Consider the following 144,179-nt stretch of genomic DNA (forward strand, 5'->3'; position numbering starts at 1 on the left):
ATCTGGCAGTGGACAGTGTGCAGTGACTGGTTTTTGGATAAGAGTGGGAGAACATGAGAAGGCGTGTAAGCAATACCAAGCATGCAGCAGTGGATACTGTAAGACATGTATCAAACAGTAAGACAGACACAAGTGATCACAGTTCAAGGTTGTTTATTGAACTTCAATTGGGTTTGAAAAATGCCTATCAAATAATAATAATAACGCAGTCCTAGTCGAGTCTGTCAAATAAAAAGGCATATACTAATAAACCTATTGCCAATCATTACTTATAAATACAAATAGTGTGGGAAACAATGTTAAGCAAAAGAAAAGTGTTTAAGAATATCTCAGGATATTCAAGCTCTTGGCTTCCCTTCCCCACATTTTCAGAACGGGACAAGGTGGCACACTCGAGCTTAGCACACTCTCTGGCTTCTCTAGCACGAGGATGCAGTTCAAGACTTCAACATCAGATCCTTCTGTGCCAAAGTCTCTTTGCCATTCAAAGTCTCGTATTTCAGAGGGCCTGAGGCAACACGACAAAAAATTAAAGTTCCTTTCTTCTCAGGATTTTCACTTATACAACTTCTCTGGTGATTTACTGTTCACCAAGGGTCTCCCTCCGCCAGGCTCAGACCCACTTTGACACGAAATATTCAATTGGTCTCCCTCAGCTATGCTTGGACCAAGCACTTAACTTCTCAGGTGATTTACTGTTCATACTGGGCCCCCCTCTGCCGAGCTCAGACCCAATCTACTTTTTAAAAACGTTCTCTACTTCATCAAAATCAAAGACCTTTGAGTGTGTGTGTGGTGTGATTTTGCTTCACCCGTCGCAGGACCACTTAGATTCACATTCATTCATTCTTTTTCAATTGGTCTCCCTCTGCCACGCTCAGACCAAATGTATGTACTTTTGTCACTTCTCAGTTGGATTCCTTACAGAGACCTTCGATTGAGCACCCACATGGTGCCGGACCACTCTGTCAAAGGTATTGTAGCTTGCTTTCAAGTTCAATCTCTCATAAGCAGTTCAACTTCACTTGCGTCTCTTAACATACACATTTTAACAGTTTGTTCCAGTGCTCTCCATACAATGTTGCTGCTTGCAACCTTGGCTTCAACTCAGACCGGTCTTGTATCGATCTCCCCAACTCACCGGCTGGCTTGATTTCACTGAAGCGGCTTTGTTCTTGGAGCCAAGGACGGTACGACGGCGGCTCATGATTCTCCCCGATTCTTCAGCCTGGTTTCATGGTCTTACGCTTTCTATTCCAGAGGTCCCTGGAAGTAAGGGTTCCTTGTCGTAAAGTTCAAAGGAATTTCCCTCATTGCGATCCCCTTTCGGTTTTGTCGTCTTTCCTCTCTTGCTCAGCTGCCGTCTCGAAAATGCTGTTTCCTTGTGTGCTTTGCCTTGCTCAGAGTGTGCTCTCGTGCTCCGCCTTTTATCCATGTGAAGTGTAATGGAAGCCAGGTGTGTGTGATGGTCAGTAATTGCCTGACCTCGCCGGATCATTTTATTGGGACACGTCAGGTATACTGCTCGGGTGTCAGTCTGTTTTCTCTCATAGCGGCTGTCCGTGCGAAATTGTTCTTGTTGTAAACGGGTGGGGGGGCAGAGTTCCTAAATATCCTAACTGGTAGGATTGGATACAGGTGTTACAAGGACAGGGATACCCTATCTCACCATCCGGTGTCCCACTCCCCGAAGATCCCTCACCCAGGTGATCATTCCATACTGGTGCACCCCCAGGAACTGGATCCAAAAGCGATGGCCATGTCCTGGATACCCAGATAACAGATCCCCGGGGACTAGTGGGTGAGACACCTTCTGGTTTCTCGCAGTACCAAGCAGATAATGGGTGAGAATAATTCCCAAGAAGAGTTTAGAGTAGGGATTCCATTGAGGACAGAGTACTGATGGAGTCCCTAGGAGTAACACTGCATGCAATGAGGTCAAGATACAAGTCTCAAAGCCAGTCACACAAATTAAATTTGACATCAGACAGCAGAATCCCGATAGTTCACTAATGACATTTAAGAGCATGAGACAAAATTACAGTGGGACAAAAGAGAAAAATTAACAGACGGTACAAATTGCAGTAGGGCACCAGGAAACAGAAACATAGTAGAACATCCGGGCACAAAATCACAGTAGGGCAAGAATAATGGTGACAACCAGGATGCAAAAAGAATAGGGCACACAGTATGGTATGACACCAGGGAGAAAAACATGTCTCTGTGGGAATGTACCACATGCATGTGAATGTTGTGTGAATGTCTGTGTGTCAAGGTAAATGTGAATGTGCATGTGTATGTGTACATGTGTCTCTAAATAAGAGTCTGTGTGGGAAGCTGGGGGCTAAACAGAGGAGCTGATGCAGGCTGTGGAGGGTGTCTGTGCAGAACCACTATGGACTTGTGTTCTGACAGTGGCATTATGGCTAAAGCCAACATGAGTGTGCTCTTGCAGGTTATAGTGTCATATATGGGCACAGCCAGTATGGACATGTTTTATACATTGTCATTATTGCATAATGCTTCAAACAAATGTGTGCTCTTACATGAGAATACTGCCAATTAATGGAAGAGCCTACATGGAGTTGGCTTCTTACAGAGCCTTTACTGGCATTATGGGCAAATCCAATGTCTAGTTCTTCCTATGTGGGAATATTGTCATATATAGGCATGGGTAGGTTTTCTTACAATGGCATTGTTGGCATTATGAGCAAAGGCAACATGAGTTTGTTATTTCATGGAAATACTGGCACACATATATGCACAGGTAGCATATACATGTCTATCAGTGTTATTACTGGCATTAAGGTCAAAGCTAAAATGAGTGGGTTTTTACGTGGGAATACTGGTATACATGGGCATATTTAGCATCACATTATCTTCTTGATTGTATTGCTGTCATTGTGGGCACATCCAACATGAGTATGTTATTACCATTACCTGAGGATACTGCCATATATTGCCACAGCCAGCATCGATGTGTCTTCATACAGTGGCATTACTGACATTATGGGCAAATCCAACCTGAGGACATTCTTACATGTCTATTCTGACATATATGGATACGGGTAGCATGATCCTTTCACCAATGATATAGGTGTGGGTTTTTATTGCAAGATTGTATAGACTACAGAGGGATTAAGGGGAGGCTGCTAATACCATCATAAGGAGATCACTGTGGGGTGCCTGGTGTTGTCAGTTGGATCTCCGTGCAGACCAATGATGATGTGCAGGGTAAATCTAGAAGTGAAGGCAAAGGCAAGGGTTCCAAAGGCTATGCACACTTCGCTGTTCAAAGTTGTGGGCTAGAGAGAGGGCATTTGGATGGGAGCCTACTGTGATGTAACAGTTTATTGAGAGGCCACACTCAGCACAGGGAGTTCCTTCCCTCCCAAGCTAAGTGCCACACAATAAACGGTTAATGTTAGTTCTTTCATTCAGCCCCATCTCCAATTCATCTAATAATACCCCTTGGATCCCTCCCCCTGAGATACCAATGAGCCAAGAAGGAGGCTGGTGTACAGGAAATATATTTGTATTTATTGTAATTAGAAGCAATAGAAATCACAATAACTTACACACGCCAGCTTCTTTGTGGCTCATAATTAACTTCTTGTTATGCAAATAAATCACAAAATGACAATACTTTTCTTTTTTACCGATTACACTTCAAGAAATAATCAACCTGTTCAATGAACAAAAGTCATTTAGATGTGTAATGCTGTGCAATTTCGATTTTCCTACACGCCTAAAATGCAAGCAGATGGGTCTATAGATTGGTACAAATGCATATGACAATTATGATTTCACCAACGCATTTATTTTAAAATAAACACAGGGTGTTTTAGTGTTTTTTTTTAAATTTCAGACCCCCCTCACTGAAAAGTCTGTACTGGGGAAGTTGGACAGTAAAAATGGGATCCAGCGCCTTGAGATCATACTAATGATACATAAGGCGCTATATAAATGCAAAGTAACATACCATAACATGATTGGAGAATTTTGTGTTTCAGGACCCCCTCCACTTTAAGGACTGTGCTGGGGAAACTGGACAGTAAGATTACCCAATTAAACTAACCCAATGGTGTACTGCTAAGGCAAATTAATTAAATTAATATTTTTAGTTAAATAGGCTAAAGATCTACAAAGTGTTGCCCCCTCCCCTGCCCACTACAAAGGGAAGGGATTTAAGGCAAGCATATTCCCTCACCTTTTGGTCTCCCATGGTTCAATTCTACTTACATAGAAAACCTCTGTCTAAGGTCAGGAAAGCCAGCTGCATGTCAGGACCCTCTGGAAGGACAGGGGAGGGGTCTGGTCACTCCACTATCACGAATGACCTCCAGCTGTCCACTGTTACAGTTTTATGACACGGCACACTCCAGCCAGGGAATTCCTCCACTGACAATGAATTTGGCACACAATAAAAATGTTTTCTATTTTTATTTCAACCTTGGGTTCTTTGTTTGAGTAGGCCCCAACCCATCTCACACCCACGTCAGCAAACACCCCAGGTCACAATGAGCTAGGAACCAGGCCCGTGTGTAACAATTTGATATTTATTAATTTGTTATGGTTCACGGAAATCAAGCAAATCAAATAATTGGGTAGCAGTCAAAAATGGGGTGGTAGTACAAATACAAGAATGAAAAATCAGAGCAAAATCAAATAATTGGACAGCAGTCACCAATGGGGTGACAATATAAATACCAGGATTCTCACAATGCAGTTAATTGAAACTCCTAACCAAATGCCCAGAAATTTTTAATAGCAAACATAAGCAAAATAATTTTTTAAATAACAGATAGCACTCCTGTTATGCACTCCCCCTGCAACACACCCCCCAAACCTCAGCTAACTAAACTCTGTGTGGGTGGAAGGTAGTGGCAAGGAGTCAGAATGAAGAGGGAGAAATCAAATTTTGAATTTAGCCCACCACCCAAATATAGGAGGCCAAAGAAGAAAATGAAAACTTGTTTCAGGAGCAACACAGCATAATCGTATTTTACGTGTTACTTGCACAACCGTTTACAATTGCGATGAGATAGCTAGGACAGATATTCGTTTTCCTACACTCGAGTGATAAAGAAGCTTACAAACTACTGGCAGGGCATCAAGGCAACGGGTACACAGGTAAGTCAGAAATGCAAAAGAAAACACACGCATGCAAATGGGAATTTAGTTTTCACACGGGATTGGTGCTGAAAGCAGCCAAGTAAAGGGCTTAGCTGTCAAAATCGAAAATTGGTTTCAAAGGACAAGGAACAAAGACACATGCAGGTCAGATTCTGAGGAAGGGGTTACTCTTAATGGGATTACAGTTTGGGTTTTTCTATGGGATGGATGCAAATCAAAATTGGTAGGGAAGCACAATACACAGGCAAATTTGTTTTTTATTAAACAAAGACTATTTCTGTTGAGACTATATTTTAAAAGATATAATGATTAAAGGAAGGCACTTGACATGAGGTGGTTGATTTCGAATGGCAACCACCTCACCATGAATCTTTTTATAGGGAAATTGATTGATTTAATTGCTAAATGATACTATGGATATATACAGACTATGGAGGGACTTATCAAAGAAATGCACTAATATACACAGGCTAATACAGATTTATCTATGGACAGGATGAACAGATTATACTGGCAATTAGGGATTTTGAATGGGAATTCAATGGGGTGCAAGGGTCAAAAAAGCGGGATAGGCAACTTGGGGACTGGAAATGTGATACTTACAATGTAAGCTTGAGTTTGGGGCTAGGCCAAGGAATCCAGTCACTAGGACAGCTGGGCCAAGGGGTCTGGTCACTTGTCTCTCCTGGATGTGATTCTGGATGGCTAGGCAAGGTCTGGTCACTGTGGGCACCTGGATGCGATGCTGGGCAGCTAGGCAGGGGATCTGGTCACTGGGCTGTCTTGAATGGGCTCAGCTGCCTTCCCTCCTTTCTCCCTGGATTCTAGTGCATGTGCCTGGATCTGGATAGATGGATGCATCTCTGCTTCCCTGGATCTTGATGTCAGGGTTTCAGTGGAGTGTCCCTTGTGTTCCCTGTCTCCCCCTTATATAGCCAAAATGACATCATCAGTTTTACAACCTGGGGCGGGGGGGGAGTACTTTGGACTTACCCCTCTGCTGGGATAGGGCAGTATCCTGTGTCCCCTCCTTTCCCTGGGTGATTGGTTCAGGGAAAATTACATAATTTATGTGTCTGCATTTATGACCTTTCTTTGTCTCACAAAGCTTTTTTTTTACCAAAAATGAGTTAGAGCAAAACTTCAACCACCGCCATAAGAATCAGATGTGCGGATTCCATATGTCACAGGCAATTGGGCAGTCTAATCGCCAACTCTGTGTGATGTCTCATCGCCCTTTGGCACAATGTCACCCTTTTTATGCAAGGCATCATATTTAAAATTGTGACAGTAATTGCACACGTTCATAAGTACATTTCACATCTTTCCCCCAAGTTTTATGTTGGTCCCATTTAAATATCAGCCAGAACCGCATTTTTCCTGGCCATTTCAGTTCACCATGGGCTAGAAACTTGCACATAGTCTCTTTCAATTCCCCCGAAAAATTACATAGAATACTAATATGATATCAAATTCTGGCTCATTCATAGTGCTGAGAAAAATGTCTTGAAATTGATAAATTCTTTACTGTCAATGTAGAGGATTGGTCCCACGGGAGGGCAGTGTTTCAAACCCCCACAGCCAAATTGCCTTCTCCTGGCTCAATTTGCACAAAGGACATCCTGGGAATGGGTGCTGATGGAAATCACACCTCTGAGTCAAACACTGGGCCCCACTCAGTCCCTTTGTCATTTTGGGCAGTCAAGCCTACTAGCCTAGCAGAACTAGTAATTATCACACTGTCAGCCCAAGCACAAGTCCTTGCAAAATTAGTTCACTTGTAGGTGCAAACATTGGAGGCAAGTCTTCCTGCCAAACTGGATTTACTAGAATTCCTGGGCCTCAGCCAGGCTGACTGAAGTCTTGTGGGGGGAGAGCATAATATACATGGCTTTGCAGCCCCCCACTCATATATACAATAATATTTCTGTGCGAGCAACAACTGTCATTTGACATGTTACTTTAAATGTAATTTTTCCTTCATTTTTACAACTAACAGATTCACACATGTGTAAGCTTTACATTTCCTGCTTCCAATGCGGTTTCTCAAATAATATTCTTTTCCCATTGATCCCTTTTGAGTGGGTTTGCAGGTAATATTGGTGCATGAACACAGAATGGAAACGGTAGAGAATTTCTTTGATTTTGACATGGAATGAAAATAGAACGCTGTATTCTTTTCTTTCCGAGTTTCAGAGTGCAGTGATTCACATCAAAGGAAAACAAAGCCGTGTCAGTTACAATGTGTGATCCCTGCTTGCAATTCAGATGAAATAAAGCATGCAGGGATGTGTTTCAATGGATTACATACCTTTGTGGTATTTTAAAATGAAAGAAAGAACAAAGTGCAATGTCGTCTTGAACAGGTCATTTTCTTATGATTTATATGAAATAGGCAAATGCAGAGCCATATTTTGGGTAGCATTGTTCAAAGCTTCACACACATGCGCCAGTGAGAACACAATAGAAAAATTTTTGGTGAAATGTTGAAATGCGGTTTTGGGGTAAAGGAGATTTCTGTTAGGGCTGGTAAATGCACCCCACACCACCAGAGGACCCAGTCAGTTTTTAGGCCTTCCCAGAAATATACAGCTCGACCCAGATGCAATCTCTGCAAAGTCTCCTTTTGGTGTTTTCTTGCAGCCATTGGATGGTCCTTCTCAGCAGCTCTCCCAGGTGGTAACTTTCAGCAAGTCTCCCTTCCTCTTAGTGCATCCACTTAATATAGCAGCAATGACATCATCAAGTTTACAATCTTGGGGGAATATCCTGCAACAGTTCTCACAAGTAGGATTGGTCAGTTACCCTTCTCTCTACTGTCAACTACAGCCCCTCTGTAAGTATTGGTTTAGGAGTCTGGAGTAAACATATGGCAATTCCCATTTGTCATCCCCTTTGTTCCCACGTCACTTTTTTTGCAAACACTAGTTATGTGGCAAAACTTCATCATTTTACTAGCAACTGCCATAATGTATATATTTTCTGATTCAGCTAATCAGGTAGAATTTAGTAAAATAGCCTTGCCCTCGCCATATTGCAAAGGCATTTGGCAATTTTCTGCCATTTTTACAAAAAAGCATAACAGCTGGGAACATGTAATTTATTACCCATATTCCTAGTTTTACCCTCCACTAGCATGCCAATTCTCGCATTTGGGACATCTTAAAAGCAGCCAGTAACACATATTACCCTGCCCTTACAATTCCCTAAGTCATAGATGGAGGAATGTTATATCAGCAAAATTGCCTGGAAATGTTCTACAAAACATAACATACATGTATACAGTGTGTTAACAATTGATTTGAAAGTTTTTTGGGGGGGTTACAACTTCTTAGGCCCTGCGACCTGTTTAATATCCAGTATATATGTCTTGCGTGAGTGTGAAAGGGTTCGTGGGAACCATTACCCCACCTCTGTGGTTATGTACATACTCGTTGTTTTCACATAAATCAACTGTGCCACATGTTATTTGCTTTCGAAATCTGTAATTTATAGTTCCATAGGTTGTATCTAATCTGCCAAAGGAGTGTCCTTTTACATGACACGTGTTTCAGCTTCACAGGAGCCTTTTTCAAAACAGGCCATGTATTACATTCACTTCATATATACAAAAAAACACATATGTACATATATTTTTTATGTTGTGTACAGACAGAGTAGGGAGGGGTAACGAGTTGGAAAGATAAGGTTCGTATAATGAAAAGAAAATGATACAAAAAAACAAATGATTTAAAATAAATAATCATGAATGTCCATCCTAAATTAGGTTAGAAGTTAGTTGCTCATTACTTGCTGTCTGTTTATGGATTCATATTAAATTCATAGGCATTCATATGATGTCTAATTCATAGCATCTGAAAATACCATGACCATGAAAAATCACATCTGTTTAAGTGAAAATAATAGCTTAAATTCTTGCCCCCATATATATATAGGTGATCCCATACACTTACTGTACGGCATGATGTCCCATTATAACAATACACAAAAGTAATCTGGTGATCAATGTCATATTCATATATCTTACCATATGTCCAATTGGTGTTCATTCATTGATGAATTAGGTCTTTGTTCCTTAAAGGTCCCGGGTTAGAATCCCACCTGTAATACATTTTTTATTGTCATACATAATGGTCTTAGACTCATTCTTAATCAGGCCATGCTTATGATATGATATGATAAGGCATTTGTAACGCGCCTATACACAAGTGTTTCAAGGCGTGTTATAATGTGCTATTCGTCGCTCTTGATTTTTGCATTCTTATGTTGTATTTCAAAACGGTCATGGCATGTTCCTGTTTGCCTTATTATTTGTGACGGTCCTCAATCCCAACCCTATGTTAGGTTAAAGGTACATTATCAGCTATGTTTAGTAGTCTTTTCCCAGTAAGTTTCCTCATGGATTGACATGCTGTGTGTTCATTCCTAACATTCGACCCATGTCTGATAGCGGACTGTCAAATAGCATCATAGGTGGTCTGGTTAACCTTTTAAGATGAACTTTACAATGTGTGGATAAATATAAGCGTTTGTTTCAAAAGTAATAAACATGAAACAGATTGTTTGTTTGTTTATTTATTTGTAATGTGCACCAGACCCAGGGGTAACCGGGCGCAGCAGAAGAATATGCGAAACTTACAATGTTACAGAAATGTTACAGAAATACACAATATTGCAAAATATACATAAGTTATACAGAGGTTCATCAAATACAATTTACAAATTTACATAGATGACGGTGTGGGCGCTGGTTAGGGATAAGATATACAGGATGCAGAGTTGCAGAGTTCCATCAGACTAGAGAGGCAAAGGGATCTGAGTAATTACGGATTATTAGCATTAATGTGGTTGATAAAGTTCCTTCTAGAGTGTACGAAGGGTTGGTCTATTCTCAGGTTGTGTGGCAAGGCATTCCACAATTTAGCAGCTATTACCGGGAAGCTAATACTGCCAATTTTGTCAAGTTTAAATCTTGGTATTACCAGACAGTTCGAATTGACGGATCTTGTCAGTCTGTAAGAAGTTTTTCTCTTTATTTTGTCCGCCAGGTAGCTAGGAGCTGCATTGTTAAGAGCTTTATGTGTCAGGGAAATAATTTTTAGATGGATTTTGTCGTCAGTAGAAAGCCATTTATATTGTCGTCTAGTAGAGGAGATGTTTTCTCTTTTATGCTGAGTGCAGCTCTAAGTGCATTATTTTGTAAAATTTGGAGCCTTTGGGTAATGGCTTTGTTGGCCCCACTGTAAAGGGCGTTACAGTACTCGAGACGGGATAGTATAAGGGCTCTCGCCAGAATCATACAACTGGCATTGGAAAGGAATGGTTTACCTGCTCTTATTAGTTTACAGGTATAGGCTGTCATAGAGGCTAGTGAGTTGACCTGTTTGGAGAATGACATAGTGGAATCAAGATAAAAGCCAAGCGTTTTTACTTCCCTAGAGACCTTTATGACATTACCGTCTATGCTGAATGCAGCGTAGACTGGGCCTAATTTGTTGATATTGGCCTGTGTGCCTAGGATGATCAGCTCTGTCTTGTGTCATTCAGGCATAGACCAGTGCCATTCATGCCTGAATGATGAGATACACCCTATTCACCAACTCCTTATCCTTGCCATGATCCCCAGAAAGCGGGAGGAGAATCTGTGTATCATCCGCATAGTTAGTGTAGGTGATACCTAGATTTTCCAAATCATCAAAAAGGGGTTTAGTGAATATGTTCTATAGGGTAGGAGAGACACAAGAGCCCTGTGGGACTCCACATGTAATTGGTGTAGGGTCCGCTGCTGCTGAAGGGGAGAAAACTCGCATTGTTCTCTCACTAAGTAAGGATTCTATCCATCTAATAGCATGGGTGGGAAACTGAGCAGCAGAGTCCAGATGTCTACAGAGGACCTTGTGGTCCACAAGGTCGAAAGCTGCTGAGAGATCAAGTAGTAGGAGGAGTGCTGTCTTTCCTTGATCTCTCAGCTCATCTATTTGGGTCTTTAAGTCAATGAGGGCTGTCTCCGTTCCATGTAATGGCCGGAAGCCCGGTTCTTTAGACAGGCTGCATGTAGTTTTGCTAAACTGGTCAATGGAAAGCAGACTGGCAAGTTTCAGTAATGCTGAGTACAATTTGCTTAGATGATTAGCAGGGTAGATACAACTTCCTAGAATAGTCCAGCGTGTGGCAGATTCTTAGATAGTCTAGACGCGATACTGCTATGGTAGCCGGCAATCAGGCATATTTCTAGGCAATTTAGATACGATTTGTAGGGTGATCTGACATTCTAGATGTCCAATCTCAACATGGTGCCAAGGTGCAGCGATTTCTCAGGCTATCTAGATACGAAACTGCTAAAGCAGCAGACAATCAAGCAAGATTGTGATCCTTAACGTCTATATATCCTTTCAAGCTGAGCATCGCCCTCTATGAATAAATAAGGCGTTAAATTCAAAGTTGCTGACATATTGCAGCTTACGATGCTTGGAGTCCCTTGACCTGGGCTAACCCAGCGATCTTCTTTCTAACTAATGTCCTTCATATTATCTTCCTCAATTAGTTAGTTTAGCTGCAGTAAGGGCTTACCTGAAAAGTGCATGCTTGTGTCTCAGCGCGTCGGCTTTACTGGGCCAAACGCCACCGCGGCTGGCACATATTGTATATAGTAATATTGTCATGGTTTCAGAGGAAGTCCTTCTTCTGTTGCCACTCATCAGCGAGCGGGCGCCATTTTTTGAGATGTGAATTGACAGATCGTTAGCGTTGGCTATACAAAAATGACCATAGTTACACTTGCTCTTAGGCAATTGATGAATAATTTACTGTTGTACTTTGAGTGTCTCATTGTTATATTCTATTTAGGCTAAATTTTTCGGTTAGATGCATGTCAAAAATATGACGTACTTGCTGGTAACCGTCCCGATTGAGAGCTTCAGCTTCCCATCCTTTGTTAATTAGGGCATAGTGCTATGGGTTAAACATTGATAATGTTATAGCATTAGATCACATTTGTCATTTAGGGAGAATTTATTGAGCATTAGATTACCAAAGTCTCGTTTGTCTTAATGCTGGTTGCCCTGAATTTTATTACCAATCGGTTACTCTAATCAGTGATAGATTCTTGCAATGACTGCTGATATGTCTCTAAATAGATATATCACACATCCCTTGTTGTTGCCGTTCCAATAGGTGACCCATAATCCTGTACCTATCACTAATGTCATAATAAAATTATAATGATAATGATGTGTTATTTATATAGCGCCTTAACCCAAAGTGCTTTACAGAACACATATTTACATACAATATCACCCAACTGAAATTGGTACTCATTTATCGACCTCGGAAGGATGAAAGACTGAGTTGGCCTTGCCAGGATTCAAACCTATGACCTGCAGATCATGCTCAGATCGCAGGAGCGAGCGCTCAACCCGCTGAGCTATCTTACTTGCAATAAAAAGATGAGCTACTTGTCCATTACATAGATTCTTATCCAACAATTGTGTCCTCTCATGTCATAAAGTAGTGGCATGCCTGCCTGATTTCTAAATTGAGTCACTACTGACCTTTGTCCATTCCACAAGAGAAACACTCATGCTGGGGTGTATAGAATTTGACAATCATCCCAAACTATACATGTCTCATTTCATAACCTTGTGGCATGTCTGCCTGATTTTTAAATTGAGTCATCACTGATTTGGTTCATTCCACAAGAGAAACACACACGCTAGGCAGTATAGAATTTGACAGTCATCCCAAACTATGCATACTCTCCCCTATTCAGAAATAAATGTTGGAACTTCCTGTGGTTTTGTATTATTTATTACAGAAAATGCACCATCTCATTATCCTTATTGAGTCCATATTCTATTGTTCTGAATTTGCAAATTATTCATGCTTCAGCTTGTCTCAGTAGTGTCTCTTAATTACCACCTCTTCTTCCCAGTTTCACCTTTTGTAGACTGATGAATCTCAGATTTGTTTGTTCTCTATTTGGTGGGTTTGCTGCCAATGTTGTGACAGGGGAAGCTACACATTCTGGCTCCCAATTGGTAAAATATGTTCATGAATTCTTGTTCTTATTTCCCTTATTGTACTTCCAATATATATATATATATATATATATTTAGTAAAGCAGATGATTAGCCAACAAATTGCGCTCTGCCTCATTACTGAGCTGGTGCTACCGGGCTAGAGCAGGCTACACTCAATATATGTTAAACAGAAGGGTAAAGGTGCTGGGGAGGAGAAAGCTCTCCCACAAACACCTACCAAAAAATGCCCAAGCACACAAGACTTCAAATTGTGTTCAAAATTTCATTTTATTTATCCAAAAAGAGTGAACATAGTATAGAATGCATACATAACAATACCTAAGCAGACCAGGTGTCATGCAGCACTCACCCACAGCGGGTGGAAAACGCCACGCGTTCCGCTCGACTCGCGAGCTTCCTCAGGCTAGTATGATTCCAAACGTTTGTTTCCTTGTGTTTTTATACCCTTGCACTGAAGGTGATTGGGTCTGCACAGCTGTGCAGCTTACATAACGTAAAAAAAGTTGACAGTTACATAACATGAAAAAAAAAAAAAAAACTTTAACAGTTAATTGTTTAGAACTCTATGGTTCTGATTGTAACAAATCCACCATTGTTCAGTGTGTAAATACATAGTTGCCCACATTTGTGAGTTGCCTAATTACCCATTACTATACTGGGTGTATGCCAGCTGACGATAAGCCATAACAGCCCTTCACCTTCACTTGCTTTACAATGTTAAAAGAAGTGACCACAAGTAAAAGCACTACACGGGGCGAGCATCTGTGGTATAGACAGTCTGATTCTCAATGACAAATTAAAACAATATCACGATTGGTGAAAAGTCACCATATCGAACAAAGTGACTAATGCATTAAAGTACAATATAAGACAAAAGCTGAGACCTGAGTTCCTATTCAGTGCAAAGGTATGGCTGTAAAACATCCAGATATCCATAAATTTAAATGAATATTGAAGTGTGTTGATTCATATAATACACACAGCCAATAAGAGGGAGGGTCTACCTAGATCGGTATCATAACTATAGACAATAGTTTGTAAACTTGTGATAATCATATATGCAGAATGAATGGACATATCAAGGTGTGTTGGTTAATATAGATTAGCACCTTGATATCAATGTTTAATTCCTCATTCATATAGGAACACATACATCTCTGAGTCTATATTTAGACCATTGGGTTTCAGAGTATCATATTTGCATATGGGCTTGGCTTCTAGTTGACGTAACTTGAGTTCTCTATTGCCAAGTCTTTTATGTTGTGGTATATGGGCTACCTTTTGTAGACTGATGAATCTCAGATCTTGTTTGTTCTCTATTTGGTGGGTTTGCTGCCAATGTTGTGACAGGGGAAGTGACACATTCTGGCTCACAATTGGTAAAATATGTTCATGAATTCTTGTTCTTATTTCCCTTATTGTACTTCCAATATATATATATATATATATATATATATATATATATATACACACACACACATATATATATGGCTAAGTTGGTGTTTCCATAGGAAGAGCACTTTTTGGGCGGCTTATAACTTCGCTCTCCCTGGACGAATCCTCACCAAACTTTGCAAAAAAAGTATTTGGGTCACTCTGAATTCTTTTGCAAAGTTTGGCGAGGATTCGTCCAGGGGGGGCAAAGTTATAGGTGGGGTCCCAAAACTTTTTTTTCCCCATAGACTGAATGGGAAAAAATGTTGCTCGCGTCTACAGCCCAAACCGCTGGACGGATTTTCACCAAATTTGGACCAGGAGCAGCGGCTTGGTCCCAAAAGCGTGCTTTTGCAAATTTGGTGAAAATCCGTCCAGTAGTTTTTTTTTTTTACCTAAAAGTAGGTAAAAAAAAATTAGTGATATCTGTGTTCGGTCCACGGACACACTTCCCTGTTCGCTCCGTGGACAGTGTCCTGATTGGCCAATCGGCTTGCGTGATGTTCGCGGACATGCAACGTGTTCGCTGATTGGACGGCGTGGAGCGTGAAGCGCGTCAGATTTTCTTGGATTCGCGGTCGTCCGTGGACAGCGCGGTGAAACTTTGTTCAAAATTTGTATTTAGTAGAGTGTGTTGGTGTGTAGGAGTGTTTGGGGAGGGTGGGAGTGTATGAGATAGGATGAAAGTTGTGTTTTTTATGTGTTAGATGTTCTTTTTGTGTTCGATTTGTCTGCAGACATCATGGGTGTTCTAAAATGTTCTAAATAAACTGAATGGGGGGTGTTCTGAGGACTCAATATGTGTCCGTTTTGTTCGCAAGCAAACTGAAACTGTTCTAAGAACACTCGCAGTGTCCTGAAATGTTCACAAATAAACAAAATGGGGGTGTCCTGAGGACGCTGTCGGTATTGTTAGTTGTCAAGTTGAATATGTTCTAAGAACACTCGCAGTGTCCTGAAATGTTCGCAAATACACAAAATGGGGGTGTTCTGAAGACGTTGTCGAACACTTGCTGTGTCCTGAAATGTTCACAAATATGAATGGGGGTTGTGGCTGACAAGTTGAATGTGTTCTAAGAACACTCGCGGTGTCCTGAAATGTTCGAAAATAAACAAAATGGGGGTGTCCTGAGGACGCTGTCCGTATTGTTCGTTGTCAAGTTGAATATGTTCTAAGAACACTCGCGGTGTCCTGAAATGTTCGCAAATACACAAAATGAGGGTGTTTTGAAGACGTTGTCGAACACTCGCTGTGTCCTGAAATGTTCGCAAATATGAATGGGGGCTGTGGCTGACAAGTTGAATGTGCGGTGTCCTGAAATGTTCGCAAATAAACAAGATGGTGGTGTTCTGAAGACGCTTCTAAGAACACTCGCGGTGTCTGGGGAATGTTCATAGGGGGTGTCCTGAGGACGCAGTCCGTATTGTTCTCTGTCAAGTTGAATGTGTTCTAAGAACACTTGCGGTGTCCTGAAATGTTCGCAAATAAACAAGATGGTGGTGTTCTGAAGACGCTTCTAAGAACACTCACGGTGTCCGGGGAATGGTCGTAGGGGGTGTCCTGAGGACGCTGTCCGTATTGTTCTCTGTCAAGTTGAATGTGTTCTAAGAACACTCGCAGTGTCCTGAAATGTTCGCAAATAAACAAAATGGGGGTGTTCTGAAGACGTTTCTAAGAACACTCCCGGTGTCCTGGAATGTTCGTAGGGGGTGTCCTGAAGGCATAGTCCGTATTGTTCGCTGGCAAGTTGAATGTGTTCTAAGAACACTCGCAGTGTCATGAAATGTTCGCAAATAAACAAAATGGGGGTGTCCCGAGGACGCTGTCCGTATTGTTCTCTGTCAAGTTGAATGTGTTCTAAGAACTCTCGCGTTGTTCTGAAATGTTCGTAGGGGGTGTCCTGAAGATGCTGTTTGTATTGTTCTCCGTCAAGTTGAATGTGTTCTTAGAACACTCATGGTGTCCTGAAATGTTCGCAAATAAACGAAATGGGGGTGTTCTCTGGACACTGTCCGTATTGTTCTCTGTCAAGTTGAATGTGTTCTAAGAACACTGGCGGTGTCCTGAAATGTTCGCAAATAAACAAGATGGTGGTGTTCTGAAGACGCTTCTAAGAACACTCGCGGTGTCCGGGGAATGTTCGTAGGGGGTGTCCTGAGGACGCTGTCCGTATTGTTCTCTGTCAAGTTGAATGTGTTCCAAGAACACTCGTGGTGTCCTGAAATGTTTGCAAATAAACAAAATGGGGGTGTTCTGAAGATGTTTCTAAGAACACTCCCGGTGTCCTGGAATGTTCGTAGGGGGTGTCCTGAAGGCGTAGTCCGTATTGTTCGCTGGCAAGCTGAACGTGTTCTAAGAACACTCGCAGTGTCCTGAAATGTTCGCAAATCAACAAAATGGGGGTGTCCTGAGGACGCTGTCCGTATTGTTCTCTGTCAAGTTGAATGTGTTCTAAGAACACTCGCGGTGTCCTGAAATGTTCGTAGGGGGTGTCCTGAAGGCGTAGTCCGTATTGTTCGCTGGCAAGTTGAATGTGTTCTAAGAACACTCGCAGTGTCCTTAAATGTTCGCAAATAAACAAAATGGGAGTGTCCTGAGGACACTGTCCGTATTGTTCGTTGTCAAGTTGAAAGCGTTCTAAGAACTATCGCTTTGTTCTGAAATGTTCGTAGGGGGTGTCCTGAAAACGCTGTCTGTATTGTTCGCTGGCAAGTTGAAAGTGTTCTAAGAACACTCATAATGTCCGCGGACATTAAAAGTTTCCATAGACCATAGTTGAAATGTTTGACTCTATGGATGCGATATGCTGCGGTGGTTGTTGCCAGGGCATAGAATCTTGGGTGCATGGCCATTTGGCCATGCACCCAAGACTCTATGCCCAGACAACAACCACCGCAGCATATCACATTCATATTTGCTTATAAATTTGGGTGAAAAACAAATGTATAAGGAACAAAGGTATTAGATACTATGGATGCGATATGCTGCTATGGGTCTCCTTATTATTGTATACTTACTGTTTGGTCTAGTAACCGGAGTACATGTATTTCTTGTTAATTTCTGTGATAAAAGAAAATAGCATGTTAGTATTAGTATTTTGTAATGACTTATTACATTGTATAATCAATATACTTTTTTTTTTTGGACCCTCATATTTAGTAAATTACAAATCAGAGTACTGTGCAATTTGCTCAGTTTCTGTATTTGTTACTAAAATCATTGGGTCCGTGGGAGAAAAAAAAATCCATGTTGGATTAAAAAAAAACCTTTTTCTGTTATGCTACAGTTTGTTTGTTTTCAGTGTTCACTTGTTGTTTCTGGCTAATGTTTTACACTTTGGCTTGTTGTATTTTTTTGGAGCAGTAACATATTATTTATTTGTTTTCATATTATAAAATTTTGGAGCAGTTAGATACCAATTGGCGTATTCTAACTGTCTATTTTTTTTATATATTTTAGTGGTATTGATTTATCTATTTGGATATTGTTAAATTTTGGGACAGTTAGATACCAATTGGCGTATTCTAACTGTGTATTTTTTGGTCTAATTTAGTGGTATTCATTTATCTGATTAGTTGTTGTAGAATCTTTGAGCAGTTAGATAGCTTTTGGAGTATTCTAACAGTTTATATTTTTTTAACACAAGTTTACTTAGGGTTTAAATACAGTTTAGTTATCAAATTTTGGTTTTAAGAACATCAAATAAGCGTTTGTAAGATTTCCTGGTAATCTCTGCTTTAGAGTAATGGTACTATCATTACATTCAAACCATCCACATTTCTTTTTTATATATGCAGTGTAGTGCCCTGAATTGGTTGTGGCTCCTGCGTGGTATTTTATACCTATTGTTGTGAAGGTTTTCTTACCAAGTGATTATTGAATCCAGTCAGCTTGCAGTTGTTTTTGGTACCATCTGCATTGTAACGTAGAAGCATTAGTATTACGTGTTTACTATGTGTTTGTATTACTAACGTGGAGCGATTATCTGAATTGCAGGTAGAACATAATCTACCATGGTTTGCATTTTGTACAAGTTGCTGAAATGGAATGGATTCACAATTAGGTATTGATATATATATGAAGCGTTCATTGGGGATTTCTTCTTGTGTCACATTGTTGCAAAGAGTGCATGTATGTTTCCACATGTATGAAATCTGGAAAATTTCATTTATAGGTATGTTTTTGTTTTCCAGTACTTGTAGTAAGTACATTAGAAATTCTTGTGGATCTTCCTTTGAGTTTATAGTGAATTTCACCATTCCAGCACAGTAGTCCAATTGTTGTCTTATTCCATAAACACTATACGTGTTGTCAGGATTGTTTGCTGCATTTCTGTGAAGTACTAACATTTGCAAACACAATGGGTCTGTACTGTGTAAGTAAATATTGTCAACAATTGGTGGGAATTGGAATAGAATATTCATTGCTACATTTGCGTAGCAACTTACACCAACTATATTTGAGAATTTAAATGGTCCAGGTAGTTCTATATCTAACTGCTTTTTTTGGAGTTTGTAATCCTTCTTTAAAGAAGTACCTGGTTTACTTTCCCTAATTGATTCTTTTTTGCTTGTGGTACTTGATGAAGTATTAGTTTCTTTTACTGTCTTTGGAGGATTTGCAGTGACATCCTGTTGCATTTCTGTTTGATTTATTTTTCTTTTATAACGTTTTATTTTTGTAGAACAGAATATGTGTTTAGGTGGGGGGTGTATAGTGAGCCAAGTCTATTGTATTCTAAAATGCAAGGAATATCAGCGTTTATTTTACTTGCATCAAAGTTGATTAGAAATAGACCGTCAAGTATACGTAAGCGTGATAGTGCTACATAGCTCATGCCTTCTTTAAAGACTGTGTTACCAATATCTATCATTGCTTTGTCTAGGGTAAGACCTTGTGATTTATGAATCGTGACTGCGTATGCAAGAGTTAGAGAAAATTGTTCTCTGCGTACATACATATCTTTGAAGAGAAGGAATCTAGCTGTTGAGCATCCTATCCTTTTTACTTCTGAAAGTTTGTCAAAGAGTATATTGACAAACTGAATTTTGTTGTTGCGTGTGTATGTTTGAAAGCCAACAACTGTACCCAGTGCTCCATTAACTAGTCCTTGGTCCACGTCAAGGTTACTTTTAAGCATTACTCTGCAATTTAAGGATAATTTTAATATCTGTTCTAAGCCTGCTGTGTTTGAGATTGAGTTTTCTAAACTATTTAGTCTTGTTGTGGCTTGGTCACACATGGGTAGTGTCATACCATGTACATCTAGTTTGTCTGTGGCGCTAATTTCCATGATTGGTTGCATTTCTTTACTTAGCATGATTTCATTGAATTTGAAACAGCTTGCAAGAGTTGGCATTAAGGCCATACAATTGACATTTTTGTGGGCTAATTGTTCCATAACATCTGTAGCACATGCATTATCGCCATAAAGTGCATTAATGTACCGGGTTTTCAATATTGCTTCTGCTTCTTTAGAAAGTATACCAACTCTGATACTTTTTAAAATGTTGGCATAAGTGAGATCTGCAGATTGCCGCATGTTTTCTGTTAATTCTCTGTATTGGAAATGTTGCCAAAGGTTGACATTTCCAATGCTGCCAACAGTTTTACGGCAGAGTTTGTGTCCTAATGTTTTAAAAATAGGCTCATCTTTTACTGGTGTTAATTGAAGCAGATCTCCAAAAACAATAATGTGTTTTCCTGCAAAGAGCTCTTCATAGTCTGTTTTGAGTACTTCTTGTAATCTGAGGTGAATCAAAGCTAACATCAGGTTGGAGACCATGCTCACTTCATCTATTAGTAGCATTTTCATTTGTTTCAATACTCTGCGTAATTCCATTGCAGTTTCTGCAGAAAGTTTGTAAAGTCTAATTTGTTCTGGTGTTCTACTGGTAATAGTAGTAATCAGTGTAATGTAACACCACCTATGTTGTAGGCAGCTAAACCTGTGGGGCAGTGACAACAGCTGACAGTTTGTTGTTTGTCAATTGTTGAAGGAACTTACTAATGATTTTGATTAGGAATGTTTTGCCAGAACCAGCTTCAGCACTGACGTACAGTAGTATAGGTTTATAATTATGTCAGGAACATTCTTTATTTTCATGTTTTACACCATGTGCAATTTGTTTTGTTACTTCTTGAAAAATGCTACTTTGCTCATTGTTTAGTTTTGATTGTAGTATAGTTAAGTCTTCCTTATCTTCATACTGACACATGGTGTTTTCTACTTCTATCATAGCTAATTCTGCCCCATTTATTATTAGTGGTTCTCCCAGTGGTTCTTGGCTTCCTGTTACAGAAGGTTGACTACTGTCAGGAGTTTCCTTATCTAGTTGGGCTTGGAGTTCTTCTTTGTGTTGCTGTTCATTGTGCAACATTGTTTTGTACTGTGTAAAGTTTACATCAGTTATAGCGCTTTCATTTGCTTTGAAAGCATCCTCATATGAGTCATAGTTATCTAGTAATTGTTCTTCTTTTCTCCATGGTTTGAAGAGTTGTAGCAGGGGCATGTAATATACTTCTTTATGTTGAGGAGTCTTTAATGACAATTTGATATGATTCATTCAATTTGGTTTAGTGAGTTTAACTAAGCTGCCTTCACAGTTTGTCACTCTATATTTACCTTTTTTTTCATCAGGTTTCATATTATTTTTTTATGTGTAGTTTTGGGCTATGTGGTATAGACACATGTTTTCCAAAATATTACTTCTGTTTGGGTAGTATGTGTCCAATAAATTGTTTTTTTAAAAAGTCTTGGCTGTTGGGATCATGTTTGGCTATTGTTTCTATATCTTCATATGATTTTAGAACTCTTTTTCTAGTTTTAGCTGGACCAAGACTTAGCCATACTATATTTTCAGATTTACCATACAATGCAGTACCAGTTAAACGATCAGCTGCTTCATATGATCCACATTCTCTATGGGCGAGCATTTTTATGCCCAAGCTGTATAATTTCTGAGATACTGTTTTATCTGATGACAGGTCATTCCAGAGGTCTTGGAGCTCTGTCTTTTCTGCTTTAGTTAAGTATGCTGTGACATATCGTACAACTGCAGTAGAATTGTCTGCAATGTACTGCACATCTATGTTTGCATTCCATAAGTGGGCAATGATTGCATTATAATCATTGATATATTTTTCTTCTTCTTTTCTTTTTATGTAACATGCATTTTTAGGTGACTTACCTTTAACACTATGTCTAACTGAAGACATGAGGTTGTACACTCGACCTGTATTTGTAACTGGTCTAGGGAAACCAAATCGGCATTTGGTGTAGTATTTCCCTTTGTTTTTGTATTTGCAACGACAATATTTTCCACATTTGTGTCTTTGGAATTGTAACATTTGTGCATGAAGATCACTATTTGTGGCTTCTGATGGAATTTCACAAGTGACATATTTTTCAATAAACTGTAAAACAGTGGCATCACTGTCTTGGCCAAATTTAGGAGCATCTTTAATCCATAAAAGCATGTGGATATGTGGTGCTCCTCTGGCTTGGTATTCTTTTCTCCAAAAGAAGTGTTGCACTTCGCCAAGGGGAGGAACAGTTTTATTACAAATAAAATGTAGCATAGCAATGAAGCGATGGTGAAAATAACTTGAAACATTAACAGGATCCAAAGAACAAAGTTCTCCAGGTGTTAGTATATCTATGTTTGTTTTGTTTTTATTTGATATGCGTCGGAAATCATGTAAATCTTCCCATGCATATTCTGCACAACTTAATGTAACAAACCAAGTGGGTGGCCCAAGGTTTCTGATCATACAACGTACATCTCCATGACGTCAATTTAGTACCACACATATATGCTAATAGATTTGTAATATTTGATTGTAAAACCTCATCCTTTTGTTGCACTTTTTCTAATAATTGTGTAGCTGTCATATTTTGAAAGTGTGATCCTGATTTTAATGTGTGCAACTCCGTAACATAAAGTTGCTAGTTCACTTTCAAAGAGTAGGTGGAATATGTATTCCACATTTTGTCTAAATCTGGGATCTTCAGAATACATCCGTAATGAGCGGTATTCTGAAGCTGATATTTGAATAGGTCTATCATCATACCTTCCTCCTTTGCCAGTAGGAAAGAGTAGAGGAAAAGCACGTGCTTCTATACTTTTTTCCCATATGCTGATTGGCAATCCTTTTGTTTGATGCATTTGGTAAGTTTCCAGTACATCTTCTACGGTGTCATTACAGTGCAAAGAATGAATTGTATAATGGTCTAAAGTATTTGATATTGTAGCAGGATCTAGTAGCTCAAATTGACCAGCTTCTTGTGTTTCTTGAATTATTTCAGTTGTATCTTTCAAGTTTTCTTCAATATTAATTTCTTTGTAATATTCATTATTCTCTTTAAGATATTGGAAGGCTTGTCTAACTGTATATATATCTACCAGCTGTTGCCATATTTATTTGTCTTTTGTAGGTACTCCATTTACTAAGATAGTTAAAGATTGCTGCATTGGATGTTGCACTCCTAGAGTATGCACATTTTCTTTTAGATCTAATGGTAAATAAACTACTTTTCTACGAATGACTTTTACCAATTCAGAGGGAGGTAATTTTGCTGTTTTTGGTTGAAGGCGTATTATTGCTTGAAATGGGTGTCCTGTTTGAATTATGATGCTCTCATATAGATTAAGTTGTTGTAGGGGTTTTGGTACTGGGTATAATTCCAAATTATTTGTGATAGCATGTGAAGGAGTTTGGTTGTTGTCAAGTTTTGTAGTGCAGTAACTGCAAAGTATTACGGGCTCAGTTACTTCGTATTTGTTTTCTGCTACAAGGTTGAGAGCTAATTCAAACCATTTAGAATCTTCATTGTCTTCTATTTTGTATGATAGGTCTACAGTTTTTGTGTTACTTTTATAAAAAGTTCTACGGCAATATACACATACATGGTTTGGTACTTCAGCTGATGTACTTTTAAATTTTAGTATTTCTTTTTTGTATGCGTTTAGCAAAAGGTTGCCATGTGTAGAATTGTTGCTTAATTGGTTTAAAGCTATTTCATTCTGTAAATGGCTTTCACTTTCAAAATATTTTTTCTGGATATAGTGAATTTCTTCAAGTAGGTCTTTTGCTGTACCATGTAGAAGGATGTTATTTAACTTTGCTAGTGCTAAAACAGGACTTTTAGCATAGTACAGTTTATAGACTAGATTTCTTATAGTTGAATGATGTGTTGATATCCTTTTGATATCATGGAAAGTGGTTTTACAAGTAGGTCCTGTAATGCAGGCCAATGAATGTCCTTGTAGTCCTGTGTACTTGTGCACTGAACAGGTATCCATAATTTGCAGTAATTTAATTTTGATTTTGTCTTTGCTTTTTACATATTTATTGAGGAATTGGCGTAAAGATTTGAAACATTGTTTGGGAATGTTACACATTGACGTGCATGGCCATTTGTACACTAGACGTTCTGATTCATTTGAATGGAGGGGTAATTCTAAGTTTTCAGGGCATATTTTTGTAAGGAGTACTTCTTGTTCCATTATGGTATTATTCACTTTTTCATAACCTCGACCACTGCTATGTATGGCAATTGTATTTGTTTGCTTTTGTTTGTACGCTTCTTCATAAAAATATGGTTCTGTGCTCGTAGTGTGATTCCATTCACCTCCGCAGATACTTAGGAAGTTCTTTCTGTTGACATTTCGCTTATTGAGAAGTCTTTTTTGTAATTTAGTTATTAGTTTTGTTAGTGGTTTCATTTTGTTTAACAGTAAAATAAATAACTTTCTTTTGAGAAGAATTGCACTGTCCATCAACGCTTCTAAGATTAATTTCCTACGATAGGTTTTAAGCATTGAACCTGATTTCTCTCCTGTTTTTATAAGATTTTGAAGGACTTTGTGACGGTACATTTTGGCTAAAATACTTTTCTTGGTATGCTTACTTTGCACTATATTAAAATTTGAAGAAGTAGTTTTATCTGTAGTGATAGTTGATTTTCTGTTAATTGTTTTTTGGTTTGTTTTACATTTTGATAGAGGAGGCAAAGTTTTTGTACTTGAAACTTCTTGTGTTTCACTAAATGACTGTATTAGCTGTTTTGTTTAAACTTTTTTTTACAAATTCTGCTAGAGATGGATGCTTATGTTGGACACTTTAATTTTCATTTGCTCTACTTTTGCGTTGCTTTCTACGGACTTGACTTTTGGTAGGCATTCTTTAGGGTCTGTTGAAAAAAATAAAGAAGATATGGGTTGGGGTGTTCTGGAATGTATGTGTGCTGTGTGCATGAGTGTTTGAGTAAGATAATAAAGATGTATGTAATTGTGTGTGATTGTGCATTGGGAACTACAATTAGTAGGGATAGGTATTCTTGAATTTATGTGTTACTAAACTGGGGTTCAGATGACAAAAAAAAAGTAAGCTAGTGGTGTGGAAAAGTACAAATAGTAAATCTAATGTATACAATTAAAACAGTTGTTTGTTCTATAATATGAAAATTGTAGCGGTTCAGTTGGGTAATTTGTGTGTCCAAAAATAGGAATTTGCGGGCCATTCTGGCTGTAAATCGCTGTTTAAGACATGGAGATTTTTGGACAAAATGGTACACAATCTCTATTTTTAGGCACAGAAATAGATTGTATTAACGTTATAGTATGTTTGATTAATAATACAAATATTATGGTGATATTCTACCTAATTTTTTTCTTAAATTAACAGGTAACTTCTTAGTTCTTCTTTGTTCTTCGAATTCGGCTACTTCTTTTCAGGAGACTGGTCTTCACTGCAATTGTAAAAGCTTCAAATTAGTAACTTTGTTTGTATATAGCGCTGTTTTTAATTTAGATATTGATTTTTTTAATTGAAATCCTCAGTGCCTTCTTTAAAACCATGAAACTAATTTATTTACACAAGATACATTGCATCAGTTCTGTACATATGATATGTTCTTAATGAACAAATTGTATTGAATGACTAACTGTAGCAAAAAAAAAATATCTTTACTATGTCTTGTGAAATTTATAATATACCAGTGAATACCACTATTTCTGTAACTAAGCTGTTCTAGGTAATAGCGCCTCAATGTCATGTCTAAATTAAAGTAATTAAGTAAATAAATAAATAAAAACAAAAAAATATGAAATTGTATAAGTATTTTTTTAAAGATTTAAACATAGATTGTGCTTGCATGCAATTTTGTTTCAATATATGTAGTCTATATATTTCATTTAAAAAATGTTAGTTTAACATGATTTGATTGTGTGTGTATAAAGAAAGTAAATAGTATAAAGGTTTATAAGTGATAGTTGATTTTAGGAAATTGAAAAAAATACAGTAAATTCATTTTACAGATTACACAAGCTAAAAGTCTGTTTGAAAATGTGTTCATCTACTGTACAGGAAATATGCATACCTGAAGTTTGTGTTCATGCATATGGATAAGCATGGAGCTCCAAGTAGAAATCTTGGAGTCTTGTACAGTATTTCTGGTAGATGGTGCTTGCCAATGATATGACACTTGTACTCAGAGAGATTCACAGTACATTTGCAGTGCTGATCTATGATGATGCAGTTAGATGTCTTGAATGTGATTGGTGCATGGTCATGTGATTTCTTAGCTACATCCAATGAGGGAATGGCAGAGAGAGTGAAGTAGAAATGGTAGAAGGGCTCTTCATGTTACGATATGTCCGAGGACATGGCGGTAGTTCGTGGACATCGGGAGTTACATCCGGGGATTTTTGGGTTCAGAAGTCATGCAAATGAGAATGAGTACTAAAAGGGATTGGTCAGGAAAGCTTAGTGGGTGTGTTGTGCCACAAGAGAGTTTCTCACATACTGTTTTTGCTGCGAGAACAACAGATAGCTATGTCTGTGTATTTTAGGAAAAAGATTGTATGGATTTTGGGAGATTCATGGATATATTGGTTGAAGGTGCATGCAGAAAGTGGTGGAGCAGCTGTAGATCTTGGATTCCCACATGTGGAAGTACACTGGCATGGAGTATGTGGAATGAAGTGGTTGGACTTGCTACCTCTCTGTGCTACTTTGGAGACAGAGCAACATCCAGACATAATTGTAATTCATTGTGGAGGGAACAGTTTAGGACATGTGACTGGAATTTTTTTGCAATTTGCTATGAAAGAAGGACTTGGGAAGGTTATGGACATGTTTCCTAATTCTCAAGTGATATTTTCACGGATTGCGCAGAGACAAATGTGGCTTCGTTCTTCTTCATTTGGTCCACAAATAGAAAAAGCAAGGCGCAATGTTAATAAAGCTGTTTGTGCCTTCTAAATGATTTTGGCATGTCTTCTTTTCACAATGAAAATATTCTGTTTCGTAGTACAAACATTTTTCGCAAAGATGGAGTCCATCTTACTTATGGTGGCAATCAGATTTTTCTGAGAAATGTACAAAATGCATTGCGACCTTTTTTGGACTTACAACATCCACTTTGAAGTAGGTGTTAAGCATTTATAATTTTTGATTTACAAACACCTCCCAAAGGCTCTTTTCAGAGCCACCACTTCCTCCCAGAGACAATTGCAATGTTTGTGATGGGGTAGCAACCCAATTTTTTTAAATGTTCGCGAACTGTCCGCGGACTTCTAAAAAATACAAAGGACCCTGCTTCATTTATTTTCACTTCTATTTTTAACTGTGAAGTGAATATACAGAGCCTTATTTTTTTTTTATTTTTGATATTTTGTATTTTTTTTGGTTTTTTATACACGACACACTAGGAGAGGAGGAGAAAGGAAGGTAATGGGGGGGACACCAACCACATGGATAAGAAAGGGCGAGCTGAGAGAGGAAGATGTAGAGTGGGTTTTATTTGGGTAGTGAGCAGATCTTCACGTGCTCTGAGACGATAGTCTCAAAAGCACTACGAAGTCGCTCCCCCCTGCAGAGTACTGTGTCACAGTACATACATACAACTGTGACCCTCGAAAGGTAAGGGTCATCTGCATTCTGTATGGCCTGTGAGGCAGCTTGAGGAAGACGCTGTTCCACAGAGGTGGTCCTTGTGGTGACAGGATCAGAAACAGAGGATGAAGTAGAGGAAATCAACCTGCTACGTTCTTCGCAAGGTACAACCCTGTGAATAGCCCCAGAGTGAAATTACCTCAGGTGTCTCTTCATAGTAGTGGTCCCAAAGCTGTACTTACTGTGCTTCCCCCGACTGAGTATCATTTTGCACTCATTGCAGGTAACACGGTTCGCACGAGCCTTAGGAACATTCCCATGAATGGTAAATAACCGCCACACCCAAGACTCACGCCTAGTGCGGGTAGCAGGGTTTTCCTTTACCTCATTCTCATCATCCTGTTCTTCTTCCTCCTCTGCATCCTCACTCCTGTTCCCCTGTTCAGGCCCTTGGGGAGGTGGTGGTGGTGGAGGGGGTGGGGTTGGTGGTGCTGAAGCAGGTGCAGCAGCAGGTGGCAGTTCAGCAGCCAGGGATGCCATCAAAGATGCGATGGAAATCTGCAGTTGGCAGCAAAAATCGCTGTGTTTCGAAGAATAGCCAGAAACACAATGAGAATAAGCTCTAGGGCGTGGTCTTTTATAGGGGTGCTTTTGCGCGGTCCGCAGACATGCTCGCTGTCCGCGGACAGATTGAACACAAAAAAAGTTTGAAAAGTTTCAAAAGGTATGTAGAAACTCAGGATTACTATGTGGGACTTGTGCCATGGTGAGATTTTATTGAAAAATATTATGGATTAATTGAAAATGTACTTTTAATTTGTTCGGGGACCCGTACAGTGTCCGCATTCAGAACACGCGATCAGCGTGGGCGCGGTCATATGATCCATTTGCGAACAAGTCCGCGAAGGAAGCGCATGTCCCCAGGACACCAAATGCACGGCGATTGGCTAGCGCATGCGCGTTGATTTTCTACGGACAGTGTTCGGGTCCTGAACTAATTAAAATTGCGTCACACGTGAAACAAACATTTCAGGACACTGCGTGTGTTCTTAGAACAGTTTAAATTTGCTAGTGAACAGTAAGGACAGATATAGTGTTCTTCAGGACACGTTCAATTTCGTTTATGTACGAACATTTCAGGACACCAATTGTGTTCTTAAACATTTTCAACTTGCTAGTGAACAGTACGGACAGTTATAGTGTTCTTTAAGACACCACCATTTTCGTTTAATTACGAACATTTCAGGACGCCGCGTGTGTTCTTAGAATAGTTTCATCTTGCTAGCAAACAGTACGAACAGGTATACTGTTCTTCAGGACACCTCCATTTTCATTTATTTACGAACATTTCAGAACACCTGCACTGTCCGTGGACACCTACATTGTTTTTAAAAAAAATAAAAACGAAACTATTTACAACACAATATAAAAATTAAACTTTATTTAACATATATTAATAATTTATAACAGAGAAGGTGAGGCAGAAACAGAAACAAAAACAGGAGAATTAGGGGTTTCATCATGATTGTTATTAGGTGAAGAAGGGATGGAAGTCTCATCAAAATGTTTTGGGTTATGGAGAGGGTTTGGGGATAATTGACTGGGATATGGTGAGGAGGGACAAGTACATGTGGGGAAATGCTATGAGGTTTTTGGTTTAAAATGATCTTCCACAAAAGTTTTCAAATTATTAAAATCAGTCAACAATAAATCTATGTTTTCTTCTATACTGTGAAAAGTGTTATCCATAACAGGTTTATCTGAAGTATTTTCTATTTTGGTATGCTCTGTACACAAAAAAATCTATATGTTAAATGTATACAAAATAATAATAATTAAATGGTTTATATTATAAAGTGTTTACCATTAGTTTCACTATCTTGTGACATTTCTTCATGTGGGAAATGTTCCTCTAGCCATTCCAGAGTACTAGACATTTCTGTGAGAGAAAAAAAAAGATAATATATTTTTTTATCTAATACAGAAAGTTTATAAATATATTAATAAAATTAAGTACACTTACTATTTCAGGTAAGATATGTCCTATGTACTCAGTGGGTCTGCTCTTGTTCTCAGTTCTGTCGTGTTTGTGAGGTAATTATGTTGGAAGCCAATTTATTTTCTTGTGGTATATTCCATTTTAGAACATAGTGCATTTAAATGAATGGTTAGTGTGTTGTACATATGGGTTACATTTCTTATGTATTAATACATATAATGTGTTTGTGTGATTCTTTTTGAATTTGTTAAATGTTCCTATGTTATGATATAACAATCAAACATACACCCCCAGAGTTTTTAGGTAGTGGTACTGTTCTTCGAACATGTCCGCGAACATTAAATGAGTTCGCGGACATCAAGTACAGTAGAAGAGATTCAGTCAGTTCCATATGATATGTATATAAAGTGAAAGTCATTATTGTTAAGTTGCACTACTAAAAATCTATGAAATTCAGTGAAAAAACTTTGTTAAAGGGACGTTATGGTTAAGTTGCGCTACTAAAAACCTATGAAATTCAGTGAAAAAACTTTGTTAAAGGGACGTTATGGTTAAGTTGCGCTACTAAAAACCTATGAAATTCAGTGAAAAAACGTTGTTAAAGGGACGTTATGGTTCCAAGTAAAACAGAAAAACCCTTGAAATTCGCCAGTTATGGTAAGCTAAGCAACCATAACTCGCGCCACCACCGTGCACTGCTAAGACTAACACCCACGACATCAAAGATGACATCACAAATGTCATTGATGACATCACTGATGACATCATATGTGTATGTACTTTTCATGAAATATGTGTACACGGGATTCTTATTATAACATTGCGAAAAAAGTGTCAAGGATCATTGCAATAAATATCATACCCTAATTAGTGCATTGAAAGATGCATTGATATAAATAGCATTCTATTATGGGGTTCTATCTAATATACTAAGCTACTCATGCAGAAACATAGCATTGTGTGCAGCGTACAAGATGAAGGTATAATATTCGTAATGTTAATATGTTGAATAATGAAATGATAATTGTTTTCTTAATAGATTTTTGTGTACTGTGAAATATGTAATAAGTATCTAATAAAACCCATGTATTTCATAATTGCATTACTATAGACAAAACACAAAGAGACAAGAACACATACCAATATGGGTATATACAGGGAAAGTGAAGTTAGCAAAAAAGTACAAGTAGTAGCAGAAACAATTCATAACCTAACTGATTATTTTCATGCAAATAAATGATTGCTGTTTCAAAGCTGCTATTTACCCTATGTATATGTATCACTTGATGTGATTGGACCCTAAGGAAAGTAGTGTGAGTACAATGTTTACAAATATGACCATATACAGGGAAAGTACAGCCATAAAAAAACAACAGAACTATCAGAAAGTGCTGATAAGTCTATTGATTATCTTTATGCACAAAAAGGATTGCTGTCTTTCAAGCTTGTGTCTTCCCCTATGTATATGTTTCATATGATGTGACTGGACTCTAAGGGAATTACTGTAAGAACCTACTTGAAGGATACATCTACAAATAAAATAGATTTTTTAGTTTCTGACTGTTACTGAAGAAAACCATGTGGCCTAAATATGTCAGCAAAAGAAAAAAGAGTGAGCCAGACATGTGATGTTATCAGTGATATCATCAATGACATTTGTGATGTCATCTTTGATTTCGTGGGTGTTAGTCTTAGCAGTGCACGGTGGTGGCGCGAGTTATGGTTGCTTAGCTTACCATAACTGGCAAATTTCAAGGGTTTTTCGGTTTTACTTGGAACCATAACGTCCCTTTAACAACGTTTTTTCACTGAATTTCATAGGTTTTTAGTAGTGCAATTTATATACTTATATACATATATATATATATATATATATATATATATATTCAGTGAAACAACTTTGTTAAAAGGGACGTTATGGTTAAGGTGCGCTACTAAAAACCTATCAAATTCAGTAAAAAAACGTTGTTAAAGGGATGTTATGGTTCCAAGTAAAACCAAAAAAAAACCTGAAATTCGGCAGTTATGGTAAGATAAGCAACCATAACTCGCGCCACCGTGCACTGCTAACACTAACACCCAGGACATCAAAGATGACATCACAAATATCATTGATGACATCACTGATGACATCACATGTGCATTTACTTTTCATGAAAAATCTGTAGGAGGGATTCTTATAATGTTGACCAAAAAGTGTCAAGGACCATTTGAATAAATATAATGAGCTAATTAGTGCATTAAGCAATGCATTGATATAAATAGCATTCTATTATGAAGTTCTATCCAGTATAATAAGCAACTCATGCAGAAACTTAGGCCGTGTGTGCAGTATACATGATGAAGGTGCAATATTCATAATCTTGCCATTTAGCATAATGAAATGATAACTGCTTTCTTATTAGAGTTTTGCGTACTGTGAAACATGTAATAAGTAGCTAATAAAACCCACTTAATACATAATTACACTTAATACAGACAAAACACAAAGAGACAACAACACATACAAATATGAGTATATACAGGGACAGAGAAGTAAGCAAAAAAGCAGAAGCAGTAGCAGAAAGAGTTCATAACCTAACTGATTATCTTTATGCAGAGAAATGATTGCTCTGTTTCAAAGCTGCTACTTACTGTATGTATGTGTATGATATGAGGTCAGTGAACCCTAAGGAAAGGAGTGTGAGTACAATGTATACAAATATGAGCATATACTGGGAAGATATAGTAATAAAAATAAAACTATGAGAAAATGCTGATAACTCTAATGATTATCTTCATGCACAGAAAGGATTGCTCTCTTTCAAGCCTGTGTCTTCCGCTATATATATGTTTCATATGATATGACTTGACCCTAAATCCACAAATATAGTACCTTTTCAATTTTTACTTCCTGACTGTTACTGAAGAAAACTATGTGGCTTAGATATGTCAGTAGAGGAGAGCCAGCCATGTGATGTCATCAGTGATGTCATCAATGACATTTGTGATGTCATCTTTGATGTCCTGGGTGTTAGTGTTAGCAGTGCACGGTGGCGCGAGTTATGGTTGCTTATCTTACCATAACTGCCGAATTTCAGGGGGTTTTCGGTTTTACTTTGAACCATAACGTCCCTTTAAAAAAGTTTTTTTACTGAATTTCATATGTTTTTAGTAGCACAACTTAACCATAATATCCCTGACTTTATATACATGTAACATAGAACATACTGAACCCCTAGCTAGTGATTTCGATGTCCACGGACTACCGCCATGTCCGCGGACATATCAAAAATCTGAGCGTGGTGAATGTAAATTTAAATAGTGTGCCCCATTTCCCCTTTGAGGTTGGCCCTGAAAAGAGCCGTTTTTTGGGGGGGGGGTTTGCAGATGCTTGACAGACACCTGTTATTTTGTATTATTTTTTTTTTCTTACTTTACTCCTAAAATCTTCACATAACCTTCTCCAAAGCAACCCTTACATTCCAAAACAGAATGGCATTTCCCATAAAAGATAAGGAAATGCCATCTTCTTTAAAATAAACAGCATTACTGGAATCAATATTCTCATTATTACAGAAGAACATACCAGCTCTAAGCATGAAGGCACACATGCCTCGGTTGATTACACACCTAGCATTGTTTTGCTGAGGAAAAAAAACTGAACTATTGTCCCATATTGCCCTAGGTACTAATCCAGAAAAAAATACTTTGGCATTTGGAAGGATGTTCATTACTGCTTGAACCAAGTGTTCCAAATCTGCCAACAAAGTAGGGGTACTGACATAGCCCAAATGGAAAGCACCATAGTGCAGAACTACCACATGGGGACTGTTGATCCTGCCCATATCTTCACAAACTTGTACAATTCCCTGTACATTGCAATCAGGCACAGTGCTGCACACCACCTCCACTCCTTTAACATCAAAATTCTTTGCAACATGCCTGCATTGAGCATACTGTTGTAAACCATGCACAAACATATCTCCAAGCACCAACACCCTGATTTTCTCCACTTCTGCCATCTTCACTACACACAGTCTCCTTGAACACAAATCCACAACCTCAACATCTGATTGGCTGATCCCTACAGTCTTCTTTCCATGCTGGATTTTCTGGAAAACCCTGGATGTTGCATGCCCTGTCCGCAGACCACATAACTCTTAGACAGCTCTTCTACCATTTCCACTTCATTCTCTGTGCCATTCCCTCATTGGATACAGCTAAGCAGGCACACAATACGGAGAACATCCTCAGAACACCCCCATTTTGTTTATTTTAGAACATTTCAGGACACCGCGAGTGTTCTTAGAACACATTCAACCTGCCAGCGAACAATACGGACAACGTCCTCAGAACACCCCCATTTTCTTTATGTACGAACATTTCAGGACACCGCGAGTGTTCTAAGAACACTTTCAGCTTGACAACGAACAATACAGACAACGTCTTCAGGACATCCCCTGCGAACATTCCAGGACCCCACAAGTCTTCTTAGAACACTTTCAACTTGACACCGAATCCATTCTGTTTATTTACGAACATTTCAGAACAGCCGTGTTGTCCGCAGAAAAATCGAACACAACAAAAGTGTCTAGCACATAAAAAAAAACAGAACATTGAACCTATCTCATACTCCCCCACAGTCCCCAAACACTCTTACACACCAACACACTCCACTAAATACAATTTTTAATCCAAGTTTCACCGCGCTGTCCGCGGTCGTCTGCGAATGCAAGATGGCGGGCGCCACAGAAAATCTGACGCGCTTCACGCACCACGTCGTCCAATCAGCGAACACGTCGCATGTCCGCGGACATCACGCAAGCCGCTCGGCCAATCAGGACACTGTCCGCGGAGCAAACCGGGAAGTCCGTCCGCGGAGCGAACAGAGATATCACTAATTTTTGTGCCTTACATTTTGGTCATTTTAAAAAAAAACTACTGGACGGATTTACACCAAATTTGCAAAAGCATGCTTTTGGGACCAAGCCCCCACTCCTGCCGCAAATTTGGTGTAAATCCGTCCAGCGGTTTGGGCTGTAGGTGTGCACAAAGTTTTTTCCCATTATGTCTATGGGAAAAAACAAAAGTTTTGGGACCCCCCCTATAACTTTGCCCCCCCTGGACCAAACCTCTCCAAACTTTGCAAAACAATTCAGAGTGGGCCATATACTTTCTTTGCAAAGTTTGCTACCGCGTCCATGTAATATATATATAGCAGTAAAAAAACGTTGTTAAAGGGACGATATGGTTAAGTTGCGCTACTAAAAACCTATGAAATTCAAAGAAAAAAAACTTTGTTAAAGGGACGTTATGGTTCCAAGTAAAATCGAAAAACAGACCATACAGACACTAAAAATAATATACTAAGAGAGACGTTAGAAAATCCTCTGCAGCAAATGGAGCTAAAAGTGGATATGTTAATGAAAAATGTCATTCTTTTAAAACACCCTTGTGGAGAACAACATAAAAGAAAACATTAAATATCACTGTCCCACATGTACCTGATCCCCCTCTCCATGTCCCAGCCAACTATCCCCAAACCCTCCCCAGCAAGAAAAATGTTATGATGAGACATCCATCCCTTCCTCCCCTCCTATCCCATCCATCATGTCCAAACCCCTAATTCCCCTGTATTTTTTCAGTATCTGCTTCCCCCTCTCTTTCGTAATGTTTATACTGTTATACAATAATATAATATTAAGTGTGTTGTTAGTATATTGCTGTGTCTTATTTTTTTTAAAAGGCAGTTGGGCTGTCCACGGACAGCCGTGCTGGGCGGGATGTCCGCAATTAACCAAAATGGGGGTATCCTAAGGACACTATACCTGTTCGTACTGTTCGCAATTAAAATGGAGGTGTCCTTAGGACACACAAGATGTTCGCCTGTCCATAATTAACCAAAATGGGAGTGTCCTAAGGACACTATACCTGTTCGTACTGTTCGTAATTAAAATGGAGGTGTCCTTAGGATACACAAGATGTCCGCCTGTCCGCAATTAACCAAAAAGGGGGTGTACTAAGGACACTATACCTGTTTTTACTGTCTGTAGTCAAAATGGGATGTCCGCAGGACACTAAATCTGTCCGCATGTCCGTAACTATTCAAATTAAGGTTTGAGAACATGCAATGTCCGCAACCAGAATGAATATGTCCGTAGAACACATATCCCGTCCGCCTGTCCGCAAAGTTGTGACGCACATTTATTTTATTCGGGGACCTGAACACTGTCCATAAAACACCCATATGCATGCGTATCGCACTCTTGGGTTCTGCGAACAGCGCGGCTGTCCGTAACTGTCCACCGCATGTGTGTCGCACTTTTAATTAGTTTGAGGACTTGAACACTGTCCGTAGAACACCCGCGTGTATGCGCACAACCGACCCCGTGCATTTGGTGTTCTACGGACAGCCATCCCATTCGCGAAAGTGTCCGCAAAGTCATCATGTGACCGCACCCGTGCTAAGCGTAACGAACACTGTCCGGGCCCCCGGACACCTAAAAAGTGATTTCTTGAGCAATCCAAGGTATTTTTCTAGAAAAGTTCACCCTTGTACATGTCCCAGACCATGTCCCTGGCAATCTGCATACTTTTTGAAACTGTTTTAACCCTTTTTTGGTGTTTGAAGTGTTCGCAGACAGTGCAGGTATTTTTCTAGAAAAGTTCACCCTTGTACATGTCCCAGACCATGTCCCTGGCAATCTGCATACTTTTTGAAACTGTTTTAACCCTTTTTTGGTGTTTGAAGTGTTCGCAGACAGTGCAGGTGTCCGCAAAGCGTGCCCCAGCACCCCTATAAAAGGCCACACTCCAGAACTGCTCCTCATTCTGTTTTTGGAGTTCCAGGACAGACACTGCTGAATTTTATATTCTGCTAATTGCTGCCTTTGCTGTGCCTCCTGAAACCATTGAAGATGGCAACTATGGCTGCTGCTGCTACTACTGGTGCTACTTCTGCCTCAGCACCACCCCCACCCCCTCCACCACCACAACCTCCCCAAGGGCCTGCAGAGGAGAACAGGCGTGAGGATGCAGAGGAGAGTGATGAAGAGGATGAGGTAGTGGAAGTCCCTACTACTAGCACTCATCGTGAATCTTGGGTGTGGAGGTTATTTACAACTCTTGATGGAGTACCAAAAGCACATGCAAACAAGGTGCGCTGCACTCAGTGACAGATGGTGCTGAGTCGTGGCAAGCCTGGTTTGTATAGCTATGGTACTACATCAATGAAGCGACACCTAAGGTTGTTCAACGGTGAGGCTATTCGTAAGGTTGTACCTTGCGATAAACATAGTAGGTTGAGTTCCCATGCAGCATCATCTGTGTCTGCTCCTGCCACCACAAGAGACACTCCTGTGGGACAGCGCATCCCTCCAGCTGCCTCACAGGCCATACATGATGCTGTTGAACCTTACCTTTAGAGGGCCACAGTATTGTGCATGTACTGCGATGCAGTACTCTGCAGGGGGAGACCCTTCGAAGTGCCTTCGAGGCTGCAGACAAGGAACATGAGAAGGACTGCCCACTACCTGAATAAGGCCCACCCTACACCTTCTTCTCTCCACCTGCCCTTTCTTATCCCCGTGGTTAGTGTCCGTTCTTTACCCTCCTTGCCCCTCCTTTCCTTGTGTGTCATGTTTAAGAAACCAAAAATGATATAAAATACCAAAAAACAAAAAAAGGCTCTTTTCAGAGCCGCCTTTCACAGTTTAGAAATAGAAGTGTCAATGAAATGCTGAAGGGCCCTGTGCATTTTTTAGAAGACTTCTAAACTCTTTGCAGTGCTGCACTGTCAGAACCATTGCACTTTTCTCTGGGAGGAAGTGGTGGCTCTGAAAAGAGCCTTTTTGTGGTGTTTTTTTGTGTTTCAAAAACTTTAAATGGTCATCACCTACTGCAAAATGGATTGCTATAATTCCAAAAAGGGTTGCAATGCTTTTTGTATATTTCGCAGAAAAATCTGATTGCCAGCATAAGTAAGATTTACTCCATCTCTCCGAAAAATGTGTGTGATAATATTTTCATTGTGAAAAGAGGACATGCCAACATCTCTCAAAAAGGCACAAACAACCTTGTTGACATTGCGTCTAGCTTTCTCCATTTGTGGACCAAATGAAGAAGAACGCAGCCACATTTGTCTCTGCACAATACGAGAAAACAATTACTCAGGAGTTTTGAAACATGTCCATGACTTTCCCAAGTCCTTCTTTCATTGCAAATTGCAAAGAGATTCCAGAGACATGTCCTAAACTTTTCGCTCCACAATAAATAATATAATGTCTGGATGACGCTGTGTCACCAAAGTAGCACAAAGTGGTACCAAATCCAGCCACTTCATTCCACACACTCCATGCCAGTGCACTTCCACATGAGGGAATTCAAGATGTACAGCCACTCCACAGCGATTTGCATGCACCTCCAACCAATTTATCCATGAGTCTCCCAAAATCCAGACAATCTGCTTTCTGAAACACACAACCATAGCTATCCGTTCTTCTCTCAGGAAAAATACTTTCTGACAAAGTATCTCCTTACACATCACACCCAGTAAACCTTATTGACAAATCCCTTGCTCTGCTAAGTCTCATTTGCATGCCTCTCAACCTCAAAATTCCTGGTGTCCGCAGACAAATCAAAAAATCTGAGAGTGGGGAATGAAAATTAAAATAGTGTGCCCCATTTCCCCATTGAGGTTGACTGTGAAAAGAGCGTTTTTTTGTTTTTTTGCAGATGCTTCAGAAACATCTTTTATTTTATATTTTTGGGGTTTTTTTCCCTTATTTTCCTCCAAAACTCTTCACATTAGCTTCTCAAAAGCAATCCTTAGGTTCCAAAAAAAGATAAAGACATGCCATCTACTTCAACATTACCAGAGTCAATGTTGTCATTATTGCAAAATAACATGCCAGCTCTAGTCATAAAAGCAAACATGCCTCGGTTGAGTTGATTAACCACCTACCAACATTTTCCTGAGGACAAAAAACAGAACTATTGTCCCATATTGCCCTAGGTATCAAACCAGAACAAATTATCTTGGCATTTGGAAGAAGTTTCATTACTACCTGAACCAAGTTTTGCAGATCTTCCAACAAAGTAGGGGCACTGACATAGTCCAAATGCAAAGCACCACAGTGCAGAACAACCAGATGTGGACTGTTCACCCTGCCCATATCTTCACAAACTTGTACAATTGCCTTCAAATTAAAACCAGACACAGAGCTCCACACCACCTCCACTCCTTTTACATCATTTTTTTGCCACATTCCTACATTTTGCATACTGCTCCAAACCATGCACAAACATATCTCCAAGCACCAACCTCCTGACTTTCTCCACCTCTGCCATCTTCACTACACACAACCTCTCTCAATACAAAGCAGAACCTCAACACCTGATTGGCTAATCCCTACAGTACCCTTTCCATGCTGGATTTGTTGAGAAACCCCGTATGTGGCACGCCCTGTCCGCAAACAGCCGTGGTGTCCGTGGTGTCCGCGGAGTGCGTAACACTGGGGCAGCCCTTCTACCCTTTCCACTTCACTCTCTGCACCATTTCCTCATCGGCTACTGTTAAGCAATCACACAACCATCCACCAATAAAATGCAAGAAGTCTACACCTAACTCCATCATGACAGATCAGCACTTTAGATGTACTGTTGATCACTCTCAGTACAAATGGGCTGTGACTGCAAAGGACCTACAGCAACAACTACTATAAAACACCCCAAAATGTCTACTTGCAAATTCATGCACATCTACATGCATGAACACAAATTACAGGTACGAATATTTTCTGCACAGTACATGTACAGCTCTTGTATGAACGCATATAAACAGGGTAACTGCCACTTACCCTGTATAACCTGTAAATCAAACTTACTGTCATTTCTCACATCTGATATGATCAAGTGTCACTTGCAAACCTGTCTGCTCTCCAAATTTTTATTTACACACACAGCTATCTAAGAAAGTGCCTTTGCATGTTAGAAAATAAGAGAAATAACTGTATAATTGTGGAAAAAGGCTTTGTAGTGTGTTATAAAATGACACACAGCCAGGATCAGTACATGCATCTTTATTCATTCACACAGATAAGCAATATCATTTAAAAGGCTCCCAGCTGAACCACACCATGGCCTCTTCATCAAATCCGTCTGCTTCATTTCCCACACCTTCACAAATGCATACATTACATGCTTTTCTGTACAGTTCCTGCTATCTACCCTGTAAAAATAGCAAAAAAAGCATACGATTATTTCTTCTATAGCCTAACATCCAATAACACTGCCTTAAAAAGCCAAGTGTGCTCTGTGACAAACCTCCCTGGACCAAACCTCACCAAACTTTGCAAAAATAAACTGAGTGGGCCATATACTTTCTTTTGCAAACTTTGGTGAGGATTCGTCCAGAGGGAGCAAATTTATAAGCCACCCAAAAAGTGTTCTTCCTATGGGTTTAGCAACTTAACCATAACTACATGGCCGCTACCGCAGGCCATGAAATTGAATACATATTATCACATATACTGTATACTTTGATCTACAATTTATGTTCTCCTTGATTTTCATTCAGGTTCCTCTTGTGTCTTGGAATATCATTGTACTTGCATGCACATATTTGCATGATGTGCATGTTCCACATTTCCTGAAACCTGACACCTCAGTTTTTAGCCAGGTTTCCGTTGTTTTGTGAGGTATATCCAGAAGTGGTGATGGGCTCAGATTCCTTTTGAGCATCCTTGCTTTTCTGTAAATAATCTTAGGCTGTTCTTCAATGTACTTTGCTAAGTGTGGGTTTCGTTTAAGAAGGTGCCAATTCTTCCTCAAATTTCTTGTCATCTCAGAGTTATCCGAAAAGTATGTTGTTATGAATCTTACTTTTTCAGGATCGTGGTTGTCTTTACTCCCTTTGGGCATTAGAGTTTGTTCCTTCATCATTCTCATCACTTTTTGACTTGCTGCATGAATACATTTGATGGAATAGCCCCTTTGTTTAAATCTGTTCATTAGTAAGTCACACTCTTTGGAAAAAACAGTTGGATCCTTGCAATTTCTTCTTGCTCTGATGAATTCCCCTATGGGTACATTCCATTTGACCGGTTTGTGATGGCAACTTGTAGCATGTAATGCCGAATTCACTTCTGTGTCTTTGCGAAAGTTACATATATTGTTATGTCTAAGAAGTTGATCATGGATTTACTAGTTCGTCCCAAAAACTATATGCCCAATCATTCTGATTCATTCTTTTTCTAAAATGTTCCAATTCCTCTGTTGTGCCATTCCAAATTAGAAGTACATCGTCTATGTACCAAGCCAAAGCAGTACTTGTGTCTTAAATGTATTGTCTTTGTAGACTTGCTCCTCCTCGTGCATACCCATAAAAAGGTTAGCAAGTGCGGGGCATACTTTGTACCCATGGGTATTTCTCTTTTTTGGCGATAGTACCTGTTATCAAAAAAAAATATGTTATGTTCTAGTGTTGCCGTAAGCATCTCTTTAATCTTGTACATAATAGTAATGGGAAGCAGAGTCTTCTCTAAATACGTAATCTATAGTTTGTATTGCTGAGTCATGTTTAATTATGGTGTAAAGTACTTGAACGTCCCAGGTGGCCAGGAGATGTGTAGGTTTCCAAGCAATCTTCTCAACAATCCATATTGTATCCATTGTATTTTTGATAAATGCTTTCAAGTAGGGCACCCTAGGGTGTAGGACAGTGTCGATGTACTCGGATAACTTTTCTGTAGTCCACCCTATGCCAAAGTGCATAGGGCGCCCTTCCGGAATAGTTTCAAATGTCTTGTGCACCTTAGGAAGGAAAATGGTTGGTATAATTGGTTGCTTGATTAGTAAAATAGCTTTCTCATCCTCTGTGATTAGTCCTTTCCGGTACCAACTGGTGATGAGTTCCTCTATTTGCTGTATTATTTCATTTTTTGGATTACTGGTCAATTTTCGTAACACTGTGGTATTTTCAGATTATTACTGGACATTTGAATATAGTTCTTTCTATCCATGATAACAATGTTTCCACCCTTGTCGGCTTCCTTGATCACTATTTCTCTATCATCCTTTAAGTCCTGAAGTGTGATTTGTTCCCTCTTCGTTAGATTGTTTTTACTGTTTAATGTTTTTCTATCTTTCTGTTTCTCACATAGGTTGTTGATATCTCTGGTTGCTGCTTTGTAAAAAACTTCAATCATGTTGTCTGGTGGAAACTGAGGTGTGAATCTTAACTTTCGTTTTAGCTCCTCTTCCATCAGGCACACTATTGTTATTTTTAATTCATGCTATGTATTGTGTATCTCCACTGTTTCTGCTTCATCTAAGGTTCTCAAGATGTGGATATTTTCAATGTCCTTAATAGATAATAGACTTTTCCCTATAGGTTCCTGATGTTCTTGTTGTCTCGCTACTTGTGGTGAAAAAAAATTCTTAAGCTTTAACTTGCAGACAAATTTGAATAGATCTATTTGCGTATTGTTTATGTCGAAGTTGATCGTAAGCTGCAATATGTCAGCAACTTTGAATTTAAGGCCTTATTTATTTATAAATGGCGATGCTCAGCTTGAAAGGATAGATAGTCGTTAAGGATTGCAATCTGTTTAATGTTTAATACTTTTGAAACAAATGCTTATATTTACCCACAAATTGGAACGTTCATCTTAAAAGGTTAAGCAGGCCGGCTATGGTGCTATTTGACGGTCCGCTATCGGATATGGGTCGAACATTAGGACTCACAGCATGCCAATCCATGAGGCAACTTACTAGGATAAGACTACTGAACACAGCTGATAATGTACCTTTAACCTAACATAGTGTTGGGATTGTGGAGCATCACAAATAACAAGGCAAACGGGAACATGCCATGACTGTTTTAAAATACAACATAAGAATGCAACAATCAAGAACGACCAATAGCACATTATAAGCATGGCCTGATTAAGAATGAGTGTAAGACCATTATGTATCACAATAAAAAAATGTATTACAGGTGGGATTCTAACCTGGGACCTTTAAGGAACCAAGACTTAATTCATCAATGAATGAACACTAATTGGACATATGTAAAGATATATGAATATCACATTGATCACCAGATTTCTTTTGTCTATTGTTATAACGGCACAGCATGCCGCACAGTAAGCATATGGGATCACCTATGTGTATATATAGGGGCAAGAACTTAAGCTATTATTTTCACTTAAACAGATGTGATTTTTCAAAGTTCATGGTAATTTCAGATGCTATGAATTAGACGTCATATGAATGCCTATGACTTAACTTAGGATGGACATCCATGATTATTTATTTTTAATAATTTGTTTTTGTGGATAATTTTTTTTTTCTTTTCTTTATACAAAGATTATCTATCCAACCCATTACCCCTCCCTACTCTCTGTCTACACACAACATAAACAATATATGTACATATGTGTTTTTTGTATATATGAAGTGAATGGAATACATGCCCTGTTTTCAAAAAGGCTCTTGTGAAGCCGATGTGTATACAAAAGGGTAAGTCCCAATTTTTTGTTGAAGGGGGATTGAGCTGACAACGGGACTAATTTCTGAAGAGTCAAAAAACGTAACAAAAGCTCAATTACCCCTCTTTTAGTCCACCTTGCAAAAGGGTCCGGGACGAAGGGATTTTTTGATAGATTATTTCTTATCTATCTAGAGGTCACATAGAACACATTTCATTGTCCAAAGAGCGGTCAAAGTAAAAACACAAATTTCAATAAATTAGATTATACACATCTGTGAATGGTCGGTGCTTTCCACAAGACACCTCCAAAAGTGCACAAAAATAGTATAACACCTCCGGGAAGACCAATAGTCTCAGCCATAGACTCGATACTCGAACCCCTGTCTATTTATGTCGATTGGTTCCTCAGACCCTTTGTATCCCGCATGAAATCGTATGTTAAAGACACGACGAGCATGATAAAGATCGTAGAGAATATAACCACAGAACAAGGAGACACCCCAGCAACGCTAGATGTCATCGCTTTATACACCAGCATTCTGCAGCTCGAATGTTTACGAGTACTGGAACAATACTTGAACCAACATCACGTGAATAATAAGATCGTTCCCACCGCCTTCATCCTCGAATGCGCAAGATTAGCGCTTATGGAGAACTATTTCATCTGCGGAGACGCTTTCTATAATCAAAGACACGGGACCAGCATGGGTGCAACATTTGCCCCAGACATTGCCAATTTATATATGGATTCTGTGGAGACCAAGTCCATTTATCATGAGGATAATCCCTTTAAAATGAACATCATTGCATGGCACAGGTATATTGATGATTGTTTCTTAGTATGGAGAGGTCCAACTTCCCTCCTGCTGGAATTCCAAGGGTGGTTAAATCAATGTAATACAAACATCAAGTTTACCATGTGCCACAACACAAAGACCATTCCGTTACTAGATCTAGAAATCAGAATAGAGACAGATGGTTCTTTAACCACCAATCTCTATAGGAAAAAAACGGATAAAAACACACTCTTGAAATACAACAGTTACCATCCAGCGAGTCTAAAGGCCAATCTTCCAATTGGCCAATTTATAAGAGTACATCGCAACTGTACGAATTTAGACGATTACAAGATCCATGGCAAACAACTCAAAAAACGCCTGGAACAAAGAGGATATCCGAAAAAACATGTGAATGTGGCATACAAAAGTGCGAAAAATAAAAATCGAGAAACATGTCTAAATCCGCCAAACAAAACAACTATGGAAAAAATGACATGTATCACAACTTTCAGTCCCATTAGTCACAATTTACGTAAATTAGTTCTAAAAAACTGGCATATTATAAAAACTGAGGATTTCAATCCAGCACCTCCAAGATTTGCGTTCAAAAGACAGAAAAATCTGAGGGACAATTTGGTTCATACTTATCCTCAAGCAAATAAAACAGAAACACAGCAAACCCTCTGGGACCTTCCACCGGTAACAGGACATTTTAAATGTGGAAAGTGCTCGGCCTGTTCAAAATATGAAGAGTGTCAACTTGAAAGAAAGAATCTGGCAACTAAAATCGTTCACAAACTGCAGTTCTCAATGGGTAGTGTATGCGAACCAATGCCCCTGCCTACTTTTGTACATTGGGAAAACAAAAAGACATATCAAAATACGCATAGGGGAACATCGGACCAACATCAGAAATCAAACACCTAATAAACCCCTTGTTGCTCACTATCTCCTTCTAAAACATAAACCATGCGAAATATTCTGGTTTATTATTCAAACAGTCCAAATTTCAAAAAGAGGAGGAGACTGTGACCTAGCATTGCGTAAATGTGAACAAAAGTGGATTTTTGACTTGGACATAGTGAGAAATGGTCTAAATTCAGCAGTCGAGTGGGGAATTTTTTTCTAAGTAAAATAAGTATTTGTCAAGCCGAGTCCTTTCCACCACATAAGTAAACACTCTGTACCTCCTGGAAAAATCCACACGTTTGATTGACATCATACATATACATTATCAAAGTAGACTGACCCATCTATTTTACTCCGGCACCCCCAGATGGGATCTAGATAATATACACATCTTATGTACGGTAATCATGCACATCGGAATGTGTTCTAAAACATCCATTCTCTTGATTTAGTATTTTCCATCATCAATAGTATGGATCACTTTAATTTACTCCAATGAACAAAGCGCATTTACACATTACTGAGATATATGGAAGGAGGAGGATTCACCACCTTGCCCCCACCTTCCAAGATGGCCGCATGGTTAACTAACAGGAAAGAAACATGCGGACTAGACGTGTACGTGGCAGTCACATGACACGTAAACACGAAACGAATACAATCTCCCTGCTTGCGGCACCAAATTTGAACGTATTGGCTTTCCCGCGTTGAAACCGAGAGGAGCTGCATTACGGTGTGAGAAGACCGATCTGCTGAATCATTCACAAGGTAAATCAAACCAAACGCCGGAGTTTTGCGTTTCCCTGTTAAATAACAGTGGGAGCTGGCCAATAAGCAAGATGAAAACAGTAAACTATAGTCAGCTTGTGGAGCTCGTTTGGATAAACACCTACCCTAACTTTTTTCTATCCCATCTGTCCCTACAGGTCAGTGGAATAGAAGAAAAATACGGCAGCCCTGGGAAAATTGCATACAGGCAAAACGCGCAGCTGTCAAAAAATTCAGTACCAAATCGAATTAAACGACATTGGTTAAAAAAACATCAGGTCAGTAAATAAAGAAGATGACCTTGTGTTATGCAACAGAAATATTGTAAAATGCAACAACAATCTGCTACATTTTAATATACGAACCTTGTTTTAGGTCCGGAGTCAGAATCACCCTGACGAAAGTACCAATATTAAAAGAATTATGGCAGTTACAAAGTTAAAATAATACAGAAACAAGGTACTGTATCACGACAAAAACGGGAAAAAAAGGAAGTGAAGTCATCTGTCGCTACCACAGAAACTAAAACCTTTAGTCCAACCACAAAAGCATATAAAGGTCAGTGAAAAGTGGGGATGTGGATAATATAAGAATCCATGGCCCTCATTACGACCCAGGCGGTAAGTTACCGCCTGGGTCGTACCCTTACCACCATGGCGTAAACTATGTTTACGCCATGGTGGTTGGCGGATTTACCGCCCCATTCCAAGGTGAGTGGGGCGGTAAATCCCCATTTCCCATTTTACCCTTCCCCATTCCCATTTTCGCCCCATAGGGCATAATGGGAATGGGGAAAGGCGATAATTACGGCACCGTAAATTACGGTGCCGTAATTATCGCCAAGGTCCCTTTGCGGCATGGATTTTAACGGCTGCAAAAAGCAGCCGTTAAAAGCCATCCCGCAAAGGGAACCTTGTAATCAGGCGTTAAGGGTCGGCGCCGTTTACGGCGCCGTAAACCCCTTAACGCCTGAGTCAGAATGAGGGCCCATGTCACATGAACCGATACCAGAAGAGCTTTTAATGTGGATTTACTTTAGACCAAGCACTAACACAAATTCCATATTTCCATTTTTTGCAGCATTGGAAAATAGTGTGAATACCTGGGGTATTTGAACTCTTGTCATATTGAAAAACAATATATCGTCCTGAAGAGGGCCACAACTATAACAGCAGAACACCAGGGATGGTGTTGATGCAAACTGTGTGCCGAAACATATGTAGACATCCTGACACGATTCCCCTAAACAGAGCAAGAAATTTAACAATTGAATTGTAAAGGTGTTTCATTAGAACTGTCACTTTACTAACCCTAGATACCACTAGTAGAATACGTGTGTTTTTTTGCTGGACTTTTTAATTTTATGTGTTCTAATTTGTTTCTAAGTTTGGAGGTGTCTTATGGAAAGCACCGACCATTCGCAGATGTGTATAATCTAATTTATTAAAATGTGTGTTTTTACTTTGACCGCTCTTTGGACAATGAAATGTGTTCTATGTGACCTCTAGATAGATAAGAAATAATCTATCAAAAAATCCCTTCGTCCCGGACCCTTTTGCAAGGTGGACTAAAAGAAGGGTAATTGAGCTTTTGTTACGTTTTTTGACTCTTGTGAAGCCGAGACACGTGTCATGTAAAAGGACACGAGACACGTGTCATGTAAAAGGACACGCTTTTGGGAGATTGGATACAACCCTTTGAACTATAAATTACAGATTTTGAAAGCAAAGAACGTGTGATGCAGTAGATTTGTGTGAAAACAACGAGTATATTTATACAGTGTGATTTGTAGTTTCTGATGAAAAGCCACAATTTTGACAGTGCATTTAAACAAAGGGAATCTTCATAATCTTCATAAGTGAAAATATGAGATTATCTTCCTCCACGCCATTTGTCTATCTGGGCCAGCCTGTTTGATTAGTCTTTTTGTTGTTTGAGGTGTGGGGTGTAGATGGTAAATGCAGATGCAATTGCTACACAGATATTCTCCACTGCAGACATCTAGCATCCTGTCCTCTTATCTGAAAAACTTCTATTTTCCTGTATTTCATTCTCCATAGTTCAGCCTTTATTATAACTCCTGTGTTCACACCACTACCCTACTTTGGTATTGCACCAGCCCAAGCATTTGGCCTGCACAGAACTGCCCACGGAGACAGTAAGTCTAGGGAAAGTCTGTTTTCAACACCTCTTAGCAGACACATTTTATTGCAGTTGTAAACAGTTGGATGTCAGTCAGGCTTTCCGTGGGGGAGTTCTTTGTGAATTTTTCCCAGAGCCCCACCATCTTTCCTGGGCTGAAATGAACTCACATATTGTACATTCTAACATCAGCCTTGCTTCCTTGAAATACGGTTTGTTTTAAGGGTCCACTTTGCTTTTTCGCTGAAAGTACAGAGCGGTTTCTTTCAGTCATAACTAAAATACACTTATTTTCCATTGTTCATTTTCCTGCTGAAAAGTGAGTCTGAATTGTCACAGTGCACCACCTTTTGATGGGTGATGGTTTCAGTGAACATACTGCATTTTATTTCTAAGCCAGTAATGTGATGTGCTTTTCCAATCTGCATTTGGATTACATTTTTGTTTTAGCCTCTTCTGGATATCCCTTGCAGAAAGGCACCCACATAGTCTGCCTAAATAGGCCTACAAGAACTTTTCCTGGCAACCAAGCAGGCTTTTCTTTTCAAATGTTTTGCCTGTATTTTGCATGTGGAGCATAATCTACCTTACTTTTTGTCAACACACACACCATGTCTTTTCCCTGCCATCTCTATGTTTGTAGGGGGACATTTTTCTCAGATCTTGCTTTAACTTGCAAACACACATGCAACGCTGTTTTTGTGTAAGTGTTTAAAAATCCTGTTTTTCATGTTAAAGGGACCCTTAAATAGCTTTTTCATTTGTGAATTAAAATGCTGCTTTTCCTTTGGTAAATACAGGTAGGTTTTTTTCACATGGTCCTTCAGTTCCGTTGGTTTGGGGCCTTTACCCCACAATGAAGTGGACTTCTTCCATTGTAAACTGAGAATGTTAAATGAGCACATTTGACTTTGAGTTCAGGTTTTAAATGCCTCTTGCATATGAAGGACATGCCTACAGGTATTCGTTTGTATTGTACCAACATTTATAGAGGGTGACTATCACCCAAAGGGGCATCTCAGTGCTGAATTTGTTGAATTTGAGTTAGTGACACCTGTATACTAATCCATACATTCTCTAGCTAGGGAAGAGAATAGTTTTGAGTCGATGGTCAGAAATTATTTCAAGCCTTAACAGTAGAGAGTTGAATAGTCTAGATGGCATTACCAAAAATGATCTGCCACTCCAGGTAGCGTGACGAAATGTGGGCATTGCAACCTTAAATTCATAAAAAATCTCAAGGATCTCCTGTGGGTGTAGAATACAAACATGTCCTGATGGGACTTTGTGCCAAGCTTGTGAAAGGCTTTGTGGATCACACAGAACCATTTAAATGTAATTCTCGTCCTTACAGGCACCAGCGAAAAGGAGTTAAAAACTGACAAGATATGTTCCTGTCATCCCACTCCCAACACAGGACAGGTGGATGCCTTCTGTGTAATTTGTCATTTCTGCAGATTTGATACTGATAGTCCCAAATAAAATCACGTTGTAGAATTTTAAGTGGATGGAAATAAAAACATTTCTCAGCTCTACCTTATGGGAGAATTCAAAGTAATCTAGAACTGGGCACAACCTTTGAAGATGGAAAAGATAGGATGAGAGACTTGACTAACTTCCTGGTCAAGAGTCTGTCCAGAGGCAACCATCACTCCTAAATTGCATCCATTGCCAACCACTGATGAACAAGCACCAAAGGCTGATGGCCACAAATCAGACATGCCAGCTTCACCGTTGTAAATCAACGAAGAATTAGATTTAGCATTTCCACATAGTAACACTTTAGTTTTAGTAGGGTAGCCTTGAATGAGATAATTCTAGTTCTGCCAGAATCCCACCCTCTCCACGCAGATGTCGAATAGACCTAGAAACGCTGCTAGGATGTCATCCAGCCAAAGTGTAATGTCACTTTTTTTGACATACATGTAAAAGAGGAGACCAAAGGAATTTATAAAATCGACTAGATGCTTCAAATAAGCATTAAATTGCAAGGTAATAAGAAAAGACCCTTGAGGTACTCCACAATTAACAGTGACAGGACCTAATTAGAAAGGCAAATGGCCACACTTTGAAATTGGCCAGATAAAATGACATGGAGGCTTGAAAGCGCTTTGTCCCTAATGCCACGTCTCGATTAATGATCCAGAAATGTTGGTTTATTGATGCTGTCAAAGGCTGTAGATTGTTATAAAAGTATAAGAACTCCATGACTGACATCATCCACAATCATTCCAAGGTCATCATAAATAGAAACTACTACTAATTCCTTTCTAAACAAGGCAAAAACTGGTCTGAAAATCATCCAAAAAGGGAGAAATTATCCACAAAGGCCTGAAGCTGGGCAGTAACAATACACTCCATTCGCTGACCCGGCTACGGAAGTTGGAACATTGGGAGAAAATTAGAATTGTCATTAGGATGAAGAGAGGGATTTTTTCTTAAAACCTCTGCCAAAACTTTTTCGGAACAGATCCAGATGCAAAGAGAAGTTGACAATGGCACAAAGTTCTGGGGCAATCAGAGGACACAATTCTTTGAAAACTGTAGGGGGCCAAGGATCACGAGGTTGGCATGTTGCCATTAGTTACAGAAGCTATTGAATAGTAACTTTCTCAAAACATATCAACAGGTGGCTAATGTCATCCTGTCAGCGACTGGTCTTACTAGCACATTGGTGCTGCACAGGGAGAAGAGGAGTGAAGGTCTATCCTCTCTAGCAGCCATCCCACACGCCTGGATGGAACAGGCAGATGGCGGCTTCCAGGAGGGCCAAAACCGAAGAAAGGAAAATCAAACAGGAAAAACCGCTCACGTCCAGGTGTTGCAAGGTCAAGTATCGAAGATGGGCAAGATGAATTCCAGGACCAGGAAGAAGTAGAGTGACAGATTATTGAATGCAGAGTCACAGAGAAGACCAGGGAATGGCAGAAAATTCGGCAGAGGAGCTCAGAAGAACAGGGAGCAAGATAAGGCAAGGAGAACGGTGAAACAAGGACACAGAGCGTCATGCAAAGGGCAGCTTACTGGATAGTTGCGATGCGCCTAGCACTGGATTCAAGTGCTTTATATAACGGCATTAGGGAGAGAACGCCCACCATGTTGGAAGTGACGTTATAACATCTGAGGCCATGTGCAGCATGCAGTTGCCATCTTGGTATGGGACTGCAACACTGCCAGTGTTGACATAATGACCAACACGTAGCCTGGTTTGCGATACATCCAGGGAATTGTCTGGGAATGGAGAAAGAGATGCATGCACATAATCAATTAGTGCCAAGTGGACCAAATCGGATTGAATTTTCCCGATCTTCTTGGAGAAACCTGCCACTAGTTTGTTGCAAACAGAGAGATATGGAATCATCAGGTAGGCTAATGATGTTAAAATACGTAGTTTATCACGAGCTTTAAAATGGTAACATTGGAGCTTGTAGAAATACAATGGAATTTAATGTCTTCTTTGCAGAGAAGCTTTTAAAGTACTTTTTATACTATACCCGTTGTGAATTAAATGGGATGCCATGCAAAGTCAGTTCATCCATAACGGGAGACAGTGCACTGACCCACCACCTATTATGGATGAGCCAAGCCAGCCCACGCTAAACACTGAGAGCATCCCCAGCTGATTGTTGCTACTGAGGATGTGCTCATGGGCTGGCTTTCACAGTAATAGCTCCTCAGAGCCCATGTCCAATGGGCCCTGCCAGTTCAGGGTCATTTGGCTTTCCCCAGTCATGAATGGACCTTTGGGGATGCAGTCTGGGGTACTACAGCACCATATGTTGATAGAGGGTGCTCCTGTGGCTCCCTGCACATTCGGAGAACTAAAACCTGAATGCAGGAAGGGCTATGGCACCACTGTGCATGTGCAACAGCAAGCTCTCCCAGATTCCTGTTGCACACTGCGTAGGAGTCCGAGGGCCATCATGCAGGTCAGGTAGTATTCGGATCCGGACCGGGGTTTCAGGTAAGAAAAAAAAGGAAGTATATATGTATGCATGAATGTACGTATGTAAATGTTTATGCAGGGGTTTGTGTCTGTTGGTGTGCATATGAATGACAGAGCTTATGTTTTAAGGGTGTGCAGGTTAATGAGAGTGTGTATGAATGTTGAATTGGTGCATGTGGGTGAATTATTTAGTGAATGAAATGAAGACACGTGTTCCAGGCAGTAGGCATCTGACTTGGAGGGGTGTGAAGCTAGTGTGGGCATATCTATTTTCTCTGGCATGGTATTTTTTACTGGGCATCAAGAGTAAAGCCAACATTATGACTGTGTACAGCTGTACTGGCCTACATTGCTGGACCCAGTCCAACACACTTTCTTACTGTGGAATGGATTTGAATACTAGCATCAAGGGTAAGGCCAGCATTGTGTGTGCTCTTGCGTGGCTATACTGGCCTACCCTACATTGATGCAGCCAGTCTAGCCATATTTTCTGCCTCCAGCATGCCATTTTTTCCTTTTATTAAGGGCGAAGCCAACATGATGAGTTGTCTTAGGTGGCCACACTTACCTAAGTTGGTGGAGCCAGTCTGAACATTTTATTTACTTTGGCATGTCATTTGTTTACTGCAAAGCCAACATGAGTATATTCTTAAATTGAATACATGCACTTATTGGCAGAACCAACATTAACATGTTTTCTAATAGTATAATTACTGGCATTGTATGCAAAGCAAACATCAGGGCACTGTGATATGGGAGTACTAGCATATATTGGTGTAGCAAGAATGGACATGTATGGGCGCAACCAGTATGAGCATGTTTTTATACAGGTATATTTTGTGGGCAAAGGCATCATGAACATGTGTTGGAAAATCCTCTTGTGCACTGTTGGTGACCTGCATCCTTTCGATTTTTTCATGTGTTATCCTACAAAAAACAATTTTTCATAGACAACATTTCAACCCATTATTTTTAAAACTGACTGGCAAAAAAAAAAAATCGGCATGAACATGTAATTTCATTGCAAAAAAAGCTTCATGTAATTTGGTTGTGGGTCAAAACCTGTTTTCCCTATTCCATATTAAAAAGCTGAAAAACATGCATATTCGTGGATGTGCTCCATGTATGGCACTTGTGAATCGATTGTCTAATCTAACTTTAAGTCATGCACGATTGAGGGCCACGAATCGAGTGCAGCTGGTGGCTTGTGGCGAGAGCCCAGAGATTAGGACATGAGGGTAGTGGTTTGGTGGGCACTGGGCGGACTTCTAACCTTTACATTGGATGTGCGCACCCATAACTCTGAGTTTCCTGATAATTCACCCAGTGTTTGTTGTTCAAAGTACACCATCAAAGTACACCATCTACCACTTCTAAGAGGTAAATAACCCACGTGATTCTAACTCATAATTAATTAGGTGGTAATTTAAAAACAGCAGGCATCTGAAATGCCACATGTTGTCACTGTGCCGGGAGTCTGCTATGTTTGAAAACAGTGCAGTATAAATGTCTATTACGTTGCATTACCACTATAGTCCTAGTGGGGCCCGCAGAATGGCTGTGTTTACTTTGCAATGCCAGTGCGAGTTCAGTTGTCGCGTAAGGTAAGTAGAATGTCACGGTGGCCAGTCAAAATCTTGAAAAAAAAAATTCGAATGCCAATCCAGACCTCGTTTTGGCTTATTATACCCTGTACTAAGATAACTGCTCATGTCTGAACTAAACTATACTCCCCCGATGAACTCTAATTAGAGTGAAAAACATGGCAAGAGATATTTTCAGAATAGTCAAGGTGGATTTTAATGTTATTATTTTACTAATACAAAAATATGAGATTCACTGCCTGGTACAGTCATTAATCGAATGTTAAAAGACTTTGGGCCTCATCACGAGTCTGGCGGTAACCCTTAAATGCGGCGGTAGCGCTATTACCACTGCATTTAAGGGTCCGCCAGATCATGGCTTTGGCGGATTTCCCCCCAGCTCTGAGCTAGGGGGAAATCTGCGGCAAAATTGCCAATTTCCCACTGGCGGTAATAGCGCAAATTTTCCCCATTGGGCCCAACAGGGAATGAGGAATTCCCGAATGGGCCCAATGGGGAATGGGCAATAACCCTTCCGCCAAACCCGTGATCCGGCGCTAATAGCGCCGGGGGGTTTGGCGGTAGGGCTATTAGCGCCGGCGCTAATAGCGCCGGCGTTACCGCCTAACTCGTGATGAGGCCCTTTGATGGTTCAGACCCTGCAGACCGTTAAGTAGATATATTAGAGTTTAGCATGTTGGTTCATGTGTTGCATTTGTCATGTTCACGGTCTAAAATGAAAAGCTTAGCCAGGGTTGCCCTGTTCACTTTGAATAATTTACATGTCACATGTTAAAAAGTACCTGCTGGACCTTGACAGTGGTGTCACAGAGAGGGCCAGGTGATGCCACAAGTGACTTGATGTTGCACCCTGGCGGCATGGGGAGGATCTGCTGGCTAGTGTAGCATTCCAGGTGCGGGAGGTAATGCTTCCTAGAGGCTACTACCCTTCAAGTGAATCATGTAGCAACAATCCCACAGAACAGGCAGAGACTGCATGCATAGCCCCCACCAGGCGGGTGCAGAAACCAGATATACAACCACAGAGAGAGGACTGCCCAAGGCAAAGGAATAGCCAATATTATGCCCCACAAGCCATCCCCAAGGCGGGGCACACCAGCCAGTCCCATGCCAGCTGCATAGGGAGAGCCACAGGAGTTCCTTTAAGCCAGAGCGAGGATGGAAAGCATTGTCAAGGCCTTATAAAAGGAAGGGGCTATGACAAAAGGCTGAGGGGAGTCCAGGCAAGGATCTCATGTGGCGACGGCTAGCAAAGAGGGCAGAAGGTGCTGCAGCTTCTGCAGGAGACAAGAGCCTAGAAAGAATACCCAGAGGTCTGGGGTACGTAGGAGATAGGATCCTGGAGGAGATATTGGGAGGATTAGACCCAGGATGATGGGGGAAAGTTAGACCCAGGAAGCTTATGGAAAGTAGTCTCAAGGATGGGGGAAAGGTAGATGCAGAAGGCTGGAGAAAGAATGCCTGGGAGGCTCTGGAGAGGAGGAGGAATTGCTCAAAGGAGCTTAGGCGAAGGAGGAAGTGATCAGACGTGCCGGGGAAGAGGAGGGGAGAAGAAATCCAGACAACCAGACCATCTCTGGATTTAAAGGTTAAAGAGTTTACAGAAGTTAAGCAGCATGAGGTGAGAGGAGTCAAGAAGGTGCTGAGGAGAGAAAGTAAAGAGCAGGGTGACCAGAGTGGAGCAGTGGAAAAGAAAGTTACTAAAGGTTGGGAGAAGATGAGGCAGATAGGAAAGGAAGAGAGGTGGAAAAAACACTAACAGAAGGTGGAGAAAGCAGAAAGTAGATAGAAGTCATAACAGATGGTGGAAAGGGAATAGGGACAATACAAGGGATTGAAGGAGAGCATTAGTAGCAGAGAGGATGACAAGGGGAATTCATTAGCGGTTGCAGGACTTTGCTTATGTAGAGACGGCGAATAGAGAGAGAGAGAGATTGGATTGGCAGGCTGTACAAATAGTATCCCAAAATAGCGATCTTCAAAGAGATCTATCAAGAAACCTGTTGACAGCTTGAGGGGCTCCTGTGCTTCTAGGATTCAAGGTATTAGAAAAGGCAGCTGCATGGCAACTCTACGAATGGGACCTGCCACTAGACTCCACTTCAAACTTTATTGAAAGACTGATATTGAGAAGGAGGGATCCAGGGAAACCGTGTGAGGACTAGTGAGAGACATTTAATTTGGAATTATTTGGGTTTTATTTGCCAAACAATGCACACTCTTTTTGCATCTTTTTTATTATGTTAAGCTACTGTGTGAGCTCAGGATTAGTCTTCGCTTTGCTTTTGAACATTTCTGAACTTCTGAGAGACACTGACTTTTAAGGTGACAATTACCCCAACCACAACTATGTTACTTATGGCCATAGGAGAGTTGGTTTGGTTTCTCCTCTAAGATACCAAAATAAAGAGTTGTTAGGATAGATCCTTCCTATATGGCATGTGCGTGATTCCACTTGTCTTTGTGACACAGACTATGCTTTCAGGCTTCTGGGCTTTCCAGCAAAGCATCAATGTTCTATTTCTCTCCCTATTCGGATTGAACAGCTCATCTTCCGTCTTTTGTTACTATTGCCCATCTCAACCATTTGGTGTTGAACTCAGTCTCAAGATAAATAACGAATGAAGTTTATCAATGCTAAGACTTGATAAAAAAACGAGTATGTGTTTAGTGATTAACTGGAACATAATTCTAGACAGCAGTTTTGACAATAAAGCAGACACAAACATTGAATTAATTTGAGCAAACATTCAGCTGAATTGTACCTGGGGAAATAAAAAGTTCTAGAAGAACACAATTCAGACTCATAATGAGAAAATGCCTGCTATTCCTACATATACTTTTTGAAATAAAACCTAGAATTGCAATATCCTTTTTTTGATACGACTTCTGTCTTAAAAAAACAAATCTAACATTTCATACGGAAATTCCATGCTGAATGCAGACCTTTTGGCTGGAATCTATGAAGAACAAGACCAAGAATTCATTTGAGCCTACAAAGAACCAACTCAGAACCCCCCAGCAGAGACACTCCATGCTAAAATTAAAGCAAGACCAATTGACAGGGAACTTTCTTATTTAGAATCAAATGGAAGCCATCCCTATATGTAATGGCAGACATGTCATGTGATTTACCCAGAAAGCCCAGAAGCTACAGACACATTGTGAACTGGATGTATGATAGTCAGATTGGGATCTTGCAGACTGATCCCCTTGCAGAGGCAGGAAGAACGTTTTGCCGACGTAAGTAAAGTCACAGGGGAACAACTCCTTTATGTTTGGACTTATACACTGATGGGGTGCTTGGTTGACACAAGTCATTTGCAACTTAAACATCACACCACCCACTAGAAAATACAGCATGATGATGGTTGATAGAAAGTAACATCAGGATGACAGTATTCAGCTATTTATTACTCTGAAACGAGTAAGTTACAAAGTGTACACCTTTTTAGTGTAGGGATGCATGGCCTTCTGTGAACCATATCCTTCTTGAACCCACCTGAGAAACAACACATAATTGGCTCTGCCTGCAGCTCTTGGCTGGAGGGTGGCAAGCAATGGTCTGAGAAGCATGGAGTGGCAGTTGAGCTTCAGTCTGACTGGTGAGAAAATGGTTGATGTTGAGATCCGCGTTGATGGTGATATTGCTGCTCCTTTGGTGGTTTGCCAGAGCATCTGAGGAAATAGAGTTCAGTAAAAGGGGGCTCGATTTGATGTCACTGTATAACAGAAAGCCCTAGACATGGATAACCTGTGCTGTCCCAGTTATTTCTCCCTTTTCCCTCATGATTACCTGCCTCTAAATCTCCTCCTGTAGCCTTTGATCCTCACGACCTAGCAGGTAGAGTGGCATTTCTGATGTGCACTCCAAAATATAAACTGCGGCATACGGTTGCAGCACGTACCCATATTTTTTTGCAGGCATGCTTTCTCACCTGATTTGCAGTCTTACTTATGGTGACACCTTCACACTTGTTTGATGCACACTGCAGGCTGCACCCAAAATGATGCTTGCCTGCCAACACATTGAAACCCAGATAGCTCCAATAACCAGACCACGTGTTCCTCGTGAGAGGTGTCTATGATGATCAGCCTCTCTCCAAAAAGCCACTATTGACAATATAAGGAGTTCTTTCCTCTGTCTTGCCCAGATAGATGAGGCCACCTACGGGAAGCAGGTGAGGTGTTGCCTATCATGTTCCAATAGAATGCACTTAAGCCTGACTGGTGAGGACTTTCACATTTGAGTTAATTGAATTGGAGTGATCACCACCTTCCCAACACCCTCATAAATACCAGAGGTCCTGCAACACAACTTTGAACGTCACTGGAGATCAACAAGGGCCTTGGACCATCGTCGTTCCAAAGTGCGACTTTGTCAAAGTGTCTAAATCTATCTACAAAATGTGATTCTGCTTTTGGTTATGTTCTGATTGCCATAGACAATTTTTAAAATGGAAGACATAGACCAGTGACACTTAGGGCACAGATTCTAGGTACTTCTTGCAGTTTGATTATGATTCTTCCAGATAACATCAGCTGCAGGTCAGGGCCTCACAAAACATACACCAGAATAGCTAGTCCTCAAAAGCTCAGGTTTAATTGACATACTCAAAACATTCACCCTGGTTACAGGCTCACAGCTTTCTACCTGACATTATGCTACCATGTCATTCATCATTAGCCAAAAACTCTCTCATACAATATGTAAGAACAAATGGCATGGCACCCCCTCCTCCTTTATGCCTTGAAAAAAGTACTGTTTAGATGTAAAGAAATTGAAGTTCGCAAACACTAATTTTCTCACTTCCTCTCTACAAAACATTCTTCTGAAACAAAGAGACACAAAGCAGACATGGCAGAGAGGAGATGCAACACAATCCTTCAAGGGGGTGAACACAACAAAAATATGAAGAGCAGGTGTATTTATCTTTCTGATACCACCACAGTGTCGCTGACACAAGCTCAATGACACCCTGATTATTATGGGGACAAAACTCAAATCAATGATTTCCTGCCAGAAAAAAGAGAATAGTCAGAAACAATGACACAGGAATCACAGTGTTGCCACGGACATAGGCACTATCCAACATGAAACACATGAAAGCAGGAGGCCCATCACCCATGTGCCAAAAAAGGGGAAATCACAGGAGTGAAATTCAACAATACCAGACAATGGGTAGATGTGGGAACATACAGTGACGGACTCATACTCAGAAAAGCATGTGAGTAGACAATGACACGAAAGATACTATGACAAAGAAAATACTGCTCTGCAGGAGAACAGGGATGAGTAGTGGCGCAAGTGCCTACTCATCCCCACACTACTAAATGAACAGTGATATCAATTACATATATTAAACGGGCACAGACCCAACACAAAAAAACAATAGTACTGTGGTCCAAAATAGAAGACTGTGCAAACAAGTTTCTATGTAAATAGAATCTTTAATTAAAACTAACAACAATTCCCACAGCTAACACAATCACAACTGGCCCAACCATGTAAGGGAAAAAAAACAGAGAAAGCAGACTTAAAAATAAGAGGGGACTATTGGTGTGTAGACTGGGGTGCTCAGGCAAAGATGTCAAGGACACAATATCAAAGTTATTTAATATGTCTTTCAAAAGGTAGAGAAGGGGGTGCTTAAAAGTGACGAGATTCCTTTAAGACCAACCACATCGACAGGGCTACTTCAAATACCTTTTGTTCTTGTCTTTCAGGGCTTAACAGCATTGAGCCAGGCATCTAGGTGCTTCTCTGCAGTTGAGAAAGTGTCAAGCCAGTTGAGTGGTGCCGTCCCAATGGCAAGTAGACATTTAGTCTATTTCAAGATGAGGCTCCCAGTGCATCGGTTTTCATAATAAGTCAATTGAATGGCTCCCAACAGGCTGAGTCTGTTTTTGAAATGGGGAAGTTGATGGATTCTTGCAATTCAAGTTAGAAATCAAGTTGGGTCGAGATTATACTTCTGTTGGGTCAAGTCAGTGGTCGAGAAACAGCAAGTGCTTCCACAAATTCGAGCTGGTGGTCAAGTCTAGATGGGATGATGTGTTTCAATAAGCTGAGTCTGCATCGAGAGGGCTCGAAAGACTGGTAAGCACATGGAAGTACTTGGAGTTCCATATACAGCACTTGGTAACAGTGGTCTCAGTTTCAGAAGTATTCACAAAAGGGCAGCCCCCATCTCTGGCGGGAACTGGAGGACTACCAGAAAACTACAAAGGAGGTGTTCCCACCAGGAATGATTTGCAGCCCTAAATGGCTAGCTTTTAGAGCCGGGTATAAACCTTGTATGAATTGTATATGCAGCCCTGCTAATGGGCAATTACTGACAGCACCTTATTAAGATGTAGAAAGAGCAACTTCATTTAATGCTTTATTCATAAACTCAAGTAATGCATTCTGTCATTGAAAAAGGTTATTTAGTGAAACAATCCAGCAACACAAATCAATCAGGATCAAATGGTAAAAAAAAAAAGCTACACCCTTTTTTCTCCCCTCCCTTCTCTTTCCCCAGTTTTATTGTTTTGATATTCACTATAGGATCATATGCACCCTTCAATGACATTCACCACCTAGAATAGGTTTAAGAATAGGTTTATCTTGCCCCTACAAACTCAATGTGGCCATACTATGGGGGAAGAGGGGGATTTGTGGGCTATATTTATAGGGCAATAATTAATGCTGGGAGTTTTTCCGCCCATTCAAAAGCATCACACCAATGTACCTGTTAATATACTTCAAACTAGCCCTGTCTATGACCCATAGCATACCATGTAGATCCCTCACCCCTGCACAATTGATAAGCCACAAATCAGGCAGGTGTGTAGAAAGAATGGATATTTATTAATAAATAGGACAATTAATATTTGCACAAATCACAAGACATGCCACCTCACTCTGTGCTAAAAGAGGTATTTGCTAAAATAGTTCATTGATAAAATACGGTCCATTGTTAGACCCCAGCACTTCGCACCCACCCCATCTTGGGAACACCTCACGCACATGGCATGTGGCATTGGGATGCATGCATGGAACTGCCTCTATCCATCTACAAAAGAGACATACCTCTACCAGCATGTACCTATAACCATTGCATGTCTGCAACATATCAACTTAATCTAGATGTAGATGCTGAAATGGGCCATTGGGTGTCTAGGAATTTCTCCTCTCACTGTTCGCAAAGTGTGCCCTGCAGTACATTTCTGGCACACAATGCAATTCACAACAAATGGTGCCACACGTTCTAACACATTTGGTGAAAACCAATCTTATGCAGATTTAGCAGCAAGACTCTCTCGAGTCATATGCGTGGGGTAGTGAAGCTGCTCCAGCACTGTCCTCAGTAATGCCAGAGGCATAACTGGCTTTCCAGTGCTATACTGCCTTCAGGTTAGCTCAGAGGGGGATAAAGATAACCCCCACTTTCTCCATAGGTCTTGCTCCTCCTGTGATGCTCCACCATGTATTTCAATTAACTGAACAATAGATAGCATGTTAAAGCCATCCTTTACCAACATGCACCATCCTGTCATTTGCTTAACACTTCCTACTTCAAAATCAAAAATATTTTGGAAATATGCTGCCTTTTTGGCTTCTAAATCTGTGGCTTCATTTCCACGTGAAGTCATGTCTGTTCTTTTACTATGCACTGTACATTTTATGACTGCGATAATCAATGGGATTCTCAGTACCTCAATAAGCTTATCCAATAGAGCCACATGTTGCATTGGAGTGGCGTCTAAGCGAGGAAGTCCTTCCTTTTCCAGCATGACAGACCTGCATCCACAGTTGACGTCACATAGGCGGATTGAAAGTACACTATCACTTCCTCATACTCGTATCTTGGGAGTGCAGCGATAAGCGCCACTAATTCTGCAGTCTGTGCCGAGCAATGCCAAGACAATCTTGCGCTTGTAACTACTTCACATTCACCCTCTCGGTTCAGCTTTACTACTGCTGACCCAGTATGCCTTTCTCCAGTAGTTTGATACATTTTTACCATCAATAAAAAGAACTTTCCCCCGCCGAGAGAATTTTCTCTAAGACAGGGAATGTAATCATAAAATTCAGTATACCTTGTGCAATTATGTACATAATCAGACGCCCCTATTGGTTCAGCTATGAATGTTGATGGATTCACTATTCTGCATCTAACAATTTTTATTGCAGGGTTCGAGATAATTACCTCGTACCCTGATGCTCTTTGTGTGGTCAATGTACTTTTGGGATTCTCTAGAATGGCAAACAATCCATGCTCAACGAATAAGGCTATTGAACACCCCATTGTAATACTTGAAACCTTTACAATTGCAAATGCAGGAGCAGCTAAAGTTTGTTCGCAAGCGTAATGCCCTTTCATAACTGGATCTAAACTCCCACTCTAATAAGCCAATGGTTAAGAAAATGTGGGGTATACCAGGTGAGAATGGGCACTCTGCCTAAAGTTTAGTAGATAAATGTTGTACTCCAAAAAGCTCAACAGCTGAAAACAATGGCACTGCTAGGCTAGCCCCTGCCTAGTAGAAAAATACAGAAAGACGTAGATGTGCCACTATCAAAGCACTTGTCAGATTTAAGAAAATTAGCATATATTTGTGATAATAGCAATTCTTTTATTCAAAAGGAGTGAAAGTGGTATGCTGTGTTTGCTGACACTGTTTCGACCCATGCAGTCCTCTTCAAAACAAAGATAATCAGGTAAGCGTCCTACGGGGACTTTTCATGCTTAATTGTGGGATGATTTGTGACCCCAAATTTCTTCATCTATGTTCTCATGAATATGTCTTATTCCACCGGAATTTGTTTAATTTGCGGTATATTCTGAAAATAAGTTTCCCGACATTCATTCCTGGCATGTCCCTGGTTCTATGTTGCTAGGCATCCACCTATTTAGTATTGACAAGGTGAATGGTCATAGAGTCATTGCGGGGTCCCTTTTGAGGAGAACCCTGTCTTCATCCGCCCTCTGCGTGTATTTTGTATACTCGCGGATGCCAGAGGAAGGCAGGGTTCAGCTCAGAAGGGAAGCCGCAATGACTGTGACCATTCTGTCTGTATCTGCTGGGCTTGCTTAGGCACTTGCTGTAGTTGCCCTTGTGGCGATTGCATTTGTAATGGAGCTTGCTGTGTTTGCGGCGCACGTGCCTGATTCTGCGTGTGATCTTTGCCATAATATTCCTGTGGTTCTGTATTATATTGTGGAACATAGCCCATCCCCCCTCTTGGAGCTTGCCAATTTTGCTGCATGCCCCCTATACTTCTACATGTTCTAGCTATATGTTCCATTCTCCCACAATTCCAACATTGTTGCGGCTGACCGCCATTAAATACTCCTCCTCCATGAGGGTTCTGAAGTCCACTTAGTACTCCTCCCCTGGGTCCATTCCCTCTTCCTCTTGGGCAAAGATTTTACCCATTCTGAGCCATAGGGTATACTACATTACTTTGCTGTACTGATCGTATCTCTTGTATCACCATACTCTCATTACTAGTCAATACCGCTCCTTCTATGGCTAGTTTTGAAAATAACATCTGAACTAACTTCGCTTCCTCCTGCTTTCTACTCTCGGCTTTCTTCTTATTCTTCTCTTGTAACAATCGGCAGTGGTGCAAAATAGTCAAATGTATTTCTGGCCATAGCTTCACTTCCATCCCATTTCTTCATCTGCCTTTGCACTGGGTCGAGCAGTCCTTGACATAAAATGTGGTAAAAAAATGCCACTGTTTTGTCCTATGGTTCCCTCATCTTGAGATGCCATCTCCCTTGAATATCTTGAATAAAGGCAACAGTATATTCATCCTTGCCCATCTTCTTAGTCATGATTGCACCCATATCTGATGTATCGGGATATTGTGCTCCCTACCATACACCTGCTCTGCAATTTCTAAACGGTGCTCCATTGTGTGTCATGTTTTGTGTAGTGTGAAAAACCTGAGGGTGTTTCACTGTCTAGACCCCGGGGATTCTTTACTCAGGTGGCCTGGGCATGGCCATTGCCTTTGGATCCAGACCCTGGGAGTGGACAAGTGGGGGAGGATCACCTGGGTGAGGGGTCCCTGGGGAGTTGGGTAGTGGGGTAGTGGGGGAGGAACACCTGACAGCAAGACACGGTATTCCCCCCTTTCCCTATACCTCTGTCCTCTATTTCATAGGACATTCCAACTTCCCAACCCACCCTTTCTACACAAACACTGAGCCGGGGAAGAGGAGGTCTGAGACTGAAAGGAGTACCACCCATGCAACACCTTGGACAAGTCCCACTAACAAGATCAGGTACCTGGTACCTATTAGCTCTGCCCACATGGTTAAAAGGTGGAACCCTGAGACACACTCTGAGCAAGGGGGGATGAGAGATGGAGCAGCTCTTCCCAGAGAAAGGCGAACCAGGTTACAGGAATCGGAGGACCAATGAGCCATGCGAATACCGTTTCAAAGACGAGCGAGAAAGCCATAGTCCAAGCAGACTGTGAGGGTTTGTAAAGCAAAGGAAGAAAGAAAGTCCCTCTTTGAAGTGCGTCAAGGTAACCAGCCACCCTCCCAGGTGAAACGGCAGAGTTGGGGAGGAGTAGAGACAGCTGTGATACTGCCCTTGACTCCTGGCATCAAAGCGAAGCAGAAGGAAACCAAGATATCACAACCAGTGAGTTATTGGAAGCAGCAAAAATGACTCCCTTAGCATTATCCTTCAGTTCCCTTTGTCTCTTTCCCTCTTCCTCTATCTCCATCTGTCTGTCCCGTCTGCCTTTTTCTCATCACACCGTTTACTTTCGTTGTGTGTTTTGGCATTTTGCGTTCTCTACTTTTGCTCTCTTCTGCATTATCCTCACTGTTATAAATGGGGGGCTCGTATGTCGGATTAACATACCCTACTGCTGCTTTCAATTCCTGTAAAGGATAAAATCCCTGTTCCTCAGTATCTGTGCTCTTGTTTTCAGAACGGGAAAGAGAGGTTCTTTCAGGAGTGGAAAGAGGAGCCGAAGGCGTTATATCCTCCTCCTCATGCTGATTAAGCAGCCACTCCTTCTCAGGCGGATCTTCTTTCTCGCTCTGATGCATTTTACACAACCCTAAATTGGCCATTTTATTCTCTAACGTCCTGCCCTTGTATGTAGCATGAAAATATGTTATCATATGTTGCAATACTGTTTTTAACAATGAACCCTTCTAAGTCCATGGCATGAGTGTTTTATTAGTGTTTTATTAGTCGTGCCTCTGACCCACTCCTGCCTTATCTTGGGTGTGTATCTCTGCAGTGTCCTGCATGTGTGTAGAAGAGGAATGTCCACCATGATGACAAGTCGATCTTGACTGTCAATACTTACCAGATGTTCTATTCTTTTATTCATTTTATCAAGTATACCACACTGATTAATTTGAGCAGTTTTTTTAAAACAATTTTAAAATCACTCTAAAAATCTATGCAATGATGTTCTTTTTTCCTTTGTTTACACTTTCTATCAATTTTAATTGTTGCATGTTTAATTATTGATGCTTTAAGAGTCTCTTCTTTATTTATTTATTATTCTCCTTTGATTTTTACCCTCCTGGTTGACGTCAATCTCTTGATTTAAAAATCTGATGATCACCTTTATTTTTTACTATAATTTCATATCTCCTAATCTAAACACAATAAAAGTTGTATACCGACATATTTCTAACCCCATACACATGTGCACTTGTACATGTTCTGTGTACACCTTCCTTCACTATCTTTAGTAAATGTATCTCATCTCACTTTTTACCCCATTTAGGAGTTTGAGACGCACTCTTCTTCTTAGCCTTACTTCAGGAATCCTTAAATAATACCCCTATTTGGAGTTTTAGTGCATACCCTTCCGCCCCTTGTGAAACCGGGAATCAAGGTATCTATTTCTCTTCTTTCTAACCCCCAAAAATCCTGTTACTTCTACGCATATAGTTGCAATGCAGTGCCCCCCCTATTTTTGCCACCTTTGATTTTCTACTTACATCTGTGGCTCAGCTTCAGTCCCTCTGCATCGACTCTTCCCCAATCAACCAGTTTCCCTTTAGTCCACAGGGCGCCTGAGGGGGCCGGACAGGAATTCCATCAAAGTTGCACCTGTCAACCGAATCTTCTTACACGTGTTTTGCGTGCCGATCTCCACAGGAAGCTCCATGGTCTTCTGGCTAATGGCAGAATCAATCAAGAGTCTGAGAGTCTAGCTCTGGGCCTAGGCCGATTAGACCAGAACCATCTGCACCACTACCAAAATGTGCTTTAGCACCTTGAAGCATGTCCTGTGCTAGATGGAATTCCCAATAATGATCTCAGACCAAAATAATTGGACAGACTCAAAGAATATGGTAAAGTACTACTTTATTATCAGCATAAAATAAAGTGGGGCAATCTGCGAATAACAGGCAGTAATTCACGCACACACCCCCAAATGTGATTATACAAAGGTTTTATACCTCGATGTGTGTCATCGAGGTATAATCTAAAACATATTGAAGGGTTAAGGGAGCAGATATAGTATACATGTGTTAATAACTTCATTGGCTTCGCCTTATCTGTTGAGCATGCCTCGAACCACCTCTAAATATGTATAATACTAATTATAGCATAAAAAATGGCAGCGGTTTGTCTTTAGAAGAAAATAATTGGACAGTTATGGCACACCCTAGTAGAAGAGATATAGATAAGTCTCTGGGGTGATTAAGAAATGTAGTGAGAAGGTCAAGAGTTAGTTTTGATGTGAGTTTTGAGGGGAGATAGAAGCAACCTTGACACCTAGATTGCACAAAATATTGAGACACGAATAAGTTCCCAATTTGGGAACTCGCGTCCCCTGCACACTTTCTTATATCTGGAATACCAGAACAGTATTTCTAATAGTAATTCCAAAGGGTATTTCTATTATTTAAAACAGAAAAGCAAAAATGTTAAAGAAATAAGCATTCAATCAGATGGAGTCACATAAACCAATCTTCATTTTATTCGTGATGTTGAAGCTGTGGAAGGCCCAACGCGTTTCAAGTGATTCAACACCCTTCATCAGGGGCAGATCAAATTTCTTGTGATTATTTCAAAAGAATATCTTCAAAAGGAGAAACATCTCCCGATGGAGTCGGACGAACTTCTGTTCTCCTGGTTCCATGTTGCAAAGCTGTCGGTTGAAGTGACTCGTCGAGCCTATTTGCTGCCTATACAGTCAAGCCCTGGATTCCTTTTAGATGGGATTTCCCGGTCAAGTACATCTTTCTGAAATCATCTTCGTGATGGATCCTTTTTTGTTATAATTCCTCCCTGCAGCCATTTATAAGGTATAACGCGTAAGCTTTGCAACTCGATTTACCGCCGAATTGGGAGATTTTTCTCCTTTTGAAGATATTCTTTAGATATAAGAAAGTGTGCAGGGGACGTGTGTTCCCAAATTGGGAACTTATTTGTTTCTCAACGGTTTGTCTTTGCAACATTCTATAGCATGTTGCTCCATAGACCCTCTGATTGGTTGGCATGCTTTCCCAACCTTGGACTTCGTCTCATTAGCAGCACGTTAACAAAACAAAACTCAGGTGTCGAGAGCAATGTCAACCTACTCACCACTTTCCCAATTAGTTCATTTTCTCTCATCAGTCAGGCCCACGGCCAAAGCTTCTCCTTTATAGATCACCTCAAAGCCATCTGTATGTTTTGAGACATTCAAGGGAGTGTAGGCCCACTATTATCTTCATTTCGGCTTAATAAATTGCCCTTGGTTTCAACTTCTGAATAACGTGTGAGGAGACCACAAATTTGTCCATTTCGACCTGCAATTTACCGCTATTTGGTACAATTGTACTGGGTGTCATTACCTTTACCAGTAATTTAGTCTCTGTGTTCTGTATACGTCTCAATTTGGCAGTGGCAAATGTTGGCTTGGTTAGATATGCTGTATTACAATAGTCCAGGCTATAAAATCATTGATAATACGGACTGTGAGAAAATATGAGGAAGGGGGAGCTTTCTTAAGATGAAGCATCATTAAATTATAGACAAGTGGTTGTATCAACACTCTTGATCGATTCTCTTCACCACTTCGTAGTAGTTGCTTTTCGCCCTGCAGGCAATATTCTTGGTGAAGACTCTACAAAGATGTCCATGTTACTTTACAGACTCAGACTGACATAGAGGTCAAAAGGGCAATGCCCAACATTCTAGTGTAGGCAAGTTTTTTTGGCCAAAGTGGGCCAGTTTAATATGTTACTTCACTTTGCCGCTAATAGTTTTGACCAACGTTACTAAAGAAATATTCTGTATAATGCACAATATGCAACACATTTTACCAAAGAACTCACCCATGTGCACTACTCAAACACTTAGACACAAAACAAATGAATTGGCTGAGCCAATTTTAGGCCCAAGTCTGACCCAGGTAACTTCCACAGGTCTCTACAAATGCCCCAACATTTCTGCCCCCATTACAGAAGTTAGATAATTGAACCTCTTCTATGTCCTTTGGTGCGCCTTGAAAACAAAACCACATTCATTTAGCCTATCCCCAAGATGAGTGAGCAAGAAATGGCCAACATTACATTCAACTGTACTGAACATAGTTGCTCCTTCTCAAGCCTCTCGTCCAAATTGTAAACTTCACTTCACATGCTACTTTTCTCATGGAGGCCTTGCCACCATTTCATATCTTCGGTTCATCTGCGCTGTGGCTGGCAACGCCTTCTATTCAACATCTCTTGCAAAGCCATTGTTGATCACTGAACCCCAAGAAAGATCCTTGACATAACAACTGCCAATTTCATATAATCCAGAGAGCCTGCTCCAATAGCTCATGTCCATGCATAGTTCTCTTAGTTTCCAACTCATAGAACAGGGGCAACGTGCTGGTCTTGCAAGCAGGACCAGCAGAGCAATAGAGGTTCGAATCCCGGATTTGCGCTTAGCGTTATAAAACATAAATAAACTGAATTTGCTATATCCTCATTATCACCTCAAGGCTAAGTAGCTCAAGTCTTTGTGGCTTGTGCTGTTGTGCTCTCTCGTTCAGCAGCATTGATCTAAGCGCAGTCTGGGATTTCTAGAAGGGCTGTTTGAATCTGCTTGGATTCATAAAACAATATTTAGTGCACCTGGAGGTTCCTCAACCAGTGGCAGGTGCACTTTATTCGCCGAGTCGGCTCCGCAAAATCGACCAAAAATGCCCAAGAATGTCAGGGCCGAGCATAAAAAACCTCTTATGACATGTCTAGAAATGTTTAGTTTCGTAAATCATTTGGCAGTAGGTGCCTATAATCTTTCCTTGTGTGATTTACCGAACTGCGCTGGGTATCGATCTTGTGGAAACAGGTGCGCGGGACCGCCATTACTGCCTTGATTCGATCTCCAGGCTATCCTGAATTGCCCAGGCAGCGCGAGCGTCTCGCGATATTGCAATGCGTCGCGTTTGACGTTCTCTGAGGCAAGTTAAAGCGGGCACGCCAAAATGACTTAATAAGTGTTACACTGACGGCGCATTCATATCCAACTAGTTTTGGTTCAAGGGAACCTGCACAATCCATTTAACGCGCGCTGAGCAATTTCGTGTTTGCCTGGTTTGCCTTGCCTCGTCGAAGGGAGGGTAATCTGTGTCTAACACGGAAACACCACATTATTCTGCGGGTTATGTGTGGGAGGTCAGACCCGGCATTTAAATTCGGTTCAGCTTGGTTAAAAGAAATGGAACATTTAGAGTGACAGCACGCGCAAGCCTCTCCTATAGCACTGCCCGGTACAGTGCTCCCAGCAGAATAAGACTGAGTCAGAGATTCCACGGGCCTAGAACGCACTAATTCGCAAATTGCTCAGTCATCCTCGAGTTGTATAAATGTCTGACGGGACCTCTTCGCATCACTTCACAAAGCTCGGTAAAAGCGGCACTTCTTCACCCAGAACAAGCCAATGGCTGAAACAATAAAACGAATATCCAAAATGGCCTCTTTCAAAGATTGACGCTTTGCTCGATTGGCTAGAGGTTCCTGTGGTATGAATCCAATCAGAGGAATAAAAGCAAATGAAGCATTTTTTATAGATAATAATTGTTCATTAAATGCTGCCCTATTCATGGTGATGAAAAGGAGGGATATTAATACCGTTGCTTGCAAGAAATCCAAAGGGAGAGATGATGCTAGCATATATAAAGACAATGCCAGCAGGTACATGTTTGGGCATTGAAATTATATATTTCCATATATTTACAGGGTAGAAACAGGACAAGTGTGTTACTACAACCAACTGCTACTGCAGTGCACGGAGTGAATGTGCCAGGATTTAGTGGGGTCCAGGGGTCCAGACTCCAGTCCAAAGAAAAGTGGGGGTGGGGGAGGGCTCCTTGACATACCAATTGATTGTGCTGTGACCAGAAATTAGCATATCAAGGTGCCCTCTGAAATAAGTGTGGTGTGGGGGCTTCGCCCACCTGCGTGTATGCTCGACTTGAGCCCGGGGACAGGTACAGCCATTTTGTTGTGGCCAGGGCACTGTGAAAGCAATGCAGCCACAGAGTCAAGATTTCTTCACTTGAATTTTTACTTAATACAAAAGTGACAGCTGAAGGATGCCACCACTTTAGCACAGGACATGGGTGGCGACTTTTGTTTTAATTTTATTGTGCACATACTGAATCCTTAGCCCTAATGCTGCAGAAAGAATAATGATTTGCAAGAAAATGTGGATCTATGTGATCACTGCTGACTTTATTTTAAAAAATTGTTTTTATTTAACCACCTTTACACCACATACATATGCAGGGGAGACCCCACGCAGGCCACTCCATATTACTGTATATCACATACCCCCCCACATATATATGTGGTGTAAGGGGGGGTGTTAAAAAAAAGCCAGGCATTTCGGCCGCCGCAATTATGAGGGCTACATTTTGGGCAATTACCCAAAACGTTGCTAATACCTTATGTAGTTAGTTGAAGCATGCGATTCATTGTTACAGTTTCTAAAGGAGCATTAGGGTACATTGTTTTGTAGCACCGTAGGTGTTACTATTATGAAAGCACAGAGACCCCCCCCTGACAGAATTTTGACGCACGCATACAAGATGCACAAGCTCTCTGCATGCATACATGTGTGCTAGGCCCCTAGAATAATCCCACTTACTTGAGAGAGGTACACGTTTAAATTTCAATCACACGCAAGAGCCTTTATGATAAACTGATCTTGTACGAATGTTGCATGTTTTTATTGGTGTGAGTAAAAAACTGCTTAATTTTAACCAAAAGATACTCAATAAAAAATATACGGATCTGCTTGTATTATAACTAAGGCTTCTGGTTTTATGGTATTTATTTTTCCACCCTTTCTGTCTGTATTTATCACATTTATTTTTTGTCATATAAAAAGATAATTAGCAACCAGTATTTTTCTGCATTTATTCTAATAAAAACATGCATTTATTAAAGCACACAAGCAGCCATATAGTAAATAAATGCTAGCTCAATTTTTTCCATGACAACAAATGGCTGCTCCTGTGACTGCTGTTGCCTTAAGTTATATGCTGTCAGCAATTTGAAGAACTGTAATGCAATTTTTATACAACGTTTACATTCGTCATGCTACCAATCGCATTCCAGATGTATGAGTGACATCATAGAGAACCAGACAGAAAGACCTGTTTTTTCATTTTTTTCTCAATTTTTATAAATAAATGCAGACAGAAAGCAGATTGATTTCTGTCTGTATTTATGCGTAAAAATCAGTAAAAACAGGAAAACTGGAAGCCTTAATTATAACATGTACAACATTTGCACAACAAACAATCCATATTAAACCAATTGCGGGGCTGAGTTAAGAGGAATGGGCCACTCTTTGGCTCTTCAGTGTCTTCTCTAGTCATCAAACTTCTGCCCATTAGGGGTGCATTCACGGAAACAAAGACAGTGAGAATAATAAAGGGTTTACCGCCCAGGGGCCTGTGGCAACGGTGGCTGGGACACTTTCCGACCCTGGTAAGGCCTTTCTGATGGGTTTCACAGATGCAGCAACTGGCGGGGGGGGGGGGGGGGGGGGGGGGGGGGGGGGGGAGTCCTACACATTGCTGCAAAATGGCCAGTTTCTCTTCATTGTGGAGCCTGTGTGGGATTCTCAAACAAACTTTCAGGATCGCCATGATGGCAAAGTTGCCTTCCTGCCCCTGTTGGACATGAGCAATGGGCAGTTGGCCACTTTGGCTGGATTTACTCTGTGCCTATGGCTGAGAGAATTAAATGCCCTGGTCTTTCAAAGGGACAGGTACTTCTCTAACTACCTTTTGGGGGTTCAGGAATCACAACCACTATATTCCTGCACTGTATTTTTATGCCGCCTTTGGGCAGTAAAAAGATTTAATTACTAAAGCATTGGGAATCTCCTTTCTGCCCTGGACACCGGGTTGCAGAATTAATGCAACGCGTTTTTGTGATATATGGTCATCTATGTCCCCTCAACTATCATTCATGTCACATATGTGAATTATATTTGGGTATTACAGTTTGGACACACGCAGTGGAGGCTGGTGATTTTTTTTTATTGGAGGGACGTAAATATTTGTTCCAGATATGCCGGAGTGACTGAGCGTAGCTAGGGAGCCTGCACCACTCAATGGGAGTTTGTGGGGCTTCTCCACCAAATAATTTGTTTTACATAATGAGTGAAAATGGTGCATTTTAGAGCACAGTTTAAGAAAAATTGGGTAAAAAGCCAAACAGTTTGCAACTGGGTTTTGTAGGGTAACTCATGAAAACAATCCAATAGATACAAGTCACCAACAGTGCACAGGAGCATTTCTACAACATATTGTCATGATGCCTTTTCCCACAATATGTGCCAGTATAAAACATTTTCACACTGGCTGTACACATACATTGCAAAAACAAAGAAGTGATGGCTGGAAGATATAGAATGAATCTTAACCTCTGGCATTTCTCTGGACAACCCTCCAGACCATCATTCTTCACCTGCCAAGTAATTATAGAAGCCGAAAGACCATATGCAAAGCAGGCTTGGTCCCACCCTAAAAGGGGCAGTCCAGCCCGAACTGCGAGGTCACATCCCTTCTGCATGAGACCACAAACATCCCCAAACATGTTTCGGCCTTGAGGAGTAGCTTGGGTCTCTAGGCCCAGCAAGCACGAGACCCACGGCTGAAACATGTTTCTGTTAGACCACAGGGTCAGTATATTTGGAGTTTGGCTGCAACTCCTTCCAACCTATTGAGGGTGATGTGTGTGTTACATATCGTGAAAGTGTGATTTACAAATGCCAATTAAAAAGAAGGTAAAACTGCATTGTAGTTGTGTCTTGAAATGAGTCACCAAATGTTGAACTGTTTAAAGGTGATAGATGAAACAAATTGCCTACTCACAGAAAATGAGCAAAAGTGCTGTAAAAGTGAGGCGGAACCCCCCTGTGGACAAGCAAAGAGGACAAGCCAGGGGAAATCCCACACCCAAAAATGGAAGAGTCCATAAATTTGACAAACACCTGTTTTATTGAACAAAACCCATATAAAACAGGGACAGCACGAACATCAAGCTCCTCTCTGACTCTTATTTAATTCCAGGCTTGACAGAGACTTACACAATACGTACAACATCACAATCAACGTTTCAACCTTCAAAAACCTAAGTTGGAAAGGTATTGGTTAAGGGAATCATCTAGATGTATATTAGATAGCGATTAATGCATTCATTGGCTACACACTGTCTGGTGGCTCTGCCTGAGACCACCTTCTAAAAAGATACAAGTAAAACATGCCATCACACTGCAGTATAAATGGCAGTTGCAACACTGATGAACAAGTGTTAAAGGTGAACAGGGATTGGTCAGTGGTGCGTTCCCAGCCTCGGCACTATGGACTGTTACCAGCACATGAGCAACAATTGGGGTTGGTGAGAACGGCATCATAGTGCTACTTTTTCCAATAAGGTTACTATTTCTGATTCTCTAGGCCAACGGCCAGGATGTTTAGCTTTCAACATTGCACTACCTTGTATCTGTTGTCCCGAGAACTGAACGAAGGTCTCAGTCTGTCTGTCTCTGAATATAATGAATAAGCATTATCCTCCAACTGCAGGTAACTTGTGTGGAGACCACATTTTGGATTATTCTGCTCAGCATTTAGGAGGATTTTAGCCCCTATTAATGTGGCTGTCTTTACCTGTCTTGCCCTCTAGAGACTTGTTCGAGCTAGTTTATTCTCAATACTAAGCCTTATTTAGTGGGATCCTGGCCTTCCAGCATTATTTCTTTGTTTATTCGATCTGAATCAGATCTCAGGCCTGGGAACTGTTATCATCTGTACTTGTGGGTGCGGATTCAAACATTTCTTTCCCTAGTAACCTTGGCGAGACATATACACCTATTTCCTGAGCTGTTCAGATTTGGCTTTTCTGCTAACTCGGCGCACCAGGTCACCCTGCAACTATGAGGCATCTCGATGTCTCCCATTCACCTGAACCTGGCTGCGATGTCCATGTTGTTGTACATGGTCATTCATTTTATTTGCGTTCTGCATTGAGCAAGCTTTATGTATTCTTACGTGTTGTGCGTTTCAGCATGAATAAAGTATATGTTTTCTAACCTTTTGAATGCAAGTATATTCTTTGGGCCTCATTAGGACCCTGGCGGAGAGGGTATTACGCCAGCGTAGTGCATGGCGTACCTCTCCGCCATACTACGAGTTCCCGTAGCGCCATGGAGGTTTTCTCCGCCTGGTTTTACCAGCCGGAGAAAACCATGGCGCTACGGGACCTCGTTGTTAATTACGCCACCGTATTTTACGGTGGCGTAATTAACTCCTTCCCCACTCCCATTATACCCTATGGGGCAAAAATGGGAATGGGGAAGGGCAGAATGGGGATTGGGGATTTACCGCTCCGCCGAGGTCGGAATGGGGCGGTAAATCCGCCAACCCCCATGGCGCTATCGGCGGCTTTCCGCCATGCTTCGCGGTGCATTTAGCACCGCGAAGTCCGCCTGGGTCGTAATGAGGCCCTTTGTGTCTAAGTGCACTTTGACCTATTGTTTGTGTATCTTCATGCTGAATGCATATATGCTTCATGTCTAATGCACTTATGTTTGTCAGTGTATCAGTGATATCATTTGCTTCTATCATCTTGATCACAGCATGTACATATCCTCCATAGCTTGCAGATTCAGCTCTTCTAGGAATCCTCCCCGGGATAGGGTCCATGGAGTTGTCTCAGGTAGTACTGTCTTTCACACCTGCGGTATTGGGGTGTGGAGTAGTTAGATTCTCTAAATGATGTGCATCTTCTGTTTCTCTAGTATCAAGACAGATGAGGGGCAGACGTGATGAACAACACATTCATCTGCCTCTCCATTGCTGGCATCCTAGAATGCACCTGGCTGTAAACCAGACATGGCCTCCTTAACAAGGACTTACATGTGTCCACAGAGTACCCCCACCTGCAGAGGCACAGTAAAGTCAGTGTCATACCAACATTGGTATATTTATTCATGGTTAAGTTGCACTAATAAAAATCTATGAAATTCAATGAAAAACCTTTGTTAAAGGGATGTTATGGTTACAAGTAGAGCAAGGGGTGGTTTGTCCGATATCCGCGCACAAAACACAATTAGAACTGCAGTTAGCGTAAATTTTAATTGAAGAAGTCTTGGACAGCCTGACACGTGTTTCGAGCTAAGACGCTCGTCATCAGAGGCTTGTATTCCTTGTAGGATAGGTCAACCTGACAATATGATAATTCAAATCCAGAACCACTAATTGTTGTGAGCTACACTATATATATAGCGCTTTCATTGCATTGAGATGCTGGCGTCTCCGCCTTTGTGAACTGGAGCTGGGGCAAGTAAAACCGAAAACCCCCTGAAATTCTAAGCAACCATAACTCACAACCACCACTGTGCACTGCTAAGACTAACACCCAGGACATCAAAGATGACATCACAAATGTCATTGATGACATCACTGTTGACATCATATGTGAAATAAATGTTGATGAAAAGTCCCTAGAAGGAGTTGTGTTTATATATACACACACACATACACACACACACACAGACACACACACACACAGCGATTGTCTAAATCAAAATGAAATTTTAACTGCTTCTATGAATCTGACCATTATAGATCCACAAAGCCCTCCACTTTCAATCACAACAATCACTATATAAATATACTAACATTCTACTTAACATATCTGGATTCGTCCAGGCGGAGCGAAGTTATAAACCGCCCAAAAAGTGCTCTTCCTATGGGTTTAGCAACTTAACCATAACTACATGGCCGCTACCGCAGGCCATGTAATATATATATATATATATATATATATATATTACATTTGCACTTTTTGGGTGGCTTATAATTTTGCTCTGCCTGGACGAATCCTCACCAAACTTTGCAGAGAAAGTATATGGCTCACTCTGAATGTTCGCAAAGTTTAGTGAGGTTTGGTCAAGGGGGGGCAAAGTTATAGGGCGGTCCATATTTTTTCCCACGCCTACAGCCAAACCGCTGGACGGATTTTCACCAAATTTGTGGCAGGAGCGGGGGCTTGGTCCCGAAAGCGTGCTTTTGTTAATTTAGTGTAAATCCGTGCAGTAGGTTTTTTTTAAAATGACCAAAACATAAGGCAAAAAAAATAGTGATTTATATGTCCGCTCCGCGGATACACTTCTCTGTTCGCTCCGCGGACAGGACACCGATCGGCTAATAGACCTGCATCATGTCTGCGGACACATAATGTGTTTGCCGATTGGTTGGAATGAAGCGTGAGGTGCATCAGATTTTTGGAAACACTCACCATCTTGGATTTGCGGACAGCAGCCAGTGTCCGCGGACATTGCGGTAAAAACATATTAAAAAACACAACATTGCACTTGTCAAACTTATCAAATAATCTTTGGGGAGGTGAGGTTGATGGGGATGAGATGGGATATGGCTGCAAGAAGCAAAAAAAACTTGTGGTTTTTGCTGCAAAAGTCCGCGAACAGTCCGAATGTTTGCGAACAGTCCTGTGAAGTTTGCGGACATCTCTGCATTACAGGGTTGGTGAAAAGCAGTTCTTGGATGTCTTATAACTTTGGCGCCAATTAATGAAACTGCATGAAATATTGCAATTATATTACTGACCGATTTACAATGAGTTTGCAAAGTTTGATGGGATTCTGTCAAGAGGGCGCAAAATTAGAGGGGGGGTCCCAAAATAATGTAATGGCTTATAAATGAGGTGCCATTGGACGAATATACACTTAATTTGGCAAACTGATAATACATACAGATCGAAATGTTTTTGCGAAGTTAGGTGGGATTTTGTCAAGAGGGGGCAGAATACGAGGGGGTCCCAAAATATTGTGAAGGCTCATAAATGTGGTGCCATTTGACAAATCTACACAAAGGTTTGCAAAATGAGTATAGATCTAGATATAAATGTTTTCGTAAAGTCTGAATGGATTTTGTCAAGTGGGGGCTAGGTTATATGACGTTTGCATGTGCATACATTTGACACTTTTGAAAAAATAAAACATGGGTGGATTTCCAGCAAACTTGTGTAAGGAGCATTGAGAAGGACCTGAAGGCATGAAATGTCCCCGTGTTTTATTTTTTGACAAGTGTCATAATGTAGGTATAAAAAATAGTGATATACCTTTGGTGACTGAGGAGTAGCCTGTGGCCATGTGCAGTGGCCAGATTGTCCGGGTCATGGAATAAGGTCATGATCTGGACAATCTGGCTACTGGCCATGACCACGAGGGACACAACATGGGGTTAAAGTGGCCATGTCCACCTGGGACTGGCTTTGTGGTAAAGTTATTTGAAATTGGGATAGATTTGAAAAGGAAGAAAAATGTGCTCGTGGTAATATGGTCATAGAGTTCTCTTTTTGCCTTCTGCAGGCTGCCATGGAAAGCAAAGAGGGGCCCCCTATGGAACCCCGCCTTGCCTTTCCATGGTGGCCACCTGGAAAAGGCGGCATCCTGGTGTAGGAAGAAAAATCCTCTTTTATTTAGCACCCCGGTTTCCTGCTTTGGGAACATAGGGGCTGGAATGGGGGGATAATGGTCCAGAGACCTCGTTATCCACCCTTGCTTCACTTGGGCTGATAACTTGGGCTGCCAGTCCCTGGAACGGAGGATGAACGCCACAATATTCCCATTAGCATAAGACAAATGCAAATGGAAATGTTGGAAAATCTTATTGAGTCTATGTACTTTACTGTGAAATATAAAGTAGATTGAGCCTATAAGTTTTTTTTAGTTCAATTTTTTAACTGTGAAAGGTGGTTCCTAAAGGAACATTTCTTTTGTTGTTTTTGGATGTATTTATTTTTTTGGCAGGAGAGCCAAGAACAAAATGTGGGGAGGAAATGAGGGAAGGGGCACCAAACACTAATATGTGTTGTGACTTGAGTGTCGTGTAGGCAGAAGAGGCCTCCGTCCCCAAATGCTGCACAGAGAGAACTTAAAGCCACTCTCTGTGCAGCCGTTGAGGCCACAGGCGAAGATGTTCAAGTCCGGGACCGCGAACCTCTGGGACCCCACACTGCTGCAAGAAAATGCGGATTAGTACCAAGCAAGAAACAGTAACCACAGTGTTTAAGAAAAACGGAAAGGTCTTACCAATCAGGGTCAAGGAAGAGGTAGTGAACCTAGTGGAGAGGTCCGGGACCCACGTGGACGGAGGTACCCCAAGAGGAGTAATTCTCAGTAGTTCACCTGTTAGCAGGAGCTGTGGAGCTGTGGAGCTGTGAGGCAAGAAGTCCAAAGAGCCAAGGTACAAGGTACAAGAGGGTGATCCAGGAGGCAGTCCAATAACAGTCCGTGGTCGAGAGCCGTGTATCACTGTGCAAACGAATCCAAAGGGGCAAATCCAAGAAGAGTCCAGTAAAGCAAGCCAGGTCGATTCCGTGAGTGATCCAAAGGTGATTCAAGGTTCGTAACGCCAGACAGAATGCAGAGCACAGCTGTGAAGCAACGAGTACCCGGGTTTCCGAGTTTAAGTACTCGCGCTTCTGGTCACGTGATGCGCGGCTGGGTCACGTGATCGGGCAAGAGCATCACGTGACCTTACAGTCCCGCGACGCGGAAGCTCAGGGCTAGCCCTTCGCGATCCTAGGCGCCAAGGCAATTGCCAATGTAGGAACGGCCGTAACTTGACAGCCGTCCTGTTACGGACCAGGCGCGGGTGCGCTCGCAAGACGTGCGAGAGTCCAAGTGAGTCCCGGGGAAGGGGGGAAGAGAGGGAAGGGCGAGACGGGGGATGGGGGAGTGCCTTGGGGACCACATGATGAGGTATCGTGACAGAACCCCCCCCAAGGGCCCACGACCCCGTGGGCAGGAAGGGTGATCCCGGTGGAAGCGAGCCACCAACCGGGGAGCCTGGACATCAATAGCAGGAACCCAAGAGCGCTCCTCCGGGCCATAACCGACCCAATCAACCAGGTATTGCAAGCGCCCCCTGCAGACCCGGGAGCCCAGGATGGAGGACACCTCATACTCGTCTGGGGATGCCAAGGACACCGGGGCAGCAGAGGCGCGCAAGCGGGAAGGGGCCGGACACGGCTTGAGAAGGGAGACATGAAACACAGGGTGAACCCTCCAAGAACCCGGGAGAACCAGGCGGTACGTGACAGGGTTGATAACCCGGGAGACCACATAGGGACCCACAAAACGGGGCAACAGCTTCCTGCAACCCACTAACCTCAAGTGACGGGTAGAAAGCCACACCCGGGAACCCACCGAGAAAGTCGGAGCCAACAGCCGCTTCTTATCAGCCTGGACCTTCATGGATGACTGGGCCTCACGGAGATGTAATGCTGTCTGGGCGTGGATAGAGGGCAGATCCCTAAGACAGGCACTAGCGGCCGGATTAGTGGAGGCCGCAAGGTCAGGGACCGGTAGCGTGCGGGGATGTTGGCCATAGAGTACATAGAAGGGGGAGAACCCAGTGGATGCATGAACCGCATTGTTGTAAGCGAATTCAGCGTGTCGGAGAGCACGCAACCAAGAACACTGCTGTTGCAGGATCAAACAGCGGAGATATTGCTCCATCGTCTGATTCGTCCTTTCGGTCTGACCATCCGTCTCCGGGTGGTAGGCTGAAGAGAACCGGACATCAATACCCATCAATCTGGTCAGAGCGCGCCAGAAGCGCGAAGTGAATTGAGAACCCCGATCTGAGATAAGAACAGAGGGCAACCCAAAGAAACAAAAGACAGCATCAAAGAACAGGGTGGCCAGGACGGAAGCAGAGGGGATACCCTTACAGGGGATGAAGCGTGCCATTTTTGAGAAGGAATCTACCACCACCCAAATAGTGTCGTAACCCTGTACCCGAGGAAGTTCTGTAACAAAATCCATGGTTACTGTATGCCATGGTTTCGGGGGTACTGGTAAAGGGAGAAGCAGGCCTAATGGGCGTCCCCTACGGGTTTTGCATTGTGTACATATGGTGCATGTATTGACGTAGCAATCCACGTCCCTCTTCATGCCCGGCCAACAACACCAGTGCTTCAGGAGGGATAACGTTCGGCGTTGGCCAGGATGACCATTCACAGGGGCATCGTGTGACCATTCCATGGCCATATTGCGTGTATTGGCAGTGGGCAAGAATAGGCGATTCAGCACAAACGGGAGACCATCCTGGAATACCGGATCCCACTCTGATAGCTGGTCGGGATGCAAGGACACCCACTTGCGTACCGCGTCCACTAAGGGCACTGAGGGGGTACATAGACAAATAACCTTAGTGTGGTCTAGCATTGTGTCAGGGAATACCGGCAGAGAAACCCCCCCGGGAGAGCGGGACAACGCATCAGCTTTGCCGTGTGCAGAACCAGCTCGATGTCGGATTTGGAAGTCGAATGCTGCGAAGAAAAGGTGCCACCTCACCTGTCGGCTGTTAAGACATTTCAGGGATGCCAAATCCTGCAGATTTTGGTGATCAGTGAACACCGTGACTCGATGCTTGGCGCCCAAGAGGTGGTGTCGCCACACGCGGAATGCGTCCATAACCGCTAATAACTCCTTCTCGGTCACGGTGTAGTGTGACTCGGGGGCGGTAAATTTGCGGGAATGAAATGCAACCGGGTGCAGACGACCCGTGGCCTGACAAGCTTGGGACAAGACGGCACCAAGAGCGAAGGAGGAGGCGTCAGCTTCCACGATAAAAGGGAGTTCTGAGTCGGGATGCTGAAGGACAGGGGCTGTGGTGAAAGCAGTCTTCAGCGAATCAAAGGCCTTCTGTTGTGTATCAGACCAAAGAAAGGGAACTTTAGGACTGGTTAATGCGGTGAGGGGAGACACGATAGAAGAGAAACCAGAGATGAATCTCCTGTAGAAATTCGCAAAACCCAAAAAGGACTGAAGAGCTTTCAGGTTCGTAGGAATAGGCCAATCCAAAACCGCTTTAACTTTGGAGTGGTTCATGGACAACCCCCCGGGAGTGATACAGAACCCGAGGAAATCAACGTTATCAACATGGAACAGGCACTTTTCCGGTTTGGCATATAGCGAGTGTTTGTGTAAGCGTGATAATACCTCACGAACGTGTCGCACATGCTCTTCCAGAGACTGAGAAAAGATTAAGATGTCGTCGAGGTAAACCACGACGTAGACATCTAAGATATCACTCAGGATGTCATTCATAAACCTCTGGAAGGTCGCCGGGGCATTACACAACCCAAAAGGCATGACAGTATATTCATATAAGCCGTACCGGGTACAGAAAGCGGTTTTCCATTCGTCCCCGGAACGGACGCGGACCAGGTTGTAGGCTCCGCGGAGGTCCAGTTTGGTGAAAATGGTAGCGTGTGTGAGTCGGTCCAGCAAGGGCGTGATGAGGGGAATAGGGTACCGATCCTTCCTCGTGATGGCATTCAGGCGTCTATAATCAACACATGGGCGTAGATCGCCTTCCTTTTTCGGCACAAAAAAGATAGGGCTTGCTGCAGGCGAGGTGGATGGCCGTATGTGCCCTAGGCTCAAGGCCTTCCTAATGTACTCCTTGAGAGTCGTTTCCTCGGATGGTGAGAGGGAATAGATCCGCCCTGTGGGAATCACTGTGTCAGGGAGTAGATCGATGGGGCAATCGTACGGACGATGTGGAGGCAGTGTTTCAGAGGAACCACGATCAAACACAGTTGCAAAATCTTGGTATACCTGGGGAACGTCTTGCACCACTAACCCAACTACGTGTTCTGATGGTATTTCTTGCGGGTCCTGCACTGTAAGACGAGCTATAGCCTGGGCAGGATTGTCACTGGGTGCGTCTGTGGGAAGACAGAAATGTTGGCAGACGTCCGACTCAAAGTGAACCAAACCCGATTTCCAATCAATGAGGGGGTTATGTTCCTGAAGCCAAGGGATTCCCAGAATGAGCCCAAACTGTGGCATGGTGATAAGATCAAAACTTATGGTCTCCCTGTGTCTGGATTGTATGGTCAATAGCAAAGGGGCTGTTTGTTGTTTTACTGGGCCCGAAATCAAAGAAGAGCCATCTACAGCCTGTACCGGTTCAGGCCTGGTCTTGGTCAAGAGGGGCAGGTTTAACAAACGGGCCAAGGAAATGTCGATAAAGTTACCCGTTGCCCCTGAGTCGATTATCAGAGTAACAGGATGCGAAATGGACGCTGTGGGCTGTAGAGTGGCTTGTACATGAATGGGCCGGATACGCCCGAAAGAGGGTGTTGGGTTCAGGGTGTACGTGGTATAGCTCGATCCCGTCCCCGGTACTATGATCGAGCTATCTGAAAACCCTGTGGCTTGTGTTTGGGATGGCGTGGGCATTCCTTAACAAAGTGACCTAAGGTGCCACAGTAGTAGCAAGCGTTATCTACCCTCCTACGTTCCCTTTCTAGAGGAGATATCGGGCTCCTGACGCCCCCGATCTGCATGGGTTCTTGGGAGGAGTCAGAGGAAGAAACTGCCGTGTGAGATGTGGAGGACTGAGCGAAACCTGCTTCCGCTCTTCTTTCGGACCTACGTGCGTCCACCTGGAGTGACAAGTCAACCAGATCCTGGAATGCAGTGGGTAATGAGGGTACTACTGATAAGGCGTCCTTCATGGGATTACTGAGACCCCTATAGAAGATTACTGCCTTCTTGACCTCGGGCCAAGAAGTTTCAGCGGAGAGCTGGTTAAAACGGGTTATGTATTCAATGAGGGAACCCCTACCCTGGCACAAATCCAGAAGTTCCAGATCTCGAGACTGGACCTTGTGTCTAGTATCAAAAACCCTGGACATCTCGGTGACGAGGAGATCGAAGTCATATAAGGCCGGGTTGTCGTTCTCCAACAAGGGGTTGGCCCATGCAGCGGCTATCCCAGCCAAATGAGAAAGGGTGAATGCTGCTTTCGTGGTGGAATCTGGGAAAGCCTGAGGTCGGCACAGGAAATGCAACTTGCATTGGTTTAGGAAGGTCCTGAATTTCTTGGGATCCCCATGGTATCTCTCAGGGGCCGCCAATGGGAAAGGAGTAGGTAGTACCACGGGAACGGGGTTCTGAGGTGGGAGAATCGGAGGTGGAACGGGTTGGGAAACAGAGGGTGTGTCTCTGAATTCTGCATCTGGGGGTAAAGGGTGTCGGACACTTTGTATGTTGTCGAGACGTTGATGAATAGCCGTGTTGGCTGCTGCCATATCGGCTCGTAGCACTGTAATGGCTTGGACTATAGCAGTCATGGGGTCTTCAGCGTTCCCCTCCATTGCCTACACGACAATAGGCTTCACAGTCTGTTGTGACTTGAGTGTCGTGTAGGCAGAAGAGGCCTCCGTCCCCAAATGCCGCACAGAGAGAACTTAAAGCCACTCTCTGTGCAGCCGTTGAGGCCACAGGCGAAGATGTTCAAGTCCGGGACCGCGAACCTCTGGGACCCCACACTGCTGCAAGAAAATGCGGATTAAGTACCAAGCAAGAAACAGTAACCACAGTGTTAAAGAAAAACGGAAAGGTCTTACCAATCAGGGTCAAGGAAGAGGTAGTGAACCTAGTGGAGAGGTCCAGGACCCACGTGGACGGAGGTACCCCAAGAGGAGTAATTCTCAGTAGTTCACCTGTTAGCAGGAGCTGTGGAGCTGTGGAGCTGTGAGGCAAGAAGTCCAAAGAGCCAAGGTACAAGGTACAAGAGGGTGATCCAGGAGGCAGTCCAATAACAGTCCGTGGTCGAGAGCCATGTATCACTGCGCAAACGAATCCAAAGGGGCAAATCCAAGAAGAGTCCAGTAAAGCAAGCCAGGTCGATTCCGTGAGTGATCCAAAGGTGATTCAAGGTTCGTAACGCCAGACAGAATGCAGAGCACAGCTGTGAAGCAACGAATACCCGGGTTTCCGAGTTTAAGTACTCGCGCTTCTGGTCACGTGATGCGCGGCTGGGTCACGTGATCGGGCAAGAGCATCACGTGACCTTACAGTCCCGCGACGCGGAAGCTCAGGGCTAGCCCTTCGCGATCCTAGGCGCCAAGGCAATTGCCAATGTAGGAACGGCCGTAACTTGACAGCCGTCCTGTTATGGACCAGGTGCGGGTGCGCTCGCAAGACGTGCGAGAGTCCACGTGAGTCCCGGGGAAGGGGGAAGAGAGGGAAGGGCGAGACGAGGGATGGGGGAGTGCCTTGGGGACCACATGATGAGGGATCGTGACAATATGGAGGGGTAGGTGGACAGGGGAAAATGTTGCGCGTGTGTTATTTCTAAGGTAGGGGGCAGTGTTTCTCATGCTCCTTGATTACAGCAGTGGTGGTGGCTCTTGGGGAGAAGGGATGGCATTAGCTGATACCATTTTAAGATAAATAGCAGTTTTGCTAAAAGTATGTACTGTGTACTAGATTGTTAACGGATAATGAGTAGAAATAGGTGTTGGAGCTAGATCAGTAGAAAATGCAGTTCCGAACTGTCCACGAAGCACAGATCTTATCGTGAAGTGCAGACGGGTTCTCGGACATGTCAGCAAGCCGCGCGCCACCGTATGGTCATGTCGCACTGTCGGAAGGTCCGCAATGAAGTCAGATGTTCGTAGACGTCTACGGATGGAAAACTAGTTGAAATAGTTGCAAAAAGTGTATAGAAGTGTTAAAAATTATTCTAGAAGGTGGGAAATGCCAGAGTTTTAAGGTGACACTTTGTATATTTTACACAAATATTGCTATATTTGGTAAGTATGATATTAGTAAGTTGTAGGAAAATAGCATGCACTGGTAAAAACCCATGAAATTCACTGAAAAAACTTTGTTAAAGGGACGTTATGGTTAAGTTGGATTAATAAAAACCTGTGAAATTCAATGAAAACACTTTGTTAAAGGGACGTTATGGTTAAAGGTAAAACTGAAAAACCCCAGAAATGTGTCAGTTATGGTAAGCTAAGCAACCATAACTTGCGCCACCACAACTTGCGCCAGCACTGTGCACTGCCAAGACTAACAGTCAGGACATCAAAGATGATGTCACAAATGAGGAGGGAGGCAGGAGAGAGAGAGAGAGAGGAACATCAGAAAGACCGAAGAGGAAGTGTCAGGGAGAAAGACATATGAGGTGATGGGTTGAGTAGGAGGGAGAAGAGTAGGCAGAAATAAGGGTGAGTGACAGCGCGACCTAGGGAGAGGAGTATCGCTCATGTAAGGGTAGGAGCAAATGGGTCCGGAGTGTCATAAAGGCACCAAAATGCAACCTAAGTCATCCCGGGATCTAAGAGAAGGGGCCACCTAGATTGTTCCTGGAGGGGACTTGGACAGATAAGGTGTTTGCACGTAGGCCATCATGTTTAGTAAGACAGGCTTTAGATAGCAGGCATTAATGATCTCTAGTGACCTTCAAGTGGTTGAGGGAGTCCTAGGTTTCAGAGGGACTGTCCATCTCTAGATTAGATAGAGAGGGACAGCTCCTAGAGGGCCCCTTGACTACTAAGCAAATAAAAAACATTGAAGTGTCTGTGAGAGTTGCTGAACTCTTAAGGCCACCTGGAACACAACATAGTGCATGTTACACACACTTTTTCTTCTGTGCTAAGAGGGCAGAAACTGCAGCATTGAAAAGTGCTATTACTAAACCTTGAATTCAGATGGAGAGCACCATAAACCCCCAATGCACCTCCAGCCCACCACACGCACACACTGCATAACATGTTTTTTATTGTGATACGGTTTTACAAAGTAAACCTTTCACATATGACAATGAAAACACAATAACACGTTAATGAATACATTTTTTTTTACAAAGATTGAAATTGACAAGTGCAATAATTACACCTCTAAAAAGGAAACTTTGAACACTAGCACATACTACCTAAGTTCAAATAAGAAGGGTTTGGTGAACTGTTAAGTCTCTAGAAAACCATTTCATGAAATACATTAAAATAAATTCATAGCACACTAGCCCATATCACTTAAATCAGGGTTATAAACCCTTTAAAACGACTTTGGTCTTCCTCACAATAAATGCAATGCTTCTATTATTTAGACTAGAATCCTTATACTAGGAAACAGTTTCAGCCTTAGAAAGTGACAAGTGCAAATGCATTGTACATCTAACTTCTCTTTACTAGGAGACCAAACACGCACTGTACACCAGACGTATAGCCTTTGGCTCTTCTCCCAAAACAAAAATAATATTTCTCTCAAAAAAGATACTGGCACTAATGTCAAGGAGAACTGCCTTCCATTCATTGGTCTCAACCGGAGTGCTCCAAACAGGACACTATTTCCAGAGTGCATCAATCTCTCAAAGTAGCACTGTCTTCTCTGGACTAAAGTGATACAGTTCAGTATCAGATGGTGTAAAGTCTCTTGATAATTCTTATTGCAAATCCTACACGTACGTAATTCTTGGGGGATTTCTGAACGAGGACTAGTAACTTCAAGTGTGTGTAGGATATTGCACCTGAATCTTAAAAACTATGACCTATAAGAAGAAGATGGACATGTTTTAATACAGGCCATGGGAAACCTTACTACTAGAAGGCAGTGTGCATACTCTTTTTTATAAATGTTCTGCTTTAATAATGTCTCTCCAGTTTCTATGTTCTCCAACTCCCTGAATTTCTTTTAAACTAAAGTCGGAATATCTCTCGGGAGACTTGACTCTTTGATAACCTCGGTGACAAATCCTTCACATCGTGGTATACACTCCGTGTAGACCTTGATTTTCTACCAGCCCCAAGGCTCTAAACAGGTTTTTTTTATTTCCCCCTCACACAATTTTAAATACAGGTTTACCTTATTCCATTTTATCATGGACGATCAGGATCTCAACCCTAGTTCTGGTTGTACCATCGCAATCGAGGGATACTGGGAGACCCACCACTGAGCGCCAAATCTTACCTTCCAATACCATTAACCAATTACAGTTACTAAACTCTGGAAATTCCAACCTGTAAATAATACTTGGCGAAACTTTTTGTCTCAAAATTCAATAAAGGGTTGGAGGGAATAAGAGCAGTATATACCCAGTAGAATTCTGTACTATAGAAGTGCACGTTTTAAGAGACAGTTTTTCTTTAATGAAGCCTAATTGATTCCGGTTTGCAATTACAAACCCTAAATATGTGAGATGATCTACCTGCTCAATCTTTCTTTTAGTAACATGCCGTTTATAATTGTTCTCAACACTGCATTGCATCCTTTGCGAGAGGAGCCATTCGTCAACCCAAAAGAGGACCCTCTTCAGTGCTCCTACCAGAGGCAAGAACTCGGGGAGGGGTACAAGAGTGCTGCTTTGAGGTGCCTCTGTGCTTTCTGACTATTTAGGTGTATACCCCGATTAGATCTCACCCTCCCCCTTCGTTCCCTCACTGAGCTGGGTATGGTTAAGTAGTACAGAGTCTATGATAGCCTCCAAGGAGAATTTTCAAGTTTTAAAACCTCTCTTACAAGGTATATGTAATGTATAAGTACACTAGGTCAAAGTGTGTTAATGTTCACTTCTACAATACAAAGATTTTGTATCGATATAAGTAACACTGTTTATTCGTCCTAATATTGCAATTGGGTCAATTTTGTGTGCCTCCACCTTTCCATTATTTAACACAAATTATTCAAACTTCTAAGAACATGTCTTTTGCTTGTGTGTGCCAAGACATGGCAGTGGCTTGTTGGTGGGTGATATACTCGAAACTGGATTCACACATATGTATACACATATAGTTTGCCTATGAACAAAACGTTGCTGCTTGTGGGTGTTTTGCGTGACAGTCAGACGCATCTAGGAACACATACTTTATTCTTAAAGAGATTTAGCTCAGTTAAGGGCCTCCTTTGTGTCTATGCCCATATGTGTGCTCGATCCTGCCTTACCCCTGATCTGGTGGGGGAGCACAGTACAACATTTGCCATTTTCAGACCCCTAACTATTTCTCCAGGCCCAAAATAGAAACACACAGGGTCATGCATAGCTTGAGCCCTTCTATTTTTGTTCACATATCCAGCTCCTAAATGGGTTCAAATATAAAAAATAACAATGCATGCGAGAACCACTAAGACCCATCCTTGTCAACGTGAACCCAGGACCCACTTGGGTGGACGAATGAGCTCAGCAAAACCTAAGTCACTCAATTTAGCCACGCCCCCCCCCTTGACACCTATTTCATTTTTATCTATTTTGGAACAGGCTATAGAAATAACAATCGCCCTGGGAGGAGTTCAACCTCCCACTGTTTGTTTCTCAGGAAGCCCTTCCTTCCAGTTAATTTGGACAGTGGCAGAACATCAAAAGCATTAACGCTGCTGCAATAAAGGTGCACCTAGTAAGCTAGAAATGCCCCTAATCAGGCTCTTCATAATGGGGCGCCTCCTTTCTGTATCCGACATTCTCTCCTTGCGCCTTAAACTTCTGGTTCCCTATTTAACCCCATTCGTGCAATCTCACAGAACCAATACCATATCCAAGTTCATTACCATAAAACAAAATGATGCCCAGATCTCTCCATCCTTAAAGATATATATCATGTACCTCTGCCTGGAGAGTCCAGCATGGACATCAATAAAGTGTAGAGGAGGTCCCAAGCACGATCCACACTCCAACCATCCATTTTGAAGTATCAGGAACGTTCACACCGAAATATGTGACATATGATGAACAAATAAACCAGCAGAGAGCCGCAGTGGGGATCTGTCCAGTACGCATCAGAAGAACAGCACGTGTTGAAGTACCGACACCAGAAAACATGAACAGTAGATTACCCATTGAGGAAACCCTATCGAGAAATGAAAAAGAATGAAGATTGTCAGAATGCAATGCCTGAAGAAGCAGAGAAAGTCCTAAAGGAAGACGAATGGTGACGTCACAAGAACCCGGACTGACTCACATATAGAAGAGATGATGACCTGTGAATGATGAAAAGAGATGAAACACCTTGGATAAGGGACATCATGAACCTAAAGTGAAGTAACAATGTCAAATATAAGAAGCTTATACAATGAAGTTAGTCGGACAGTTTACACGTGTACATATACTTGGTACCGCAAGAAGGCTAAGAAAATTGTGCGGCTTGCTATGCTTATTAGTAAGATAGATTGCGGCATGCGCCACCTATACATATCTACCTCAAAAGGAGCATTTTATGTAATTATACTTCCACTGTGCACAAGAGCAGAATCTACCAAAGGTTACTAAAGGTCTCAGGAAAAGAACACCTCAGCATGTAACTTGAAAACTAAAGACAGAGAGAAACTCAGACGCATGCAAATTGTGCCAAAAAGCCAAGGTCATATCGCCTGAAATAGACCAACAGTAGATACAATGAATGAAGCAAAGAACAGAGTACCCTGTTCAGAGAGGTCAAGATAAGCTGCAGAAGGCAGGTGGTGGGCAAAACTAAAATCAAATACACGAATTGCATGGAGAATGAGATGATTTCACAGTGTCTGAATCATGTGACCAGCCAAGCAAGAAGAAATTGAACTTTCACACATATGCACAGCTGTGTGCCCTACACAGATATCTGAAATTTTCCAGACAGAGATGCAATCTCGAGGCCAACCACAAAGAAATAATTGACACATGACTACTGAGGTGATGATTGACTGTAGCAATAATTGGAGGAAGGCTGGGGGAGCAGGCGAGCACCCTGCACCTGACCGGCTATTCTGCAAGCTGCTAAGCTAGTGGAAAAGTATGAGTCGTGTTGGTGCCAACCCATTCATAGTGGACCAAGTACTCTAGGGTCCTATAGTTAGTAGAACCAATGAGACGTCGTACTTTTAGTGACGTCCACAGAAGCCATTTTGAAGAAAGGGCTTAGATGCCCCACCTGACACTGTTGTCCAATCCCCTCACTCTGTTACCATATACAGATATAGTACATACATTAAAGTTACCTTCCTAGAACCAATAGAATTGCATGCAACATTTTAAGCATTACGCGTCAGTGATGATGCGTTTTTAGTATAAATTATGTGTTTTTTATGAAGTTCGTTGGAGTTGTTGAAGCGAGAAGGAAGATCAAGCAACAACTGATGTTCATGAACTCCCTGTTTTTTGTACTTATCATTAAACGGACTCCCTTTACCAAACCATTGAGTTGTCATTATTGATTTGATGCTAGAGTATTAATCTGCATCCCCTTCCATCTCACAAGTGCTGCTACTCATCTTAAAGTGCTATTGGGCAACCCCCAGCTTTATGGGCCAGTTGGGGTCCTAGTGCACACTTAGTACCTGAGAGAGGATTGTTTATCGATTATCGATTAGATAAGACACCCATTTACCGTCGACATAAAGTGACTCTAGGTCCTCTGCAATATCACAAGTCCTTTTGCCATCTGGCTAAGTAGACGAGAAGCTCCACCCAGAGAGTGGTTATTTAAGTAAAAACCCTGCAGGTCAAGGTCTGAAGGAACCTGTGTTTCACCCACAAACCCCTTCCCACTTCTATGAGCAGCCAGTCGAGTGAACAGCAGGAGAGGCGGTGACAAAGGTGGTGATCCTGAGGATCCAGAGAGGAAAACATGCGAACGGTGAGTGAAAAAGACTGAATGCTTTGGCAAACAATTGCATGCCTAAGAACAAGTAAGGGCAGGTAACAGTGGGAGGCTGGACACTAATAAAGTTAGAGATGGAGTAGTGATATATATATATATATATATATATATATATATACATATATATAGATAGATAGGAAGGAAATAGTGACTTGAGGGTGACCAAGCAATATATAGAGGATACCGGGAGGATACCCGAGCATAGAGGAGGATACCAGGAGGATACCTGAGCAGAGAGAGGATATGCCCAAATACCTAGCGGTTGAAGAAGCCTGCATTCAAAGTCCTGAATAAAATGGGACAAAATAGGAGACCAAAGCGGTTAAAGACGCTTTTGAAAGGGATGGGCTTACACTCCATTTTGGGGTAAATCATAGGGGCAGAGATCTGTGTAGCCGGCTGAAGTCTGTCTAGTCTGTCACGTCTGTCTTATGTTTTTTTGAAGGAATTTGCATGAAAATTACGTGATTGTTTAGCTAAGACACTGTATAATATGAATCGATGATTGTTGTTTGAAAAAAAAGAAAAAAGAAATAATTTTGGAAAAACAGGATTGGAGCTTGCGATGATTGGTGCTCGCTCATGTTGTCGGAGTTGGTTAAGAAACGTAAAAGCATAACAAAGTGTTATATATAAAGAGAAGGTGAACAGATTTAGACATGGGAGACGTTACACCATTAATACACTTGTGCAAGCAGTTGCAAAACATGCACCTAAGCTGAACAAGTACAGTGCAGAATGGGTTAAGGGAACCGCCAACAAAATGTTTATGCCATGGCCCCAGGGTGGATTGCTGTCTAAAAAGGTCCTGCAACCCATGACGACATATTTGCACGCCACATACACGGGCAAAAAGTTAGACAAATGCCTAGCTAGTTTAGAACTTTGGAAAATGTACCAAGAGGATAAGGAGGAGGAGCCACCCTTAGATTGGATACTTAACATATGGACAGAGGGGGGTGAGATGCCTTCCGCGCCACCTGCCCCATCTGAAACGAAAAGTGAAGTCAGTAAAGACGAAGGATTATACCCACTAAGGGAACTTAAAGCTGCCACGGGATATAGCAACCCGGCGTATGAGTCACCAACGCAAAGTAGTGTTGAAAACCCAGACAAGGACAGAGACAGAGATATCACCTCCAAAGTTCCGAGGGACAAGGAGAGACATGAGAAAGAAAGAGGAGATCAAGAGCAAGCAAGTACATCTCTAGATACAAATAGAGAGGGCAAAAGATGGAAAGGAGGTGAGGATACAACTGATGAGATAGCATTCACACAGAACGAATGGATGGGAGGTCAGATTCTATTGAAAGAAACTCGATGGTAAAGGCATTGAGGATGTGAGACACAAGGGAGAGCTAGACGATTTACAATGAAAAGAGAAGAAAATGGAAAAAGGATTGAGAGACAAAAGGATCAGGAATAAAGATAGGCAGAGACGAGAGCAATTGTATCGCAAAGAGCAAGAAAGGAAACACATAAGCAGATAATCATAAGCAGAGAGCAGCTAATGATCAGAGCAGGCAGGGACAGCGGAGAATAGAAGAAGAAGAACAAAAGAAAAGGGAAAAGAAACTAAAAAGACAAAGGGATGAGGAAATACAAAGGGCAAATGAATGTAGTGATGCAAAGAATCGGGAAGAAGATAGGGTCAGGGAAGAAGTGAGGAAGCGCAGAGAGTTCGTTGACAACATAGATTGTAAGTGAAGACAGAGGGCACGTGATCTTGAATATCTAGAAAGAGGTTAAAAAACCTGATCCAGTAGTAGATTGGAAAGACATAGAAGAATTCTTTCCCGAGTACAATTCGGTACCAGGCACGTCTAGGGCAAATATCGAGGATGACTTTGACACCAGAAGCATTGGAGAGACGATCAATAGGATATATGATGAAATGGGGCTAGAACAAGTACCCCAAGGGAAAGGAGAGGACGGGCATCTTGGGAGCACTCAGTTGTACGATACTGAGGATGCCTCTTGAAGTAGTAGAATGAGAGAGCTGTCCCTACATAGGTTGACACTAAATAGGAACGAGGAAGATGAGAGGAGTTGCACAATTTGGGCACAGACAATATCAGATGCGGAAAGGGAGGAATGTGAGGAAAAGGAAGTGGAGAGAAGATGCAAAAAACGCTTCTTCAGAGGAAAAGGGATAAAATGGTTGAGTCTGTACCTAAGGCATCAGAATCAGCCACGCGGTAAGGCCAACACAAAGAAGTATCTTACGCTCAGAGGGGGGCGTCTCCACCACCCTATGTGAGCCGACTAAGGACATTGCCAGGTAGACGGCGATGCAGGAATATTACCCTTGCGATAGACAGAAAAATGATGAGAGAAGAGATGGAGCGCTATGCGAGAAAGGAGGAACGAGGCCACAGTATATGCCATGGCCACACATGGATCGAGAAAACCTGAAAAATAAGCTTCCAATGTTAACATCGGGACCCGGGAAATGGATACATGAGCTAGAAAAAATGATGGGAGGGAACACGTTGGCTATTGGAGATATTAAGGGTCTTTTAATTGCCATACTTGGTGATCGAGCTGATGATGACACATGCAGGTTACCCTGGCGTAACTACAGTTAATATTGCACACGATGGAGCTCCATTTAACAATTGCAGAACCGCAGTATGGAAAGCATTACGACTGCTATACTTCAGACATGGGAGCTATAATGACACAATAAATGAAGGAGTCAGAGGATACTTTGCTTTACATTCAGAATTTCCAAGATGCATGGGTGCTCGAAACTCGTGAATCTTGGGGGAACTCTCTACCCATATTTTACCATATATTATGCCAAGGGCTGCCAGATCAGGTACAGAAGCAGCTCAAGAAATTGGTAGTAATTGAGGCCAAACCGTGGTCTGAAATACAGTTGACCATAGCTCCCTATTGCAGATTTCTGCAGGAGAAGAATTGTAAAAAAGAGGCTGGCGAAAAGGAGGCAAAATTAGTGCAGAAGAAACTGTCAAAATATGCCAAGAGGCAATGATAACTAGCACACGCGGATCGAACATACAGCAAGTCAATAATCAACAGCAGGTTAATCAGGGCAGTAATGGGTTTTACCCCAGAGAGAGAGGCTTTTGAGGAAGAGGATGGCAGAGTAATCAGGGAGGTTTTCAAAGTAATCAGGGAGGTTTTCAAAACATGCTAAATGGAAATCAGGATGTGTCAAATGGACAAATACTCAGACCACCACCAATATGTTGGATGGGTGGGATGACAGGGCCTCTAGCACGCACATGCAGAAGTCAAGGCATCTTGCAAAATGACCAAGGAACAAGGGTAGGGATGGTGAATCCACCTGTGTTTTTACAGCAAGGAGGAAATGGAGTTGCACAGAATCACATAGTGAAACAGCAAGCGCCAAGAGCACAGCAAAGCTTGCAACCGCAGAACTTGATACATTTTCCACAAGGACAGTCTCAACAGTCGCTGATGCAACTGTCACAGACAACAAGTGCAGGACAGGCATTGAACTCTGGAATCAGAGCTAACACTGGTGATGGAGGAAGTCCATTCACGCAGCATGGGACAAAGTTATATATGGACTAGGCCAGTTCACTGGGAAACCTGATGTGTGCTATCCTATCAGTGACACCTAACCATCACAATGAACCAAGGGTGGATGTCGTTATAGGGGATAAAGAATATTCCTTCCTAGTAGACACAGGTGCAACACGCTTGTGTATACGTGAAGGCAAGTTTTCCTTGTCCGGCAATGCTATAAATACTTAGGGCTTCACAGGAGCAACAAGTTGTGTTCCTTTTACAAATGAACTTCCCGTCTGTATAGGAGAATGTTATATGAATGTGCCACTGTTATATTCAAGACAAACCCCAGTAAATATCTTGCTATGAGAGCTATCCCATTGGAGCCAGAAATATTTGCATATGGAATGCGTTTGGTAATGGTAGGACTACCAGCCCTTGCAAGCAAAACCATGAGAACCCCTGATGAGTTTCTATTTAGGCCAAGAATACCTATGCATGAGGAAAAGGGACAAGTATTTCCCTTGGCAATGCACATTGCCATAGTGCAAGGAAAGATGGCATTGATCGATGGTTGCGATGATTAAGGCCGACAATGGTGCACAGTAATCACCGTTGAGGAAGGATACAGATTAACTGACATCACTGATGACGATCTGTTTGATGAACAAACAAATGAGGAAGAAACAACAGTTGAGGTAAATCTCATCCTTTGGGTGAGGATGATCAAAAGAGAAGTCCCCCAGAGAATGATGCTGGCAGAGAACCATCCTGAATATTTTGATAATTATATGGCCCAGGTGCCTGTCTCAGTGTGGACCACAGGCCCCTATGACGTAGGCTTGCTGAAAGGAGTCAGAGAAGTAAGGATTAAATTGAAGCCAGGAGCAATTTTACCAAAAGCACGACAGTATCCCATGTCTTAGGGAAGCAGATGAAGGAATTTTCAAACCAATTTCTGCCATGATGGAACAGGGCATTTTAGTGACGTCAGAATCGTCATGCAATACTGCAGTGTACCCTATCAAAAAATCAAAGGGAGGGTCTTGGAGACTAATTAAAGATTTATGCCCGATAAATGATATTGTGGAGGCCGAGTTCCCTCTAGTCCCTAACCCGGCCACAATCTTATCTAATATACCTGTTGAGGCCAGATATTTCATGGTCATTGACTTGAAAAATGCATTTTTCTCAACCCCATTGCACCAAGACTCACAAGATTTGATGCCATTTACATTCAGGCAGATGCGTCTGAAAAGCACAAGGTAACCCCAGGGGTACTATGAGTCCCCGTCAATTTTCAAGAGAGTCCTGCAGATGGACTTAAGCAATGTTGCATTAGAGAGTGTTGTCTTGCAGTATGTGGACGACATCTTAATTTGCAGCAAGACAGAGGAAAGATGCAGACACAATTCTATTCAGCTATTGACTATATTGGCTGAGAAAGGATGTAAAGTTGACAAAGAGAAGTTACAATATTGTCAGCATGAAGTGCTGTACATAGGCAAGCCAATCTCGCATGAGGGGGAAAAGGGTCACCCCTGAAAGGGCTGAGGGCATACCGAACACAGCCAAGCCACACACGATAAAACAGATGCAGAGTTTTCTAGGTCTTTGCAATTATGTCAGGGCATGGGTCTTTCACTACAGCTCATATACCAAGCCCTTGTTACAGGCCCTAAAAATGGCACAGGTGACGAAACAAAAAATGTAATTGTCCGAGACCATGGAAGAAGGGTTTACTGAACTCAAGAGAGCTATTTGCACTGCACCAGTTTTAGGGATTCCCAATTATGCAGAGGAATTCTACTTGTTTTCACACACGAATGGCAGCGTTATGACGGCAGTACTCACACAGAGACCCACATTGGGGTACAAGCCCTGGCATGCTACAGTAGGAATTTGGACCCAGTGATGAGAGGTCACATCTCTTGCGTACAAAGTTTAGCTGCCGCAGCATTCACCATAGAGAAGGCTACAACCATGGTGATGGGATGCTCCATGACATTGTACGTTGAGCACGCACTATTTGCCATTCTAGAGAAACCAAAGGGCACATTGACATCTCAGAGAGCTTCTGCTTATGAAGTGATCATATTGAATCCGTCGATTACGATAATTCAATGTAAGATAGTAAACCCAGCTATGTTCATAGCAGAGCCAGTCACTGTATGAGAGCCAATACATGACTGTGTTAATTATGAAGAATTTTATGATGAGATTCCCAAAGTGAAATAAAATGCATTGGCAGAAGGAGAAATTGTCTTTGTTGACGGTTCTTCGAGAATCGATCAAAATGATGGGCAAAGATACACAGGCACTGCTGTGGTGAAGCATGTAGCAAATGGAGAATTTAGAGTTCTCATTAGTGCACGATTACGTATTCAGGGCAAAATTCACAATTACTGGCGTTTATACTCGCCATCGAGAATCACGCAGACCAGGAAGTGACGGTGCACAGTGACTCCGCCTTAGTGACATCAACAGTGCACGCAGACCTAGCGTGCTGGAAAAGGAGGGGCTACCTCCGAGCGGACGGCACACCAGTGCAGCACGCAGCTCTATTGGATAGGCTCATTATGGCACTACAGCTCCCAGTGGGCATATCGGTCGTGAAATTTGCCGCCCACACGAAGGGGACAGATTTTTTCTCACGAGGAAATCAAGCAGCAGACACAGAGGCCAAGCGTATGGCATCCAAGGGCGAAACCATAATGGATGTGGAAATAACTGATGTAAATGAAAAAATGATTGTTGCATGGAGTGAACCTGAGGGTTATAATAACATGGGGCAATGGAACTCCAAGGGGAAGCACCACAGAAGGAGAAGAACCTCTGGAAGCTGCAAGGGTGTTCTTTAAACCCCTCCGAAAGCTTGTGGCGACAAGACAGCACTGGTAAACCAGTAATGCCTATAGTCCTGCTAAGAATAGCATTGTAACAATTGCATTATCCAGCGCACATGACAAAAGAGAATCTAGCAGCAACAATCGCTGAAGACTGGTTTATACCGGACTTAGCAGAGTATGTTGCATTTTTTATGGTGAACTGTATAATCTACCAACAGTTCACAGCTGGGCATACACTAAGAGTAATTAGATCCCAAGGCCCAATGGACCTTTTCAGCACTTCCATGTCGATATGATTCAAGTATGTATCTAATTGCTGTGGTGTGTCCATTTTCTAGATGGATAGAAGAAGGTCCATGTACACACCCAGGTAATTCCCAGGTAAGGAGTATGTGAAGTCACGAGATCAGATAATGGGGCTCACTTTGTTAACAAATTCTTTGAACAGATTAGCTTGCTGCTTGGTATAAAGCACAAGTTCTCATCTGCATATCAACCCCAAGGTAATGAAATATGTGAGAAGCTCAAAGGCTTGTTAAAGGAAAGGATAGCAAAGTTAAATCTTACTCCAAAGAAGGGATGGCTACACTGCCTTCCATTGGCGCTGTATGCACTCAGAAACCAGCCTGGCTCTGACCATCATCTAATGACGCACGAAATAGCAACAGGCAGAAGGATGCATACTCCACTGACACCCCGAGATAGAGCTAGATGTAATGCCCAGCCAACAAGAGAAATCTTAGCGTCTAAAATGCAAAATTACTTGAACTGCATGACTTCTTGTCTTACTGTAATTTCAGGACAGCTGCAGCGACGACAAAAAGGGTGCAGGGAAGCACAGAACACAGAAGGAGATACTACTGCAAACTGAGTTCAGAGTTTATATGTACCATCAATCTTACCTGGAGACATGGTCCTGGTGAAAAATCACACGAGAAAGAAGTGGGACGAGCCAAGGTTCAACGGACCGTTTGCAGTGGAAGATGTCACTCCATCTGCAGTCAAGCTGCAAGGAAGAAGAGCTTGGATCTACCTCGGTGACATCAAGCCATACATCGGAGAAGGCCCACTGCCCGCACCCCAATGCGTAGAGACTATAGACAACAGGGAAGAACCGCAGCACATGCAGACGAGATCCATGATGAAGAAGGACGCATGACTAGTAAAGCAAAGGCAAAGAATATTTGTGCAAGGTTGTGGCTTAATTTTGGACATTCCCTCTATGCAAAAGAAAAAAGGGGATAAGGACATAAAAATGGACACTCTGTGCATCCTAGATGCAGGGTGAAGAAGAGAACTGTGTGCATAAGCCACAACATAGGATATTGACTTTGAGCTTTGGAATGAGGCAAATTAAAGCCTTGATAAGAAAAAGATATGCCACATTTTGATCAGGGACACATGAATTGGAAGAAAATACAGTATCCAGACTCATTCCATACAGGAGCATTGTTTGGACTTACGTATGGTGTCCCACAGCAGCGACATCACCAAGGACATTCTGAACTATTTTGACCTAGTATTGAGGTCATACCTGTCACTAGTGGGAAGGCTTACAAGCATCACTTAATTTTTATTCAAGACCCTGAAAATGAAAAGACAATAAGGAGGCTTCTCACCGTGATCGCCGAGCAGTTCCTCCTACTTCCGGAATACAGAGAGGAAAAAACAAATGTCCCAAGCAGAAGAAGAAGCGAATAGGCTTGTCAGCGTGCTATTCTTTCGCTTAATTGAAGACTGTGCAGATCTTTTCAGGAAACACACTGATGTCTTGACATTTCTTTGAGATCCAGCAAACACAGAACGCTTGAGTATAATCCTGAACGGAATTATAATCCAAGTTGCTCTCTACACACATCGATATTGCAAAAGCTGCTCACAGTGAGCGAGGGCCAAACAGTTCCAAACTTCAGCAAGGGCAGGACAAATGTCTCTGTCACCAGAAGATAGCAGACTGGCGAGCAATGTGTTTTTTCACCCTATTGAGGACTTTCCAGAACTTGTGGGGAGGCCCACCGGCGTTGACGTCCTCACTTTCATCACAGACCCAGCTAATTCTACACAGATGAGCATGCTCTTGCATGGTACTGTTATGCAGGTTGAACTTTCTAATCATCAGCAGAATTATCTGAGAAGATATTAAAACTTTCCACAGAGGGACAGATCGAGAAGGTATTGCCAGAGACTTCACTCTTGTTTATACTGACAAGGACACGACATGTCGCCTGGAGTGAAGCAGATGAGAGGCACCAACTGGGAGCTCGTGTATTTTGAACATGCACAGTAAAAAGACTTACTGAACCTATTGCCTTAATTGACATTGAATACAGAAAAGAGATCTGTATCCAGAGACAACAGACATTCCATTGTCCAATCCGAGAAGAACAATTGTTTCAGTACCTGCAACCAACAAGCAGAGACAGCAGAATCCAGAGCTATCGTTGCATAGAATATATATATGAACATTAGTCTTTTCTCCTTGAAAGATAGAGTTTGGAAATGTAAGCAGCAGCATCATCATCCCTCAGGAGGAGAGACGTGCTCATTGCTCCAGAACTAAGTGCTGCCGGCTAACCTACAGGTGCATTATTTATTTATGCATTGTATTCATTGTTGTTTTACTGTCACTAACGATTCAAACTGCATTTTTCATTGGTGTACAAAGTGTTACGATTCCAGTGCACCCACCTAATGATGTACGCATGACACCCACAAAAGCACCCAGACCCTTTATAGTGATCCCAGTTCCTAGATGGTCTGACAAAGCAGTGAGTGAACATGAAATGGATGTGATTAGCAATGACACACATGCAGTGACAAGCAAGTTGAAAAGCCGGAGACAGGGTCGGCAAAGTACAATGAAATAAGGTTACTGACAACCGCACGCATGCAAACGATTAGTGCACACACACACACCAGGTCTAGTGTCAATGACCGCAGAACCACAGGCCAAAGAAGGGGAGAAGGTTGGACAACCAACAATGAGAAACTATCCTGCAAGTGAAATGAAAAGACGCATGGAGAAATCTGAACTATTAAAGAGACAAAAGGAGTTGAAGAAGAAACCAACTGAGACAGCATTGATAAGCACCCCTGATCCAACACTGAGAAGGGAAAGTAAAAGCCCAGCTAAAATCTCACGAGTACAGATGATAGCAGAATCAATATGGCCGTCCATAGCCAGGAAAAGACAAGAGGAAATTGAAAGAATTGCCAGACTTTTGCCTACTCAATTGGTACAAATGAAGAGGCCCGCACCATGGATTGAGGGACCTGAGAATCTTCCAGCAAAAAGAAGCCATACGGATGTGTTCCAGGACGTAGTTTGGCAAACTAATCAAAAACCCTGAGAATCAAGAGAAGCATACAAGGAGATGACAGTGAACTAAAAGACTACTTGGACAGCACAGCGCACTTGGGCAATAACATTTGGTACCAGCATATGAAAGAAGTTGGAAGACGGAATTCAGAGGAGGAATGCTTTGTTTGTGCACTCCTACCTTACAGCATGGGAAAGTCAAAGATCTTCGTAGCTGTGGAAATTGATGTCCAGACAGCACACCGTCGATCACACGTAGCAATGTGCAAGACCAGAGGCCAGTTCATGGGTAGTGATGCCTCACTGAAATGGGCAACTGATCCAAATGAAGACGATTATGTCCAGGACATAAAGACAAGGAACAATGGAAAGCCAAAGCACATTGTGATCAGATACGAGAATCCTGGAGTTAAAGGAGCCGAAATTAGAAGAGAAGCGACCCAGAAACTAAACTTCTAAGGAAGAACTCCAGAAGAAGCTCGAAGCTGGAAGAAAAGAGGCCAAATGCAGATTTGGGGAACAGTGCTTTCACCAGATGATGGGAAAAAGGAGTGGTGATCTGCAGATCATGGATGGTCTTCGGTCACTACGAGCCCACCATAAACATAGTGTGAAATGGATGTAAGCCATTATGGTCAAAACTTGCTAAATTACTGACATGGGTCGAACACAGGGGAGGACCCTTGCAGATAGGGCCATTGGAAAGCCCACAATTCTGCTTCAGGAATAATGCCACAAGAAAAATGGAGGAGAATCAAAACTGTGGACGAGTTTTTGACGCCCCAGGAATGGTACATGGTACCACAGTGATCATGGATCATTATTGGGCATGGTGATCCAAAGCGTATATCAGACTGCCGAGAAACTGGGGAGGTATATGTCCATGTTCCAGCATTGGTGATTCCAAACAGTGATCTGAATATTGACAGTTTCCCAAAAGCAGATGCTCACCTGAGGAAAAGGAGATCAGTGGAACTGATGAATAGAATAAAGAGAGAGAATTACTTTTCGGCTAAATCAGAAGAAGTTTTTCATGCAATCCCGTATGAACACAGACTACTCAGCCTAACTTCATCAGTGTTCATGACAATTTTTATGCCACAAGTTCAAGTTGTAGCAAATACTAAATGGTTACAGATAACCAGATGGGAGTTACTGCAAACCATCAACATGACCATAAAAGGATTAAACGCAATCAAAGAAGAGTTAAGGGAAATCCGACTAATGATTCGCCAGAATAGATATGTCCTTGACATGATCACAGCTATGGATGGAGGTGTTTGTGCAAAAATCGGAGAATCGTGTTGCACATTTATACCGTCTCACGACAAAGAAAATGGAACGTTGACAGAGGCCAAAGGGATGCTGACAAAACTACAGAATGAAATGATTGATGAAACTAACGAAGTGGACAATGACAGTTGGTTTGGAGCACTATTCTCATGGGTTCCACAATGTAGGGCAGATGGATTCAAATTCCTAGGAGCCCCGCTAGTGATGATACTGCTCGGATTCTGGGTTATCAAGATAATAATCTCTCAGTGCCAGAAAGCTACGAAAAAGGCCATAGGAATGAAGATCATGATTGATGTCAAACCAGGATGGAAGCACAAAGACCTGATTGATGAATAAATGAGAGACTTTGTGAAAGCTAGCATTCATGCGCCAGAAGGAACAACGTTTTTTTTATCCAAGGAAACACAGAAACTATGCAGGAAGATGTATCTATTGCAGCCCAAATGGACAATGTCAACTAATGACATGGAACAAAGACGAACACGTAAGGACAGCAGGAAGCTTGAAGAGAGTCATAAAAATATGGACCCTAACAAGACATTTCTTCAGACCTTCATGTGTGGACCCTTAAGATGAAGTAAAAGTGGACCCAGAAGATGAAGTGAAAGTGAATACAGAGGATGCAGGGAAGCAGGATACAAAAGAAAAATTGAAAGTAGTCAATTAATTGCCCAGAGGGTGGAGTGTAGAGGAGGTCCCAAGCACGACCCGCACTCCAACCGTCCATTTTGGAGTAACAGGAACGTTCACACTGAAATATGTGACATATGATGAACAAATAAACCAGCAGAGAGCCGCGGTGGGGCTCTATCCAGTACCCATCAGAAGAACAGCACCTGTTGAAGTGCCAACACCTAAGAAAACGTGGACAGTAAGGTACCCATTGAGGAAACCCTATCGACAAATGAAACAGAATGAAGATTGTCAGAATGCAATGCCTGAAGAAGCCGAGAAAGTCCTAAAGGAAGACGAATGGTGACATCACAAGAACCCGGACTGACTCACATATAGAAGAGATGAAGACCTGCAAATGACAATAAGAGATGAAACACCATGGATAAGGGACATCATGAACCTAAAGTGAAGTAACAATGTCAAATGTAAGAATCTTATACCATAGACACGATGAAGATAGTCGGCCAGTTTACACATGTACATATGCTTGGAACCGCAAGAAGGCTATGGAAATCGTGCAGCTTGCTATGCTTAGTCATGGGCGTAATTATAGGGGGGGAAAGGGGGGATTGTCCTCCCCAACTATTGTGGCATGGCTTTTTGTCCCCCCATCTTTTGGTGGGGGACTGAGGGTGTTGCAATCATTAATTATGTAATTTGACAGCGCAAGCTTGGCTGGGTTGCCCAGACAGGCTCGCGGTGTCTCATTACATAATTGATGATTGCAGGTGGTCACAGTCAAGCATGTTCGGGGCTGGATGACCTGCACAACTCAGTCCTTCACCCTGGCTGGCCCAGCGTGCTGGACTGGGTGGTGTGAGGCCCTGCGCCGGCACTGTTATGCTGTCAGCACCGCAGCACTTCCGTATGGTAGAGCCTCTGAGCATCGCTTTCTGGCTTCGCACTTGTGCGACACAGACAGGAACTAGGAAGCTCATTGAGCTTCCTGGTTTCTGTCTGAGGGGAGAGTGTGCGTGAGGCTAGCTAGCTAGGTATTAACTTGAGATGCAGCCCGGCATTCAAAAGCAGAGCAGAGGCAAGTTTCTTTTTCTTTTTTAAATTGTGTTTGTATGTGTGTTGGGGAGCTGCAGGCCCCGGATAACCCAAGGGAGGTGTCACATTTGGACAATATGTGAACAGAGTTCAAACTTGGGGTCATTTGAACACAGGTCAGGTGGCAGTGCACATTGGATAGCAGGTTTGTCAAGAGCCAACACTTGTAGTGATTAGTACACTACACCCATCTGGATAAACAGTGTACACTAGCTAACACCTGTTTTTTAAAATACCGCTCAAACATGACAGTTTGTACTGAGCTCATAGATGGAATCATCTGTGCATAGTTCACACTTGGGGTAGATTGCACATAGTTCCCGCTTGGAATAGTGTACACAGTGTGCAAACCACTTGCACCTGCGATAGTCTGTACAGAGCTTGCAAGTGGGATAGTATCAAGACCTTTCACAGCCGGGACTATATCCCTTTGCAAAGTATGTACACCACACTCCAGTGCTTTAAATGAGGAGAAAAGAAGAATGCAGGCAGGGGCGGGGCCAGCCACAAACTTTTGAGGGTGCTGGATGGCAGTTTTAAAAGCTGCGAATGAGTGAACCTATTGCGCTGTTGATCCCACCCTGAGCCCAAGAGGGTGAATAGATATTACACCTTCCTTTCACCAATTAAATGCATCTTTCACCCACACTCACCAGGGACATAGCCAGGATTGTGTAACAAGTGGGGCCTCAAACTAATGTCGTAGAGCTCACGCTAAGGTGAGCCCGAAGAGGGAACTGGGCTTGTTCTGCCCCCAGCCAAATCTGAGCATATCAAGAGAGAGCGAACCAACTAAGGTGGTCCATAGAGGTTCTCCCCTGAGAAAAATGTTTCAATAGGGGATTAAAATGGTGAATTTCACAATACACATTCTGTGATACATTAGGTAAAAAGTCAGACAGTTTACAATCGGTTTTGTAGGGTGAGACATAAAAAAAGTTGATTAGAGGCCAAGTCATTAAAAATGCACAGTATCATTTTCAAACACATTTTCATAATGCCTTTGCCCACTGTATGCCAGTACTATGCATATGTAAAAAAACATTTTCAAACTGATTGTGCCCAAACATGTCCCTTCTGCTGCACCTATATATGCCAGTATGCCCACAATAGAATACTCATATTTGCTTTGCCCATGATGCCACTAATAATATTATAACAAAACATTGCCATGCTGGCCTGGCTATGCCAATATATGGCACATCCCCACGTAAGAACATGCTCTTGTTGGCTTTTCCTAAATGCTGGTTAAAAAGAACCATGTCACTGTAAGAAAACATGTCCCTGCTAGCTAGCTGGTACAAGAGCTCAGCGGGTTGAGCACTCACTGCTATAACCTGAGCGCAATCTGCAGTTCACAAATTCAAATCCTAAATCCAATTTAGCCTTTCATCCTTCTGAGGTTGATAAATGAGTACCAACTTTGATTGGGTGATACTTTTATATAAATATATTCTCTGTTCAGTGCTTTGGCGAAAGCAATATAAAAATAACAAATCATTATTATTAGTTGCATTTGCCCTCTGGCGTCTGTAAAAAAAACGTCATGCGACTTTTAGAGACTGCAGGAACGCCATGAGTGGAGCGAACTTTGTGGGTGCATGCATCTAACTGTTAACATAATCTAATGACACTATTCTAGTCAGCTTAAATTAAATGTTAAAAGATGTTGACGACTCTCTGTGTCAGAACACACTTAAAAACTGCTGTGAGAATGAGCTGTCTTCTGTCTCTCATTTCCTACTCACTCCATTGATGTGGAAGTACCAAGTCACCCATCATGATTTCATTTGCCTAAATATGTATGCATACAAATTCCGGTGCTAGCAATGAAATGTGTTAAATTATTACTAATTGCCAGGCCTTTGTTAAAAGTGCAACCACCCCAAGCACTGTTTGTTTTCAGGTCCTGTCCTGCCATGGCTTTCTAGTTCAACAAGGTCCTGACAACATAGCCCAGATTTTAAGGGATGGGGGATACAGCCTGGTATGCTCAATGGATGTTTTGACACTGTTTGCATGTGTTATTGTTTATGTACATATTCATTGTGTGTGCACAGTGCATGTCAATTGAGGGGCTGTGTGCATGTATGTGTGAGTGACTGTGTGCAAGCATATGTGTGTTGACTTTTGTCTCTGAATGATAAATAATGCATTTTTTGTATGTTCTCCTTGGAATGAAGTTTGAGGGTGTAATGTGTCACTGGGTGAATGGCAGGTCCGGCTGAAGATGTGTGGGGGCCCATTTTCAACATGATGGTTGGGGGCCCCCTGATTAGAGTGAAAACAGTCTGAGGCACCCGTGGGGTGCATACATTACAATGGTGAGAAAGATAAGGTTAATAGCCGCCAGTTATCACAAGGCAGCCAGCCAGCAGGGAGCTTAACCTCTAAATACCCACTGAAGAGCTCTAAACCCTTCTTTGTCAGCAAGTGGTTGATGTGGAGGAACCAGTGTTAGAAGGCAGTGAGGTTATAACACTTCTGTGTATGCCGCGGTAAGAGAAAACACAGCTTGTAATGCATAACTCCCAACTCACACGCTTTTGGCGGGTGTCACCCGCCTTGTAAACAGCGGACTCACCCGCCAAACCTCATGCACGCCCATTCATTTCAATGGGCCTGTCACCCGCCAAAAGTAAAATCGGGTGTTTTCACCCGCTTTTGCGACATAAATGGTTGAGAGCTATGTGTAATGCGAGCTCTGCAAAGTGTGCATTTTAATCCCCCGAACGAAAATAGAGAAACATTTATATATTGAAGTGTTACAAGACTACTGACTGGCAACATGGGGGCATGTGCTGGGGGAACCTCTGAGGCCCGATGCCTCTTTCATTTTAAAAGGTTGAAAGGGTCTGATGCCGTCCATGGTGAATGGGTATGAATTTTGTGTGTGTAGGTGTGTATATGTGTGCGCGAGAGGTGCTTGGCAGGCATGGTATTTGTTTATGGGCATCGAGAAGGCAAATGTGAAATATTACATGGCTGGATTGTCCTTTTTGGGGCAGCCATTCTAGCCCTTACTTTGACATTACTTTATTCTGGGCATCTTGCTAAAGCAAGCATGATATGTGTTATTAATTGGTTAGGCTGGGCATTTTGGGGCAGCCATTCTAGCCCTTTCATACTGTGTCAGTGGCTGTCATGAGATTTTGTGTTGTCATCATTATCAGTCAGCAACTCTTGCAAGGGCATGCAGTTCTCGGCCTTGAAGGTCTGGGTTGGAGGTACATCAATACAGTGAATTCTAAAAACCCACTCTGGCATTATAAGTTTCAGAAGACTGGTGTGTCTTTAGAATTGAACTGTAAAGATACGCACCAGTCTTATGAAAGTTATAACAGAGCATCAGCAAGGGACTCTTGTGGTGTAGTAGTTAAGTGTTATCGCTCGGAGCCACCATCCACCGATCCTCCACCCCGTCCATTTCCTTCAGTTGTCATGTCTCCCCCAACATTTTCAGCAAAGTTACTCCACTGTGCTTAGTAATAAGATAGATTGCGGCAAGCACCACCTATGCATATCTACCTCAAAAGGAGCATTTTATATAAGTATACTTCCACTATGCACAAGAGCAGAATCTACCAAAGGTTACTAAAGGTCTCAGGAAAGGAGCCCTTTAGCATGTAACTTGAAAACTGAAGACAGAGAAACTCAGACGCATGCAAATCGTGCCAAAAAGCCAAGGTCGTATCGGCTCAAATAGACCAACAGTAGATACAATTAATGAAGCAAAGAACAGAGTACCCTGTTCAGAGAGGTCAAGATAAGCTGCAGAAGGCAGGTGTTGGGCAAAACTAAAATCAAATACACGAATTACATGGAGAATGAGACGATTTCACTGTGCCTAAATCACGTGGCCAGCCAAGCAAGAAGAAATTGAACTTTCACACCTACATGTGGCTGAGTGCCATACACAGATATCTGAACTTTTCCAGACAGAGATGCAGTCTCGAGGCCAACCACAAAGAAGAAATTGACACATGACCACTGAGGTGATGATTGATTGTAGCAATTATTGGAGGAAGGCTGGGGGAGCAGGCGAGCACCCTGCACCTGACCGGCTATTCTGCACGCTGCTAAGCTAGTGGAAAAGTATGAGTGGGGTTGGTGCAACCCAATCATAGTGGACCAAGTAATCTAGGGTCCTATAGTTAGTAGAACCAATGAGACGTTGAACTTTTAGTGACGTCCACAGTAGCCATTTTGAAGGAAGGGCTTAGATGCCCCACCTGACACTGTTATCCAATCCCCTCACTCTGTTACCATATACAGATATAGTACCTATTTTAAAGTTACCTTCCTAGAACCAATAGAATTGCATGCAACATTTTAAGCATTAGGCATCAGTGATGACGAATTTGTATTATAAATTATGTGTTTTTTATGAAGTTTGTTGGAGTTGTTGAAGCGAGAAGGAAGATCAAGCAACAGCTGATGTTCAAAAACTCCCTGTTTTTTGTACTTGTCATTAAACTGACTCCCTTTGCCAAACCATTGAGTTGTCATTATTGATTGATGCTAGAGTATTAATCTGCATCCCCATCCATGTCACGGGTGTTGCTACTCATCTTAAAGTGCTATTGGGCGACCCCCAGCTTTATGGGTCTGTTGGGGTCCTAGTGCACAAACGTCTTCATGATCAGGTCCACCACTTGGAGATCTCTAGCTTCTAGATCTCCTCTGGCATGACCTTGGCCTGTACCATTGCTTCTGGTGCCAGCTAATTTATTCACCAACACTGTAAAATCAAAAAGAAAACAACAAAATAAAAAGACAGCACATCAGGAGCTGACAGTGGAAAACCATGAACACTCACCTAATTTTAACAATGACCACTCTCTTGTATCAAAGCTCACTTCCCCATGGGCTTATAATAAAAAAAAGATCAGCATAAAGACATGCAAAGCCATTTGGCCCGTTGTGAGGAATACGACCATCCGCATTTGGAGAGTGCGCTCGCCTGGGCTTTTTGTTTTTTTAATAATGAAAAGGAATGATGGGAGACCAACCTCTGAGAACTGTGTGTGGCCATTCCACACACAGTCCATCTGCTTCACGCACAAAACAAATAGCCACATGTACTCTGGGAAGACACAGCCTACAGGCGCAGTCTTCCCTGGTCATATTCACCTGAAATGTGACAGTCACGGATACCTCAAACATCTCCAGAAGGAGGAAGGCACACCTTATTCTAGCCATGAGCAGCCCAATTGAAATATCAAAGGCTCCATGGATCTGCTTTCCTTTGTTCAGCGGCTGGTGGCAGTGCATACTAATGAGAGATCATTAAAGCAAGCCTGAAGGGGCTTGGTTGCTGGAATAGACAACAGAAAAGGCAGGGCTAACACCCCTTTGGTATGCAATGTGTCAACTTGAAGCTAGTTCCCACCCCTTTGTATACAAGGCAGTGAAATGCATGTCTGGGTCCACTATTTACCATAGGCAAACCCCTGCAGAGCTTACCCTTTTCATAGGGGAGTACTATGTGGTGTGGGGGTGAGAGGAAGTCTGCTCCCAGCACAAACTTCAAGGGAACCCTGCACTTTAATCAAGAGTCACAGAGGAATCAGTTAACCAGAGAGACATTTTGATCTACAACAGACAGGGAGATGGGTCAAACTTAGATATATGTTGGCAGCCCCTTGTCTGTCCTGTTGCAGAGCACTCTGGTCCTGACCTCATGCATAACAGAAGATTGTTGGTGGGGACCCAGGATTGGTTAATTAAGGTAGTCTTAGCATGCACCAATCACTGGGGCCCATTTGGCTTTAAAAGAGAGCTGAACTTAGCAGATCATCTGAAGACTTTGAAAGGAGTAAGAAGAAGGACACATTTGGAGTAGAGCTGAAGGTACAGTCTACCTTACATCTTCTGCCAGTGAAGGAAGGCCAGGAGTTCCAAGAGGGAAGCAATATCCCTCCCCAAAACATATCCCAGGGAACAGAGGGAGATACCGGACTCAGAGGACCCATCCAGCAGCTCCAGAACTGGTATCCAACCAGCACACAGCGTGCCCTGCTCGGTTCTGCCAGCAAGCTTCCTAGGTGGGAAGTGCCGGAGAGTATCTGAACTAAACACAAGGACATTGCCTGCAAACACTCCCCTGAGCTTTGGGCTGTCCGCCTTCAAAGGACACAAGCCTTGTGAAGAAGCTAGGAGGAGAGCCACACAAGCATCATCCAGCATCCATTTTCTAAGGACATTTTTGAGACAGTCGAGTCCTCAAACTGCATCCGGCTGCACCGCTGACTGTTATCACGCCACAGTCACCAGAGCCGTCTGAGACTCCTTGACCAGCATTCCAGATCCACCAACCAGCACAGAGACAACAATTCTTGGCTCCGAGCCGCCACGCCGGACAGCCTTTTTAAAATTGCCCATCCACCCTTGCTTGCCAAACTCCTGCCGCCTAGTACCTGCAGCTGTCTCCCACAACTAACTCTTTTTCAAGGGCTGTGAAGCACACTGGAGAAGCATCAATGCTGTCGAGCATCAAGAACTTCTTCAGCACCAGGTACATTGTGGTTCTGCCCCCCTGGTCCTTCTCCAAAGGCCCCTAGAGACAGTTACAACCCTTTTGCCCCCTTGGTGCTGAAACCAAAGAACCTTGAACAGTAAAACTGATTACTTTAGCAACCACCCTCCTGTCAGTATCCAGAGTGCATCCCTTTCCTTTGTGAAACTGTCTGTCCTCTGTGTTCCTTTACAGAGTGGGTCGTATTTGTAGTATGCTACAACTGTCTGTTGCAGTAATAATAAAGTAGATATTGGTATACAACCTTGACCAGACAGTCCGTTTTATCATTGGGTAATAATTGTATTTTCGCTGTGTTGCAACAAACCAACAGTCCACGACCTTGCAGAGAGAACCCTGCTGTTCCGTCCATGTTACCATAAATTGGACAAGGAGGTCTTAGAATTTACTTGTATTCCAATCTATTCGGATCCCTTCTAGTGTACTAGCGGTATGGGATTGATTGATGGTTTAGAAACAGATATGTATCCCTGGACCACTGGTGCCCCAGAAGTTGATTCGTCACAGCCATGCCACATAGCACTTCTACCAAATCCACTGCTATGCCCAAGAACGTAAATCTTGACAAAGCACGTCCTTTTCTGAGGCGTCCATGGACCAAACACCTCCTAACCTTCAATCTCCACTGAGCGCTCCTTTTTTAGGAATCAATGTGTCAGTCTCTTATCCCTCATTGCATCGTACGTAATTAGGCTTTAGACAGCAGAGCTCTCCCCCTAAACCACAGATACGGCACCATACATGGTCAGGCTATAGACAGCAGATCTGTCTTCGAAATTTTCCCATAGTGGATACCCTGCAGGCATGAATGCCATAAAAAGGCAGAAAGTGACCAGGCAACTAAAGGGAGCCCATAAGGCCAAAACATATGCCTTTGCATAGTTTTTAGAAGTTTCTTGAAAAACTATACAATTTTCTGACGCTTGTCCCAGAAATCATATCAATTGCATAAAAAGAGTAACTATTAGGGCACAAATCAGTCAACCTCATCTTATGTCAGAAAGGTACCCGCTCTCCTTTTGGTAGAGCAAGTAGCTGTTAATTAGTGATGAGGTACATTCCTGTCTCCAGATGACACCCTGAGGGGACAGCTCACACCTTCATGCATATGGTCATCCCTGACAGTTCCCGCCCTTTCTATCAAAGAACAGTCTTTAAAATGAGATGATATACGGATGGCACAATACATAGACTCTGCTCTGGTTTAATTATGCAGTTGTCGCCCAAATCCTTCCAAGGCGCTTGGACAGAAATCATTGTCTAGCAAGGGGCAAGACTCTCTCTCGACGCTTTGTCGAGAGAGACAATATAACCAGAGAATCTACTCTGATACCAAGAAAACAAGGTTCTGACATCAAACCTGACACAGTAAAATTCATTACTACTTACTGCAGTAACAATGGAACCCTGTGTGCAATTCTATGGAAAAATTGGCATCCTCTTAAATTGGATGAACACATCGGCAAATACATTGATGATCATCCAACAATTACCTATCGGAGGGCCCGGACCCTGTAATCCAATATTAGCCCATCCATGCTGCCGGAAGACGATAAACCCAAAATGAGAACATGGCTAGACACAACAATGTCGGGCTTTAGAAAATGTGGGATATGTACAATGTGCAAACACGCACAAGATTCAGGACAATATTAACTGCAAATCCAAATTTGTGGTGTATGCAATTATCTGCATATGTCGTAAAATCGACATTGGTAGTACCATTCGTGAACTCAGGATACGGATACGAGAACATCTCTCCTCAAAAGGCAGCCAAGATTCAGCATTGCCACTTACGGTGCACTGGCAAACACACCATCAAATGGACGATAAATGTAATATCAAATTCATTGGACCGAGAAACGAGGAGGAAATCGGGAATTGCGCCTTAGACAACAAGAAGCACAAACTATATGCCTTTTCAGAGCCACCCTGGTGGGTCTAAACTCTAATGATGAAATGGGAGCCTTCCTTTGACAAGAATACATCAGAGTTTTCAAGTTGATGCATGACGTATTAGTATACATAGCTCTCAACTCACCCGCTTTTGGCGGGTGTCACCCGCCTTGCAAAGGGCTGACTCACCCGCCAAGCCTCCTACACTCCCATTCATTCCAATGGGCGTCTCACCCGCCAAAAATAAAATCGGGTGATTTCACCCGCCTTTGCGAGGCAAATGTTGAGAGCTATGAGTATATTAATGTAATAACCATCTGGGGGCTACTATCATGTCATTATCGCTGTGTATGTTTTGTGTATTATTCCAACCTTGTGACAATTGCATTAATAAGTGGCTCCTGTTTATGCTATCACCCTAACAAGGCATATGATTTTGTATCTATTAACAATGTACTTATGCCACTCTCTAAGTCCCTCATACATGTGATATTGGAACGTTCTTGCTCCTTGATTCTCTAATGTCTTTTTTAAATGCCTTTCTAAGGCTATATTATAATAGATTTTTGGAAATGGCGCCTTTGTCATTTTGCATTTTTTGACATTTTATATTCGTAACATTCTCGTAAAAACATTACCTCTGTAATTGCTTTCGGAAATCTTAAATACAGATGGTGACCTTTGATTTTGAATTGAAATTTCTGGCATTGGCACATTCTATCTTTGCCAATACCTAATCCGTATTGGGCACTAGCCAGTAAGTAAACCAGTAACACAACATTGTGGTTCCCAAAACATGGCGCTCAACGATTCAGGTGCAATAATGGCCAGCAAAGAAGGACTGTGATTTCCATGGCAACCACAGTACAACACAAATTCCGAGCGCGGCGTCTGAGAAATTTTTGCCGACGCCGACGCTCGAGGATGGATTCGCCTCTTGCGAGGTAAACCCTAAGCCCCTCCCAGTATCAGAATATCTATCATAGCCTGACTAGTACATACGGCATACGCCGCGTTGTAAACAGCGTTGCACAAGCCGCGCCGCTACCATATCCAAGCCTTGTGAGCATATTTACTATTTTTGAAGGGAAGCATGTTTATGGACGTATCTTGCAGAACTTATAGCACGTACATCACAATGAACGCTTACCACATAAATATGAGTTATTGTCAATTGTGGGCAACTGAATGCAGGACAGCCGTTCCGATTGTGATTTAGCATGACTAACATTACTCATCCCGGGTTACCTGTTCTCTTTCTAATTACAATGCCGTAATGTTTTGGACATAACGCACGATTTAGCATGACTAATAGTACTCATCCCGGGTTATCTGTTCTCTTTCTAATTACAATGCCATAATATTTTGGACATAACGTGCGCATTACTCTCTGAGCAAATGGCCAATCAGTACAAGTGAAAGGCATACAGCCATCAAATGCACATTAGCAATGACCAACCATGGCACCTTGACCTAGAAATATATTTCTCTTAACCCGGACGCCAATAGCTAAACCAATTATCCTTTCCACAGGTGGGATTTAACCCATGAACAGGGCAACCACATACATGCCAACCCTCCCCATTTAGGCGGGAGACTCCCGATTTTTTGATGAAAAATATTGCAATTTTTTTACTTACTCCCGCCTAAAATAAATAAATCCTCAATGCAATCCTATGGGGAAATTCCTGTCTCCCGCGTTCTGTTTCAAAATCTCCCTCCCAGGTGGTCGAGAATGTTGGCATGTATGCAACCAGCAAATTGTAATCAGTTAAACCATTACTGCCACATCTATTAGGTAAGACCTTTGCCCTCATTCATTGGGTAACATTAAAACGCTAATGTTTCCTGCTAAAGCTATCAAGCTCAGAACTGTTATGTTTATTCAACTAACGTTTAATTCATTTTATGTCTTTCTTTCTCCTAACCACCATCTTATCTGTTCACCCAAAACAATCCTCCCCTTAACCCCTCCTCTTTCTCTGTGATACAATGTATGCCATAATCATTTTGCATTTTTTGCTTGACTGTTTGTTCATTTTCTAATATATCTATGTTATGCAAATACGTGTGCTTATGCTATTCACATTTTAATACATATAGCCCTGATTGATAAAAGCGGAGTTGTCGCTGAAACACGTGTCAAAGGTTGCCGACGCTCGAGGATGGATTCACCTCTTGCGAGGTGGGATTTAACCCATGAACAGGGCAACCAGAAAATTGTAATCAGTTAAACCATTACTGTCACATCTATTAGCCCTGATTGATAAAGGCAGAGTTGTCGCCGAAACACGTGTCTCAAACAGGGCACACTAATACACTTTTACTTTTCACAACCTTCTTGTGTGGAGTATTATTGAATTTGGCGCTGCCCTTTAGGTGGAGAAGGGTTCCTAGATCCCATATTACTTTTCATATTTAACCGGAGCAGGGGGATTTCTCTGATACTCCACCTGGCAGTCAACACCCACCCCAAGCGCAGGACACCAATGATTGATATTATAAGACCCCCCTCTTGCAGTATCCAATTGATATTATGTTGCACCACTGCAAGCTGTTTAGCACAATATGTATTTTATGAGCTTTATAAAGCCTAGACCTAGCCACAGGGCAGCATAGAGATTTACATAGAGGAGATGCAATACAAAAATCAGCATATCTGGCAAACGGAAAAAATAATAACCACGGTTGGCATGTAGAGTGGAACTGTTGAATCCTGGCAGCCAATCAAAATCCAGACCTACTGGGCATCAGTCTCCTGTGTAGCCATGGATCCAGCTGACTTGAATGATTCCAACAGACACTCTGGATCCCAGCCTCTACCACCCACCTTCTGCCAAACCTCTGCCAGCCCTGCACATGCCACTGCACCCCCTCATGGCCTGATGTGTTGAGGGGCCTCTTCCTGGAGCACAGATCTGTGGGGGTGGTGGAAAAAAGGAATTTCGGACAACAGGCTGCCCAGTTTCTGCTGGCTGACAGTCTCCAGAACATTATTTATTTTTTGATTACCGACTCAAACTTTTCCAACAATGCTTAACCCCCTTCTGGACAAGGGATATTAGCACCATTGCCTGGAACTGCTGGCCAATACTGGGATGTTACGAGCTTTTAGCCCTCCTTGTGCACTTTACTTCGCTAAGTCCCACAAGGCAGGCTTCCAGGCTCCTAAGATCCTATATTGCCTGTGGCTCAGAGCAGTAATGCTTAAATAATGATGCAGGCCGGAGAGGGAAAAATAATAACCACAGAAGCAACGTCGGGAAATGGGTAAGAGATGTTGTTTGACAGGATGAGTTTGCCCGGTATGTGGCCTGTTGTATATAGTCTGTTCATCGCAGTCAATTTGATCTCCAGTTGGTCGACTTAGGTAATCTTAGTGGACCTGATCCACTATTATGCACTTTCCCCAAATATGTTAGGACTGGTGTTAGTGTAAATGATACCAGTCCCAGCATACGTGGGAAAGTGTGTTTAGGGGGTCGAAATATGTGGTCACCCAACTAGCGATAGAATTGACTGCGATCAATTAGCATAGAAGCGTAGTCCGCATTATTGGAATACTTGGGCCGTGTATAAGCCTTTTTGGACTAAGAATGTTAAAAAAGTAGACATTCAGTATTATGCCGTGATCCCCATCCACCAGGTGCTTGTTCCTAAGGTAGAACGGCTGAGTGAGATGCAAATTTGTGTATGTTAAACAGCAAACTTTAAATTCCAACCATGCAGATGGAGGAAGGCAATGAAAACTGCAAAGAATAGGTGTCATGAGCTGGGGGCTTGTGGGGACACCATCGGGAGGGCATTCCCAATGTTGATTCACATCTAAACAAAAGATTGGGGAGATACTACGTTTGATGCATCCCTGTAGTTTCAGGTTAAAAAGGCACTTGGGCCTCTTTTCGGGATGTGGCTTTTGATGTTAGGAAGAAAATTCAAGAAAAAGCCAACATGAAGGTACCAAGTGAAAGACCAAAAGGAAATATTGAGGCTTAGTACCACCAAAATGAAATACACCACTCACGAGTTCAGAGTTATGAGTATACCTTTTAATCAAAGTTCAAAACACAGATAGCTATCTGGCTCTCAAGCGCCTCACAGTATGTACCAGCAGACACAGAGGGAAGAGAGTGCTGGATATCCTAAAACATGTTCTATTTATACACCATCCCGGTCATTGTCCAACCCTTCTCCAAACTAATAAGTTACATGAAAGGGTTCATGCCCAGTTCACCTAACAAATGTGACAATATTGTTTAACACATTTAACATGTTTACTTCTCCATGAAGATTCAGTGGTGATGTTGGTTCTCCAGCTTCAAGTAAGTCCATTTTCAAGAATGAACACAAAGAGTTTCTGACAAAGCACATGATTTTAGTTGTTTTGCATTCTGTTCTATTGTTTGAATAAGGATGTAGCTGTGGGTGCAGACAACAATTAAATTTGCAGTTCATTTTGGCTACAAGGTCTCTTTGCACAGAACAAACATTCTGCTCTCAGCAGCCTTAATGTTGACATAGAAGTTCACTCTGCTCAGCTGCAGCCGAAAACACAGTTTACCATTTTAGGACAGAAAACATGAGTTAGAATCAAAATGGCGGATGGTTCTAAAATGGTGGCAAAGTCAACTTTATTCAGGGCATTTTAAACGCTGTTTTCTGTACAATGCGAATGTTCTTAGGCCATGCGAATATTGTTTAACACAAGGAGAATACCTAATGCACATGAACCGATTAAAAACTAGTGACCTCAAGACACTGCTGATGCATTCCCTTGAAGACAGCAGTGTGCCACATTGCCTTGTCCAGACGTGTAGTGAGCCAATTCCAAGGTTTAGTGGTGCAAGTTTATCTTCTGAAATCGGGAGGTTATAGTGCCCAGTTCCCCCAAAACCAGTGTTGCTTTCTCATGGGGGAGCAGGACTGATCACCATTGTTTTCTCACATGAAGAAACCTACATATATGCTTGATCAACATGCCAGCCACATTTCCAATCTTATATCTGTGTCTACATCTGTTTCTTTGCCCATCATCAAGTTCAGCAGTTTCTATTGAGTGGTAGTTGAGGGCTGCTCCAGTTAGTGGTCCCAAACTAAAGGCAAGGACCTGAAATGAAGTCGAAGGGCACCAGCCACAAAATAGAGCCAGATGTTAAGGGCTTGAAGGCTATTAGAGGTTGTGCCAGGAGAAAAAGGAAGACTCGCCTGGACCTATGACACTGTATGCCCATGTCCCCATCACTGAGGGAATAGAGCTGGGCGTCATCAGCCCCACCTAGGGCTCTGGTCTAAACCCCATCTCGGGTCAGTGCCCGACCAAAGCAGGGGCCAGTCATGAGCCCCATCAGGTGCCCGCCCACTCCTCCCGATTTGTTTTGATTTTTTTTTTTTTTTTACAGACATGGTCCTGCTGTGCCTTCAGCACTTAGAGGAGCACATTTGGCAGTCTTCCGGTCCCGCAGGCCTGACTTCCAGTCCCTTCCCAGCCACTCATTTATTGGCTGAGGAAGGACAGGAAGTTAGGCGGGGGACAGAAGTCAGGCAAACACACGCTTGTAAGTGCTGCCAGCATTGACCAGCAGCACATCTTTTTTTGTGTCCCACCCCAGGGACTAATTAGTTAGATGGGGCAGGACTGGGACACTTCCTGGCGGTGCTGTGAAGCAGCAGCAAATTTGGAAAGGTAAGTGAGCTCCTTTGTTGCTGTGATGCTGGAAATGCATCAGAGAGACCGGGCCTCCGTATCCTTGTCCTTTACTGCTTTTTATTGTGTGTTCTGTTGTGTTTTCCATGCAGGAGTTCATGTGGGACTCCTGGCAATGCAGCTCTCTCTCTTTTGGTTTGGTTAACAGACCCATGGGATACCCTTATGGCACCTATGGGTAGGGGTGCAAAACTGTGCCCCTAGTGTATGTTTTTGGGGCACCTGTGTGTGACCCACAGAGCAGGGTACGGGCTGGTGGCAGCTCCGTGCTGAAATGACTGGTGCCCTGAGCGTCCTGCATTTTGGGATGCCCTGGCCCCATCATTGGAATCGGTAGATTCCTGATGGAGACAAAATGGCCCCCATGGCCTCTTGCCTTCCATCAGCTGTTACCTTGATCTTCCCGAAGTCCCGGGAAGCCCTGCCTCTGTCCCTTCCCCCGGACTGGCTGTTGGGTGGAAGTTACATATATGGTAGTGTGGGGAAGTGCCAACCAGACTGGCTGGAGCCTTCTCAACGACTGTATGTTGTGGGTACGCCTATGCGTGGGACCCAGGTGAATGGAGTGTGTGACGAATATACATTCTACGTTGTGGCTGTCTAGTATCTGGTGGTTGACACAATGGTTGAGACAGCCCTGCCTGAAACCGGTATGAATGCAGCTTGGAGTGTTGAATGGCTTGGTACATGTCCCAATACACATAACTTGTTGTGAGTGACTGGAGAGAAGTGAATTTCCTGAATACCTTGTGTGCCTGATTGGCTGCCTGCCTGCATGAATGCCCGTAGTCATGATTGGATGCTTGAGTATGACCCAGCGGAATTAATGGGAGATCAACAGTAAATCTGGGGACCTCTCACTGCTAGGAATCATGTTCAGAAGCTGAAGTCCACTATGACGAGTAACTGGAGTAACTGAAGCTTAATCCTGAAGCCCCGCTGGACGAGAAGAATTGCTGTTCCTCTCCTTCACAATTTGAAAGCTGCGGTGCTTCAAGAACTGACCCAGAGAGGACCTGGTAAGACAGGTTGCCGACCCGATACGGGGACTGCTGCGGAACTCCAAGGAGAAGCACCCGGACTGTTGTCCACCACTGTCGCCGACCGCCATCGCCGACTGGAGCCGCCGTGCTCCCGTTGCCTAAGAACTTCATTGATCCAAAGACGCTCTCGTCCGCATTGTCACCGCTGTATCCTGCTGGAGAAGGCCTGACCGTCGACGCGCTGAGGAGCATCCACCGATGGGTTTCCCGCCACCCAAAGACCACAGAGACGCCGACGACTCGACGCCCTTGCTGGGCCACAGTTCTTTAACTCTTTGCGGTCCAGAACTATCTACACCGAGGTGCCCCGCATGCCTCTTCCTTGCAGGACGTTTATGCTTCCCCATCAACGAGCACCGATAGGAACGACGCGGCCACTTCACTGTCGTAGCTTGACCTGTTCTCCGTCGGACGTTCGACGACCCGTGACTCCTGCCTGAAAGGGAGGACACTCAAGAAGGGTTGTCGATTTCCCCGACGTGGAACGCTACAACACCAAGGTACTTTGGAATTGCAGAACTATTGGGAAGTCTAAGGGTGAACAATATATGGACTGGGCTTGTATCTTTCTTCTACAGGTTGCCCAGGTGGGGGGATCTCCACACAGAACTGTGTCTAGTGGTAGGGGCCAGTATTCTGCCAATTGTTCAACCATCTTGCTTTCCTTCCTCTCTCTACTGCTGGTTTCCTCTTTAGTTTGATCTGTGTGTCATTCTGACCGTATGCACTTTAATAAGATCGAGTAACATTAGTGGTACCACTTTAGACTTGTACATATTTACCATTGTTGATTTTCGGAGTACAAAGTGAGTTATCGTGATTGTGTATATGACCTTAAATATATGTGTTTTAACCGATCCATTGTGTGGACATTGCTTCGTGGGTGCTCAGTGATTACACTGTACTTAAGAACCAGCTCGCATCACCTCCCGAGAAGCTAGGCCTTGATTGCTCGTCCATTGCTACCGTAATTGAGAATCTTGGCAGGGGTCTCTGTGCCTCCCCTCTGCCATATAGAGAGCGGAAGTGCAGACCCCCCCTCCGGTCTTGACAGTTGCCCATTAGCTCCTTTTCTTGCCCCTACCAGTACCTTTTATCCCCCAGTCTCATTTAACCCCTTTTGCTGCCCCAACCCCTTCTGCTGCCCAGACCCGTTTTACCCCTTTTCTTGACCCCAGTTCCATTTAGGCCCTTTTCTTGGCCCCAACCCTTTTAACTGCCCCAGAACCGTTTTGCTGTTTTTCTTGCCCCTTTTTAACTCTTTTTGTTGCCCCCAGCCCTTTTAGCCCCTTTTTCTCACCTCAGTCTCTTTTAGCCTCTTTAGCCCTGTTTGTTGCTCCCATCCCCTTGAGCCCCTTTGCCCCATAGCCCCCTTTCTTGCCCCATTAGCCTTTTTTGTTGCCCCAACTCCTTCAGCCCCTTTTCTTGCTCTCAGGCCCCTGACACAGGCCTGTCCCCCATTTCGCACAGCCATTTCCCAGGCTCTGCCCCTATTTAGCCCAATGAGCCTGGCCATACACCCCGGCTCGGCCATTCGTATGAATTCCCTGGCTCTCCCAGGTCTATGAGGGAAGCTTAGAAAGCTGCCTTTACAAGCAGTTAGAGCCTCCATTCCAGCCTCTCTGAATGGCTAGAAACTTAGAAGATGCGAGAAGAACAAAGAAGAAGCATGGAATGCAAACTTGCACTGTGGTTAGAGCCTAGATGCCACACCTCCCGATTGTCAGAAAAGAAGAAAACATGCTGTAACGTTCATCCTTTTTTAAATATTCTAGGCTACAAAAGTGCACTCCAATGTTAGATAAAGAGTGTTTGCCAATGTACGTGATCGTCCATACCATTTAGAGCAGTGACATGAATCAGAGAATACTCATGTGTTCCTTAGCCTGTGTCTATATTTTCCATCCAGCGCTTTCTCTAGATCCATTCATTATTGTTAGTGATTAGACAGAAAAAGGCACTAGATGCTGAGAAACATTTTATCCATGCTGTTGTTGAGCATTCCAAGCCTACAGCAAATCATACACGAAACATGTGGACAGCTACGGGGCCATAGACCGCATTAATAGAGGTGCCATCTTTAAACCTTACCAGGTTTGCCTGCCCTCTCCCTTTGGACATGTCTGTCTGGGGCCAGAAGCAGACACCCGCACCTTCTCTGGAGTACCGTAATAATCATTAAGGGGATATGTTCTGCGCTGTCAAGTAATCCTTGAGTAGGGCTAGCTTTTATTTGTTTTACCTGTCCCTTTACTTTGAACAAGTCAATGTATTTAGAATAGCAGCAAGTACCACAGTGAATCTTTCGGTCGTTAGCAGCGTGTGGTCTTATCGACTGCTCCAAGCGAAGACCCGAAATAGTCTCACGCTGTGACTGCTTCAAAGTAAACAAAGAAAAGTGGATCGAAATATAAAGTAAAAGCGGGTATGTTTAGGTTTTTATTTCTTTTTTTAAAGGTACTTTTTTCTTCCTTTTTAAAGCTACTAAATATTAATTCCCACCATGCATAACAACAAGCTACATGAGATCAAACAATGACAAACAGCAGATGATTGTATCACACAGTGACCAGAAAGAGAGTTTAAAAAAATCCAATTTGTCCCATCGCAGGTCTGCGAGGCTCAACCAAGCTGGCCTGTATTATGTCATCATTTTGCATTCTGGTACTTGTAGTCCCGAATTTATAGTGGGAAAATGAAACTAGAATTCATGAGAATTCAAACTGAAACTAGAACTAAGTGAATTCATTTTGGAGTAAAAATGCCAGGATTTGCATAACAGCTAATATTACGTAAAAGTGACTGGAAATAAGCAGCACCACCAGAGGGGTTCTGAGTACTGGGTTGCTTTGGACTGACAGGTCGGAGAACCAATAAGCGTTATTTGTGTCCAAGATAGTATGGGATAATTTTGAAGACCAGGCACATCTTCTCATCCCCTCGAATCCCCATTTCCTCATGCACCTTTCCCAACCCTGACCATTTTAGGGTGGGTGTGCCATTTCTTGTGATGTCACATCCTGCGATGTCACTTCTGGCTGGGCCAAATGTTGTACTTTCAGACTACTCTCTTACCCTCACAGAAAACTTAGAAGAAGGAGAAAGCTGTCCAAAAAACTAACATCAGTCAGTGGGTGCTGTTCACAATTTTGTGACTTTTCCCCTCCACCATTACCACCTCTGAGGGCCTCTTAGCCCTTCTGGCGTACCTGAAACTATGTTGTCGCGGAAGGCTTTCGCTCACTTCCCTCCAGTCGCACGTGCTTGTGTGGATTATGCACCACAATCAGGAAAGGGTAAGCAATGTTTGCGACAGGATATGTTAAATGTTGGTGTGCGTGGTTATAGTTATACATGATATGAAGTGCCCTGTAATGTGCGTTTAAGGGCATTTCAAGTCACCAAGGAGTTTGGTGATAAAGCCGAGGAAAAGGGCTGAAAGTCGAGCTCCATTATATGGTGAAGGAACCCAGTTGTAACTCCGAATATAGTTTGTATCTATGGTGGGGGCATTTTACTCAGTATAATACACGGTCACACGATCACACCCTCGCATCCGTATTACTGGATGTCTGGGTACCTCTCATTCAGGAGATATTCCAATTGCAGATATGCAGACTAGATTTGGAATGAACATATCAATATGGTGCTTATCGTTTTTGAAAACATTTTCCCGCAGGGAAAGTTACTTCACTTTCAAAGTCGGCTTTGAGGTTAAAAAAATAAAAATGTTTTAAAAAAGGAGGTTACATCAAGGTAGATGAACCCCCACAAAGTGAGACGAAAAACACAAACTTAAATGTCTCTTTCTCAATGAATGGCTTTGAATTGACAGAGAAGAAATATACCAAAAGGAATGTGAAAGCCGATCATCCTTTCAACCGGGAGTTACATTGGAAGTTGGTGAGGAGTCTGTTATTCACATTCTTGCTAGACCTGGCAGGATAATGGAGCGTTATGCACACACTTTCGGATTAACTTTGCAGATCTCCATACTACCAGGACCCCTCCCCCTCGATCCCCCTTCAGTTCAGTAGCAGATGGTTTGATCAAGATTTACATTGAGGGGTTTCACTGTGTCTTAACTCAAGATAAGCGAGGGAAGCAGCTGCAGCTCTCAGCACACCATGCCTTCCTTCCCTGCTTCTTCTTTGACCATTTTCTGACCTTTGACCTGACATTGACCTCAGAACATATGCCTATTAACATTCATCATTTTCCCTGGAACACAACCCCCACCGTTCTTTTGGTGAACGGGATAAATAACGTATTCCGTGACTACAATAGGTCCTTGGGATCAGGGGTGGACTGGCCCATTGAAAACTCGGGAGACTTCCCAGTAGGCCTCGGCACCATGGACATATGTGTGTGTGGCATATCCACATTTTCCCATAAGAAAACGGTTGGGTTTGCTGAAAATGTGTAACATGGGGCCACTTTGAAAATTATTTCCATGGCCTCTTTTGGTTCACAGTCCATCCCTTCTTGGGATAATGTGCATACATTTTCAGATGAAATTGAGCTTACAAAGGATCCAAACTGGGATACCCCATCATCTTGACAGAACGTGAAGGCACACCCCTGTATACTCACGCCTGAAGAAATACAACCCACTAGGGAAAAAGGCCAAGAGATTTCTTGCAAGGATAACAAGTTTTAATAACACAAAAATAAGGATGCAAGCAAAGAACTCTACTGGTCGAGAGCGTTCCGCCGAAAAATGGTACAAGCAGAAGGTTATAAGGCAACACATTGTCATAACTGTGTCATACATACAGTACAAACTTGCATGGCTTGTTGGTGAGACCCTATACATGGGCCTACTCCATAGAGGATGCTATGCTGCAATTGGTCTCAGCCCTGTCCATCCGTCTTCCATCACGTGGGGTCTGCTGGGCTCATCTCTCCAGGGACTGAAGGTCTCGTTCCTCATTAGTTACTATTATAAGACAATGCTACTCTATCATTACGGTGTTTACTTGGGAAACTCGGGGACTGGCACACGGGGAAGGATCATGATCTTGCTGACCCACACATTCTTCGCTCAGTTCATATCGCACCCTCGGCTTCCACCCTCACTTTGGTCTATAATTTAATCCTCCCTGTACCTCGTATTACAAAGTGTGTTATTATGAGATAGGGTGAAATGGTTGTGTTCTTTTAGATCTTTTATGACCACTGGTTTTATGGTTGGTGGTCTGAGGTCACCTACTATCACGGAATTCAGGGGTCTTGGACTGGGTCAGTTGTGGGTGTTATAACTCCTGGTGGGCTGGGTGGGGGGTTGCAGGCCTGCTTTTGGACTGGCTGTGATGAATGTGCACAGTGAGGCGCCTGGTGCTGTCTTGCGTCATTGCAGGGTGCATTCCTTCTTGGGATAACAAGTATTTGCAATAGTTTAAGGAACAAGGGGAAGTTTCTATGGGAATTAGCTGTGCGGGTCCTTTTACCATCAGTGCTTGGGCCTGGTCAGGTTTCTTCATCAGGCCTGCGTTTACCACGCAGCAATGCAGGACTGAATGTATCTACCATAACTACAAAAAATGCTGTGTCTTTATATGCGCGCACCAAGTCTATAATTCTGTATTTCATGAAATATTGTGTTCGTGCAGGGTTTCTTAGCACAGCCCTCTCCCCCCTGATACATCACACATCTATCTATGGGACTAGCCTCACTCTAAAGCGCCTAGGGGGTTGGGAAAGGTTAATTTCCTTCCCAACAAAAAGCCACAGGCATAGCCAGGATTCTCTAACAAGTTGGGCCTGAAGCTAAAGCAATTGTGTCCGCCACAGGGACATTCACATCTGTAAATGCCCACACAGTGCTGCTGAGTGGGTATTTACAGATTGTGCTGGGCCTAGCCCGCTCAGGCGCTACCCTGTATATGGGCCTCATTCCGAGATTGGAGGTAGCCATGGCGCTATTTGCGCCATGGCTGCCTCCAATACCGGATCCGGCATCGGTCTTGTTCAATGAGGACTTAACGGTTCATTCCGACCCTGGAAGGACCGGTAAATCCCCATTGAACCGTTATTAGCACCCTGGTCCCTTTGCGGGACCACACGTTCTTTGAGGCTCCCGCTAAGGGACCTCAGAATTGGGCGGTAAGGGATTACAGGCACCGGTCTCTTTACCGGTGCCCAGTATCCCTTACTGCCCAACTTGTAATGACCCCCTATGACTCTGCAGAACGCATTGCTTTCCTATACATTTCAGGTTCAACTTGAGTGAGTCAAAGCAGGGGACAAGGCTGAAAATTGGCTCTGCAAATCTGACAATTCGACCTGTAGTTAGTAAAGGATGACACAGCATCAATATTTGAGGAACAATGACAATTACCAGATCATATTGTCTCAAAAGAAGTATGAGAGAAGCCAAAATGTCACTTAACAAAAAAAGCCAATAAAGGACAACAATTCAAAATGGCAACCCCACACGTAACTGGATCTTTTGGAGCCAAACAACATCACAATGAGTTTACTCAAGTAGAGCATACCCAGTTCTCCTTTAGAATTCTAATTCTTCCGATTAACATTAGATTAACATTAACGTTATATAGATTACTCACATTCATCTGAGAAACAAAACAAGTCACTTTAAGCTGGAACTGCACTGAAAGTAACTTAGGCTTTTTATTTGAACAATTAAGGATTCCCTTTCAAGGGTAAACGATTGTGTTCCAAATAATTGTTGTATGAACCTGCTCTCTTATCTCCCCACCACTGGTGTAACGCCCCCCCCCCCGCAACCCCTGCGGTGCTAGGGCCCCCACCAGCAAATGCCCTGGGAGGGGGCCCCACCTGGACAAAAAAATGAATACAAATATTTTTTTGATTTTTTGATTTCACTCTGCATTCATAAATAAATGATTTCTGTAACCGAAATAATTTCTTTATGAAGGCATAGTGACTACAAAAAGAAACTTTGAAGTCCAAGGGATCCCCCGCCCTATGCCATGGAAGACCCTAGGCTGGAGGCCTCCTTGTCATGGGTTGGTGGGTTGGGGTTGAGCCCTTTGACTTTTTGAAGTAATAGGGTGCCCCTCAACCCCATGAAGTGTGCGTGTGTGAGTGTATGGTGAAAGGGTGCACACTCAAATGTATAGATGGCTGCCTGTGTGAGTGTATGGTGAAAGGGTGCACACTTAAATGTATGGGTGGGTGCCTGGGTGTTTGTGCGCCTGTATGGTGAAAGGGTGCACACTTAAATGTATGGGTGGCTGCCTGGGAGTGTCTGTATGGTGAAAGAGTGCACACTTAAATGTATGGATGGCTGCCTGGGTGTGCCTGTATGGTGAAAGAGTGCACGTGTATGGATGGCTGGGTGTCCATGTGTGTATATGGTGAATGGTGTGTGTGCTTGTGTTCAGGGGTGCAACAAAGCCTACATTTCGGGGGGGCTAACCCTTCAAATGTTGGGAGAGGTGCTAACTTCACGGGCGGTGGGCGAGGGGCAGACTTATTTGTGTGGGGGCATCTAATTTCTTTACCATTTTAATGAGACTATTCTAGTGCACATCAATGTTACACGCAATTAACTCTCTCCTTTAAGGTTGAAAGCTCCCACTTATGGACTGCTGCGAGAATTGAGCGGTCTCCTGTTCCCTCTCTACCCTTCCAATCCCTCCGCTGGCATGCAAGTACTAAACCCACATCACGATTTAAATTGCCTAAAAAATGTGGCATTTGAATGCCGGTACTAACAGTGAAATGCTTTATGTTAGTAATTGCTGGGCTCTTGTGAACAGCGAAGCCCAGGTGCCGTTTAACATCTGTGTCCTGTTCTGTCCGGCAACTGCTCTGAAGGTCAACCAGGTTGAGTCAACATAGCCCCAACTTTTCAGGGGGGGTGATGGAGTGCTGAATCCCAGTCAATTCAATGGTGTTGCACCACTACTTGTGTTTAATGCCTTGATTACTTATTGGTAATCTTAATTACTGCTAGCCCTATTATTCCTAATGTACTGGGATGAGGTAGAGGTACATGGCAGTAATGCCGGATTTAGCTACCTGTAATCTTCATTACTCCTAGTCCCACTCTTCCTCATCCCAATACTTACTTATGAGGCAAGGAGCCTCATATGTAAGCTCTGGAAAAAGGAAGAGGGATGGGTAGGTTATTCTGAGCCAAGGAGTTTATTTTGGAGGTTGGGATAGGGGTGGGGGAAGAGGGGATGTGTGTGGGGGGCGGGATTGTGCAACAAATCATAATGGTTGCCCATGTCCAGGCTAAGCAGGCATGGTATGTGGTATTAGTGGCTAGAGAGGCATTTTGGTTCAGCCAGTCTAGACATTCCTCAGTTTTTTTTATAACTGGGCATTTCTGATAAAGCAGTCCTGCTAAGTGTAATTACTTGGCTAGACTGGCATTTCGGTGCTGCCAGACTAGCTGTTTCTTACTGCAGCATTGTATGTTTTTCTGGGAATCTGTGATAAAATTATATGATATAAATCATTTGTAACACACCTGTACACAAGTGTTTCTAGGTGCGACAAGATAAGGGGGGGTGAGACAGAGGGAGGACAAGACAAACGATCTTACTAGGCCTTGTGTCATTCAGATCGTGCAGGTGCGAGAACGAGAAGTGCAAGGGGAAAGGGGGGTGCAAGGGAGAGGCGAGGAAAAACAGGGCAGCAATGCTCTGAGTAAGTGCAGCCAGGGCAGCGCGGCTCTGGGTAATGAAAGGAGAACAAGGGACCGTAGGGTTACAGTTACAGCCCCAAAGTGCGTGGTAGGCCCAGAGGCAGTGCAGGGGTGACTGATGAAGAAAGAGTCTGGACTCAGTGAGACTCTGAGGGTAGCCAAGCAACCAGTCGGTACAGCAGACAGGTAGGTCAGGTAGGCCAGCAGGGGAGGGAGAGAGAGAAAGCAGAGGAGAAGAGGAACGTTTTGAGCTGCTTCCGGAGCTTCAGGTGGTACGGTTCAAGTTTGAGAGGGGCAGGGAGGCCTTTCCAGAGGGAGGCACCTGCATAGGAGAGAGATCTAACCCCCCCGCCACTCTGCCTGGAGAAGCGTCTAAGCCTTAGAGAGTTGGAGGTAGCTGAGCGAAGGGCTTGAGAAGGCAGGTATTTTGGAAGAGAACATTGGATGTAGTGTGGGCCCAGGCCCAGAAAGCTTTGTGGACAATGCAAAGGGTCTTTGAACTTGATCCTTGCAGCAACCGGGACCCAGTGGAGAGATTTCAGGGCTGGAGAGATACGATCACTGGGCTTGAGGCCAAGGATAAGTATTGCAGTCCTGTTCTGGATTAATTGCAGAGGGCCGAGAGTAGAGGAAGGCAGTTTGAGAAAGAGGCTGTTGCAGTAGTCCAGCCTAGAGAGAACCAGGGCTCTGGAGACAGTGAACTTCTGGGGGAAAGTGAGAAAGGAAAGAGTCCCTTTGAGGAGGAGCAGCTGGTAGTGGGAATTCTTGGTGACGTCCGAGATGTGAGGAGAGAAAGAGAGAGTGGACTCAAAGATGACAACAACGTTTTTTGACCTGCAAGAAGGCGAAGAAAGAGGGTCCAAGGCGGGCAGCCAGAGTCTGATAGGGAAATTAGGGGTAGGGACCCAATCAGAAGGATCTCCATCTTACTAGCATTAAGGGAGAGATTGTTGGAGGCGCACCAATCCTGAAACGGGATAGACAGTCAGGAATGAGAGAGAGAGGAGAGAGTCTGAGGGGAGCCTGAAGGAAAGCTGAGTGTCATCCGCATAAGAGGAGAAGGTAGAGATCAGGTGGGACAAAGTGGCCAAGGAGAGGTTGAAAAACCAGGGTGAGAGGATGGAGCCCTGGGGAACGTCACAGGTAAAGAGAGATATGGCGGAGAGAAAGAGACCAAGTTGCACCTGGGAGGGGCGGTCCAAGGGGAAGGAGGTCAGCCACTCAAGGGCCTGATCCGTGATGCCCAGGTTCTCATGGTGTCGGTTGATTAGGATGGCGTGGTTGACGGTGTCGAAAGCAGAGGAAATATCAAGGAGGATGAGGACAGAAGGAATGCTGTAATCAAGGTCGGAGAGCAAATCTTCACGGGTGTTCAGGAGAGCAATTTCTGTGCCTCTGGCAGCTCTGAAGGCAAACTGATGGTCATAAAGACAACCACCAGATTCAGTGTGGAGAGCAAGCTGGGAGATGGCCAGTTTTTTCCAACAGTTTGCCCAGGAAAGGGGTGATTGAGATTCGGCAATAGTTTTCCGGGCAGGCAGGAAAGGCAGATGGCTTCTTGAGGAGTGGGTGCACAAGGGAGTGCTTAAGGGGAGAGTGGTGAAAGAGTGATTACAGAAATCGGTCAGGTCTGGAGCGAGGGTGTCAATATGGTCCTTGATGGTTCTAGAGGAGCAGGGGAGCACCTGTTTGGACAACACTTTCATAGATTGGACTTGTCTAGAAACCTCATCAGGTATTGTCAGAGAGAAAGAGGAGAAAGGAGGAAGAGAAGTAGAGATGGCCAAAGGGGGGCCATGAGAGGAAGAAGGAGAGGAGGAGGAGATTGAGGACAAGATGTCCTGAGTTTTAGCGGAGAAGTGAGAGAGCAGAGCCATACAGAGGGCCTTGGAGGGAACAGGAGAGGTAAAGACCGCAAGAGGATTGACCAGTTACTTGCAGATTTTAAAGAGTTTGGCCGAGTTGTTAGAGGCCACAGAGACGCGGGCTTGAATGTGTGTTCTCTTCTTGATGAGTGTTATTGCTTGTTAGGGAGAATTTTCATAAATGTGCTAATTCCCTTCACCTTAGAGACCCCCAGCAACTTTACTGGATTTTAAGGACTTGGTTTTTTTATCTGGAGAGAGTGTGACCCATTTTCCCCACTCTCTCATGTGTTTTGAAATGTGTTTTACTCTGGTGTTTCTTTTGGTTATGGAGTCTAACCAACTCCATAGGTATCACCTTTTCATTTGTGTCACACAGCACCGGTACAACCAGTCTAGGTATGTCTAAATGTGGCCTGGCATGCTTTACCATAATGTTATCACATGTCTACACTGGTCTACATTGTGCAGCCAGTTTGACATGTTTTCATTGTGGCATGGAATTTTTTATTAGCAAAGCATTAATGTTCCTGTGCACCGTTGGTGACTTGCATGTATTGGATTGGTGTTACCCTACAAAACCATTGCAAACACTGTGGCTTTTTAGAAAATGTTCTCAGAAAGTGTGCTGTAAATTGCATTAAAACACATTTATATATTACTCCTAGTGCAGTGTGTGGCATACCCCTTCAACAGCACATTTGTGCGTATTGCGCAAACTTGATAATCTAGGTCGGCCCAGAGTGTGGCGTGACCCACGATTTGTTGCCGAGTTGGGGGGGCCCTCAGCATGGCTCACAGGGGGCCCCCACATTTTGTGTTACGCCACTGCTCCCCACCAAGAGCCACCCAACAAAAACCCCAATGTCTCCCCATGAGAGCTTTGGACCATAACACAAAGTAAGTGCCTTATCACCCCATCTGCTACTTCTTTATCTATGTGCAGATGTATATTCATTCAAACACAGCCCATGTTGGATCGTGCAAATTAGTAACAAATAAGTATTAAGTGCCCAGACAGAAAGTAAAATAAAGCTTTGATTTTACCAAAGAAATCAACGTTCTTCAGAAATGTGCAAGCTCTAAAAATACTTTCAACAAATGAGAATAAAAGGTAAGCCTGCCCATATGCCCACCGACTGTGGGCCATGGTGCAATCCGACATTACATGCTGGAGTGCACCTGTTGTAGAAATGCATTCATTGCATTAAGCTCAGAGTAGAATTAGATTCTCATCGCCAAGTGACAGCCATTTAGGACGAGCTTCTTAAGGGCCCTCTTGCCCTTTTTTAGATACGAGGGGGTGCGGGGGTTGAGTGGTAAGGGCCAGTGCGGGGGATGGGGGGGGTGTTTGAGGACTCTAACGGGGAATAAGAACTATGTAGATTTTTCTGTTGGAAAATAGCTGTTTTGGTGAGAGCTGAAACCACATGTCCTGTGTTTGCAAGGTCAGTTAATTGATTACAGTTATTCTGCGTTACTAACACTTCTTATCCAGCAGCATAGGGTCTCTGTGTGACCATTGAATATCATTTTCAAACCAAAGTCCTTAGCTAGCGTCTGTCAAAAGATGGACCAAAAAGATTGCCGACAAAAATACAAGGGTTTGCTGATGGACCCGTGTCCGGTTCTGCTTGAGCAAGGCCTCGCCTGATTCTTAGGGTGAAGGGTGTTGTGTGGGTGTCGTCTCCCACTAAGCAATGCTGGGCTCAGGAATGGTGTGAGAAGGATCCCTCTGGGTCACCACAGCACATCTAGCTGTGTGGCAGGGGCATGTCACAAAAATAAAACCTGTCACTCGGTCAATTTAAGGGAATACCAAAGTCCAAGTAGGGCCTGGAAACTTGCTACCTCCCTTTCGCCGATATTCCACAGACAAGAGTCTAGCAGTACCAGACGATGAAGCAGGACATGGAAGCTTGCTCGCTTCCATTAAATAAGAAACCACTTTGGGAGGCGTGGGGCACCGAGAAGCGTGTAAGCAGTACAAAAGAGACATGATTCACCTGTGTGAGGTGCCACCTCAAGAGAGCCCCGACTTACTAGTTTATACACGCAAGCGGGTGAGGAAAGGAAAAACATTGGAATGCTGCCTATACTAAAGCCCATGTGGAAAAAAAAGATGGCCGACCGCTTATTTAAAGGCCTGGTTTGCTGATCCACGTGGGGGAGGCGTGGGACCTCTTAAGCAGCGGCAGAGCCACAAGCAAGCAGTAACCAATAACTGATTAGAAGATGATAATGCACACACATTCATGTTTTTGAGCAGGGAAAGTCTGAGCATTATTTCCTGCCAGGAAAGGGTGAATATTTGTAGAGGAGCAGAGCGGGCAGGATGGTGGTAGAGGAAGAAGGAGTCCAGAATGGAGGCAGGGGATAAGAAGCTGGAGAGAAGCTGGAGGACAGTAAAGTGGTGGAGGTATACAAAGAGGAGGCAGCTAAGGAGGAGGCAGGAAGGAGAGTAACCTGAAGAAGAAAGATCAGGAGGTGGGAAAGGAGCAAAGAAAGAGCAAAGGGGATGAAAAGCACACGTTCCAGAGAGAAGACCTCAGGTAAGGGGTGGGTGAAGTGACATAAGAAAGAGGGCAAAGGAAAAGCAAGGGAGAATTCTCCTGCAGTGCCATGTGGTCCCATACCGGCAGTAACGGAAACTAAATGTGTTGTTGTCAACGGTTCACAAGCTTGGAAGACACTAATGCTCCTGTGCGACAGGAGGGTCATTTCCGCATGCAGCCCCACGGTTATGGAATGAGCTTCCTCTCAATCTACGAGCATGCACATCCTTCTCCGTTAAAAGGGGCTTGAAAACAACTATTTTTTGTTGAGTCCCTTTGATTTAGAATGATCCTCGCTGTTGCTTTCCCTCCTTTTTCTGTTGTGTATGTACGTCCTGTTTAGCACCCCCGTGCCTTTAGGCTCTGTCTGCAAGTATTTCTTAATTTACTCTAGCAGCAATAGGAAGCTAGAGGAGTGCTCTCGCGCGACTCGCGCTAATACACTCTTTGCTGCAGAACATTGGAAGCCTCGGCACAGGGAACTCTTTTGGCTTACTGCACAAAAACCCAGACTCATTTAAAAGTGGAAAAGGTCGCTTTAATGTGACAGGCCAAAGCTTACAATCAAACGCTTAACTGGCTCCATGGCCTAACAAACTAAAGAAATATTTTAACAACCAATTAAATAAATTAAACATTTTCATTTTCATTTTCCCCCAACAATTAAATAATTAAATAACCCATTTCCTCCCTAATGATCCCTTGGATCCTACCTTCTCCTTGCCCCTTTTCCAGGCGTCCCGCTTTCTCCCAGGGGCCATGCCCCTCCAGGCTCAATACCTGTTCCCCCGGGGTGACCTGCATGTGCAAACAGCGCCACCCCATCCTTTCCCGTGTCATTCCCCCATTGTGCTTCCCTCCCGCCACATCAAAAGGGGCCATGCCCCCGGCACCAGATACCCCCCCCGAGGAGTTCTTTCTGCCCCACCACCCCCCCAAACTTTTCTACCTCAAACTTTTTACCCAGTCTCCCAGCCAAGAACCTAAGAAGAGCCACACCCGTATCCCTTACCAGATCATTTTCCCCAGCAAGACTAATCACCCCCCATCTGGAGGCCCATAGCTTTCCCTCACCCCAGCCAACATAGGAAGCAACTAATCCCAGCCCAGCCCCCCAAACCCGGACATCTTACCACAACATCTTTATAGTTGCACCCCAGTTGCCTGCCAACAACCCTTTTCTCAGCTTCTTTCCCCGCCCACTTAACCCTAGAATGTCCCAAAAACCAGATTTTTGACATCTGACCGGACCTCCTAGCAGCATCTGAAAAAGAAATTACAAAATCACTTATCACTGCCTGTAGCGAGTGTGGAGAACCGGAATCAAAAAGTACTTGATAACTTAATGAAGCCAGAAGACAAAGAACGCCAAGTCCATGCAGGGTAATCCGAGGCAGTCCAGATCCAGAGTGCAATCCAAGGTTGGGTGATCAAACAAGAATGCAGAGCCAAAGAGCGTAACCAAAGCAAGTCCGTGTGGAAGTCCTGGGTCGAAGAGCCTTGAAACAAAGTATCTGAAACGCTGTACTCCAAAGTGAACAGCTGTGAAGAGCGAAACCGCAGGAGTTCACTGCTTAAGTAGCGGTTTCTTCCGCGTCACGTGATCCACGAGTGAGACGGGCAAGCGCGTCACGTGACCCACGAGCGTGACACATGAGCGCTGGTTCCATCTCAGTGATCGCGGAAGCAGCGGTCTGCGCGCACCATCCTGCAGACGCCGTCTGCGAGCACCGTCCTGCAGACGCCATGGAAGGCGCCAGCGAAGGAGCGGGGAACCCCCGCACTTGCGTGTCTGGTCCCTGGGGTAAACCTGCTCACATGACACCCTCCCACCGTGAGTGACATGAAGTGAGGCTGTGGATGATGTGACTGGATCAGTGTGAGAGTTGCCTGGCATAGGTGCATGTGGAACTGGAAGTGAGGGAAGCGTGACAGAAAGCAAGGACAAGGCAGCTGCCTGCAGCACACTCCTCAGCTTTGGGCCGTCAGCCTTAAAGGACGACACAAGCCAATTGAAGAAGTTGGGAGAAGTGCCTCTATGTGCATCTACTGGCGTCCGCCTTAAAGGACATTTTCGGGCCAGTCGATTACCTCAAGCTGCAACCAACTGCAACGCACTGTTACGCTGCAGTCACTTAAAGACATCTGAGAAGTCCCAGCACTGAGACAATGGCCCTCATTCCGAGTAGGGCGGTAAGGGATACCGGGCACCGGTATGGAGACCTGTTTCGGTAATCCCTTACTGCCCTACTATGAGGTCCCTTAGCGGGTCCCTTCCTAACGCCTGTTCTGACCAGATGTTAAGGACGGGTCCCGGGCACAAATAACGGGCTTGGCATACGCCGGCCCGTTATTTGCGCCCTCCCCATTCCCATTGAGCCCCGTAGGGGCTCAATGGGAATGGGGAATGGTTTGGTGAATAGGGATTTACCGGTCCCAGCGAGGTCGGACTGGACCGGTAAGTCCCCATTTCACCAATCCGGAAACAGTACAGTTTTTGGTGGTAGTCATGGCGCAAATAGCGCCATGAATACCACCAATCTCGGAATGAGGGCCAATGATTCCTGACCCCGAGCCGCTGTGCATGCCAGCCTGCAGCTGTCTATCCAGCTTCGCTCACCGAACTGTTTGCCTCTTGATACCCGCAGCTGTCTCACATCTTGAATTCAATCGCAGAAGCTGCTGAGCACCAAGAACACCTACAAGCACAAGGTACATTTTGGTTCTGTCCCAATGGCCCTTCTCCGAAGTCCCCTGGAGGCATTTTACGGCCCATTGCTCCCTTTAAGCTGAAACCAAGTAACCTTGAAATGTTGTAATTTCCTATTCCGACTGCACTCCTGTCAGTATCCAGAGTGCATCCCTTTTCTTTCTTTGAAACTGTCTGTCCTTTGCATTCCTTTACAGGGTGGGTTGAATTTCATAGTGTTGCAAGAACCGTCTGTTGTGATAATAATAATATTTTTATACAACCTTGACTGGACAGTCCCTTTTATCATTGGGTAATACTTGTATTTTCGCTGTGTTGCAACTAACCAACGATCCACGATCTTTCAGAGATAGGCCTACCGTGCCATCCAGGTTAACAAAATTGAACAAGGAGGTTTATATAATTTGCTTCTGCTTCCAATCTGTTCGGATCCCTTCTGGGGTACTAGAGGTGCGGGACTTATTGATGGTTTAGAAACCGATCTTCATCCCTGGACCACTGGTGCCCGGGAAGTTGATTTGTCACATCTACTGAAGCAATGCACCAGCCAACAGCAACCCCTCCAAAGAAAAGCCAACAGACATCCTGAGGCTACATGTCAATAGGAGCAAAGCTGCCCTTGACTGACTAGCATCACAGAAGCCCTGAAAGTCAAAATCAGCCAAACAAAAAACAATGCTTGATTCACTGAAGATCTGGCCAAAATACAACACAAGGAAAGGGTACTTGAAAGATGCAGGCAGAATTTTCAATGCCTGCCAATTGAACAGCTGTTTTATATTAACGAGGATATAAACTTTCATTGTTCTTGTCCAAGAAGGTGTCCGCCCTGCACATGAGCTCTGAAGGAGACACCTCAACCAAGCAATTGCTAGGAATATACTCATAATGAGTACATCATCACTCAAAGATACCTCTTCCCAGGACCACTCTCAATCACAGGTGAGAACCTCGTGACCCATGTTGCAAAAATAAACCACCACCTTATCCGCTACCAACCCCAAGGAAGACCGCCTCAAGATGGCCTTCTTGAAGAATAGGTTAACCTTAAGGCATATCTGCCATCCAAATGTGGTCAACCATTGTCTTCTAATGGTACTGACTATTACCCACGATTCAACATGTTGCTCGCCAGAGGAACCAGGTCTCAGAATCTCAAACATGAAATCATCATACTGCTTACAAAGAAACAAGGCAGGATCATGTACATTTTAGCCAAATACTGGAATACACCAGGCTTGACTTGCAGCAAAATACAGCAAGACAGTTGTCACTAGGTACCTCTCGGCTCATCTGGAAACCAACCATGTACTGAGCGACTTCTAGTCTGCCTTCTGCCCATGCTAGAGGACTGGAACAATACTGTGAGGGGAACTCACCACAGCAAGAGACCAAAGTAAGGTTTGCACCCATGAGCTTTTGTAGCCATCCCTTCCATCAGTCAGAGGACGAGCCCATTTCATCTAGCTGTACATTAGGGATTGGAAACAAGGCATCGGAATGGTTTTCATCCTTCTTGAATAACCACACCCACCAGGTAACGCTCCGTACCTTCTTCTCATAACTGGTCACTGGTACCCTTTAGAGAACTTCATGAATCCGTCCATTCACAGGCGTTTTTTTCAGCATTCACATATTATCCTTTTCCTACTATACTTGCCAAGCAGAACACTGTAATCATTGCCATGACAGTGTCCGTAATGAAACACCACTGAGTGCTACATACTGGGCTCCCAATGAAGCAAATTTAAGGGGACTCAGTACTCTGCTTGTATCACGCTTGCCATGTGATGCACCAACCGCATCGCCCCCGTTCTGAAATATTTTCACTGGCTCCCAAATCAGGAAAATACCTCACTTTAACCCCTTTGCCTAGTCCAGAAAGAACTTCCCAATCTGGAGATTGACCGCTTGCCAAAGTCTTTACATGCAGACTAGAGGCCTAGGATACGCCGCTCTGAATGTACAGACTAATTAACCAGCTAGGTCCAAGTGATTTTGATCTGGGCACAAGTCTTTAACCTTTGAAATAAACCCACCTTCGCCTGAGACTTTCAGTGGTCTGCCTAGGGTTCACTGGAAACCAAAAGGCCCACCTGTTCTTTGGTGCCTTTGGCTCTTTGAACAACTCTGGTCTTGATGAAAGAGTGGCCACAACAGATGCAAACCTCACCTGATTGCTTTAGGAACAGACTGACAGTAACCAAACAGAACATGCTGCTCAGCGGTAGCATGCAACGCCTCACCCTTATATGCCAATTGTCTTGCTTCCTGCAACTAAGGGGCGGTATATTAACACATTCCAACTGTCATTCACCAATCCTGGTAAGTATTATTGAGGTGGTGAATTACATTATAAGCCCAATATAATAATTTCTGGCACTTTCATATTCTGGTCCCATTAAAGCTGGATAGTCAGCAGGCCCAAAGTCCAAGCTAAATAGAGTATTAGATTGGAGCATTGATTGTGGCACCCAGAGTGAGGGATTACTTGCACACAAGAAGGCACCTTCATTCTCAGGCACTAAAACTGTTCTCTTTTTACAACAGATGAAACTCACTATTGTGGGTTCATATTTGACCTTACATCACTTAATCAATCAAGGTCTCACACAAGTGCTGTAGGGGGCAGCAGCACAATGCGGATTCCTGCATATGATATCGGACTGCCCGGTTTTAACTTTATTGACATGATTCAATTGTTGTTGCGTAACAATCTTTGCTAATTGCAAAGACTCTCAGTTATTTACTATCCAGTTGCCATATAATTAAATGTTCTGGTTCAGACGTGCTATCTACCTTCCGGAGTAAGGGACATCTGTGATCTTGAAAGCTAGCAATACAAATCGAGGTAGCCCAATATATGTATCACTTGTACAATATATTGTTTCATTATAGTTGACATTGTTTACAAAAATAGTGCATGCTGTGCGGAGGTGCCTTGATCTTGAGACCGCCAAGGAGGTGACACTGAAGATACAAAGAGGATCCACAGTTCTCCCCCCTCATAGGTCCCCATCACGTGGAAGAGGTCAGTCTGAAATCCCCCTGATGTGGACCCGTGCCCAGCAGAGGGAGTCTGAAACCTTCTCTGGCAGACCTAAGTTCCTGTAGACATACAACAAATGTTTTGCTTAAGAAGAAGTCAGTTCCACCCACATGATACTTGTAATTTATCGAGCTATTTTTACAAGTGAATCCACCTTAGCAGACAAGATAATTCACAAGCCCAGGAATTGTTTGGAAGCACCCAAAGCTTGCATTTGGTCTATGCCCAAAGCCACAGTTAATCACAAAGTGCTCGTTTGCATTTTTCTGATCTCTGGTTTTACTGTAACTTATACAATCTTACCTGCCCATTGTCTCCAGGTAGAGCATTCACACACTGAGGTTACAAAGTTGTGGGTTTACTGGGAACCAGCACTCTAGACATATTCAGAGGATTTCAAAAGTTTACCAAGAACTTTTCATTTAGCCAGTTCACACGCGGGGAGAAAGGAGAGCTCAGCTTCCTTCACAGAAAGTGCAAAGCAGTAACTGGATGGGCAAAGTGAACCCCAAGAAGTCTGCCAGGCCCGACAAAGACTTGGCCCAGCCCCCAGAGACAAAGCAAGCCCAGGTGAAATGAGAGAAGGCATCTAATCCAATTCTGGCCATAATAACAGACCAAAGGTGCAGACAATCTCAAAGAATCGAACCTGGGGGAGGGACCAGAGCCTTCTGTAAAGCAGAGACCCCAGGATACCAGTGTGGGTTGTGGGAGGTTGTGGCAGAGCATTGGTGAGTAAAACAAGGAGCGTTAAGGAGCTACTGGAGGTAAGAGGAGAAAGGTTAGAAGGGCGAGCTAATATAAAGAAGTGAAGGTGGTACCGAGGAGGAGACGATGATAGCACCTGAATTGAAGGTAGTACAGAGGAGAAGGAGGAAGAGGTGATAACATGAGGAGGTGATGGTGGGACAAAGGAGTCATCATAACATCATGGGGAGAAGGCAGTAGTCGGTAGCACAAAGGGGGGGGTGGCGATTAACAGCAGGTGGTAGTGGTGGAGCAGAGAAAGCAAAAATATTAGTGACAACAGCCAGGAGGAGGAAACAGTCCTGCAGACAAAACAGGAACATTCCAAGAAGCCGGGGTGGCCAAAGGCAGAACCAAATGGTGGGAAGAGGGACAAGGCCCAAGCAAGGTGCCCGAAGGAGAAAGGTGACCAAAGGTAGGGAGAACCACGTTTTGTGGAAAAAGGAGAACTTGCCATGAGACCAAACAGGGTGCTAGGAAGCAGAGGGGGTAACTCTTGGTTCCCCTCAATGCAAATTGGAAGTTGCACCTATATCACTAGTTGGTCGAGGAGATAAGAAGACTTATCCCGCGGCTACTTGTGGAATCAAGTATGGTGACAGAGTTCTGGGACCCCTGTCATACCCGCAAAAGACTTCAAAGAGACTTCCAATGGTTTGGTGACCCGTGGGAAATGTGCAATGCCACTGGAAAGGGAAATGACATCACGCCCAGTGTGATAGACTTAGCTTCTGGTTTCATCACTTTTCTGTTGAAACATACGTCTTGTGGTAATAATGTTCATGCTGCCAAACATTAGGATAGCTTTCTTTCTCACGTGCCTTTAAGGCTATTTATTTTAGCCATATACATGAAACTGCTAAAAGTGGGTCCATAAACCCCAAACTCACAGTGGCAGGGAGCTGGGCAGCGAGATGGTGGATGAACAGCTAGCAAAGCTGCTACCCATCACAGCGCTGACCCTGCGAAACCAACTCTACTGCGGCAAGATAACACCGCTCAAGAAGCAATCCAAACCGTGACTACACTTTCAACAGGAGAAATTGGGAGCAATGAGGCTCGGCCTCCTTATCCAAAAACAGCAGTGACAGAAAAACTGTCAGCGCGATAAAGGGCGGGGAACTTTCTGTAACTTGGGCTTTCGTGCGCCTTATTCAGTTATTGCCATTGCTTGTTGTTTTTTTCATCCGCCTCCGCCATCTTTTCAAATTCCCTCCTCTCCGCATTTGCTTTCGTCCCACTCAGCGAATGTCAGCTCGCTGAACGCTATATCTGAATCCGATCAGTGCACTCTGTGAGGGCTGCTACCGAGTTTTATGGAGCATCTTGTATTAATCCCATGTCATCCGGGTCCTTTCTTGTCTTCAGAGATCAATTTACTGTGTGTAAATGTGCTTAATCCAATGGAACGGCGATAAGCAGGTCACACCTGTTCAGGCTATAAATCAGAACAGGCACCTTTATAGGCCAATGGTGTGCGTGTGCGCCGGAACATGCGCGTGCGTCTCAGCCTCTTCTGTCGCGGGCTTGAAGGAGCCTGCAGTCAAGCGTCTCTCTGCTTCTGCGAGATTTCAACAGCGCTGGGCAGGAGATATAGGGCGTGTGTGGGTGAGAAAAATGGCGGAAATAGTAGGAAGGAGATTCATCGAGTGCTAGGGTGAAATAAGGGATAAGGTACAAGCCTGGGGAGGTTGGGAGGAAGTCACCATGTAATGTATCTAACGAGTGCACTCCTGAAGCCCTTTCTCTTCTCTTAAACCAGGACATAGAAAATGAAGAGGTCGGGTTAAACAATGGTAAACTAGCTCAGTGGGTTAATGTAAGCAATGCAGTTTCAAATCCTGGTGGGAATGACGCAGACTCGTACCTTTCTGAGTTTGATGAAATCATCTGTACACAGTTGGGTAATAGTAGCTTCTACTATTCTTATTGCACTTGAAAACCAGGTGCTATGAGTCCCATGTACAAAACACGCGATTTTAACTAATAATGCCCATTATAAAATTGGGATGTTGATGATCCATTGCAAATAATGGGTGAGCAGAGGGCCTAAAGCACTCGTGACACGCTTTTGAGAACATTGCTGAGTGGCCAGCCAATCAGAGCACTAATCAGCAGCTGTGCCCAGAATTTCATCGCCCAACGACTTGATGCTTGATTCCTCCCTTACCTTCATTCCTCATATTCAGGACATTGTCAAGAAGTCCCACTTTCAGCTCTTCCTTCTCAAAGGAACTCTTCCCTTCCTCACCTTCCCCCCATTGACTCAATGTTACCCGTGCTCTGGTTCTCTACTGGCTAGACTATTGCAATGGCCTCATCCTTAATCTCCCTTCGTCCACTCTGCGACCCCCTCCAACTAATCCAGAATAGGGCAGCGCCACTTATCCTTTGCCTCAAACCCAGGGACTGCATCTCTCCTGCCCTACAAAGCCTTCACTGGCTCCCGGTCTCAGCACGGATTACATTCAAATCCCTCTGTATTATCCACAAGGCTATCTGGGGCAGGGGACCACTCTATCTTCAATGCTTCCTGAATACTCCCCTTCTAGACCACTGTGTTCCTCTGGCACCAACTCCCTGCGTGTGAAGCTGTTTGCTAAACAGAGAGCTGGTGGTCGATCACTGTCCTCGGAGGGCTCCCTCCTGTGGAATAGCCTTTGTCTACCTCTGCATCTCGAGCAGGACCTCCCTTAAGTTCTGAAAAAAGCCTCAAGACATTTCTCTTTACTTCTTCTTTCTCCTCTCTTCCCTACGAATCATGCAGTAGCCTGACTGATGTGCAGGGCCCTTACGTATCCTCGGGGCCCTGACCCCCACATCTATCATCCCAGCCGCTGTCTACGTACTGCACTTACTTACGCTCACCCTCCCATCATGTGGTTGCACTTACGCGTTTGTTTTATAGAGCTTCACTGAGCACTTCTGCAGGAGCACCACAGCACCTTTCCCTTACCCTCCGTCCCCTCTGCACTTGCACGTTCTGAACACTCACAAGGCATTGTATGCTCGCCTCCTCTCCCTGTTATCATGTATTTTGTTTGTACTATTAATGGAATTATTAATCTTGTTGTTCACGGTCTTCCTCCCCCTCCCGCCACCCTGTTGCCCTGTGGGCGATTTGAAACAGTTGTTGCTAATTGTAAAAGCCCCTAACAAATGGCCAGTAAATAAATAAATAAGCAACGTTCTCTGCATCCCTCCCTAATGAAGCAGACAGTCTTCCCAGTTTCATTGCTCCCTCTAGGACAGTGCTGCTCTAGCTTTTCTCCAGTTTTAGGCTATGTTGATAAGGTAGAAGTTAACTATAAACCAAAGCCCGGGACGTGGCTCCAGTGGACATGGAGCAATTTGGTCCCCCTTCCAAAGTTCGGTGTAGGATAGTCATTCTTTATGGGCATTGGAGATCACAGAACTTTGTACTTTGGTACTTGCAGTAAACGTTTCCTCTTATAAATGCAGAACTTCAAGTACTGAGCTCTTGGTAGGTTGCCTACAAAGCCGGACACCAGGACCTTGAGAGTCCTGTATAGAAACACATTATAATGCAGAGAGTTGTATTTTTCGTTTGAATCGCTGGGCAACCTTCCCCCTTTTTGTCAGACCTGCCAAAATGATCTATTCCATTCAGGAGATGCTCGGGCAGTCCTGATTTTAACTTCACATTCTTGGACTTGTAGGTTTGGATTTATAATGGGTGGGAGCAGGGGGGCGGGTCCAGGACTACACATCCCAGAATGTAAAGGTAAAACCAGGACTGGTCTAGAATCCCCTGAATGGAATGTATAATGCTGGCATGTATGTTTTGTTGCTCTGTGTTTTTGTGCAATGTGCCTCACAATCGTGTGTGGACTACTCATTGGTGAGGTACAGTTTGATTCGCTAAACTCTTGACCTCGGGACACACGGTTCGGCCAGAACTTCACATTCCATCCCACAATAGTCCATTTCCTGTCTTTCATTTAAGAACTAAAATGCATATTGGAAATTGCAGTCTTTGTTCACTTATGTTAAAAGTATTTGTACTGATTTACCCGATTACACTTTCTAACCAATCTAACCAGAGCTGCCTTGAAGTGTACCTTGTGTCATGGCTCAGCTGGTAACCCGCACACTACTTTACATGTCAGTGAATGTCAACACATTTGCTCAGGCAAGGCTGAGCCTGTGTGCACGCCTTCAGCTCCTCGCCTTCATCCAGAAGCGAGTGTTCCTTAAATTCGCGACACATCAAGAGGCGGCAGCAGAGGAGGAGGGGTCGCGTTTCCGGGGCTTGTAAATGGGGACGCAAGGTGGGGATAAGAGTGAAAGTCTAGCGTAGGAAATGAAAGTGAAAAACTAGTGATGAGAGGGGGAGGCCCGCGTGATTGATTATTAAGAGCTGTCAAAGTTTCAGCAGAGTGGAAAACTTGGGGGTCGGGGTGAGGCCTAATCCATGAAAAATCACCTCTTCCTTTTCCTGTTCGTGGCAGGGCGGCCAGCCCGGATCAAAGCCGCGTGTCAGCGCCGGGGCCCGGCCAAGGGGATTTACGAGGCACTGGGGCGTGGCGCCACTAACAGGCCGGGTAATTCATTGCAGGGGGGCAGGAGGTGTAAACTCCCTCATAGCCAGACTTCCTCATGTACCTAAACAGCCTCATATCACGGAGAATGAATCACAGCCAGGATGAAGGAAGCGCGGGAGAAGCTGTTCCGAGAAGGGGCTTCTATGCAAAGGCGGGAGAGGATGGCCTGAGGCCTCTTACCCACTCGGCAGATGTTGGATCGCGATCTTTCTTAAATGGACACGCTGGGTGCAGGTCCTCCTTACAAATGTGTTCGCCTGATGTCGAACAACTAACTAGCAATTAGCGGAAAAACCAGCATTGGCCATGCCAACAGTTTGGGCTTTTGCATTGGAATGTGAAAGGCACTGCCGTAGCTGTAGTGGTATTAATTGGCCATTAATGGTAGCAGGTGAAAAATGATGCAGGTTCTACGAGCATCTAATAGCAGTGCCTGGAACATGCCGCACACTTATACACAAGCCAGTTATTTTGACAAAATGGCTCAATACGGAACATCGAAATCGGTACCTACCTCAAGGATTGGAACCTAAAAGTTATTTCATTCCAAAGGAAATAGGTGAACTGGTGACATAATAAATGACTGCCAGCATCCCTTGCCTGCAACACCTCTGGGGTGAAATCCCAAAGTACTATAGAAAGTGTTAGTTCCAAAAGGGGAACTAAGTCCAACTCGGTACAGAAACGTTCGTAAGAGACACCCGGGCTACTAGCCAACTATAACACGACTTGACAGAGCACAGAAAGAAGGCCAACGCATGAAAAAATCCGCCAAGCTAAGAGATGTGTATACAGTGCCTCATGAAGTCCTAGGCTGCTTTGAGGCGCTTGTAGATAGAGCTGGGGGAGCCAGGGATTGCATTGGTAGGGCTGAGTCTGGGGGTCAGACCTGGCTCTAGAAGCCGACCACTGGCAGAGCCCATGAAATCCCTCTCTCAGCCAGAAAAATTGAAAAAAATATAACCACGGTCCTGGGGCCTTGCCGGCACCTGAGCTGCCATCAGGACCCGATTTTTTTTTCCTCATATATGGACATTTCTTTCCATTTTGCCCGCACAGAGCAGGCAAAATGGAAAAAAAGCCCAAATATGAAAAAAAGCTAATTTGGACCTGATGGCGGCTCGGGTGCCGACAAGGCACCACGGCCGCGTATATTTTCTTTCATGCGGCATGGTCAAAATGGAAAAAAAAATGCCCAAATATGAAACGCGACGCCCGAGCCAGCATCAGGGGCAGTAAAAAAATATGTATATATTGGCATTTTATTTCCTTTTGCCTGTGCAGCGCCGGCAAAATGAAAATAAATGCCCAAACAGGAATGGGGCCTACCTTAATGCGTTGCTGCTGGCCTGCAGCACGCCTGTCACCTGCACAGAGTGACTCCCTGCCCCCAGACAATTCATTGTGTTGTCTGGGGGCAGGACAAGAACTCATGGATCAGAGGGTGGTGTGTGGGTGGGCCCGCAGCACGCAGAGTGGTCTGAGCTACTTTTTCTTTCTTCCGCTGATCGTGTGGATACTGCTGGGTAGCCATGGCGGGGCCCGTAGCAGGCCTGTGACATCTGGGGGTACCGGCCCGAAACGAGGGTCGGTCTGGAGCCCCCGTTTGAGCACAGGCCGGCCCGTGCCTTGACAAGGCTCACCCACTTCTACTTGTAGATCGATTGAAATGGGTGAGGGTGTACTCAGAATTGAGCCTAGCAAAATGATAGTGTGGGCGTTATAAGCACAAAGAAGGTGTTGTGGGGGAGTGATATTAATCAGAGATGAAGCATTCATTTTTTTCTGGAAGGCATGTCCTCAATAATTTAAACTCCTTTGGAATTTTAGCAATGAGTGTCATTGTCATTTATCAGTGGCGAAAGATAAGGGGCTGACTACTGTCTCCCAGCCAAGATTAGAACTCCACACTGACCCTTTCCTGTACGTCACGGTCTTCTATCAATCTGTACCATTATAGAACAGTCTGTGCCATCAGCACGATTCCCCCACCGTTATAGTTCTCTTCTCCCTCCGCCACATCGCAGTTTACTAGAGAAGTCCATCGCCAACCCGCGGGATTCACCTACCCGATAGCTTGTCCAGCCCACACAAA

The sequence above is a fragment of the Ambystoma mexicanum genome, chromosome 2q, assembly GCF_040938575.1.
Source record: "Ambystoma mexicanum isolate Mex_15411 chromosome 2q, UKY_AmexF1_1, whole genome shotgun sequence".
Classification (NCBI taxonomy): Eukaryota; Metazoa; Chordata; class Amphibia; order Caudata; family Ambystomatidae; genus Ambystoma; species Ambystoma mexicanum.